This window comes from Lonchura striata, chromosome 6, assembly GCF_046129695.1.
Source record: "Lonchura striata isolate bLonStr1 chromosome 6, bLonStr1.mat, whole genome shotgun sequence".
Taxonomy (NCBI): Eukaryota; Metazoa; Chordata; class Aves; order Passeriformes; family Estrildidae; genus Lonchura; species Lonchura striata.
Window position 1 is genome coordinate 10,038,925 of NC_134608.1, and position 144,179 is coordinate 10,183,103.

A 144,179-nucleotide genomic window follows, 5' to 3' on the forward strand; every position below is an offset into this window, starting at 1 on the left:
ATGGCCTCATGCTGAAATCAGGGCTTTTAACCAAGAACTAGGTTAGAAATTCGGGAAGCTGGAGAAAGTCCATACAAAGCTGGCAGGAGACACACAAAGCACCCCAATTTTCCCCCTGCAACAGATTATAAGTCTTGAGGTTTATAAGCCAGGCTGCAGAAAACAACTTGCAATCCCATTTTGCCAGGCTGCCTGTCCCACTGGTGACGTGGAATCTCCAGCCCATGCCCTGCTCCTTCACATGCTGCTGGTCCCCCTCCTAGTCCCATGTGTGTCCCACAAGGCTGCATCCCTCAGCTGCTGCTGGGGCTTAGTAAAGATGGAAAACTGCCAGAAAAACAGGGGGTCAACTCTGTGGATATGCGAAAAATTGAACTACTGCACGTGTCTAACCATTTGCACATTGGAGAGGAGGCAATGGCCTTTCCTTGGGTAACCTTTCCACAGGGTGTGGTGTTCCATAGTTTGGAGCAAGCATGCCAGAGGGAGGAGGGAATCTCCTCAAACCTCTCCTGAACTGATGTTTGCCCCACATCCTTCTGGAAAAGGTGCTGAGCTCTGCTGGGAATACTCCTGGCAACTTGCTGGCTCATGCCAAGTCTCCTCTGCCAGGCTCTCACCCTCTCACAGTAGCAGCAGAGGAGCCACAGGGCTTAGGGCAAAGTCCCTCATGGCCATTGAGCATCTCCTTTGTGTATGTCCAGCCATCCCATCTGGAGCTCCAAGAACTAGTGCAAAGATGTCACTCAGCTGCTGGGCTGGCACTACAACCTGCAGGGTGATAGGCCCCCATAAACACTGTTGGTCTAAGCTGTGAGAGCCCATCTGTGTTTCTTTTTATTGTGGAATAAAACTGAACAAGCTGAGAGCCTGAGTCACATGGGTGTGTAACTCTACCAACAGTTTTTATGAGACTGAGCCTTTTGGCAAAAAACTCACTTCAACTGCTTGCTTGACCAAACTGAACCTAGAGGTTGTCAGAAAATCCTGTTTCTCCATGATAAAGTCAATGCTTTAGATATAGTTACCCACCTTTCATCTCCCTGATTTATGACACACATAAACCATGAGATTATTAATATTGTCTAATTTACTTACATATTTAAAAGTTGCTATGTATTTGAAATCTGATTGTCATGTGGGCCCTGGCTTTACTTATAGCTGAGGGTCTCACCTCTCTGCCTCACCTGGGAATTTTCTATTACTGCCAAGTCTGTCCTTATTTTATTTTTCCCTTTAAAGCTGGCAAAGCCTAACTCCACTGTTTGTTTGGGTTTTGGTTTTCTCTCTTTTTTTTTTTTTTTTTTGGTCATAAATACTGGAAAACAGGCAGGAGGTCTGTTTACGACTTCTTGTTGGCCTTTAATGAAATACTTCACATTTTATGCCCCATTTTTTTCTGCTAACACTGACTAGTGAAGATTGCTTTAGTACTCCTGGCTGTACTGCATGGTTAATCTGTGAATGATTCTAGAAGAGCAATGGAAGATGTGAGATAAATATATATATATTCCCTTATGGGGACCTGCAGGATTTTGCCTGATTCCTCTGGTAAGACATCTCCTTTGTATACAGCTCTCACGTCTTGCCTGCATCCAGGACAGTACCTATCCAAGCATACCCTATAATTTGTGTCCTGTTGGAGCGTGTTCCCAGAAAAAGCCCTACATGAGTCATGTCACTCTCCCAAAATCCCTGCCTGCTGCCAAGACGTCCAGTGCACGAGGAGGAAGCACAACCTGCCACATGGGGATCTCCCTGGCGGTGGTTCTGCAGCCTTGTGCTTTCAGAGCCTCCTCGGGCAGCACCCGCCAGGCTCTGCTGCCTGATTTGCAACAAGGCTGGCTTTGCCCTAGGAGATGTGTGGCAAGGAATTCCCTCTGGGTCACCTTCATCTGCAGCAGAAAACCAGGCAGATGGGGCCTGAGGGAAGCGTTTCCATAATGAAACAGAGAGGCAGAGTGCCTCCAAGGGTGGCAGGAGTCCCCTTGTATTAATAACTTTCTTCAATAACAAGTGCTTTCAATAATCTTTTCTCACCAGCTACTCTCCTCAGAAGTCCCTTCATTCAGTTGTAGTGCATCCCCTTTGATGCACTTGAGTTTACTCACAGCCTCCTTGAGGAATTTTTATTGGATTTCAGTTTCTCTGTGGACTCATTGATTGTTTGCTGCGGCTCCAGCGTGGCTGTGAGTGGTGCAGGTGCGTTGCCATCCCGTACATCAGAGGCTCCTGCTGCGGATGTTGAGCTTAGCCTCAGTCACACTCAGGCTGCTGTTTTCCCCATGAGATGAAATTAAATAAACCAGACTCATTTGAGGTGCAGGGTAAGAAGGCAAGAGTGGGGGGAAACAAGCAAGTGGTTTAATATCTTTCAAATGGCTCATTTTCTGTCATTTAAAGTACAAGGACTAATGCACAGTAGGAAATGTCTTTATTCCAGCAATTTTTCTTGACCACCCACTGTCAGAAATCTTCAATGTGTCATGTCCTCCCATGTATGTGCATATTTTACATGAAATGGTAATGTCCTATTACTTAGTTTTCCAACGATAAACCACACCCCTAGGGGTAAAACACTTGGCTTCTGGTCCTTTTAACAGTGAGGAGGATAATGCCCACCTGTGTAAATCACTTAGTCGCCTACACTGGAGTTGGCCGATGTTTATCTCCACTCCAAAGTAACCTAGACCACTGGAGGAGGCTGATGCTATCTCATTAATTTGCCCTGTTTTGTGTTTTTGTGTATTCTTCTGCCACAGACTCTTTGGAGAGTCATGAAACTTTTACAGAACACAAGAACGACTTTAAAGACTCTGGTTTGTTCATTGTGCTACTGGCTGCAGAGGGCTAGAAGTGATGCGACTGACTTGAAAATCAAAAATTCTGAAATAATATGTATTTTTTCACGTTTTTCTCCTCTACTTGGAGCCTCCAACTACAGTCAGTGCCACATATTCAAATTTTTTTAGCAAAAAGGGTGAATTGAAAAGGAAAAAAGAGGGATGGGATAATTTTCAAGAGGCGAAACCTGTAGGAAAACAGCAACTACCGTGAGCATTGAAAACCCAAAAAGAAAGTGGCAATTCTACTTTAAAAACAGTTTTGGAATTTAATTTAATTTTAAACTCTGCTTCACTCCTTGTCTTCTGCCTTTACCTAATTTTTAATCCAAGCTAACTCTGCTGTTGCTAAGACTTCCAGGAGAGAAAATCGTGTTTCTAAGGGCCATTAAAGTTGACACAGCAGGACTTCAGCTGAAAACTAATCTGAAGCGATGGAGGACACCCTGGTGCTTATTGCCATGCCCCTGGCTACTGGGTCACACAGTATTCGCCGGAGCTCGGAGTATAAGGGCTGCGATTGTGCTGCTGTGGTGGGTGGCGAGAGACAGCCTGTTCCTATGGGCAGGGGGAGGGATGGGGGGCGGAGGGGGCTGGGGGAGGAGAACTTCATTTGCCGCTGCTCCCACGGCTCTTAATTGCAGCGGCTACATGGTGATAAGCCGCTGAATCGCCTCTAAACGCGGCGTGCGAAAGAATCCGGTCTGTCATTGTGCGCTCGCCGCTGAGCCGCCGGCCGCAGTACGGGAAATAAAGGCGAATATTGCTGCTGCTCACAGAGCCGAGGGATGTGGAGGGATCAGGGTGGTGGAAATCCGCTCACGATGGCCACGTAGCCTGCTGGATTTGTGCTCCTGTAGGGCCGCAAGCTCCGCGGCAAAGCTGTTGGGGCAGCCAGGGCAGGCACACGCGTGAGTGGGGACGGCTTCCCTCGGCTCTTACACTTCCCAGCTCCCGAACACCATTCGCAGGGAACCTGTAGTTGGCTTGTTTGTCTCTCTAGCTCATCCTGTGACTTCCAAGGAACGGTTTCCTTGTCCTTATGCTAATTCAAGCCCTGCTGAATAAAGAGGCTTTTTTCCCCTCGTCCCGTCCTGCGAGAGGTCATCTTTATTCACGAGCCGTGAATGATGTGCGCGGGGTACACAAAGCGCCCCGTCCCGAGCCAGCCAAGCGTACAGCTGTCCTTTTGTTCCCAGGGATGGAGAGGGGACCTAAAAAGTGCTCCTGCCCCAGGGACAATAGCAGCGGCTCGAGAGACGCCTGAGATTTGGCAGGGCCCCTCTTTCCTGGCGCTAAAAGGGCCTTTATTAAACATAAATCATGTCAGCTGCTACCGCAGCCCTTTCTCAGCTTATAAAAGATCCCCCTTTAGTGCTTAAATGACACGATGGAAAGGAATTGCTCCAAAATACCCCAAAGACCAAAGCAGTGGAGCAGGCTGGGGACAAATGACACTTCTGACTGTTTAATAGTAATGCTCGTCTGTCGCTGTTATAATAATGGCTTGTAGCTGGGTTAGTTTTTTAAGCTGGCTGATGATTCAATGTGCTCTATTGATTTTGTGTTGTCTTGAAATGTCGCGAGGTCACAAGGACAAATTTTATACCTGTGAGTTATGAAAAATAACATGGAGCCCTACAAGTCCTGGGATAAATATGCTGCCATATGTTATCCCTGGGAAAGTGTGATGCCTCGGGCACAATAACTAAGTGTAGAGCATCTCTGCAAAGAGTGTTGTACCTCTGTCAGGGGAATCATTATTTGACTTTCTTATGCAGTGATGTATGACCTGACTGCAGCATTTCCCTGAGCTGGAGAACAAACGCTTTTTCTTCGTCTCCTTGTAAATAAAAGGGCATTCTGAATATAAGGAACAAAATCACTCATGGAAAAACGGGTAGTTTCAGGTATGCTGTTGGCAATTCCTGTCCCTCACTTGGCAGCAGTGCTTCTGGACAAGGAGATGTCACTGGGAGTGCAAGACATGGCAACCACTGAAGCTTTGGGCAAGATGAGGATGTGTCAGGAGGGGTTTGATGTCCCTCTGGAATTTCAGGCAACTGGATGCTGGTTGTGACTGGAATTGAGTAGTGCATAACTTAAAGTCTTAGCTGGCAGGCTCCCTTCAAGGTATAATTGTCTGGGCTCCTCTTCTGCTTCTCATACAGAGATGTACCAGCCAAACCCAGGCAGTTCCCAGCTATGCACTCTGTCTATAAACATGTATATCAAATCTGCTGTTTAAATTTGCACTTAAATAGCAGTGCTAGATCATTCAGACCATGCCTCAACATCCCTCCTCCCCTCCTGCTGGTGTTCACCTTTGTTTCCCTCGAGTTGACACACCTGGCTGGGCAGCTCTCTTGCTTGCCACAGACAGCTGTCACAGGGATGGCATTTCTGTCCCCAGGGTCCCCTGCCCCTGTTGTGCTCGCTGTCATTCAGTGTCTCACTAACTCGTGCAGGCCAGGCATGGCAGGGCTGCACAGCCATGGAATCAGTGCATGCATCTACACTGCACACTGGAACAGGTAAGTCCATAGGTGGCATTAGTCCCCTAGCTCTGTGTCAGTGCCATGCTCCATGATCATCACCTCGTGGAGTCAGGGAAAGCATTCAGAGGATTTCACAGGTGACGTCCTGCTGGCAGTGGGTAACAAGCAGAGCTCCTTGTCTGTATAATGAGCTCCTTTCTCATGCTTTCAATGCATTCTTGGGTTTTGACAAGGATCCCCAACAATCTCCCAAGGATTCATAAATAACTGAGCCTACAGTTCTATGCATCACGTCATAGCTCCTCTCTGCAGAACAAGCCATTGCTCCAACCACCCCAATCACCAGGTTTGCAAAAAAATGTGTTGACTGTTCCATATTTTCCAGGCTGGATTTAGGTCTGATTTGTTCCTGCCATATTTTATTGCAAGTTATTGAAGTCAGTGAAGAGCTGCTTAGTTTGCATTAGCAATAACTTTGCTCCTGAATCTGCAACAATTTATTCCCATTTAAAAAAGCAAAAGTATTGTCTGCAAACCACTGGGACACTCACAGAGAATAGAGTTTCTTATCCAGTGGCTGTTGCTCCTTGAATTTGATATTTACCTTGTGAAGTTCTGGGTGATATGGCACTCAAATGAAGATTATTCAGAAAGACACATTTTTCCTGACATGAGTAATAGGTTGGAAGAAGAGCTAATTGAGTGTTAGTAACCCAGAGACCAGTCATCACATTGCTATCTTCATAAAACTCATCTGTATGAAATGCTCATCTTTTTTAAAAAATCAGTTTTCTCCTAAATAATAGACCTCAGAATTTACATATGTTAATTGTATATTTATTACTGTTGTTTATATAATTATTTATACATTATTTATCTCTGAATTTTTATGTATGTATCAAGATATTTAGATTATATATATTTGTATGTCTATGCATATCTCTTATGCATAATATGTAAAGCTGAAGTATCAAAGCTTAATTTATCCAAGTAAAGTTTAATGGAGTTGATGGCAAGGAAAGGCAGAGAGAAAGCAGAGTATTAATTGCTTTGGATCTTCAGATTTATTCTTTCTGACTTGCTGCAGACCAGAATAAAATTCATAATAACACAGGTAAATAATTCTATTTCCTCTGTTTACACTGAGAAGCTTTAAACAGTTTTTAAATGCCTTTATTTTCTTTAGACTATTTTTTCAATTGCTAGGACGCCCTGACATGAGTTTCAAATATCTTTCACTCACTCGTTAAACAGAAGAAGAAGGACAACAAATGTCAAAGTGAAAATGTGCAGAGGATGGGGAGATGATTCAGCCTCACTGATCGCAATTTGCCATGGCAATTCGCTTTATAAGTTGCAGATGTAAGTTTTAGCAAAGCAGGATCATCTCAGACTGTTTTTCCTTTGTGCCTTAGTGTCTCCATCAGTTAAAAAACTTTTCAAGGGCTGAATACTTAACTTGTGGTTAGCCACACAGACACAAAGGCAGATTCTCAGAGTTGGTGTGCACCAAGTTCAGCCTAAGTGTGGCCACTCACTCCCCCCACCCCAGGGTCTTCTGCATTCAGCATTCTGGAAACATCTGAGTTGTTGGAAGCATGGGGGACTTGGCAGATCCTCCTTGTTTGGGTCCCCTCTGAGACTGCAGATGTCTGCATGTGCTGAGTTGTGTTCCTTTGCACCCACACAGGACCACTGAGCTCCCTTCACATGAGTCACAGCCTCAGGAGCTGGCCTGAGGCACTGACACTGGTGGCTTGGCATTGTGACTCCAAGCAAGTCCTTGGGAATTTAGTACTGTGTCTCACTTCCAATGGTATCCACAGCTTTTTGCATGTGAAAGTATGAGATGTGTTCTCAGGGATTGCTTGAGTCAGTAGAGCACAGGTGCTCCCAGAAAGCCTGTGGGGTGGGGATGGACAGGGCTCAGTGCTTTTTGGAAAAGGGTTGCCCTTGGCTGTATGTGTAGTGCTGAAATAGCAGAGCATCAGTATTTCTGAGAAACATTCATCCAGTTATTGGTCAATGAAAGCTTAATACTGCCAAAAGGTGATCACAGATCAATAAATGGTATGTCCCTTGTGAGGTCCTGATGGACAGGTGTGTGTCTGAGAGGTTGCATGACTTCTGACAGTGGCCTAAAAAGTGATAGGAAATAGTAAAGGATTCACCTGTTGGGTTTTTTTTTTGTTTTTTTTTTTTTTTTTTCTCTTATTGTACCAAAGGATGTAGGTTCAGATCCCTGAAATTTATGTCTCCAGTACCTCATCCTAGTGAAAAGAACTGATTATTCCTGCTACCAGAGCACATCCCTTTCTCTAGATGAAAGATATAAACTCACTACCCAAAGGTGTACTTTGATCTGCACTCAGGTGCACTGTATTATTCTGCTGTCTCCTGAAGTGCTCCTGATAACTGGGGTCTTTCTATATCTTCAGCCCTAGGAAAACTGAATTATGGACACAAAATTGCCTCACCTTGCAGGGGAATGTGCTCCTATTGATTTTCTTTCCACTTAATTGATATGAAGCTCCATTAATCCTGACAAACTTCTTAAACCATTTTCCCAGTCCAAGTAGCACATGCTTGATTGGCACTTCTGCAAAAAAAAAAACAAAAAAAAAAAAAAACAAACCAGGATCTGAATGTGAAATCCTCATTTTTTTAGCAGCATCATTCACACATGGGAGCTGCCAGATGGCTGTGCTCTCCTAGGCCAGCCCATTGAGGGAGCAGGAAAGCGGCACACGACATTCTGGCGACGGTGGGCTCTCGGGTGTGTGGGCCAAAGGAGGCAAATCCCACCTCCTCCCTGCTTCAGGACACACCATCAGCAGATGACTCCTGCCTCTGCAAGTCAACCCCGCCTCTGGGCTACAGGCAGTGAGTTTGTCAGCGAGTTCTGGAGAGAGAGCTGCCTCAGAGCATTGGTGATACCAATGGGCATGGTGGAAGAAGGAATGTCAGAGCCTGGATTAGGAGCAGAGCAGCTGGAAGGGGGTTGGCAGGGACTGAGGGTTCATCAGAGCATCACAGGAGGGTGCCCCACTTATTTAACAGCTGCAGAAATTCCAAGGAGCTGCATTCTCCCATGTCAGAGCCCAGGAGCTCACTGTGCCCCCTGAAAGGCTGGGGTGTGCACGCCTGGGGCAGCGCTGGCACTCAAAAGGGAAGCAGGGTTGTCTGATGGAGCCAGCTGTAGAAACAGGAAGGGGTTTTGAGCTGGTGACTGGGAGTTTTCAGGGTACTGCAGGGTAATCTTCAGCATCCAGTGTCTTGCTCCCTATGTAACAGATCAAAGTCATCAGCATGAATTCAGACAACACTATTTATATTTCAAACTATTCCAGAAACTAGATCCTTTACTACCAATCCCTGCTGTCTGCAGGTGAAGGCACCAACTTCAGTCACAGAAGTGCTGTCTCCATTTGCCTCAGCCCTCCCCACTGCCCTTGCCTGCAATGGCTGCTATTTTTATCCTCTGTAAAAACAGTACAATCAACTCCCTCTGCTATCAAAGAAGCTCTGATGGATAATTTAATACCAAACACTGAGATGATTAGGGGTGCAGGGCGGCTTTATTACAGTCAGAGAGAAGCTGAACAAGCGAAGGTTGTGCTGCAAGTCTGAAATCTCCCAAAAATAGCAATGTGGAAAGCCCACGGGGGGAAAGCTCTACGGAAGTGTCAAATGCTGAAAGAACCTGGTGGCTCAGAGGAGAAGAGAGGCTCCTTAGAATGGGGGCTGCTCACCCATTAAACCCCAGCCTGCAAAACAGGCTGGCTTCTGGTGTGGTCAAACAAAACATGAGGTGGCTGTTCAGGCTGTCAATGAGTCAAACAAATCAGGCCATGCCTTTAATTACACCCGCTGCTGCTGGACCAAAAGAGACGTAAACAATTCTACTTTCCCCACAGGAGGAAGGACACAATTTCTTTGAAGATCTCTTGATGTCAGAGGTCATCTGTTTTCCTTTTTTTTTCAACATTTGCTTTACTTGTTTTTCACCTCCCTGTATTGTTGGAGGAAAGGGACTCACTGGGTCTTGCAGAGGAGCACGTGTTACAGAACACAGAACTGTATTTTCTGTGCCAGCTCCTGCTGACTGGAAGGTGCCCTCATGCTGAGCTGTGCACACAGCTAACATGGCAAAGCTCCTTTTGAGTGGGGTAGATCTGCTCTCTTGCAGATGTGCTGGTATAAATACATCTGTATTGGGATAGCTACTCATGTAGATAAATTAAATTACTCTTCTAGTCTAAAATAGATATAGTCGTTATACCAGAACCATTTATGCAGTAAGGGAATTAGTCATATAACTATATACAGTAGTTGAAATGGGATTTACCAGCTAGTGGGATGAATATTTATTCTTATCCATATAGAAGTAAGTACAGGTTTATTATTAATCTGTCCTATGTAGCAGACACAGTATGGACCCATATGGCTAGCAGCATGAATCTTATAACAGAGAACTTCCTATATAGTTCATTTCCAGGATGTATCAATTAAAAAAACCCCAAATAACACCTTGCAAAAATAATTATGGCAGGACAAAAAGTACTCATGCCCTGTATGAACAGCTATCTTGAAATAATTATGGCCAGAGGTGGGTTACAATCCTTCCTTCTGTTCAAACCCCTTTTGGTTTTGAGATTTCAGTCATACCAGTATGATAAAGGAAAAACCTTTCTCTTGTTTGGTGGTGTTTCAATAACATTCTCAGCTCATGTAAAGTCTACCTACACCAGCTAACAGAGTGGTTCTTAGTAGGAAACCCTATTTAAACCTGAGACAGATCATCCTGGCACTATGGGGAGAACACCCATGCTCAGTCTCCATGTCCATGTTCCTGATGCACTGGGCACAGTTCCTTGCCCCATGTCCTTTGCAGGGGGCTGGCACAAGGGAGACACCAGGGTTTGCCCTCAGCATTGATGGGTCCCAGTCCTGGGGCCAGGGTAAACTAATTTCTTTTCTCTTGGGTGTGCTGAGGAGCAGAGACCAGTGAGCATTAATACTGAGTTGGACATTCACATTCCACCCACTCCTACCACTTTAATCAGACACTGAGGTACCCCAGCCTTGGGGCTTACCAGATCTGGCCTTTGCTAACATTTTGCTAAAGCCCAGCAACAAGACTTCTATTTTGTCTGGCAGGGCTCATTTCAAAGAGGCCTGGTCCCCGGAGAGGCAGCTGACATTCTCTTTCTTCATTTCATCCTGCCAGCTGTCTTCTCAGTTCTGTCTTTTAGACCTGTTTTTGTTCCTGGGCAGAAATACTTGTGCAGGTCAGCACTGAGCTTTCATTCAGTATCAAGCTAAGGAATTTTTCAATGGCATAATATTAGCCTATTTTAATCCCTGCATGAATTCATTCTCCGAAAGCTTGGATACATTTAATTTAATGACAACATTGAGCCACATCGAGAAAACAAATGGAAGTGGGAGGGGTAAAAAAAAAGTTTTGTTTTGGCTATTTCAGACTGCAAAGTGGATGAAGAATACAGAAATACACCTTACACTGCACCACCTTGGTGACTTTTCCAGGCCAGCAGAGCGGTTACTCAGTACCTGCTGTTTCAGTTCCTAGCTCAGCCACAGATGTCACTACAAAGATAAATTTTCTGCCGTTTGCTGGGAGTTGCTGATGTAAGATGCCTGGTTGCAGAATCCAACCTTGTGTCTCCCAAACCAACATGGAATGATGCAATGGTTCTCTGAGTGTTTGGCAGTTCACCAACACCATCAGGTTTTCCAAGTATGAATGTCAACCAAAAAAGCCTTCTTCCTGGCTAAAAAAAAATCTCTCTCAGAGCCATCTCCATCTCTGTTTCCCCAGAGTCCCAATTACAGCCATGTAAGAAACTCTCATCTCCCTTTCCTTTGCTTGCAGCCATGTCTTTGTGGTGTGGGTGGAACTGCTCTTTGTAGGTAGTAGTGCCCCGGGGCTTCATTCTGTGAATCTCACTACAGCAGCCACCTCTTCTTATCTGCCAATCAAGGTATTCTCCCACTAGTCATTTTATAATCTACCACGTAATACTTTACAATCTACTGTAGGGTAGACTTTTGACAAGCTATTTCATGGTTTATTCAGAGTAAATGCACACTAAGCTCATTTAATCTAAAATCCATGCAATTTCCAAAATTTCCTGTGCTCCCTGTATCCTCTTTATAAAAATACCAGCTTTTCCTCCTGCAGCTTGGATTCTAACAGGACTTTATTTCATTCCTCTAACATTTCCTTCTTTAACTGAAAGTTGCTACCAGCTTCTCCTGAAGACAAGGGCAAAGCTGTGATGGACTTCAGCAGGTGAAAGGCTGGATCTTTAGCTACCACGCTCACCTACCAGAAATGAGACCAGCATCACCTCCATAGGATGTGAGGCCACCTTCAAAACCCATTATCCACCGTAAAAAGCATGCCCTCCAGCAGCACAGCTGCAGGCAGACTACTCACTCAACAGCAGATCAAGTTACCAGAAATCACACTTGTGAGCTACCACACTCACCCTGAGCTTTACACATTAATCCTGGCAAATGCTGAGAAAAGAATCATAGAGTGAAAATCATGTTATTATTCCAAATGGACATGCTCCATGCCAGCAAGTGAGAGGTTTGGTGGCTACAAATGTAATGCCATTGGGGGCATTCTTATGTCCTGACTGGTTTGAGAGAGTTTTGGTGACAGCAGCATTTTGTTGGACACAGCTCTTACAGCGTGGCTCCCTCTGAGCAGCCTGAACATTCTCGGGTGCCTCTCCCACCGCTGAGCAGAGCTGTAACTCCCTGAGCACCACAACTGAGGGTTCCACTTGATGCCAGCACCTCACTGCCACTAGGGCAAGTGATGCTTTAGAGGTGTGTATTTTCTCCATCCCTGCTGAGCAGTAAAATCAAGCATGTGGACTTGCCCCAGGGTTTCTGCAACTGGGCTCAACTGGTCCCATCTGTCACCACCGGCTGCGTTCGACACGCCGTGTGCCTTGCTGCAGGGTAAATCCTGGTGTCAAGGGCCTGGGCTGCAGCTGCTGCACACCCAGATGCCCCCAGATCTCAGGTATCAGTGGGGGATTTTGTGGAGGTAAAGGGATACATTGACCGAATTCCTTGCTCCTCTCTCCTCCTTTTGTTTTCACAGAATATGCTGAACTGGAAGGCACCATTCAGGATCATCAAGTCCAGCTCCTGACCCTGAGCAGGACATCCCAAGAATCTCACTATGTGCCTGAGAGCATTATTCAGATGCTTCTTGAACTCTGTCAGGGACGGTGCTGTGACCACTTTCCTACAGAGTTTATTCCAGTGCCCAGACACCCTTTGCATGAGCAACCTTTTCCTGATACCCAGCAAAACCCACCCAACTCAGCTTCAAGCTGTTTCTTCAGGTCCTGTCACTGGAGAGATTGATACCTGAGCCTTTGCTGTCCTTATGAGGATGTTGAAGGCCACAATGAGCTCTTTCCTCCAAAGCTGAACAGGCCAAGTGACTTCAGCTATTCCTCATAAAGATTCCCCTCCAGACCCTTCACCATCCTCATGGCCTCCTTTGGAAGCTCTGTAACAACTTTATGTATTTCTTATATTATGGCACCCAAAACTGCCCCCAGCACTCGCGGTGAGGCTGCCCCAGCTCAGAGCAGAGCAGGACAATCCCCTCCTTGCCCATCTGGCCATGCTGTGCCTGCTGCCCCCAGGACAGGATTGTCCCTCCTGGCTGCCAGGGCACGGCTGGCTCAACTTGCCATCGGCCAGGAACCCCAGACCCCATTTCCACAGCACTGCTCTGCACTCTCTCGTGCCCCAGTCCATACACACAGCCAGGGTTGCTCTGTCTCAGGTGCAGAACCCAGCACTTGCCCTTGTTAAACTTCATGCAGTTGCTGATTGCCCATCTCTAACTTGTCGAGGTCTCTCTGCAGGGCTTCTCTGCCTTTGAGGGATTCGATGGCTCCTCCCAATTTAGTGTTGGCAAACTCAGTATTCCTTCCAGTCCTGAAACCAAGTTGTTAAGGAACATTTTGAGTAATTTTTTTGGAAGTAGTTCTTCCTCACGTTCTGAGGATGGCTCTGCTCTGTGGTAGATGCTCAGGACATCGAGCTGACACATAGGCAGCGAATGACGCAGAATTTTGTGAGGCCACCAGGATTTTGCAGATTTTTTTCCTACCAGGAGGTTTTGTGAGGAGTGAAACGTGTGGGAATGGTGAGCCCACAGCAGGGGGCAGTGCTCTATGGAGAATCCATCCGCTGTCCTTCAGCCATTTTGAGCATGGAAACCCTGACATTACAGGGCCTGACCCAGCAGCCTGGAGCTTCTTTAACATCCCTCTCACTCCCTGCCCAGGAAGAATGATTTCAATCCAGAGAGGCTTGTACACAGCTCTCTCTGCACAACTCAGGCTTTGTTTCTGTCTCAGACACACACTTGGTTTTGAGGTTGAAGAACATTATCAGATGTTTCAGTGTTTAAATCCATCTGCTGTCTCTTTGGGCCATTCCTAGAAAGAAAAGTCAAAAGGCCAAGGCACCTCCAGAGCACCCAGAAAAATGAGTCCTTGGCAGCTGGCCTGTCTTTATCAGCCATCATTCAGGACTCACATGCTACCCCAAGAGGGGCCATTTTAATTAAACTTGAGACTACTGCCAGCCTTTCCACAGGACTCCAGCGTCAGCCCTTTTCCTGTGTTTACTGCAGACACATCCTGCCTGGAACTCTATCCAAACACAACAGCATGTTGCAAATAAACACTCAGCAGTGAACTCCAAGCCTTTTCTCCTCCCTGTTTGCAGTGCTTCTCCCGGGAAGCAGTGGCTGTGCTGTGGGATGACAGACCACAGTCTGGGAGGGAGCAGGGACAGGTGGCCCTGGCAAATGAGCTGTAGCTCGCTCCTGCAATTTAAACCAAGTCAAGGCTTTGCTGAAGGTCTGCTGCTGCAATTTAGGGTAGAAAGTGGTTGTTTTCTCATTGTTTTGGACCACGTTGCCACGGGGAGCTCCGCTGAAGGTAGTAAGGTGCTCTCTGTTCCCCTTTCCATCTCCTCTTACCATTCTCTGGCTTGCAAAGGTCTCAAGGGGATACCAGGTGTGAACCTTCACAGTGCTTCCTGCAAGTGTCAGAGCAGTGAAAAGATTTTCCTATCTGATCTGTATCTGTGTACTTGTTTAGACTTGCAATATATGGAAGAGAGTGAGACTGCTCTTGCTGGTCCTGCCCATCCCACCCAGGATGCAGGGACCTCTGCTTGCTCTCCTGCTGCTGACATTTCCATGGAAACCACTGAACTGGCATTCAGGGTAGAAGGGGTTTAGAAAGGATTGCAGGTCCTTGAAGAATCCTTTCACACCATAGGCTTTGTCTCCTTCATCCCCAGAGGTCTCACAGGTCCCTGAAGCCACCAGAAGAGGCATGGTGGAGCTGCCCAAGCCTTCAAGGGCCTCACAATGCTGGCCTTGTGCTTTGCTTTTTGTTTTTGTGATCTTTGCTCCCTGGCTTATCCCTTGATCCCTTTCTCCTCCCCTCTCTGATGTGCCTTTCTGGCTTTCCCAAGCACCATGCCAAGACACTAATTACATTCCTCATGCTCCTGTGTTTCCATTAATGGCTGAGGACTTGGACCCATTCCTCTTTCCTTCTCTCCTCCCAGCATACCTGTCCCTGGCCCAGAGATGGTCTTGTCCCAGGCAAAGAGCCTGAGGGTGCCACATGGGATGGGGCAGGACTCTGAAATCCAAGTAAGCAGAGAGGAGACAGCATGCACATTGCCCAAACACAAATGTGAATGGTGGGACTTGTCACCCCAAGGTTAGACAAGCTCAAGAAGCAATTAGACAAACTCACTGAAGGCAAATATGCCCAGGGCTACTAAACACACAGACATGACCCCTAAATGAGAACGTCCCTGAGCTGTGGGTTGCAGGGCCAGGAGAGTGTTCTGGGAAAGGAGCCCATATTTCTGCTCTGTTGGTAGCTCTTCTCAGTGCTGCACCAGCAAGTTCTCTGCAAAGTCAGAAAAATCATATGAGACCATAAATTCTCTTCCACAGGAATTTCTCTCAAAATATCCCCTGCCATATTCCCACTTACTTGCTTCCAGGTTTTCAAAATATGGGAGCTAATCATCCACGACAGGGAGCAGGGAACTGGCTTCACCTTGTGAATGGTGTACCAAGGTGGCAATGGTTTATCTGGCAAAAGAGAGCTCATATGGATGGCTTCCTCTCAGTCCCTCTGTCCAGAGATGCAGGGTGCACCATTTGAGCACCAGGAATCCTCCTGGTTCATTTGCTGTATCCAAAAATAAGTTTTTGATATCCAAAAAGAAGGCTTTTCAGTGACCTGCTGGAAGCCACACAGGACTTGATGAGAAGCTCCCCCAGTCAATCTCAGACCTCAGCATTGCTGCTCAGCCTGCTGCTCTTCATCCAGGAGCTGCTGCTGCCCATCTTGCCTGCACCCACCCTGTCCTCTGTGCGGGCTGGGCTCCTGCCCCATATTCACCCCCAATATCAGACTGCAGCCTTGGGGTGCGGTGGGGTTCCTGTGCCTCCCCTTGACTGTGCCCCCTCAGAGGGGCAGTTCTGGGTCTCCAATTGTGTCTATATAGAGGAGGGGACAGCCCTGGGAGAGCTGCCACTGCATCACACCAGTCCCCCAAGACAAGCTGCACCAGATCTGCTTAAAGTGACAGTCGCCCGAAGGCTGTGCAGCGTCACTCCAGAAAAGGCTCAGGAAGCTGTTGTGCAAAGCTGACCTAATTTACAGCTTTCGGTGCTATTCTAGTAGTTTGGGATGTAGTGAAAAGAAACCTGGCATCTATCCTCATTTAATACATATAGTCTGACTTTGGAATGTCCTACTGAAAGTGCAGCCAAGGGAACCTTTTTTTTTTTAACAGACCAACAGCCAAGGGGGGAGTTAAAAACAGGGAAGAGGGAGTGAGAAAGAAAGCAACAAACAGCAACTAAGGATTTGGGGACTGCAAATAGCTTCATGAATAATACTATCCCCTGGAAATCAAGTGGCTGGAAATACTTGCCTGACCCAATATGCAAATCTGTCCTGGGAGGGGATGGGTCAGACAGGATTTCTCATACCCAGCACTGGGCTGCTGCAGGGGGGACTCAATCCTCCTGGGCTGGGCACAGCCAGAGGTCTTCTCCATGTGTGCCACCTTTGGGGATACCCCTAGGAATGAGGTCAGGTTTGGTGAAAACTGGGGGGGATGCTTTGAGGAGGAAGGGCATGCATGTGGTGGGTGAAGGTCAGCACTTGCCCAGGGGAGCTCAGAGCACCTTGTGGTGGGAGCCTCTGTGTGCCCACAGACAATGTGGATGGGGCTTCAGAGACAGACAGGGATCCCTGGCAACCCCCCTGGGGAATGTGGACATTTTCTGAGAGCAGCAGAAAGCCTCCAGCACCGTGGCATGGCTGTGCTGGCGCCGTGCCTCCAGCACCTGCCTTGCAGCACATGAAGGGCGGATGCTTCACCCTCTGCCCTGCCAAGGCAGCTCCAACCGGCCCCGTCGGGAACCAGCTGCAGCCAACACACCTCTGTTTACAGAGTTTTTGTGGATAAAGGCCCTGGGAGGGCACCAAGGGAGGCAACAGAGGAAGGCAAAGGGCATTTGCTCGCCTTGTCCTTGTGGCATGGAGGGGCCTTTGCTGCCGTGTCCCTGGTGCAGAGGAAGGGCTGTCCCTGCTGCTGGCTCCATGGTGCTTACTGAGGGATGTGGCTGCTAGATCCAGGCCCCTCTGTTCCCAGGGGCTGAGACAAGGAATGTGCTTTTTACCTGGCAGTTTCTCCAGACATAGTGTGCTAGACTTGGCTCTCCCGGGCAGAGTGGTCCAAAATCAGAATGATTTTTGTGAGTAGAGGTTATTAGGTTCCAATGACACATAATGCATCCCTAGACATTTCCTCATCCCCAGTGCACACGTGTACAGCATTCCCAGGACACAGTGTTTCACAGTGGCTGTCTGCTCTCAGTTACACACAAGGACTGGCATGCTGGCCTGGCACAGTAGGTAGAAACTACAATAAATGTGTTCTGGCAGAGGTGTTTGCACAAAACTTGCATATTTACCCTCAGAATCCAGACACATGTGGTCACACATGTGGTCATGTAGTCTATCAGTGCTCTCGTTGTGCCATTTCAGATCCTTCCAGGCGTTGGTCTGCTCCCAATGGCTCATCTCGCTCTGAAGTTTTCCTTCATTTCTAACAGGAAGATTCTTCTCTGTTTCTCATGACCCTGTTTTGACTTCCTACCCTTTCCTCTCCTTGGATAACCCTGTAACTTTTTAAATATGGAATTATTGCCTCTCTTCATGGCATGGAGCTCGGGGATCACAGCAGCACCTGCTTTTTGTTTTCATGTGACACATCATTACATGTTCTGCACTTTTTATGTTTATTTGGGGAGTTGTCCCCATAGATGTTGCAGTGGCTCAATCCAGTTGCCTCTGGTGCAAATAACTCAGAGCATCCCTTTACTTACCAACACCCCTTTAAAGTATTTGGCACTGGAAAGTTAAGAGAGCTCCCAGAACTGTGATACATCTTGTCAGTCTCACATGAGAGCCCAGGACATTGAACTTGAGCACAAGGTGCTGGGACTTAAATCAGAATTAATTTGTGTAGCACATGGGTGCCTGCACTACACCTGATAAGGCTGGAGCCAGCAGACACCATCAGCAATTTGCTGGGGTGCAGCTCGTTGACCTCTCTCCAGATGGAACCACTGCGAGCTCATTCTCCTTTGGTACAAGGAGCAATTGCAAAACTTGTAAAGGCTGAGGCCTGATCTCAGCACACTGGTTCACCCTTTTGTATGCCCAGGCAATTTGCACAGATTCTGAAGGAAGAATCCTGCAGTGGCTCCCTTGGGTATTGAGGTACTGATGAGACTATCAGTTGTGTTCCTGGCACACAGCTGCAGAGAGTAGGTTCTGTGCTCTTACCACAGCCTCTGTGCTTTGGTCTGCAAATTCACAAGTGGCAGAAACCAGCCCTTAAGCTACAGAGTGCTGTACCTGAGCTCCTTTCTCAGCCATTTCTGTAGTGTTGTTCTTCATTTGTCTAGGATGGACTTTTAAATTTTAATCACTGGTCACACAGCAGAGCCTGAAGGGACTGTTGTGTAGGGTTAAATGGAAAAGCTTCTCCGTAATTACAGTGAAATTGCTAATATGAGGGTCAGTTTTAACAGAAGCTTTTATTTTAACCACAATTGGTTTGAAGACTGACAGACACAAAGGGGATCCAAGCCTGTTTGAATTCAGATGTGAATTCTACCTTGTGGTAGGACAAACAAATGACAGAGCTCAATATCTCCAGGTGAAATGCAGTTTGATTTTCTTGATACCATAGCTGAAAATCCAACTCCGGTCTTTGCAGCACAGGTGTTGCTGACCCTGGGAATGTTTATCTGGGTGTAGCTGTGTGGAATGGGTCTGGGTGAGGCTTTCAGCATAGTCTGAGTGTGGTTTGCAGCATTGCATAAGATTTGCAACACTGGCTACAAGGCCAGGAGCAACTGACCTCATGTATGGCTCCCCTCTCAGCCAGTTCTATAGTTTTGTTCTCTATTTGTCTAGATTGGACTTTAATTTAATCACTAGTGTATGGTTCCATGTGTCTCCTCTAAGTATGGGAGAGTTCAAAATAAATACCCCAGGGTAAAAATCTGCAAACACAAGGATACTTCTAGGGATGTAGGGATAGCTGGTTTTTTGCCACCATCTTCTCCCCTTGCTGCTTCCACTTTTCCTCTCATGCCAGTAGAGTGAGGAGGTTTAAGGAGATGCACAATCTGAAAAACTAATCCCACAAGGAAAAGGAGGATATCTGTTTGGCTCCTCCACATACCTGGAGAAACCCCAGTGCTTCATTGTAGATGAGAGGAGATGGGACCACCATTTTCAGCTCTACAGTCACCTTTGTTGTATTGTCCTGGAGCTTTCCTTTAATTTTCATTGCTTTGCCCCCTCCCAGGGACATTCCTGTCATTTTGTATGTGCCAATAAAATATAGAGAGGCAGTTTCCAGAAGGCAAAAGACAGGTAGCATCAAATGACTTGAGAAAACAGACTAGGATTTTTAGAGTATGTGCTGTGATAGGAATCTTCTTCACCTGCTATTGGGAAGAAGATACTTCAGCAGCTGTGGATATAAATAGAACTTATCAGGCAGTGAAAGGAAAACAAAGGCTTGCTTAATTACAAGAAGAAATGTCTAGGGGAAGATGGTTTTTTAAAGAGCAATTAAATCAGCTCCCATGCAGCTGGTGAAGGTAGGAGATGTTTGGCAGCATGGTACAGACCAGCCAGGTCGAAGAAAGGTCTTCCAGTAAATGTCAGATAAGAGCAGGGGCCAGGAGCTTGTGCATATATTGGACAAAAAAATCAGAAGTAAAGAAAGATGATTGTAACTTTAATAACTAAGCTGGGTTTTCTCTGACTGAGGAATAAGAGCCTGAACCTCTTTCAGCTAAGGGCTATTTTTTTCACAAAAAGCATTTTTCTTGTACCTTCACCTTCCAAAGATGGGCAGCATAATTTCTCTGATGATTGTACTTCCTCTTGATTTCTTAATTTAAAAGAAAGATCTTGGGAGTGACTTGAATGCCAACAGGCCCCTGGAGTGTGCAAAGATCCTTGGCATCAGCAGACTTGTGCTCAGGATGGGGAGCAGGGCAGGGGCAGGTGCAGTGGTGATAGAGAGATGTGCATCCTTTCAACAAAGGGGTTTTGAGGGGGTCAAAAAGAAAGTTCACGTCAACAGGCAGAGGGCAGTGGAACCAGTGGAGTTACAACCATGAAATCAGTCAGGCCCAGGTTATTATTTCAGCATAAACCAAATGGCCAATCATTTGTTTGTGTTCAGATTGACTGCGCTCACCGCGGTTCTGCCCAACTTACCAGTTTTGCCCCTGTTGAAAAGGGGACAGGAAATATTTTCCTAGAAAAAAGACAACCTGCAAACACACAGCTCTCACTCAGGCAGCTGCAGCTCAGTTTATCATATGTGGGATTACATTTGGCTCACACAGTGCTCAGATAAATGGTCTGTGTTGCTTGAAATGTCAGCAAGGTCGCCCAAGGTGCTGGATGTGACTGGAAGGAGAGCTGATAGTGCAGAGCCAGGCTGTTACCTCTGCTGCTCCTGCTGCCTGGAGCAATGCTTTCTATTTTGGCTGTGCCAGTGATTTGTTGCAGTGCACATGCTGCTCTTCAGAGAACAACATGGTACCGTGGCTGCATAGATTACTTATCTGCTAATAAACCTCTTGTGATGAAAATTCAGGGAGTGGAACACTGCTAATCATGTGAGAGTGAGCAAGCAAATGCAAATATCTCAGCCTGTATCAATCTCTGGAAAAAAAATACACTCAGGGCCAACATAGTAGCAGAATTGTTGGTCACTTAGCTCTGCCCTAGAACAGTTTATTCCCAGCTTTTTTTTGGTTTTAGTGACAATGAAGGACAAATTGCAGCTGCATCATGTGAGAAAGAATTACTTAACAGTGCTACAGTATGTTTTGCATTAACTGTTGGAAGGCTGATGCTTAGTGGCCAAGATTCTGGTGCATTTTGAAGTCCCATAGTATGAGCAATGTGAAGGAAATAAAGTTTCCATGAGATCCAGTGTGAAGACTTAAGTCCTTAACAAAACTTTGCCCCTCCTCTCTGACCCTGCCACACTTGATGTAACAGGACTAAGACAAAAGCAGCAAATAACAATAAAACTTTTCTAAATTCTTAAAAAGTGGATTTTTCATAAGTGCTGGTAACTGGCTCTGGTCCTTACTTGCCTCTTTGGAAAGCCAATCCAAATAATCCTGTTCCCCCTAGACAAAGAGCCCTGCCTATTTTCTGTTGCCCATAGAGATGGACTTTTCTTGAGCTGGGGACAATTCCATCTGCAATGCCAAGTCCTCAGCCTCAGCTCCCTGTGACTGGTCTGATGTGCACTGTGGAAAATGATGGGGATCTCAGGGTTAAAACAAGTTAGGATTACTTTTTTTTTAGTAAGGCAAACAATTCCAGAGCTGCAGTGCCTAGAAGAAACTCTGCCTCTTTCCATTCTGAGTGCTCAGGCAGCACTCAGGCCTGCCAGGCATTTTTTTCCCTTTCTGAGCTACACACTACTCTGCAGAAGTAAACTTAAAGAGCAAAGGAAACTCTGCATTTCTTGGTATGAAATTCCATGGTAAAAGTTCTTACTGGTCTTACTGCATCTTGGGGTCTGCTATGAATTGGACTTTTGAAGCCTCAATTCTCCTTGCAGGAGGATGGACCCTCAGTGGGGTAAAGGCTTCAAGCAGAGTGCTTGGTCACTCACTCTTGCCCTCTGCTAACGCCAGAGGCAGCTGATATTGGAGACATCCTGGTTTCCTCCTTTGGTTCCTGACTTCCAGGCCTGTGGGGAGGAGTCAAGTGTTGTTATATTTAGTGATATTTTTATGTGTGTTTGATTTTGATCAGTATTGGTCCATTTGGAGTACCTAACAGCTTCCTCAAGCCCAGTCTGTAGCCATGGTGGTTGTTGGTACCAGGCTGGTCCCTGTAGATACAAATCAGCTGACAAAGTTAACAATCCACCTCCATCCCAGCTAATTTTTTCTGCAGTGTATCTGTGAGATACAAGTCTCCTCTCCTCTTCTCTTCCTTCTTTTTTACCTTTTCTTTTTTTTTCTCTTTGTGTGTTTGCACATCTGAGATTCCAAGGGAAGGCTGGTCCAACCCCTTTCTAAGCACATAGCAATGGGCAATGTGTCTCTGTTCCTGGGGAGAGCATTGGGATCCAATGGGATGTGCTGTTTCCTTGAGCACCCTGAAAGCTGCTCTGTTCAGACCTCATGCAAGGAGGGTGCTTGGGGTGCTTAGTAGAATTTCCTGCTCACAAAATAACACTATGGATCATGCCTTGGATTCTTTAAAGCCTTTAATTGCTCTTCTCACTGCTCATCAATGACGTCAGGAAAGATTTTCTAAAGCTTCCAGCCTCCCCCATGTACACATGCCCACACAGCTTCCTTGAAGATGTGGGGCCAGCCAACACCCACCATTACTGAGAGTAAGGACCCTCAGACAGATCAGCACATTGCATCCTGTGGTCCAGCCTAACACCTGTTCTGAACACAAGTGGAAACTGGAAGGCAAAAAAGGAAAGTATAAGGAGAATCAGAAATACCAGGAAAGCCTCAGGGGCTTTATCGAGGAGTTCAGTTCCAATTCAGTATAAAATTCACAGGGCTGGATCACAGTGACACCATAGTGACGGACTGTGATTTTCCTGGGTCTGCTCGTCTGCCACCTCCTCTGGGCACAACCCAGTGAGAGGAGCTAATGAGGTCCAGACGGATCCAAGTTGGAAGGAACACACAGTCTGCTTCTCAGAAGGATTAAGAATTAAAGAGCCACTGTCAGGTCCCATAAGTGTAAGCACGAGGTACAAAACCCAGCAGCCCTGAGCTGCTGAAGCCGAAAAAGCTCATTGCATTCTTCACGGCAGGACGCAAAGGGCATCAGTCCAACAGCGTCTGCAGAACAAGAGCTGGCACTGTGTCAGGAGGAGGGGCTCTGCCAGGCAGATTCTTGCAACAGGTTGGAAATGCAGTGATTGCCAGAGGTGGATCAGCATCTATTTACCCAGGGGACAACTTCAGCCTGAATGTCCTGGTGCCACACTCTGAATGTACAGCTTTGTTGTACTGACCTGGTGCAAAGTGCATCTTGGAACAGCTCATCCCAAGAGCCCAGGTGGTAGCGTGTCCCCCAGTAGGTAGCAGAGGAGCAGAGGTGTTTTTGGAGAAGTTTTCCCAGCTGTGGCCCATGTGTGTCCTGAGTCACCTGGCTCTGAACCTGGAAATCTGAGTCACGGTCCCACTTCCCTGCTGGGCCAGGAGGGTTTGAATCAGATCCCAGCAGTGTGAATCAGGACTGGAATGAGCCCTTCTCCTGAGGGTCAGGAGGCTCTGAATCAGGTCGTGAATGAGTCCTTTCCTTTCAGGCAGGGAGAACCTGAGTCAGGGTCTAGGCTGATGCTCCTGCTCCGGAGCAGAGGGTGTTCACAGAGCATGATGGTGAGAGTCCCTGTCTGGCAGACAAGAAGGAAAACCACTGCATGGTTTCATTAAAAACTGTCTGAATGCTCTCACTCTCTGCAATATGCTGCAATATCACAATATCTGAAGTGGAGACAAGTGACATGAATACAAAGACCAGTAATGAATACTGGACCAGTAATGATAATTGTGTTGGAGAAAGGGTACTAAATAGGACACTTGCAGTCTCCTCACAGGGATGTCCTCATTCCAGAGAGGACAGTCTTCAGCCCACTACAGAGCCTCTCGCCTCACTCTCTCTGTGTGTAATGCAGCCAAGCACAGTTTGTGAGGAATTTTACTCAGGTTTTGAGGACTCTTGCCTAAATGTGGGAGTTCCTGTGTGCTGGACAGAGAATGGTCACCTACCAGGGGAACTTGGAAAAAGACCAAATCCAGATGAGTACCAGTGCAGGAAAGGAGGCACCATCCATATTTTGTAGATGACCATTGACATTATCCAAAGTCACCCAAGGGCACAGCATTGCCAGCACAGCTTCAACTTTTCATACTGCTTTTGCAGCTTTGTTTTGCTGACACAGATTTTCTCCCTCCCTGCGAGGGAATAAGGGATGCTTTCTTCAGCTTTACACATTTTTGCACACGTTCACTTTCATGCTTTGATTCATTGACTTGTTAGTGATGGCAGTAATGTGCTGCATGTGCTCTTCTGCACTCCTTATCTTCTTTATTATTGCCCTTGACACTAATAGTGCTCTTGGGCTGGGATGGGGATGATTCATGTGACACCTTTTATCATCCAAGAATGGAGTTTACAAAGTGTTTTTTCTTCTAAGCAGTCCTGTGGTAGCATCTCTCAAACTTTTGTGGTACCCAAGAGCTGCTGCAGTGGAGTATTGCTGTCTTGTGATTCCACATGGAGATGGTTTGTTACAAGAGAAGATGGAGGAAGAAGGAAAAAAAAAATGTTAAGGGTGTGGGCCAGGTCCATTTGCACATGCAGCTCTCTGGTTTCAGAGAATGCATGGGACAGGACAACATGGACAGCCAGTCACTGCTGACAGCTGATCACTGGCAGGCATGGGGGATCAGCCAGGATTGACTGGATTTTTTGTCTCCACCTTGGCAGCTGCAAATGTGACAGCTGGGTGCCTGCTCCCCACTTCCAGTGTCAAGGCAGAAGATATTGGATCACATTTGGAGAAGGAAGATAGAGAATGGTGTTTCTTTAGGAGAAGACATTTTATGGTTGGAGACAAGACTGACTAATACCTGGAAGGAATGAAAGGATATTTTGAGATATCTGTGTAACCTTCTGTTTCCTTTACTCTTTTCCTACAATATTTTCCCCTTCTATGACTTGAAGCTGCTTTATGTTATATCTACTTCTGATCTGCTTTAGCACCCCTGGTAATCCTTCTGCTGACTTGGAAGGAACTTCTCATCTGTCTCTGGGGTTTGCAGGAGCATTGTCATGTTTGGGTCAACAGCGATGATCAGAGCATAAATATTGAATTAAAAATAAAATAATAACTAAGTGGCATCTGCCCCTAGAGGGGTTTCCCAGCTCCCATCACTGAGCACAGAAGCAAGCTTGGTCTTGCAGTTAAGTCTGCACACCCAGGGACAAAGTGGCCGTGATACAACCCTTTTATGCCACATTTGGCCTGTCCCAGAGCATGCAGTTCCTCCAGCCCTGAGGATCTGGTCTGGCACTTCAACAGCCCCAGAAGGGGTAGTTTAGGTCCCTGTTTGTCACCTAATGCCAGGTTTATGCCTTATGATGTTCATCACAGTGGCAGTAAATGGCATGGGAACATCTGCTCAGGAGCTGAGGCCAGACCAGAGCATACTGACCCAGACACTGTCTGATGGAGCTTTGGCAGGGACTGAGCCATCTAAAAGGTTCCATCATGGCAGAATAGAATGAAACTGATTTCTACCACTTTTTTCACCCATGAACCCTTTTCCAAGCAGTTACTGGTTGTGCCAGCAGTGGAATTAACAGCTCTAATTTAGATTGCCCTTTAAAAACCCATTTGGTACATCTACTTAATTGCCAAGTTTCAACAGGAGGCAACTTTGCAGTCTGGACCATGACTTTGAATTTAATTGCAGTAGCCAACACTCAGGATTGCTTTTGCTTTTTTGTAATCTTGTGGTAATGTCCAAGTGTAAAATGCTGGTAAGAAGAGTAATAATCCCTCTAGCTTCCAAAGGGATGGCTGGGAGGAGTAAAACAACATTTGCATCCAAAGAATCCTGACACAGGAGGCTGGGAGGGCAGGAGAAAGGGGATGTTGCTTGCATCTGAGCAATGTTTGCAGCTCTGACAATAGCTGTGGGTTTGGAGGCTTTGGGGTGCTGCTCAAGGCCAGAAAGAAATTCCTGGCTCCTGCTGATGAGCTGCACAGCCAGCAACATGTGGGAAGAATGGACCAACTTGGCACCAGCTGTCATGATGGAGAGGAGACCAGCTCCTCCCCTGTTCTGAAGGGGCAGCAGCTCCAACCTGCAGGTCCAAGGGCTACCAGCTGTGGCTGTGGTCACCTTGGATTTGGTTCACTTTGAAGTCTTGGCTTGCAGAGCACCACTCTGATGTGCTGCTGCCATGCTATGGGCTTTTCCTAGAGCGTGGCCTGCCTGTGGGATGCTGTGGGGCTGGGACATGCCAGCCAGTGCCAGAGCCTCCCAGGGGCTGGGCATGGGGACAGGCTGCAGGCAGCCACCCTCCCCAGGGAGAGGTGTCCTGGAGGTGTGAGTCCAGCTGGGAGAGGAGACAGCTCAGCCACGGGAACAGTGGCTGTTCCTGGGTGGGGTTTGCTCTCTCTCCTCTCACAACCCCTTTGCTTCGGGAGGCAGAGCGTGTGTGCTGATGGCAAGCTGACAAGTGAATCAGTGCATATGTGCAATCAGCAGTGCTGGGGAAGGAAACAGGGATTTATCCTCCCCCTATTGCTTTAGACAATGCTTCCGCTTGCAGCCTGAGCTCTGGTTAAGGACATTTATTGATTGCTCCTCTGGTTTACTACTGGCTGCCCAGGGAGCAAATAACAACATTTTAAATGAACAGGCTGAAATATGGCAAGGCAGGAGCTGACAGGCGGTGATTAAGCAGCTCTCTGATCTGGAGGAGGGTGAGAAACAAATGACAGTATATTTAGCTGTATGACGGCTAATATAGCAGGGGAGAGAATTAACTCATTGTAGGAAGGTGGAAGATCTTTCTGCTACTCTTATTCCTGTCTGATGATTAAGCTGCTGCCAGAGGGAGAAATTATCCCAAATATACACTTTTTAAAGGCTTCTGCCAGAGCACTGTGTATCCGTGTTCCCACAGCACTCACAGAAATGAGGGGCTGATTCAAAGGCTGCTGAAGTCAATGGGAGGGTTGCCAGTGATGTCTGTGGGTGTAGGTCTGACCTCCAAATTCTGAGAATGGTTTCATTGAGAAAAACACTAAATACATGGCACCCTTAAAAACTGTTCCACAAATTATTGTCATGAGAAGAAAGGAAGCATTGCTGTGACCTTCTGGGTGCCACAGCAGCAAGCACCCTGGATCACAGACATGTGATTTGTATCACATACATTTACATTATTTTGCTAATCTCAAGAGTTTAAGGGAGTAAAGCCACATTTTCCACTCACCCCACTCCTGAACTGGCACATATAAGCTATGTTGGAGGGTCCACTAAGTGGTGGTCTGTAAAGCATATTGCTCGATGGGTCATTTGTGCTTAATGGTTCATTCCTTATAGTTAGAACAACTAACTTTATAGGTGGAAGGAGTCCAGCTGCTGTTCTGCACGGTACCATGTGCTACCACTGTGTCACCTCAAGCCCAGGGTCCCTAATCATATATGTCTGGTGCTGCAAGAGCGTTATCTGCTGATAAGAAATATTTGCATAAGGCAGATTGAATTTTTAAAAAATATATCTATAACTTATATAAGAGGAAGTAAGTTCCTGGAAAATATTGGCAGAGAACTGGAGAGATAGCACAGTTCCTCTGAGACCCGCCATCAGCCTTTAATCTCCCTCTATCACCATTTTTGTATTGCCATTTGCAATGGGGCTGAAAGGCATTTCAAAGGGCTCAGGTGGTAAAAGAGCTGACTACAAGCTCCAAATGCATGGCTAAAGGTTACAGGCAGAGGTGGAGCCAGCAGTGGCAGGTCTGAAAAATGGGTTGAAAGTCAGGTGCTCACTGTGCCATTGCTTTGCTAGACATGAACTCAAAAGCCCTTGAAGGTCACTGGGTGAATTTCATAGTAGGCTGATGGGAAAAGACTGTCTGCAAATCAGGTTTTCACCAAATGCAATGTTACTGTAGAATCAAAGTCCTCTTTGTTTAACAAGGACAACAGGTTTATAAAGATCTTATCATTGCCAGATATTATCGTTGCTCTGCAAAAGCACACAGCAGGGTGCTGGAGAACACAGGAGGGACATTATATCATCTTAAAATCTGTAATTAAAAATGGTTCTTGTTTGGAAAAAGAATTAACAAGAGAATGTCAGTTCTTCCGTTTTTTTGCAGGCAGACAGAATTGAGAGATATCATGCAAGATGTCCATGTTATGTTGTGTCAGGCTGGACTTTAAGAGAAAAAGTTTGAGAGAAGCTCAAGAAAGGTGCATGTATGACTCAACTTCTCTGAGTGTGTTTTTTGGGTGTCCCACAGAACCAAGTGGTTTCCACTGGCAGCACAAGCTGGCTTTGACTTTTGTCTCTGGGCATTTTCCTTCTCATTAAAATTAACTTTTCCTGCTGACACTTTCTCCTTGTTGCCATTTTGTGAATTGCTGGACTTTCCTCAGGGAGAAGCAGCTGCAAGATCATATCAAGTATACTGCATAACATGGACTTTGGAGGAAAGTGGGAGGAAGAAGAGTTGCAGACTTGGAGAGATGCAAAAGACACATTTAAAGCTGTTAAGGAAATGGCAAGCTTTTAAAAACAAGGCATTTTTATGAATAAGAAAAGCTCATTGAGGCTTTTTAAACATTGTGATCTCCAAGAAAGGGTCATTTTCATTTACCTTTGAGTGTGAGGGAGAACTTTTTGAGATTCTTGATATTTACATTGAGAACAGGCTATATCTTGTGAAGATCTGGAGAAAAATGAGAGAGCACTTTCATTACTAAAGGGAAGCACTGCCCCTGTGTAACCCAGGCCTGTGGGATGCAGGTGAGAGGAGACGCCCCAGGGCTGCATCACATAAATCCCTTCATGATATGTGCTACAACAAGCTCATCTGGCTCCCTGATGGTGTGTGTTAAAGCTGAATTTGGCTACTGCAACTCTACTCCAGAGACCTCCAAACACTTTGCTGTCTTATTAGATGAAGAGTACTGAGTCCTTATTTTGTGCAGAGATGGGGCTGAATTATATTGGAACTTTCCCTGGCTTTCAGAAATATAAATTGTAGACCTGAATGATGTAATTATGAGACATCTTTATTTCTATGTACATAGCATTCTAAAAGACACAAATTTACTGAATAAAACCCTAAAAAGCTGACTTTATAAAGCATCCTTCACTTTGCTTTTAGCACATAATTGATCATCATGTCCATACGTCCTTCTTAGAGTATAAAGTAATATTATAAAGAAGCATGTTAGAAGGCTTTATATGAGTAATACAAGAACAGTAGAACACTAAGGGCAGAGGCAGCAGCAGTGCCTGGCCCTTGCTGGCTGACTGCAGTGACTTGCCTGCGACAGTGCTGTGCTGGACCCAAGTGACCCATCCAAGGTCAGACACAGTCTACTCTGGCAGCGGCAAGCAGGGACACTGGCCCTGCTCCATCAGCTGAAGCTTTCCTGTAGGTAATCACTTTTTTCTTCATTTCTTTGTTTTGAATTTGCAAGAAACTGCCCTGCTAATAGAGGAATTCATTCCCCAGAGAAGGGCAGGAGCAGTCTCCCTGCCTGTGCACCAAATCCGCGCTGGTGCTCCTGGAGTTAGCATTTCCTCAGTGACAGGCCTGACTGGGAGGAGGAGGACTGGCAGAGAAGTGGAAAGACTAATTTCAGCAAGGAACATGGAAAAAGCCTTCCCAGTTCTGGGGTGTGAGTTTCTGAAATTGCCTCCTCCCTCCTCGTGAGCTCCTGGTGAGAGATGTGGAGGCAGCATGGTTCCTCCAGAGGGATAACATCCGTTCCCTGCAGTGTCCCACGAGGTGACAGGGACATATGGGCACAGTGCACATGTGATCCTCCTGCTCTTGCAGCTCACAGCAGCATTGTCCCTGGGGAACATCCACCTCAGGGGGGAACTTTCCCTTGCTTTGCAAGTGTGGACTGATGGCTGAGTGGGATAATTTGTGGTGGAGGTACAACTGATTTGTTTTCCCCAAATAAAACTTCTAATGCAAGAAAACCCCACCCAGAACTGATGTCTGAATTCGCAGCACATGAGCTAGGCAGGCAAAGCTATACAGGTGATTCTGGAGATAAAGCAAAGGCTGCATGGCCTTGGCACATGCTGAAGTGCCAGTGTGCTTTTTGGGCATAAACCAGCCTTTCCTGTGCCTACCAAGATGTGCAATGCCATGAAATGAGAAAGCGTGGCTGCTGTGAGAGCACTTTGCACAGCTCCTGCTCTCAGGCATCAGCCCCAACGCCACCGCACAGCCCAAGAGCTGCCTGAGGAAGGGGAAGAGATTTAAACTGACACATTAAAGAGACCAAAATGAAAAGTTGTGGGTGCAATTGGGAATAAATGCTTCAGAGCTGCTAGAGCTTGTGCTCGAAAATAGCGCAGAGGAGGGGGTTTAAGCCCTGCACAGTATTTCCAAGTAGCCCTTTGGATAAATTGACACAAATTCCAGAGGGATTTTAACTACTAGGACAAAGATCCAGAGCCTCTGCTCTGCCAGTGCACAGGCTTTAACCATGTAATGGAAAAAGCCTGATTTCTGTTCCATGGGGCAGGGACAGGAATTTGGGAAGGGAGCATGCTTACACTGTGCATGCTTGCACAAGCTTTATTAGGATTACTTTTAGGAGTATTTATTGTACCTGGCCAAAAGAGTATGAGCAACATAAGCTCCCTTCAAATACAAGACTACATAATTTTGTGAGAAAGGACAAAATAATTATGTACCTAGTGAAAGGCTCAGGAACAGGGTTAAGTTTTATTTTGTCTTTGGCTTGTTTTTGCTGTTAAATAAATAACACTGCTGTTAAAGCTTTATTTGCAGAGAAATGTGGTTTTATTTTGAAACCAACTCTAAGCTGCATCATGGGGAAAGCATCTCTTGGACTTCCCAAATGCTTCTCTTTTTGTGAGGTGGTGGTGGGGGACGGCTAGGAAAGTAAAGCAGATGTTATTAGGATTCAGTTTATTCCTGCTGATTTTCCCCAGCTCCTGTGCTGCAGCACAAAGCTGCTCTGCTCTGAACTGTGGAAAGGCACAAAGCCTCACTGAGCAGGTTTACTCCAAGGTCCTCAAGAGGTGAAAGAGGAATTTGTCCTTTTGCTGGCAAAACCCACTGCTTACTCTGTTGCCCCAACAGTTCCCTCCCTATCTGTAGTTAAATTCCTTACAAAGCTGTTCCATCACCCACAGCCTGTGCCCCTCAGCCCAGCACTCCCCAGGTGCTGCTGCAGTCCTGGAATTCAGACTCCAGGACTGTCACATTTGTCATATGGTTTTGAGGCTGTCTTGCTTCTTTTATCTGTGTCTCAAAGATAATGAGCCAAACACATTTCTGATGTTATTGGTTTAAACTTCCTCATTAATTCTAATTGCACTGTGTAGGGCAACAGTCTCTAATTGCATAGGGCATGGGAATGGGGGCTCTGGGCAGAGACATGGCAGCTTCCTGCTCTTGGAAGCTGAGGAAGGAAGGTTTTAGGTGGTGATGACAAGGGAAAATCATTAGAGCCAACTTATGTACAGGTATCTCCCAAGTAAGCTCAGAAGGTGACACAGACTGGGGTGTTTATCAGATCAGAGCAAAGAGCAGAGTCTGCCCAGACCATTTAACCCCCATGGGCAGTTTAATAAGCTCAGTGCCAAGAAATGCATCCTAGAGACCTCCCATAAAACTGGTACCAGTGAGATCAGGAGGACATCCTGATTGTGTGTGACTAACCAAGCAGGAAAGTAAAAACACCTCCTTTAAGGCACGTAGGAATTAACGATGACAATTTATGCACGACAGGTTTAATCCCAGACAGACCTTTCTGAGTTTGTGTTATCCCATCAAGCCTGGGAAGGGAGCATCCTTCTTCCAGACCAGCACTGAACCCACTTTTCCAGGGCCTGTTTTAAGGCTCTTGCCTGTCAGTGGCAGTTTTTGGACAGGGCTTGAATTATGGGGCCATTCCTGTCCCCTCATTGCGTGAACGCTGCTGTCGCAGGCAGACAGCTGGTTTTACCTCTTCTGTGAAATTCTGTGAATTTTGGACCCCGTTCAAGACTGAACAAATCAACGGGGACTTTCCATTGTTTGCAGTGAGCTTTGGAGCAGCTGTTATTGTTCTTCATCATCTGCTGGAACATTTCTAATCAAGTTATTGTTGTCTCCTGAGGAAACTTTTAGAAAACTTTCAGAAACCTTTACATATTGGCAAAGCAAGTTTTTGGTTTCATTCCCAGGGCAATAGTCAGGCTTTTTCCTTTTTACTGACGTCATGGCTTTTGGATGTGCTCAGACTAACTCGTGGGTGAATTCAATATTCATCTTTGCAGCTTCTGCTACTTTTTCCTTTTTATCCCACGGTGGTTTATGGCCTCTAGTTCTTACAGAACCATGTTTCATTTCCACAAAAGAGTGAACTACAGACAGAAAAAGCAGAGAAGTGAATTTATTATTGAAATATTTAGGAAAAAAAACCAAAATGCTGTTGCTTATTATCCTAATATCTTCTTGTGTTTTTTTTTTTTTTTTAAATAATTTTCCTTTGCAAAGATTTGTGACATATATGTCCATCTGTAGCCATTTTTCTTGCATGTCTGGGTTTTGCCTCTCTCTTGTTGTGTGAAGACTGATGGGCATTAACAACTTTTTCCAAAGCTGTGGATTTAGAAATCCAGAAATCTACTAATTAGTTCATGCTTAATCTGCATGATCTACAAGTGCAGTTCTAGAGTCTTGTAGATTTGTTCCAGCACAGCCAAATGATGCTGATTATATTGGTAAAAAGCCAAAAAAACAGAGGCATAAATAGCAATTATTTTAAAGAAATTCCAAGCACATAAAGACTTATTTTAGCCTGAGCTGTTGAAAACTTTTGTGCAAATCGTAGTGTGTGTTTATTGCATTTTTTTTTTTTCACAAAAGAAGTGGAAGAGTTGGACGTATAGTTGTCTTAAATACACTGAAATATGATGGGGAGCTGTGATCAGGAGCAGTGAAACAGATAAACCCCACAGCTGTGTGGTGCCTTGCAGGGGAGAGCACCATCACCAGTGTCTGCTGCGTCGCCTTCCCAAGGCAGAGCTGCCTCTTAAAAGTCCTTGTAAAATCCCAGTGCCTGCAAACAGGCTGGGCTGCTGAACTGTGCCACCTCCCAAGGACACAGCCCCTGGAGCAGGCAATGGGCTGCAGGGGCAGTGGCAGGCAGGGAGGGGAGCCCAGCTCTCCACCAGCCACTGCAACCCAAGCTGCCACCTGGCAGTGCCCTTCCTGGTGCTCCAGTGGCTGCTGCCCTCGTTTTTTGGGGTGTAATAGTGTTCAAATAAGTAATTTAAAAGTCTTACTCTCTGGTCCATCCCAGATTCAAGCATGGAGCCAGGAGGTTTAGCTCCCCAGACTGCAGTGCAGGTAGGAGGGTGTTTTTGTCATCAGTCTCTGAGGAACTGCTGCACTTGCTAAACAGCAACATGCAGGCACAGAGGAAAAATACAGGGTAGAAAATAAGTCAAGTATAATTTGAATGTTATGGACACAGCTGAGCAAGCCCTCTGCTTTTCAAAGACTTTCAAATGTTTAGGAAACAAAGTCATAACGATCTTACAAGTGGGCAAAAGTACTGTTAAGAACCACTAAAGTTTTGCAAGATAAATCTTATTATGTGGTTGAAAACACAACTGGAACTTGACTCTGACTTGCAGCAAGCAGCCATTACATGTTTGGGAAGTGTCACAGAGCTTTAGACCATCACTGGCAGGAAAGTACAGTGGGACATTGGAGTAAATGGGAATTATCTCCTAGATTAGCTCCACTTAGTCACACTCCGCAAGGAGGTTTCTAACAGCTCCTGTGAAAAGGAACAAGCCTGTATTTCCCTCAGAGCATGACAGTGCTCCTCTCACGGTGCTCCTCAGCCTGGAGCAGCCAGCTGAGCACAGAGCTCCTCTGCCCTGGTGCTGCAGACCCAGCAACCATCCACTCACAATTCCCAACAGGGCTGTCCCTGGTGACCCTTTGCATTTATCTGCATGAGTTCCACCTGCACTTTATTGCCCAGTCCGTCATGAGGACTCACCCATAAAGTCTTCTCATAGTTCCTTATAACTTGTCCCCATCCTCAGTGCCATAAATAACTGTGCACCATCAGCAGACTCCCCTGAGGAAGTGCTCAGCCCTTTTTCCAGGTCATTTATAACAACACTGAGCTGCACAAGTACCAGCACAGACACCAGGACGCCACTGGTGACCTCCAGACTCCTGTGAGACCCAGCTAGGACCTCAGCCCTCTGTCCCTTATCCCTGAACTCATTACTCAGCCTTATTTATCCTACAACTAATGGCTTCAGAAAGTGCCTTAATTCTATTAGGTTCCCTAGCTTTTTGCATGGCTGCTCTGCAGCCTTACTCATGATCTTTTAATATTATTTTGGGGTATATAATTGAATTCAACCACTCTTAGGTTTGCTACAACAAAGTGGGGCAGGCATGGAGGAAAACCGACTGTGTTTGAGCAATTAGCAGCCTTTGTCATGTTTCTGCTTTGTTGATTTTTACTTGAGAAAGTATTCTGTAAAACGTACAACAAAATGTGACTGTTTTCTTCTAGTGTGACTGCTTTGGATCCAGACTATACAAAACCAGTGCCATGTTTTAGCTGGTGGGGGAAGAGCATAGGATCTATCTATAGTCACTGATCCTTCTAATTCACAGGGAATTTGGGAGGTTTTTTTCAGCTCTGATAAAACTAATGCAGCACATAAGCCTCTTTGAGTCACCTTCTCTGCTATAAGAACTACCATAAACAGCTGATTTCTATGAGGCAGATGTATTTATAGGCTTGGGATAGAATGTAGATTTTAAAATGCCACTTTTCTACTTCAAAGAGATTGACTTACATTTTTAATCTGTATAAAATTAATACAGCTAATTATGAAAATGGCTACAGAGTAAAATGAATTAAAGTTTCAGAAGATCATTAAGCATTGATATGGCTGCATGCTCTGATTTGGTAATGAGTGGTGACATGAGTCAAGACATTATCTAACTGTATTTGCATCCAGGTACTGTAAGAAGTTGTGGGCACCGGGGTGCTGCCATGTGAGAGTTTTGCTCTGGAGAAGATTCTGGCTGAGCATTAGGAGAGCACAGTTATTTAAGAAGGAGCTGTGAGAAGATCTGGGGCGTCAGCTCCTCTTTTTCATTCTGCCACTGCCTTGCACAATGCCCTCATGCATCAGCCTTTGAAAGGAGCACGGTGCTGTGCGATTCCCAAAGAAGCCTACGCAACCAGGGCCCAGGTGATCAAGGGAGCTGTGCTGAAATCTCACTGAAATAAATAAGAAAAGTCAGTAGGAGCTGGGGCATGAAATCCCTTTACCTTCTTTGAGAAACTGCTCTTTCTTCATGCAGCCAGCAGCTCCCTAACGTGGAGGTACCACCATGCTCTCACAACAGCTGCAGGTTATTTCCAATCTCCTGCCACAGCCATTTTGCAAATCCCTTCCCCTCTCAGTAAATGTTTGCAGGATCAAAGTCAAGCTGCATGATAAAAGAGGAACTGTTTCTTTATGAAGCAGAAATCCTGTCTCACAGAGATGTACCGTGAGGAAGAACTGCATTTTCTTTTCCTAGGCAAGCACGCTGCACCTAGACTCTTAGACTACAGCTCTGTCAGAAGTGGCACAGAAGTGGCAGGTGCAAAGGCACTCAGTCTGAGGGGAACCGAGCCCTTGTGCTCCCTTGGGGCCAGAAGATGCTCCAAGGGATGATGCTCAAGGCCCAGCACTGTCCCTGAAGTGGAGGAAGCCCCAGGCCTGCTGCTGTGCCACATGGTCGTGCACAGGTCACACTTTGCTGGTGGCTTTCACCAGGTCACACTTTGCTGGTGGCACTTTCTTGGTTGTGATAGGTTCATGTGTTCAGCCCACCTGGGCCTCTTGGTGCTGCTCTAATGCCAGCAGTGCACAGGGCTGGCTGTAATGCCTTCAGAGGGAATTCAGTCCTATTTATAGTCCGTGTAAAAACCTAAAGGAGCCCAGTGCTGCCATCCTTGCTCTGACACGTGTCTGCAGGCTGGTGATCAGCTGTAACCATGAGAATATCTGCACACCCTGCTGCAAAAGGGCACTTCCCTCTCTTTTTAAAGAGCTGTTAAAATCAGTGAGGAAATGTTAGCAATGAAGGATCCTCCTGCAAACACTGGGTGGTAAAAATTGGAAGTCAATCTCCTGTCTGGGAAGATTGATGTGCCTGTGGGTTCTGTATTCCACTTAATGATTATCCATTTTCTTACATGTTTCCACCTTATCTGACAGAGGACACAAAAACACATCAAGAGAACATACAGAAACTGTAGTTAGTTTTTTCTTAGTTAAACCTGATTTTTCAACATAGGCAATCAAATTTCTCATTGAATGTTCTTGCCCAGTAATGCAGATACATAATTTGAACCATATTGAACTCCTCTAAGTGTGACTTGATGCACCTGTAATCCAAAAGGCTGAGCTGACTGCAGACTTTTCCCTTTCCCTCCCTCCTTTCCACTCGATCAGCTGTAGATCCCACCCTGCATCCTTTGTTATAACAGCCTGATTGAACTGACATCCTCACTAATGAGCATTTTGATCCACAGCTTTCAAGAGGAGAATCTGGAATTTCCTGGGGAATTGCCTCTTTATTGCAAAAGGCCAGGAAAGGAAGAGCTTTCTCTTAGATATCATTCTCCACCTTACTACTCCTTCCCCTGCTTCCTCCAAGCAGATTTGGTTCTCAAATCCAGCTGATTCCTACAAATAGGTGGCCCTTGATTCTTTTAATTGTTTTGAAATGATACTTTATGGACAATTCCTAAGGGAATGGGGGACCAGTGTAAAAAGTATCAGAGCCTACAACTTCAGTATCTTCCTCACCCCTCAAGTGGAATAAACTTCTGTCTCAGAATATTTTGACATCACAAACTTTCATTCCCCATGCCAAGGGACCAGCCACGTTGAATTGCAGACACAGGGTAGGCAAAACTACTGCAAATGTATTTTTGACTCAGGTTAGGAGGGGGAACTACAGCTCTCCCAAAGCAACATGAGGGAGAGGAAAATCCCACTGCAGACTTCCCCTTCCTGCATGGTGCCTAATACAAAGAGAGGTTGCTAAAGCAACAGTTTCTCTGAGCTGACTAGACCTAGTCATGCACATGGGCTTCTTGGTAAATCAGGATCAGCTTTCAGAAAGAGATGGAAAAGGCTCCTTCTTCTCCTGACGTAGCTTTGACTACTCAGCTTGCACCTCTGGGAGTAGAAGCTCTGAATTCACTCGGTCCTGATCTCTGACATATCCTGCAGCTATCTGGACCCCTGGGGAGAGCTCCACAGCTCCACTGGAACCACTCATGCAGATTGCCCTCTTAACAACTATAAAGGAATACGATATTTAGCATCAACCCACGGCAGTAAATTCAGGCTGAAGTCTTCAGCAGCTCAAATGTGCTACTCTCTGCAGGGTGCCTGGTCAGGAGCACTCAGCTGCACCTGCAGGTCTTGATGGGCTGGTAAGATACAGCCTCTGTCCTGCACTCCAGTAAAGAGAAGAGGAAAATGCTCTGATGGGCTGGTAAGATACAGCCTCTGTCCTGCACTCCAGTAAAGAGGAGAGGAAAATGCTCTGCCCAAAGCCTGGCTGTGCAATCTCAGTGGGCTTGGAGCCGCAGGAAGAGCTGGTTGCTGTTGGAATGGCTGTTGGCTTTGGGTCTGAGGTCAGGAGCAGGGATGATGGGAAGGGACCACTCACAGCAAGGGGAAGCCCAGTAGTGACCACTCGACCTTAGCAGCCAGGGGGAAACACAATGTACAGTGAGATGCCCACGGGACTGTTCCCAGCTGGCCTTTGTGGTTGTTCTTATCAGCATATCAACCAGTTTACCTCAGAGTTCAAAGCTGCTGCCCTGCAGCAGAGGACAACAGCCTGCAAAAGGACACAGATCTCCTGGGTGAGACATGCAGGTAAAGGGTTGGATACCAGTGAGGAGAATTATTTGTATTTCACTATTTAGTTCAAGGTTTCTCTTATTCCCTGTGTTGATGCTGATGCAGATTCATTCCAGTTCAGAAGCTGTCATGTAGGGGGAAAGGAAATAACAGTCTGGCTCCACTCTTTTGGCATCTAAACAACATCATTCCTGAGGAGCACTCTAGAGGCAAAGAAGCATGTAAATGCTTTCCCTCATGGCGACACAGCCAGAACTTTCTGGTACTCCAGCAACCCCTTTCCTCCCTTTGACTGGTCACAGCTGCACGTACCTTTGGTGTAACATCATGGTTATGCAATGCTGACTCTCCCACTCTGCTCTTATCGTGCCTCTCTCCTACTTGTGCAAGCAGAAGCCAAGATGGAGTCCAACAATGGCCTCCAGGAGCTCAGGCATTTCTCAACCTTCCTTTTCCAAGCCTGCACTGCTCCCACTGGCTCAGAGGTGAGCTGGGACCACCAAACACCCCTGAAATGCAGCCCAGGAGGGCACAGTTCTCTGGTCTCAGACCAGAACAAACCTGGGAAGGCATGAACACCCAGGCTGCCCAGCACACTCCTAAATCCAAGTGATGCAAACCCTGCAGGGATGAGGACTCGTTCCCAAATACATCACTGCATGTCTGGGCCCCTCTCGTTTCTAGGTCACCATGACTTCCTCAATCATCCTGTTCACCAGCACTAAAGGAGCACAGATGTACTCTCAAGGGAGTGAGTGTGAACCAGAACCCTCATCTCTGGAATGCTTCCCAGGAAGAACCATCTCCTCACCATCACGTATCCCAAAGTACCTAAGGAGAAGGGAGAGCAGGAAATGAAGCAGAAGAGTGAGTTCCTAGAATTTTTGCCACTTTGTCCCTTTAAAGTTCTCAAGCAGGATTTACAATCATCTTCAGAGAATAGTGTTGTGCCAACAGGCAGGCAGGAAAAAACCACAGTGAGATACAGATCTGTGATGCTTTAATTAAAACACAGGTAAACTGTGAACAGCAGCAGAGCTCTGCATGTTTCTTATGTCACTCAGTCACTGCTGTGTGCCCTGGAGGCTGCCAGGTGTCACAGCCTGCTCTCCATGCCAGCCTGCAGGGCATAGGGCACAATGGGACCTGGCTGTTGTGCAGAGCTGTGTCCTAGTGCTCGTCCACAACTGAGGCATCCTGGTGCATAGCAGCAGTGAAAAGGTGCACCTGAACATGTGACTGAACTGCACCAGGAAAGGAAGTGTTTCGTTCCATACTGCAGACTAAAATGTATTCAGAAGAGAAATGAGTCTCTAAAAGTATGGCCCAGGCAGATTTCCCCAGTGGGGAGGTAAAGACCCATCATTCTGATCTACCAGTTTTGGCAGGGAGTGCAGCCAGAATGTAGGACACAGGCGACCATAAGCAGCATTAAACAGTGGGGGGTCTGGCAGCACAGTACTGTCCACACTGGACAGGGTGGGATCCTCCCTGTGACCCTGATAACAAAGCAACAGCAGGAAGTGGTGCAGTGCTGCTGGCCATGGCTGCCATCAGCAACAAAAACACAGAAAGCCCTTTAAAGACTGCAAAGACAGAAATGAAATCCTTCCCTTCTTATGCAATGCTTGCCCTTCCTCAGCAGAGATTAAATCAATACGGGACCAAGCAAAGTCAATGGTTTATTTCAAGGGGTTTGAATTGGGCTTTGTAGGCAAAAAGGCATCAGCCTTGTTTCAAACTCCAGGAAGACACATTGATATTTCCATTCCACATCTATTTGTAGTACTGAAACATGACTTTGTTCCTTTTTAGTCCTGTTTAGATGTTACATTACTTTAAAATAAGTTCTGTCTGGAAAGACCAATCAAGTTTGGGGCTGGAATTATCCCTGGAGAAGCTTAGGGATCCCCCTTGTCAGTGAATGAGGGCCACCTTGAAGGAAGTTAGGGAGAACCTTGTGGTTGTAAGTCCCCATCCTTTCTTCTGGGGTCTGTCAGTAGCTGTGCTTTGCTGTGCTGCTGGGTGGTGAACCCAGCACACACAAACACGTGCACACACAAACACAGGCACACACGTTCTAACAGAGCCACCAAACCCCAAAGACAAGCACACATGTGCTAACAGAGCCACCAAACCCCACGCACCACGTCAGCAGCTTTACTGCACAGCCTGGAGAACATGAACAGCAGCAGAAAGGGAACTTTCCCATAATTTCTGAGGATATGCTGCAGTTGTAGGCCAACTTACATAACTGATTTAGCTGAACAGAATTGCTTTCTGCCTTTAATCTGCTCAACAGTTTATCTTTGCAGTCGTGATCGGTTGAGCTCTCTTTAAACCATTATGGATTAGGGTTCTGCTGAAACACGTTAAAAGCTTAGCTTTGTTTATTTTTGTCAAGAATGGGGGAGGGATATCAGGTTAAATGTTCAAGCAGTAGTTTATGAATGGCTGTTTCTCTTGCACAGCAATCGATATGCTCAGGTACCAAATGCAAGGCACAGCTAAATGCTAAATGCACCTGTTGCTGGAATAGGAATATTTGTGAATTTACTGTTAAAAATAAAATAAGAAAAAAAAAAAGAGGGAACTTAATAAATTTGCATTATTATTTTAATCTATAAATACAAAATGTAATCCAGCATTCAAACAGTTCATCACACCCACCAGCTCTGTATGGAAGACCAAAGAGTAAATGATCTGAAAACTTAATTAATAAGGCTGGTTGAGAATTTTACTAAGTGTGCATTATTGATGTAATTTGGAGACAGAAATCCAGCCAAAAGCAATCTTTCTGTCATTCAGCTGCATAAAGACAATACACCATAATGGAAATAAATCACCAAACAACTGGAACCTCATCCACACCACTTACAAAGAGGTGCTCAGATAATATTAGCCAGCTGTTCAGTTAATTTTCACAGTGGATTCATTAACTATTCAAGTGGTTGTTCTATTTGAACATGACTGTATGGATCCAGGTTCAAATTTCTACTACAAATTGATGAGCACAATATACGAATTTAAATTAAATCCAACAATTACCACACTTCTTTGACCTCTGTGTAGTCAAAATAATTTGCAGATGCCAGCCTGGAATGGAGTAAGAGGTTGTGTTCCTGAGTGTTGCCAATAATCCTCCGGAACACTATTCCACAGAAACACTGATTCTGTGAACAGTTATGCTGGCAACTCTATAATCTTGGAACTTTCTTATCTAAAATGGAGGAAGTAGGCACTTGCACATTCTTCAGAGCAACACAGACACTAGAGAAGTTAAAAAAATAGTGTCCAGTGGTGCTAAGAAAAAAATAAAAACATAAACCTGGGAAAGCAATTCAGGAAAAAAGGAGGAAAAAATCCAACTTATTTGTAATTTGTCTGTTGTTTGTTTTTGCTTTCTTGTGAGAGATCTTAATTCTGCACATTCCAGTGAATGGCCATTTGCTATTAATTTATCTTCTTTCTGACAGCAAGTGGAGCACCATTCCAGAGTTTCAACATTCCCTTGATGCTGCTCTGCTTAATGCTGGTGTGCTATTTAAACAAAGCATATTCCAACCAAATCTGACTATATATGGAATTCCCTGACAAGTAAAACTTTGGATGCCATACAAAAAAGAGCCATGAAAACAGAATACACACCAACTCCACTCCAGACTGCACAAACTGGGCAAGTACTACACCAGGCTCTTGGTGGCAAAGGTCAGGTACCCCGTGTGCCCAACCACCTCCCTCAGTGGCACGCCACTCTTGAACTGCACAGTCCCTTGCTGCAGATTAGCACACGGGCTGTCTTGATGTGATGGGTTGCTGCTGTCAAAGCCAGTGCTAGAATTATCCTCAGCTGCTTTTCCAAGGTCAGGGATTTGCAAGCTAACTGTCCTTACATTGTACACTCGGAGCAGAATTTCCAAGGTGTTAATCTCTGTAAAACCATATTCTTCCATTGCTAGGCAGGTTCTTTGAACTTGTTCAATGCAGGGGGAGAAAGAGCAGATGCGGCCACCTGCAAAATAAGACAGGTAGTGGAAAAGAGGGCAAAAGCCAAAATGAAGCACTTTTAATCTTTTTTCAAATTCTCCCAGATGCCCATAGAATTACAGTTATACAAAGTGAAAACAATCTTCACATGGCAAGTTTGTTGGTTTAAAGTGTCAGCACAAAATCAAACACGGACAACTCCACAAGATGCTTCAGACCCTTTAAAAATGACAACAGCAACTTCATTCATCTCCCACATCCAATGTTACCCTCGACATTTGTTCACAGCAGAACTGTTAAAGTTGATCCCTTCAGAGCAGCGACTCTTTTGGGATCACTCTCCACTGCTCTGGACTGAGGCAGCAAACTGCAGCTGGCACGTACACAAAGGCAGAAGTCATTCTCCACACACTGCACAGCGCTGGAGCCCCAGCGCGCGTGCACACGCCCCTGACAAAAGCGGCTGTGTTCAGCTGAGGACGATGGTATGCGTGGACAGAATAAAGGGAGCTCTCCAGGCCATAGATGGAGTGCTGTTAAGGCTTTACCCTTTTAGTCAAGCTCACTAACATGTCTCCTGAGCATTGGAGTTTACTGGATATCACATTGTGCAGGCTTACAGTGAATGTTGTAAAATGCTAGGACAGAACTTTTAAGTTATAAACTAACACTTGTCTCCTTGTCTATGCACAGTTCTGATTTTTGATTCTTAATACGGACTATTAATAGGCCCCCTACACCTTTCTAAGTGCTACAATGTCACCTTAACAGCTGAGAATAGAATGATTCAGATTTACTCTGAAAAGCCACAGCAAATCAGATCAAAGAATTATAAGGACACTGTCTGCCATAAGGCCAGGGCATGTGCTTTCACCCGGGACACAGTGTCCCCCAAGGCAACTGCCCTTCCTGAAAAGCTTTTGTGCAGGAGAAAGGAACACTGGGCAATGCAGCTTCAGCTATTGTTTCATTTGTAACAATTAGATGAAAATGCCTGCTGACCTGATTTGCATTGCTTCCCAGCCCTCTCCTGGGCTCCAGTGTCAAACCTTCCAATACCAGTCATCTAAGTAGTTAAAGAACCCGTGCAAGCCAGAGCAAAGCATCCTACTAAAAATAGAGGCAATGCTGGGACTACATGAAGCCTGCTTTATCTCAAACTCCCTTTTTTTTTTTTCCTTTTTCATTTCTAAAGTCAGATCTCTAAAAAAAGAAAGCATCAGGTCTGAAAGCATCACTGTAGCACTCTAGTTGCTGTGCAGCAATGATGTGCTGGGTACTGCCTGGGGAAGAACACTTTCCACAACGATTAATCCACCATACGCTAAGTAGGATTTAATTTTAGTCTTCAAATAAAGTCTCCACACCAAGGGGTTCTTATCATGAATCTTCAGAACAAAGTATCCTGGACAAGTAATTCCCTAGAATGACAATTAAAACCCAAATCTAATAATCACTTGCAAAACTAATGCTGGTATGTGTCTTTATGAACCAAGTCTGTTGATGCTGATTTAATTGTACGCCCAGTCCATTAACTCCCATGAAATTAGATTTGTATGTTCATTAGGATGGCCAGCACTACCAAAATGTTCCTGATTCTGACAGCTAATCTTTTCTGCCCAAAGAACTTACACACTCTACCATGGTTGCAGATGTAAAACAGAAAAGCTCAGGAAAAAAATTCTGTTACATAGTAAGAAAGTTACTATGATGCATACATGTTACAATGAAAGAATTTATATTCTTACTGTGTAGGGAACTGAACAAATGTCTGACTTAACTAAATGTCAGTTCACAATAACTCTTTGTCTGCAAAACAAGAATCTGAGAGACCACACTACTACTTCATTCAGGCTTTTTGGTTTTGAAGTTTTCTATTGCAATCAAAAAAGCAAAATATATTTACATTTACAGTAAGTCTGTTCTTATTTATTCTGACTCGAAGGGTTTGAAGGTACGTTTAGGCTTTTGAATTCACATGCTGTGGATTTACAGTCAAAAACGCAAAGCCTGCACACAGCTGTTGCCACACAAGCTGCAAAGCCACCTACGGTTCTTGTCAAGCCTTCAATTAAAGGCAGAGCACCCTTCCTCTTGCCTGGGGCTGGTCAGCTGAGCACAGCCCGTCAACACCAAACTTGGTGAAGATTTATCAGGCTGCCTCCTCACAACTGCTGGGGGAAGTAGGGTTACAGAAAACAGACTTTCAAGCCGTTTGGTAAGGAAGAAAGCTCTTGCTTGCAGTAGCAAATATGCAGAAGGCAAACACAAAAAATAATGTTACTTCCTGCACTGCTGGAAGTTTCTCAGGTGTGAAAGATGAGAAAACAGTGAACTGCTAGTATTCCATCTACCTGAGACCATCCAATGGGTTTTAATAGTTCTGTCAATTTTGTTTTCCCCTTTCATGCCTATAGTTATCGTTATTTTTTATACATCCCTCCCAAATAAATATACCTACAAAGGGCTTAGAAGCAAACTCATCAAGCATCTGTCCTTACAGATCCCAACAAGTGGGAGAGGAGTCCCCTCTGCTTTTTCCTGTACTGTCAGGCAGGCCAGATCTGACTTGCAGTTACAGGCTGGAATTACATGATTAAGCAGATATTAGGAGTGAAGATTGGAAAGCTACAATTAGCAGACGGCTGGAAGGCAAAAACAAAATTGCAGTTCCAGACTGAGAGAGGCTGTCTAAAATAGAAATATTTGGGAAGTTTCAATTCCTATGCTGTGTTTAGACCTGCAAAAAAGAAATAGAAAACCAGCACTCAGAAGGACATGCTCATCTGTCCCAGGAGCAGAGACACTGACATCTTTAACAGAGCAGATGCTTCTGAATTCTGCACACTGTGGGCTGCCCTCTGTACCCGGCTGGACTACTGGCTAAGCAACACCCCTTACCACAATCACCAAACAAATATAAATCTAGATTTCAGCATTCACAGTTTTCAGACTCTTTGAGAGCCCTCTTGTCCTTTAGACACCAAGAGGCTTCAAGGGCTTAAAGGACTTGAATATTCATTGCTTTGTCTTGCCATGCCAAGTGAATGAAGAAAAGACATGAACTCCCTCCCTGGGGCACATTGCTCTGTCTGGATCACAAAGGGATGGACTAGACTAGAGAGCAGTGAAAACATCTGAATGGAAACATTTTTGTACACAAATTGGGTTTGTGTCCTTTCAGAGCTCTCCTTTTAGGAAAGCTACCGTTCCTAAATTTGGTTAATGAGATCTGTGTGTCACCATAAATTGATATAGTAATTAAGAGAGATTAATCCTGTTCACATTGGGAAGCTGTGTGAGCTTTTTGATCTCAGGAGCTGTCTAAAAATGTGTTTATTCATGTATAATGCATCTGACAAGTGCTACAGTTGAGGAGAAGAGAATAATGAGACTGTATGAAAGACTCAAGTTTTTTTCTACCTTCAGTTTTACAGGGAGTGAGTTAGTTTGAAGCATTAATGGAGAGGTTAAATGTCCTGAATCCATAGCCTGGAACAAGCCCACACAGTCCTGGCAGTGATTGTAACAAACAACAGGGTTGAGAGGACATGAAAATAGAAGTACAGTTCAGACTGGAATGATAAGAAAAGGGAGCTTCAGGGAAGAGGGAAGTAGATTTTCATCCACACAGTACTGTACATTTCAACAGACTGTTTCTAATTGTTATTTGAGGGACCCACCATTGCATCTCTACAAGAAGCCAGTGCCTCAAAATTTGCCAGAACGTTCCTGTGCAACTCTAACAAACAATTTTGTTTGTGGTTTGTCTGAGCAAGGACTAACATCTCTACCAGTTCTGTTTAGCTATTAAGTGCTATCAGGTTTCAATTGTGGAAAATCTTAGTGCTATCAATTGACAAGAACTCCAGTGTGTGCTCATGATACAGAAAACATGTGCAAGAAACGTGCTCTTATTTTTGTAGGTTATTGTATGAGCACTGTGACAGATTCTTTCATCATTCCAGGATTATTCAGATGATGCACATGTAGCGCAGCACCATTAAGTTTTAGGGAAAAGGGCCAATAATTTTAGAATGATTCTGTGACATAACGAATACAGCACAACATTTTTACCTCTGGCAAAAGAACACAGCTTGGGTTTTGGGACTTCAATGCATTGTCATAACTGGAAGATTACATTACAAAGATCTCAAGGAAGAAGAAAAAAACCACACAGGCATTATCATTGTGTAGGGGTGAGGCAGGAGAGTCACTGAACAGCATTACTGTGGCATTTACTCTGTGCTAGTAGGACACTAAAAATATTGTCTCTGCAAAAGGGGACAGAATGTCCTTTAAGTGCGTGTGCTCGTGGGCGATTTGATGTAGCTTCCCTGACAAGTGAAATTAGAGGATTTGGCTGTTGGAAGAAATTAAAGGATGTTTCTTGATTCAGAAAAGAGAGTTTTCTCCAAATCACTTGCCAGCTCATTAATAGGAGCTTGATGTGATTTTCTGCAAATGTGACCTTAACCTCTGCACTTGTAGGTGCATCATTCAAAAGGAATTTATTCCTGCTCATAATTATGGGCTGGTAAAAGCAAATAACAAGGAAATTAAAGATTCAGTTGGCTCCATACTGGGGAAGAAAACCTAACAACTTTCTTTAGGGATCCTTTAATCCCAAACTACTTTCTTCAAACTGTGTAAAAGCCAGTAGCTTTGGCTGGGCTTCCACAGTGAGGATTTTGATGCAGGAATCCTTCTGCTTGACTCTGTACACATGAAAGAATCACCTGTACTTCAGGAAGGCCCACCGTGTGCACCTGACCTACCAAGCCCTGACAGACCCAAGCTAGGGATGAATTAGTAGTCCAAGTACTTCATATGGTGAGGAACAGAAGCTGAACCTCAAAGCCACACCTGGGTGGTTTAAAACTGGGATCATTAATAAACTCTGGAGCTCACGAAAAATAGCCAGTGAGGTTTCCTACAAGGACATGGAAGTGTAGAGGGCAAAGAGGGAGATGTTCAAAGTGAACTTTACCTGCAGAGTTTTGGGGGAAGAATTGACAGCACTATGTTACCTGATTCAGTTGTTTCCAAGGATCACAATTTGATAAACTCATAATTTAGTGGTTTTACAATGCTCCAGAGGGAATGGAAAATCTGAATTTAAGAGCAAAATCTTTAAAGAAAGAAAGGAAATAAAAGAGAGGTGGTTTTAATAATTTTGTGACTCAGACTGTTACAAGGAGCAACCTCAAATACAAGAGGCTAATCCACCCTAATACATGGCTGTAATTTTCCATCCCCCTACCTGAAAATTTAAAATCTGTATGAAAATTATTGTACCAGTGGGTTTCTCCCTCATCTTCCACAGCTTTGGAAGAAATAGACCGTATTTATGAGAGTAGAGTAGGTGGGTGCAGAATTATATTCAAAGCACTACAGTATTCAGCTGTGAAATGACTGTGAGTCAAAAGTTTCAGGGCATTTAAGAACTGTAGAATATTGAGGATATTTTTGTTACCTCACAATTTTCTCATTTTCCTAATTTTTAAAAGTTTAGGCTGAAGGGGTTAATGTCAACTTTGCAAAAACCAACAAGGTCAGATATTGGGAACAGCAGCTATGACAACAGAAAAGCATTAACTAGCAGATGCTGCAGAAGAAAAACAGTGCAGATCTGGAAATGAAAGGAAGTTCTGCAGTGCAGCAGTGCCTCAGAGATGCTACAAGCAGCTTTTCTGCTGGAAGTGTGACTGGTGACATCAGCACAAAAGGATGCAGCTGAGATGCAAACCTGAACATCGGCAGAGAGCATCACCACAGAACAAGAACCTTCTAGTCACAAACGTACTGTGCCATTTTGTTCGTTCAGCTCTTCAGAGGCTGGCAGTGCTTTAAATGGGAGGTCAAGCTGCTCTAAGTAGTGTATTTACAGCATCCTGTAAGGCATACCGTGAGTGATAATTGCACTCTGTAAAGAGGATCATTAACACTCAGCCTGGTAGGAGAGGCAACTATTCAGGACCTTGAGCTGAAGTGGAAGTGAAAACACTGATCTGATGTTTTGATCTGAGGTTTTGTTAAAGTTAAGAACTCTCCCATATTGTCTCAGCTGAACTCTCTATTGTGAGTATTGAGGTTTTAAGGAAGAGAGTAGCTAATGCTATATATTGAATTTGCTTACTTCTCATTTAATTCAAAATACATTAAGACTTTAGGGACTAAATTACCACTATCTGGCAGTATAGCTGTGATATTTGCATGGCACATCACAAAAAAACCCACAGTGTGAATGATTCAAATGTGACCCTGTCCAGATTTGAGAGAGAGGGTGTGGACAGAAAAGAGTGGAACTCATTTCCTGCAGTGATGCTTTATCACTACACAAACCCTGAACGGGGTTCAATAACATCAGAATGTGCACAGGCTGTACTGCAGAAGAGGTTTAGCTCTTTGAAAACAAAACAAAGAAGCACTGCTAAATTATCTGTCTGTGGTAGGGAAAAGGAAGCAGTCACAGATAACCTTCTGCCATATTTTAGATTTAACAGCAGTAAAAAAACCACAACAAAACTACCCGCATGACTCAGGATAAAACAGGAAAAGTGTGTAAGTTTTTACATATTACTACTACAATCAATTATATTTTATATGAAAACCGGTTTTTGTTTATATGCAAAATAGCAAAATTTTAAAAATGCACCCAGTTGGTCAGGTACAAAGTTGCCCAAAAGAGGAGTCTTAGACCAGTACCAGATCTCAGACATGGGAGACTGGTTGCAGCAAAAACTGCAGCAAGGATCAGCAACTTCCTCTTTTGAGTGGTTCATAAAGTGAATGACGCCACTTCACAAACATAAAAATGTGGGATTGTGAAGTATTATTTATATTGCCTAAGCAGATGTAACCTTGCAGCATAGCACAGAAAAGCATAGCCAGATGGTATGGCCGGTTTGGGACTGTATTACATTTTCTACGATTTCAAATGCTGGAGTGAGACAAGGATTCAAAACTTGGAACTGTTCAAGCAGCCCTGCTTAGTATTCTAAGCATGCACCACTTAAATAATTCAAATTGGACTGCGCAATGCAGCGCCTTCTAAGCTGGGAAGTCAGCTGAGTGTTGTGCTCACTAGATTAGATAATTTGAGCATGGGAAGGGCATTGTACAGTGCAGTGATTTTCTTCCCCCCCAGGACACACTGGAAAGCTGCTACAAATTGAGCTGTAACCATTGCAGGTACAGAGTGCTAACAAGGCTCACTCTATTTTTTAGATACATTTTTTAAAGAAAGCGTATTACATGGGTATCACAAAGCTTTCTAGAAAATTTTCAGTAGCAGCTGAGTTAGCCTAACAGCAGGGCTGGTCCTGACTCAGCAAGGCAGTGCACATTCAGTGACCTTTAAGAACAAACTTCAATCTTGTGATTTCAAAAAGACTTAGTAATTCACTTGAAGTCCAGCCTGTGATTACATATTTTAACAAAGAACTGGGCCTTGGCATATAATCAAGTTTTTTTTAAACACATGTCCCAGCATGAACACTGTTCAGCACTCCTTGCTCTCTTTATTAGAGAAGTTACTTTTGTAGATGGAAGCAATTTGGCAAAAGGTAATTCAGATCCACACAATTATGAAATTAATTAAAACTTATTCCAGAATAAAAGAATTATTTATTCACTGAAGCTTATTTTTCAATAGGGAATAGAGGTATAATAAAGTGATGAAATCTGCGCAAAATCTCAACATCAGTTCTCACTTGCCCAGAGTAAGTGGCATAAGCTAGAACATCCTTTATGTTCCATTCCCACTGCATCCAGTGGCAAACTTCTCACTAGCTCCAACCACAAAGATTTAGCACATAAACTGGCAAGCATATTTCAGTGTAACCACATCTTTTTTAACATTACCGTTGGGGTGTTCTGTTAAATGGGTACAAATCTGCAATGATTGATGTGAACTGAGGCTGAACACCTTTTATACAAACACCTTTCCACTGAATTGCCGAAGAAATTAGCTTTCAGCATTTATTGTTACTTCTGCTTCCCACACACCTCAGATCTTGCAAAATGCACTTGAGAATGGTTCAAAGGAGTTTTTATAAACTGCCCATGCTAATTGTAGCAGCTCTCATGGGCCTGCAGGAAAAATTTGTTCTTCTCCTTTCAAATCTTCCACTGTAAATTGAAGACGCCTTTTGAAGTTTTATAGCCTTAGAAATGCCTGGAGACTGACATTTGAGAAAAGTGATCACACAAGGGAACAGAGCACATCTAGAGTATGGCTCAAAGGCAGAGATATGTGCACAGTGCTTTCTGAACAGAGAGAGAAAAATGCAGTTACCTTCAGCTTTTAATGCTGACTTGGCATGTCCTATGGCTTCCCATGGAGATGGAATATCTAGGAACACAGCATCTGCAATGTTTGAAACCCCAAAGCCGTTTTTGCAGACATCCTGGTTGGTCACAGTGACCAGGTGCTCCACCCCGTGCTCCCGAAACTCCTCCCGCGCCTTCTCAGCCCTTTGCTGGTGGAACTCCACTGTGTACAGGTGCCCGGTGGGAGCCACCGTCCGGATGAGAGCATGGGAGAGGGACCCACTGCCTGTACCTAGGAAAGACAAACAAGCCATGAAATTGAGTTTGTCAGAGCCAAATATCAGAACCAAAGCCTTTTGCATTCATCTTCCTGCTTGGAACACTTGTTCGAAACTCAAAAGAACACAAACCACTGGCTCAGCTCCTGAAAGAGAACAGTCCTTCCTTCACAAGGAGGGAGGGACTAGGTGTCCTAGGAAACAGTCTTCCGGGTCCCCAAAGCATTCATTAAAAAATCTGGCAAACCCAGAATCTGTCCTATGTCCCTGGAGTAGGAAACTAATGCCAAGGGTCAGCTATAGCTCTAACAACTGCAACTAGACAATCCAAGGAAATAAATGTAACAGGAAAAATTCAGGGAAATGAACTGGAGAGTTTTTTTTTCAAAGTGTCAGACTCTTCTAGGGTGAAAAGAGATTAAGGCAATTTTTAAACAGATTTTCAAAACCTCATACTCACTAAACAAAGAAAAGATGTTGGCATGGGTCCATGCTTGAAAATCCTATTAATATCCATGCAAACAAATGGCCTTCAGGATACAGTTTGCTATGCACAGATCTCTTAAGAGATATCCTCAACTCCCACTGGAATTACCCAAAACTAAGGCCCCTTGGCTCCTTGCAGCCACACTGATCAAACATCTGTTTTCACAGGTCACTTATACACATACATGCCTACACAAGCTTAACTTAGTGTAACAAAATCTATCACAAAATTGTAGGTAACTACAATTACCACATACAAACAGGGACTGACAAGACAAAGATTTTTTCTTCCTTGTTTTAGTTTGATAATTTAGGAAACTTACTTTAAATGATCCATTGGCATATTAAATAGATGGATGACTAATAACAAAGATTTTCACTTAAGAAAACACCCATATACCAATTTCCATTGCAAATTAGTAATTCAAGTGGCATTTAATGGAGTAATCCCCCAAATTCAAAACACCACAGCAACCCCAAATTCTCTGTGTTTATTGATTCATAGTTCTGTGCTTATAACACATTTCTCCTGTAGAAATAAATCTATTTCTAGTTATTTTTAATGACTGTTCAGCCTGAGGCAAGTTCTTTCAGCTAACATAAATCTTAAAAAACATAAAAAGGACAGAATCTGAAGTACAGCAGCTCAGAAACAAGTAGAAAGGAAATTAATTAGGGGGCACAGGGGCTGGTACAGCTGCTTAATTGGTGCAGTGCTTTCCATAATCATCCAGGAAGTTTGAGTTCACTGGCAGATGCCAGGTTCTTGCCCTCTAGTCATGTAAGGGGAGGAACACTGCTGTGGCACTGTATTTAATCCGACAGCTCTGAAAGGGGAGACATTCAGACTGTAAACAGAGCTCAGGGCCCCTGTTTGCACCGGGGAATCGGCACTGCTCCTCTGCATCCCTCTGAGAGGGCTCTGACTCCAGCAGGGCAGGTTAGAGACGAGACCTACAGATCTTAGCACTGGCTTCAGAGAGGTCCAAGAGAAGAGAGAAACATTTACACACATGCATTTAATAAAGTGAACATACAGGCATTCAAAGTACTGTTAAATAAAACAAAGGAAAAGCAAAACACACCTACATGTGCATACATCAAAAACCACCCTGTCACAGCAGTTGAAGGATCTCAATGTCAAAGTGAGCTTTTCCCTGGTCAAAGGAGTAATGGTAGCACAGCAGCCATGTGTATGAAAACTCGATATATGTGCATAACAAAGAAATAGTATTGATATGTTTTTAATGACAAAAGCAGGGAACTATTGCTCCCAGGATGCTAAAGACTGAAATTCTGCCTTTACATTTCATGCCAAAAGGGAGGATTACGCAACTGAGAACTATTGTAAAATGAGGAAATTTAATTACTCTACCTCTCAAATGTGTAGTGCTGCATGCTTTCTGCATCTCTCTCTGCTAATCTAAAGGATTAGCCTGCGCTGTAAGCAGAAGAGCGAGGCAGCTTGTGCATGTATCCAGTTTCTTTGTTCATATTCTTTTACATTTTTAATCACTTTCCCTTTAAATCTGTTCTTAAAAACACCACAGAAGATACCATTTGTCTCCTCCATAGGAAAACCCATTAAGATTTTTTGGCTTCTTTTCTAAAACTCTTCTTTTATTCAGAAACACTCCAAGCTACACCCGGAACTAAAACCAAGATGTTGGAAGTCACCACTTGCAGGTGTATTACAGACAGAGCTTTTGTTAAACAAGGTTGCCAGGAATTATTTATTGTTGACTGGCTACCACAAACACGAGAACAATACATATGTACCACATTTTAACACGTCAAATTCTGTCACATTAATATTATTAATGAGAGTATTTCTGAAGATGCTGCCTGCCTTCTCCGTGACAACACTCTCAAAACTGCAGGAAACAAGGAACAAGATGGTTATGAATCAACCACTGTTGTAAAATCTCTCCTAGAATATATATTCTGAACCCAGACATGTGACATGAGGATGACCCTTAACTCTCATGTGCCCAATAGATCAGCACATTTGATGTGATCCATTAATATGAGTCTGGCATGAGTCCATACCTGCCACAAGCCCTAAAGCCCAATCAGCACTGTCTGCACAAGACAGGGGTTCAACCCTCTGTTTTTGTGACGTTGTAGAAGGGGAAATTAATGTTTATATTCACCTTCTTTCCTGAAAATCTGCAACATTCAACACTTTTGTCCTCCTGCAACCATCTCAATTTCTCTTTGCCCTTATTTCAAAATCACTACTGATAAAAAGCAAAATATGACTCTAAGAGTCTTAGGCATCAGTTTGGAGTAAGTTCTAGTCAGGTACAGGTTTCCTTGGGAAATGAAAGGTATCCTTAGCTTGATACAGAATCAGTCAGGACAGCAGCAAAACCCAAGAAGTACTACTGGAGACATACTAGAATGCTACCAAACCAGAAATAGCATACCTGAATTACCTGTATAGAAATGAACCAAAACCTGCATACTCAAAAATTAATATTTTATATCAGAAGAGGCAAGATCCGAACTGGAAGAACTTCAATGGGTGTTCTTTTTCATAGAGGTGCAGTGAAATGTCTGTGTTCCTGATATGACCTAGAAAGCAGAAGGTAAGACAACTAGAACAACTAATTTATAATTTTTACAGCAGGATGCTCTCTTTCTGACAGCCTGCACAATAAATAGCCTTAGAAACTGTTTGCTCTCTACCACAGGACAATGCCCACTTGACTACCATGTTTTAATAATGAATGGGACTCTATAGAAGAGAAGTAAAACAACAACAATTCAAACTGTACCAAAGACAACCTTAACAGCACAGCTGCTGTTTCAGAGCTCACTTAGGTGAGCACTTATGTCATTGCTAATTTTCATTTGGAAAATGTGATGCTCTTTTACATTGACTGTTCTGTGATCTCAAACATCTTAGTCAAAAAGCAGACATCTGCAGTGCAGGCATTTAATGAGATACCGCAGGGGCCTCAATATGCCACACTCAAAGCTCAACATCTGAGGAGGCAGCACTGTGCAGGGGATCAGCACAGTGTAACCCAGGAATGGGCTCCACTTCAGTCCAAAGGCAGGAATTAAACTCCTGTGTTACACCCATGATTTAAGGGGCTAATGGCCCTGCACACTGATTCAGTATCCTTTCCTTCTTCTTGGGCTCAAGCACATGACATTCTCCTTCTCTGATACATATAAACTCTAGGGGAGTGTTTCTTCCCTCTCTCCCAAAACAAGCAGAACATTGCAGTTTTAGGATTTCCATCCTAACAAGTGGACATCTATATAAAACACTCTAGCTCAGCACCTATTGATAATTCCTTCTAATTTGCAAACAAAAAAGTATCTATCAGACGAACTTCTCAACTGCCCTGACCTCCAACAGATCTGTTCTTCTCACTCTCTGCTTATTCAAGTGACAGATTTTCCACAGAGAAGCCGCCACACACCTCAGCCATCTTGAAACAATGGCCATGTTAAAATAAATTCTCACCTTCTCAAAAGTTGCAGTGGACAGTATCTGAGCTGTTCCAAAATAAAGCATATTATTTCAGCACGGAATACTGCCAAGACTGAGTGTCATCAGGGCATTGTGCACAGTGCTTAACTGATATAGTATACAAAGTACATTTTACACTGCTTTCTGTTGTTAGTCTGGCTTCCTTATTGCAAATGATATTTGTCTAATCTCCTGGAATCCTACCCATACCATAAATATAAGTGACCTGATTCTGTGTTCCACTGCATTTTCTCTTTGCAGGCTATTGCTTGGCTTGTCTTCCCTAGAAGTTTTTCATCGTGGTGCTTCTTTTTTAAAAAAGAGCTACAATTTGTCATTTAGGATTTATAGATGTGTACAGCTGTGTGTAAGCAAAAGCATTTTGGAATAAAGCTGAATAAACTCCTAAGCGCATAAAAAGGTTCATATTGCTTGGAAACAGGAATAAAAGAACAGTATGCAAAGTGTTATTTAATACTGGGTCTCTAAAATATCTAGTAACATTTTAGGAGAACTTAAGCTTCTGATGCAAAATTTGGCTACCTAAGATACTCTGAAATGCATAAATACAACAAAACAATGACAGTGTTGCTCTATTTGTCTCCTAGCTACACCACTTAGTCCTAACAAATAGTAAGATAGGTCATGAATCAGCCATGAGAACGGAAGGAGCCTTAAAACCAAGGGAAAATTAATCTTGAGGCAGAGCTAACAACTCCACAGCTAAATTCTATCAAGAAACATTGACCAGACAGACTGCTAACTCTACATGACATGTTTGTGTAATGACTTGTATAATGAATACATGAAAAGATATTAAGCATTTGATGGAAATTAACCCAAATATCTTCCTGGGAAGATAGTCAAGGGTCCAAATCATGGTAACAGAGGTAAGACACAGGAGGAGCAGGGACAGAGAGAAGGAAGAGAGGGAGGGAGAGAATTTCAAGGAGTTGAACTGGTGGATGAAAAAGAAAACACCTAATCAAAAAAGTTCACTTTGCAGTCAAGCAGTTTCCATGACAGAAAATTAGCTTATCTGCCTATCTGTCATGGACACCATGCTGAAGCATGCATTTTAATTTTAGGCAACAGGCTGGAGGTCAGAGAGGGCCACTGCTCACTGACCAGACTGAGAAACTAAGTGAAGGATAATAGGGAGGTTTTCAAGGCTGGCACTGCCTACAAAAGAATACGAAGAATTAATTTTTCTTTAGAGATTCAAGTAAAGAAATACATTTTCCTTATAGATTCAAAAGTCTGAATTTTTTAGGAAGGAATCTTCTACATAATGGGCATAATATGGTTAACAACAGGGTTAGGTTCAGAGCTGCACGAAAAGTACTTGGTGTACTTGGTGGTCAGGTGAAATTACAAGATCAAAGCGAGTCCAGAAAGTCTGGAAACAAGTGCTTTAGGGTATGAACAGCATTCCTCATCAGCTCCATGACAGCCACAAGTCTGAATACATTACAGTGATGCCTCACATGGTCAGAGGTCTGGTTCATAGAATCATCACAGACTCACAGAATGGTTTGGGCTTTAAGATGTTTAAAGATTCTTTAGTTCCAGCACACCTGTCTGGGGCAGGGACACCTTTCCACCAGACCAGGATGCCCAAAAGCCATCCAGTCTGGGCTCCGACACCTCCAGCTATGGGGCATCCACAGCTCTTCTGGGCAATCTGTTTCAGGGTTTCAGCACCTTCATAGTAATAGGCTTCCTCCTAACCATTTTTCAGTTTAAACCTATTACCCCTTGTCCTATCACCAAATGCCCTTGTAAAATTCCCTCTCTCCAGCTCTCTTGCAGCTCCTTTAGCTACTGGAAGGTGCTATAAGATCTCCCTGGAGCCTTCTCTTCTCCAGGCTGAACAAGTCCAGTTCCCTCAGCCTGTCTCCATAGGGAAAGTGCCCAGTCCTCCGCTCATCTTCATGGCCTCTTCTGGACCGGCTCCAATAGATCCACATCTTTTCTACTGCCCTTTGTTTGGAGCCCCAGCACCAGTTCAGTGCTTTGGTGTGGCACAAGAGACTGTTGTGGTTTATGACATTTGCACTGATGAGGCCTTCCTAATACTTCAAGACGTGCTACACAAGGATCAGGTTTTCCAATTCTTCTCTCACTATAACCTGAACAGCTGCTAAGAGGTAGATAAGGGAGACATTATAAAACACAGACATAATTAGTTTGGGCACATTCCAGAATCAAAATAACTTTGATCTGTACTTTACACTAAAAATAGAGGTACAAACAATTTAGATGTACTTATTACACAAAAATAATGACAACATGAGCAGTATTTGTCAAAAAGTCTACAAGCACTTCAGAAGAGTCATAAGCATACAGGTGACTTGCTGGGACTCCACAATAAACTCTTAATCATTTATTAAGTATCCATTAATCATTAAGTCCTCATTAATTTTTAATGAGTGTACTCTTTAACAAAATGTATGCCTAGGCTGTGAGTTTGAAAATTTCATAATTGTTTTTGAGAAGCTCTAGCATAAGGCTGGGTGGCAGCTCCTATTACTCCTTCTCTGAGAAACCATGAGAGCCCAGAACACTGCTCTCAGCCTTCAGAAATCCAGTTCCTCAGCTCAGAAACACGTTGCTGTGTAGCAATGAACAGGGTTTAGCGATTTTTAATTTGGGATTTAGCTGAAGGGAAACAAAAAATCCAATTAATGTTTTTCTCATGTGAGTCTGATTTTGTGAATGCTGAAGGATCACTGGGATGGTGGTTAAAGTACTTTTGACTGAATTACATTTTGTCTAAATGCTACGCTCCATCGAAGCCAAAATATTTCTGCGATTTATCAGATTAAATGAGATTTCACATGCTGTACTATTAAGACAGTCACTCATTTACATCTCACCATGAAGAGAGGACAGTAAAAAAAGCCTTGATGTGTGGAGACTGGAAAGAAGGGGATTTTGCTTGGAAAAAATATTTGAAAGGTTTCATATTGGTTCCAGTATAGTATTAAAAATAAATGTGAAGCCCTCAAAACCTGTTGTCAAATGGAATTATCCTACAGAGAACCTAGCCTGGGAAGTTGATGATTTGGAGAGTGGAGTGAGACAAAAGAGAAAGATTTAGCCTTTTCCTTTATCTAGGCACTGCTGCACATGCAATAAACACAAATGGGATTATTAGAGTTACCTGACAAGAATGAAACTTTCATACTACTGGGCCACTCACAGCAGATATTTAAGCAGCTATTTTGAGTATCAAAATTTTGGAAAGCTAGGGCTGTTAAAAACTGTATCCAAGTGCAGAATTTCTTAGAGCAGGGACCAATATTTTAATTTCTTAGAGCAGGGACCAATATTTTAAAAATATATTAGCTCTAGTAACAGTGCTAACAGTTTTAAAACTCAACATACCTTTATAAATTAGAAATTAGCAGAAGACAGAAGAAGGATCATATTCCTACACCTCTGTCATGGAACATCAGGTAGATGCAGAGTCTCCTTATGGCCTCCTCAACAGAGTATGCCTGGGTCATTTTAATTATGTATGTGCTGCTGACAAGCTTACTCTTTATGTATTTATTAAAGATGATTAAACATATTAAAACTGTATTAATATGTTTGTATATTTTAGGACAAATCACGACTGATCAATTTAAATTATATAATTAAAGTTACATAAAATAAATCCCTCTGGTTATCCTACTCCATTTTTATAATAACATGCAGAAAATCATTTATATTCACAGCATTTCACAGAGGGTATTTCCTCTTACTTTTTCAATCATTTCTTCTCACAGTTGGGGAGCCCAATTCAAAATTCTGCTAGCTTACAAATACAGGAGACACTTCTACAGTTGAGTTAGTAAGACATGAGGAAAAGAGCCCACTTTTTTTTACAGAGCCTGCTTTCCCAGTCCATACAGCAACTGTATATCTAAATTCAAATAATAAAAAAGACAGACCTTTGCGCTAATTAATGCTTAAAATACACCTAAACTCAGCACCAGCAGGAAGCAGACTCAACTTTTACTATACCAGATTTCCTGTCTTGTTTCTACTATCACCATTGGGCTGGTTCTGTCTAGCCCACACAAGGCTAATCTAGAGCTAATGATTTTGGATCACCAAACACCACTGAATTAGGATGATATCAAAGCAGGCTACATCACCACACTGGAGGCTCCAGTTGTCAATACCTGTCAAGTTTTTAACTCAAAGTAAACCTGCAGTAAGGTGTCTTGCTTCAAGGTTAGCCAGATGGATTTATTATAGTATTCTTTCTTCTTTCCTTTCTTTGTGAACAATGAACCTTGCAAGCAATACAAGCATAACTACAGTAGTAAAACTGTTCACTTTGCCTGGAAAGCTGAAGTTGCAATATATTGTCAGTACAAACATTAAAATGAACCTGGGGACAATTTCCCCTTAGCAAAAAGGATTGATTTGTGGCTATGACTTTTGACTCACAATGTTTTTGGAAATCATCAAGTGTTTCCATTTCTTAGCTGTTTAGATAAGCAACAGATTAAACATTTTCATCCTCTCTAGGCACCTTTGACATTATTGAAAATATTTTATATACAGCTCTGTACATTTGCTCCAGGACATGGAGTAATTCCAATCTCTTCCCCTTGCCCCCCAAATAATTTGTTGTTTATTTTTCCCATCCTGTCTAAACATAGCAGGGAGGGGAAGAGCTATTGAATACAGAAACTTCCCATGACAAAACTAAAAATGTCTGCTCATCCAACGAACCAAATTACAAACTCACAGGACCCAGCTATTTTCACAGTATCAGGGGCTTTTGCACAGGGCTTTGCATGCTTCAAGTGCTGCTCTACAGCAACGAGCTAAACATGCTGCCTGGTTCTTAACGGGTGGAAATGGGTGCAGAGATAAGTGCTGCCTCAGTTGTGTTGGAAAGTGGTCATTATGCCTGAAAAGCTGCCCAAAATTATGCATGAGTGGGAACAGGAAATGGTAAATGTAAGAAAGCACAGTGCATCACAGTCCTATCATGCTGATCCTTTGCCATATCTATGCTTGAGAGGGAGGTGTATGAAACTGCTTAAAAAAATGCTCAAACAGCCAGAAAAAAACAAGGGCAAACTACTTCAGTTGCTATTTCTCCAAGCTTCAGAGATTCACTCAAATCAAGCAAGCCTCATACTGCCTGTAGTAATAAAGTTATGAAGACATTATTATAAACTCAATGTAACCAAGAAAACATTTATGTCAATTTTTACTCCTTACTTCCAAATTAAGCAAAATCATGAAAGCTGTAATGAGTTAAACCAAGTTTAGAAATAAAACACAGCCCTGTGATGAACACATCATCCATTGTATTTAATCAGTGATTTTGCATGAGGTTGTGGTGCTACAAGTAGATCACACTTTGGAAAAGAAGAATTAAATTTATGTACTTACACAGTATAATCTATAAATACTGCCAATTTATTTCTCTTATTAGCTCAACACCCTATCACCAGAGTCTCTTTCACCTGGTTATCTCAACTACATCCTCTGAAACTGCGAAATCAAAGCCTGAATCTTGATTTAAATAATGCATTTACAAATACTTTTAACTACTTAACAACAGTTTTAGAAAAGGGAAATGAAGATGTTTACCTATTTGTTCTAAGAAGATGAATTAACCAAACACATGCTCAGAGGTATACCCACATAAATGACTCTGCACACCAAGGTAGCACCAATTTTTGAAGAACCAGCAGTTGATAACATGTGCACATGATACAGAATTCTTCAACATGTGGGCAGGGAAAATTATATCATAGTGGAAAGAGCAACTTCTTGCAAAATTTAAAGAAAACCCTGTTTTTTCATCAAAGTGTCGGTGTTAGTTGCTAATAAAGGATTTCAACATAGTAATTATTACCTGATTCACATACTATGGAGCCTGGCTTCAGTTCCAACATCATGGTGATTATGGAGATGTCAGTGGAATACAGAATTTGTGTCCTGTGTGGGAGATTCATGGTCCACAGTTCTGGAGTTGGATGAAGAATGAACACCCATCCTCCTTTACTGCAGGTCACTTTGGAGCCATACTTCTTGCCTATGAGGTCTGTGGAATGCCTGATGACCCCGTACTTAGTCTGTGTTACGGAGCCGTGCTGCACTTTCACAGGAAACATGGACTCGTGGCCCAGGAACACAATAGCCGTGTCACCATCCTTTATCGTATCTCCATATTCAACAAAACTCATGGTGACAATCTTCTACTTGGCTGGTGATTGTCACCTGGAGAAAGATAAATATGTCAGGAAAGTTTCACAGGACCACGGTGGAGCTGAACCTACAGATATAAAACCAAGTAATTTTATTTTCTCCAATACAGAACAAAACCACACTGTGCAAATAAGATGCTAGCAAGAGAGCTTCAGGAAGTTCAGGGAGCTGCTCTCCACTGTACTCTTGATCCAACTGCAATCAATGGAAGGATCCCACAGATTTGAAAATAACAAGAATTTTTCTTTATGGTACATTTTAAAGAAAACTTGGGAAACACATTATGATTTACTCAGCCTGCTCCAAAATGCTACTGCAGGTTAGCACCCATTTCTGCACACTGTTCAATTACAGTTCCTGAGCACTCAGAGCATGTTATTAACTTTTATTCTCATCTTCTTGCTTATTTTTTGATGATTTACAACATAAAGACATTCTACTACTTGCCTGGACCTCAATCACCAGCTATTAGGACCACTAACAAAACTATACTTGAAAGTTTTCCAAATGAACGTTTAGAGATAGGCTAAGGGCATAAACCTGACTAACTACAAAAGAAAATAATATTGTGGCCTTTAATTTGCCATTGGAGGTGCCAAGTAATTGTCTGGGAAGTGATCTCTACTCCAGCTAAATGTAAACAACCACTTGCAAGTTAATGCCAACAGTTGAATCACTTCAGCCCCATGGTCTCAGAGCTGTTTTAGAGAATTACAATTAAATTTTGATGGCTTTGAGAAGACAATCTAGAAATCAGAAGGCGGCTTACAATGAAACCTGACATTGCCTTTCAAATAAAGCAGCTAACTGTCTAAGCTGCAGGTTGATCAGTTAATGCAAGAATTGTTTAATGAAGTAACAGGGATCCCAAAGTTAGAAATTAAAGCCTATGACAGAAGGCTTTGAAAGTCAGATTTCTGGTACACCATCCCTGGCAGAATCAAAAGCAGTGTTACTTTTAGTTTCAGAATAATTGCTGAATTCCAGCACTTTTGTGTTGAATGTTTAAGAGCTTGGTCCTGCTTCATCATTTCAATTAAAAACCTTCAGTTCTCAAAGTGTAGTCTGGTGCCTGTAGTCTGGTTCCTGTCTGGAACTCCATGTAGCTCAATTTGATGTTTAAGCAGTTAGATTTATATTTTTTCCACGGCAGTCACTGAGGTTGATAAACAGATGTGGTTGTGGTTGAAACTTCCAAAGTTTATGACATGCTTTATTGCATAAGGTGTTCAGATGCCAAGGCAGAAAAGGCTAGTCTGAACATCTTGTGAAATAGTAAGGACACCCCATGAATTCAGAAATGCATACATAAAGGACTATGTGAGATAGAACTAATGCTGTCTCTTATAGCTTGCACCCTATGATTATGTCCATGTCTTAATCTTTCATAAATGACATTTAGGAGTTCTCATTCCAGATACCTTTAATGCAGCGCAGTTTTCAGATCTCACAAGTGTCATCTGAAAGGACCTCGAATGGAATCAGTTTCTTTCAGAGTAGTTACACCCATGTGCAAAAGAATCCTGTAGCAGGCCTTCAGGAACACTGAGTGAATTCCTCTCCCTTTGATTCCACCAACTGGCTCCTAGCTTCCTTGCCTTCCTTTGAGCCATTACACTTATCACAGCTAATAGTCACAGCAGAGAATCAGAATCAAGGCTGGAAGGGATCTTTAAGATCATGTACAGCAAGTCCATCCATATCATTGCATGCTGACATCCCAAGTGACACATCTCTGAGGCTCAGACTTCACCTGCCACATTATATTCTACGTTTGGGGTAAAATTGGCATCTGTAAGGAATTTTGGAAGTTTCTTTGCCTTGCCCCCGTGTCAAGGAGCACAGCGAGCTACCTCCACGTCCAGAATTGCCCATGGCCTGGCCGTGCAGAGGCTCCCGCAGTGACATTTTCCCCGGGCAGCAGGCAGGGCATTGCCGCAGCACCGCTGTCACTGCACGGTGTGGGGGCAATGGCGGTGGGGGGATACTGAGCCGGGGCCCCCTGACACGGGGTCAGGACTTTTCTCTGGGTTTGCCATGGCTGCAGCGACCTAAACCCAGCGTCCCAGGCGATGCCTCGCAGCCTCACGAATAAAACCACTAACACGATTCTGTGCTCCTTCAGTCATAACCCAGGCGCACATCTCCGTTCCCTGACCAGCTCCCACAGGACGTGGCAGGCTGCCGCTTCCCCCTCCCGAAGCCTGGCTGCTTGGCGCGGCGGCAGAGGAACGTCCCGCAGGCGAGGCAGGCACAGCCCCGTCCCCGCCCCGGCACACGCAGGCTGCGGGTCGCTCCGTGCCCCGCTCGGAGGTGACCCCGCTGCCAGGGCTCCCCTCAGCCCCTTCCGTATCCCGAGGCGGCAATGCGGCTCCTGCACCCCAGCAGCGCATCGGCCCGTGCCAGCGCACCCGGGAACCTCAACTGCGGCAGGTGAGAAGCACGGACTGGACCGGGAAGGGGTGAGAGGCGGCATTCGCCTGCGGGAGAGCGGCGTTAGCCCGTAACAGCCCCGGGCGGCCGCTCCGCGGGAGAAGAACGCCCTCGCCCCAGCGCCCCGCGTCCCCGCGGGGACGCTTCTCCCCGTGCCCCGAGCCCTTTACCTCCCCAAGCCCGGCCCGGCTCTCCTCACACGCGGAGCCGCCCAGCGCCTCCTTCCGCCTCGGTCGCAGGCTGCTGACGCTCCCGCCGCCTCCGCCCCCGCCGGCCCTGCCTGGGGCCGGGGAGCCGCCGCGGCTTGTGCCCGGCGCGATCAGACCTGGCTGCTGCAGCCCTCCTGAGGTGCCGCCATGCCCACAGCTCCATCAAGGCGCCCGTTCCTCTGAGCCCGTCATGCCCCCAGTCCCATCGAAGCATCCATCCCGCTGAGCACACCCGTCCCCTCAGCCCTTCGAGGCGCCTGTCCCCGCAGAGCTCTGCTGACCGCCCCCGCCCCGTCCTCTCAGCGCTCCTTGCTGGGTCCTGGGCAGCGGGGGCGGTCACTGACCACCCTCAGCAGCCCCCCGGCACCCCGGCGGGTGCTCCTGCCTCGGGCAGCAGCCCTGTCAGTGAAACTTGAAGGGAAAAGCTGCAATGGGTGCTGACAGCCCCGGTGGGAACTTGGCGTTCATCACCCTTTGAACGTGTAGGGTGTCTCGAGGGCCACCGCCAGCAGGGCTGAAACCCCTTCCCCAGGGAATGACTTTGCCATTGGCAGAGCTGGGCCTTGCCTCCGTGGCCCCCAGGCACACAGCTTCCAGAAAGTTCTGCATGCCCTTCCCCCGGGGCAGCCTCAGGGAAAGGCCAAGCAAGCTCTTCACAGGGATTTCATAAGGCTGCAGGAGAAACCACACTGTGGGCTCAGAAGCAGCAGAATTGTTATCTAACCCCCTAACAGCATGGTACTAACTCCTACTTCTGTCTCATGTTTAGGATTGAAGTGATGTGGAGAGCCCTGCCTGCCCTGGTGGTACGGGGGCTGTAGTCAGGAGGCAAGGTGGAGCAAAGGAGGAGAATATTGCCTCATCTTCTGCTCACAACAAGCCCAGGCCACCTGGCATGGGAGCGGTATGGGCATAGCAGGCAGCATGTGAATCACCTTGGACGTGCAGGTTGTGTTCCCAGCTAAATCAGATAATCCTCTGTACTGTGCTGCATTCACCAGTAACCTGTAATACACAATAATGGAGAAAAAGTCATCGTTTCACAATCACAAACCCAGTAACGGAGAGCTGTTTAGATGATGATCTGTGATTTTTTAAATTAATCTGGTTCCACCAAGAATAAGGGATATTTTCCCACTACCTTCAGTGAGAACATATTTTTTGTTATGGTGTTGACCTGCCCATAACATAATTGCAGTAGTCTTTGTTAGTTATGAAACTCTTCTCCATCTAATCTAAACATAATGTATGCAGTTTCAGAGGTTTCTTAAGCTGCAAACTCCTACTCAGCTGTTTTTCTGACTGGCAATCATGGCTCTACTGTGCCTTTATATTTGCACCCACTTTGTTTAATTTTCTGTCATTTTTAGTGTCATTGGTTATATTTGTCATTGTTTATGTTCTCATGTCCTTTCTTTCCCATGATGGGCTGCTGTTCAGATCACTGTGGGCCTGACTGTGTGCAAGATTGAGACACTCAGCAACTCCTCATTTCCATAGGTACTCAGCTCACTGGAAACAATCAGTAATTTACAACAGCCTGCCTAAACAGTGAGAAAAAATGCACCAAGGATAATAAATAAGCAAATACATTTTAAGTGATAAATGGGAAGAGAAGTTTCATTTGACAAGTTAAGCAGATGGAGCTATGGCCAATTTCTTTAATCTACTGGTACATGAGTGTTATGTTTAATTTTCAAGTGGTGTTTAGTTGTAGATTAGGAATTGGAAACAATTCAGTTGTTCACAGCAAACCACTTTCTCTTGCTGTTTCCTAATTTGGAATATTATTCTGTGTTTCCAAGATGGTATTTATCCCCTAATTCTTCAGGTCTCTATTATGTTCACGCAAGTAATTTCAGAAGACACATTCACTAGCTAACACCCATCTCCTCTTGCACTTGCACACCACACAACATTTATAATTAAGCCTCTTAGGAAGTTAGCTGCATGGCCCTTGATTAACTTCCTTTAATTCTTCATTGTTAAAGTTCAGTGCAAAGACCTCTGGAGTAATCAGGCCACCTTTCCAACTGGAAATGTAGCATATAAATCAGTATTCACTAAGATACCATCCCAGCATAGACAGTGAGTATTGGTGCCTTTATCACAGTCTAACAGGCCATACAGGCTTATCCAAAGCCAGTGTTTCCCAGCAGATGAGGCAGATAAAGCGGGTGATCAGAGGCTGTTGACACAGGGCACAGCATCTGCAATTAAGTCACTAGGGAAGCTGGCATGGAATGCTGTGACAAAGATAGGATCCAATTTACACACAGCTTTCAGCAAATCTTAAAATGCTGTCTGAGTAAAACCCAGCCACTCCTGACTTACTGCACGCTAGAAATTTGTCAAATAGTGTTGAGAAGAGGGGGGTAGAGGGTGCATTGTTTGTCAGACATCTAAATTGGATATATTTTAGTGATTTTATGTTCCTGACTCTCTTTCCATGTCACCCAAATTCTGTGAAGAAGAGGTGTGTGTTTGTGTTGGAAGTGCTGTAATGTTTGGCACATTGAGACTTCTACCTGCTCACCATGACTGGTATTCCCTGTTCTGCAAGACAAAAAGAAGAAGAGCATATGCGATGAAACAGATCCTTGGATTTTGAATCTTGAGGTGACCTTGACTCCACAACTCTCCTGAACAATTACACTACAGAACAGTTGATTGCTTCTTTGTTTGTGTGGCAATAGATTATGGACTAAGATAAAAGGAGCCTTCAGAATCTACACTGATTGCCTTTTTTTTTTTTTTTTTTTTGTGGAGAACACCACCACAAAAATATGCCATAATGTAAGAAGGTTGTTTTAGTATATTTCTATTTCAAATTAAGAATAAAAATGTTAGTGCTTTACATTAAAAAAATCTGCAATCAGAATTATATTTGCAGCTGAGGCAATCCAGTAATATTTCATTTCTATTGTAATTTATTGAGGACTCTAGGTACAATTTTACACTTGTAATCATTTAATACTTGTATAGCCATGCATTATTTGCAATTCACATTATTCTGAAGCATGAGCACTGTGTGAAACTATTAGTGTGTAGGGGAGGACTTTGTGAGGTTAAAAGTGCAGAGGAGACCAAGAGAGAGGATTTGTTCTTTGATCCGGAAGCCAAGAGACCGGACTTGCACAGATGCTGAGCCCTTGGCTTCTCCTGGAGATCTGTATACTCAGCATCTCAGTCTACCAGACCTGGAATAACTCGGAAATCTGGATGGCAGCCAAACACAGCACATTTTTATTTGAAGCAGTCTAGGCTTTTTATTTTGCAATGATTTCCTCTATATGTATATTATGATTTTTAAGTCCTAAGCAGTTCTGTAAAGTGCACATGCTGTTTGTTGTTAAGGTGAGGGTACTGGTCATGGTGCTGAAAGGATTGTGATGGGGAGAGCGGTTCAGGTGATGTCTCCTGACATTCACAGCTCATGCCAATGAAAGCAACTCTGGAACTCAGATCCGCACTCTCATGTATAACTACACTCTGTTTGGACAGGAGGATAAACATGGATTCTGCTGTGAGAAACACGTCAGAGAAAGATAAAGATACTATTATGTAAAGGTGAAAGTCAAATCAAGATACTCATTCACATTGTTAATATACTGTAATTTCTGCAAACAGCAGGATTCTGAGCTGCGTCTTAGCTCTGGGACAAACCTGCTCATTCCTACAAAAAGACCAGTGCAAGTCTCTATTTTCATGAATTTCAGGTGAGCTTTAGATGGGTCAGATCCCAGAGTTCCTGTGCCTGTCTTTAGTAGGAAATCACCCCCTCTCCAATAAAAGCTGAAGAATTTTTTTTTTTGCACACAAGAGCAGAGGATTCACTGCGATTTTCGCAATCACCCTACTTCCCTTTCAAATTGAACTGTAAAACGAGCCCACGGTTTCGCAGGTGCTGGAGGCGAGGTGCAGGTCCTCCCTCTGCAGAACCGGGCTGCCGGGGGCTGGGCGCCACATTCGCAGCCGCCTCAGGGCTTCTGCCAGCTCGGGGCACTTGCCACTGGCCAGGCTCGCAGCACGGCCAGCCCGCACACTACACAGCGCTTCTTTTGGGATGGTGTATTAAGAGACCTGCGTTTGAACCCTCGGCCAAGGTGTTGGCAAAGGTGTGAAGCCTGTAACCAGCCACGCTGGTGTGCGGTGGCGCGCCCTGGCCGGTGGCACACCGGACGGATCCCTGCCCTCACGCTCGCGGTAACGAACGGCGCCGGCGCCGCCCCAGCGCCGCGGCAGCGGCCGAGGACCCCGCCACCCCCGACCGAGCTCCCCGACGCCGAGCAAAATGGCGGCGAGCGCGGGCCCGGCCGGCGGCGCAACGCCCGCCCCGCCCGCCGCTGCGCGGCCCAATGGAATGAATGGGCTATAAATAACGGCCAATGGGGCGCGAGCTTGGGCTCTATATAAAAGATGCGCGGCGGGGCCGTTGCAGCTTCACTCGGACTCGGGCAGTGCGTTACGCGGAGCAGCGCGGAGGTTCTTGCTGTAGCTGCGAAGCCCGCGGTAAGTCCCGGGGCAGCCGAGACGTTCTGCAGCCTTGAAACAAAGGCTTTAATTTTTTTTTTTTTTCCTTTGCTTTTTTTCCCTCTCCCGCTGTGTGGGGTGGAGCCGGTCCGGCTGAGGAGGGGCGGCGCGGGGCAGGGGCGCAGCCGGGGCGGGGGGCGTGGGGAGCGGCGCAGGTGCTCGCCGGGCTGGCTGGGCTCTAAAACCAGATTAACCCGGTATTTAGCAGGGTAGTTACATACGCTCGCCCCGTCCAAGTCCCCTGAGGGACCTGCCTGTTGTGTAAGGGCTTGTCGGATGCTGCCCTCCCTCCCCGGTCGGGGAGCAGCCGGGTGTCGCGGACGCGGAGGGCGCCGTCGCTCCTCCGGCTGCCCTCGCCCTGCAGCGGCGAGGGGAGGCGCGGCCGCGCACCGAGGGTGCGGCGGTGCCGCCCAGCTCGCCGGCCGGCCGGCCCGGGGTCCCGGCGGGGCCGAGCACCCCCGGCTCGCGGCCGCTCCCCGGCACCGGAGCCGCGCGGGTCCGCCCGGCGCTGCTGCGGCTGCTCCGCTGACCTTGGGCGCGTCCCCTCACCCGGGCGGCGCCCCGGGAGGCGGCGGGACCTCTGCCCCTGCGGCCGGGGTGGTGGGCACGGGGCACGGCTAGTGGAGGCGAAGAACTTATTTTCTTTTCCTCTTCCTTGGCGCTTGTGGAAGGCGATGTAGCAGCAAAGGTGTGAAAGGCGCGGGTGGAACGTGAGCCAAGGTGACCTTTTGGGTGCCTGGCGTTCCCCCGGGCGGTCCGGAGGCTGCCAAACGCCCAGTGATAGGCTTCCCGTCTTTCTCCCCTAGTGACTGCGGTAGGGTCAGCCATGCCCTTCTCAAACAGCCACAACCTCCTGAAGATGAAGTACAAGCCAGAGGAGGAGTACCCTGACCTGAAAGCTCACAACAATCACATGGCTAAGGTGCTGACCCCGGACCTGTACAAGAAATTGAGGGATAAACAGACTCCCAGTGGATTTACCCTGGATGATTGCATCCAGACTGGGGTTGACAACCCAGGTAATGGGATCGTTAGGTCTGCATAATGATCTGTTCTCCCTCCTGACTGGAAGTGCTTCTTGACAATGCTACCCAAAGTTCTCAAGCTACCGAGGGACAAATCTAAAGCACTGAGAGACTGCTCTAAAGGCATGGCTCTGTTGGGAGGCCATGTTTCCATCAAGCTGTGTTTCATGCTGTGATCTGACATACCAAGTCCCAGACACTTCAATTATGTAACTGCTCTGCTAAATACTTTCAATCTGAAGAGGGGAAAAAAAAGTCAAACCAAATGCATTCTAATTATAACTCATCTGGCGAGGGGGGGGAAAAAAAAAGTCAGTTTACCTGGCTGTCTTGATCTCTTCCTATTCCAGACTGGTTATATGATGTTTTGTAGCACTTCTATGAAAAAGGGGGAGCAGATGTGTTTACATGTTAACATTACAGTATTTATTTTTACTCTAGCAATATCAAAATGGCCCAACTAAATAATCAGAGACTGCCTCCTGATGAGGAGTATCCGGACCTGAGCACCCACAACAACCACATGGCCAAAGTTCTAACCCTGGATTTATACAAGAAACTGAGAGACAGAGTCACGCCCAGTGGCTTCACCCTGGATGATGTCATTCAGACTGGGGTTGATAATCCTGGTAAAATGCATTGAGAATATTCCGTGTGAACCAGCTGAAGTAACTGGTGCTTTTAATATGCTGACTTAAAGCTAATCTTGTGGAGGTGGTATTTATAAACAGACTACAGAAATGTAGCAGAAGGAGCGAAAAGCAAAGCATGCTTGCTTGCAGCAAAGCATGATTGTTTAGACATAAAATTCTATGCAGTGATCTAAATTAGCTAGTCAAATTAGATGTGCTGTGCAAATTTGTCCTAAACCAAGCTTGACAAATGAGCATGGTTTAATGACAATAGCTATGGGTTGCCATAGCATTGCATTTGACTAACTGGATGAAGTGTAAAATGTAGGGTCTCTCCAAATGTTTCTATGTGAGAATGGAGTTCTAAGTGACTAGACTTGCCACTAAACAACTTGCCTGGTTAGTGCTGCACTGGAGTACAGCCAAATGTCACCCAAACTTAGCTCTTCTGACTTTATTACCACTCCAGGCCATCCTTTCATAATGACAGTAGGATGCGTGGCTGGTGATGAAGAATCCTATGAAGTGTTCAAGGAGCTCTTTGATCCAGTTATTGAAGACAGGCATGGTGGCTACAAACCAAGTGATCAGCACAAGACTGACCTGAATGCTGATAACCTGCAGGTATAAAGTTTTGATCAATTACAGATTATTAGTCTGAGGACTGTAAAGTTGTTGGCAGCTGCCTAAACTGATTGCTCAGGCTCTGTCCCCTTGCTTCCACCGAGCATGGACACTTGGGCTGTGAGTCTGGTGCAATCAGCCTGAAGAGCTTGTTGCTGTGGGATGTCAGTGGCTGGGCAGCTTGCATGCAGCAGGAGCTTTTTACAGGTGCTGCTGAAGCGTGGGTTGTGCCAAACACCTTCAGTGTGTATTTCCTGAGTTGTGGGTTCTAGCAGTCAACCTTAACAACACTGTCGTGGAATTCACGGACTGTCATAAAACTTAAGCTTTCTTTTGTCTGATCTTGGATCTTAATTAGCAGCTGATGGTGTTGTGCTGTCAACGAAATATTATTACAGCTGGAAGTAAGGATTCTTAATCATTTTATGGATTTTAAATGTTACTGTAAACTAAACTCTGGGAATTCCTAACTCCATGATTCGCTAGCCATAAATCATACTGAAAATAAGAGACTTGGGAGAACAGTAATGAATAATTCTCATTTGCAAGAGTAAACATGTACTTAAAGAAGGTTTTGCCTCATGTTGATATTGCTAGGTTGCGAATCTGTAAGGGGTTACAGAAGCCCAGACCACAGTCTGAAGTGGACTTGGAACTGATGCTCTGGTGATATCCCTGCCTTCTAGGACTACTTAGTAGCTATAGCCTTGACCTCAGAGCAAGAGTTGTGTTACACAGATGCATGATGTGATGCTGAAGAAAGTAGCCCTGAAGTGAGGCACTGCTTACAGGCCATGGAGTCAATGCCTCATGTGTAAAGTGCACTCTTAAGTGCATGGGGGCTACACGTGTTTAGGGGAGCTATCTTGGTAACAGGGTTGTGCTTGCTGGTTTCCTAATCTTGTAGGGAGGTGATGATCTGGATCCCAATTATGTGCTAAGTTCCCGTGTCAGAACTGGCAGAAGCATCCGTGGATTCTGTCTTCCCCCGCACTGCAGTCGAGGAGAGAGGCGGGCTATCGAGAAGCTCTCTGTTGAAGGTAAAGTGAGAACTGGGTGCCTCAGGGACATCATTCTGTCCTTTGCACAAGAGGTGTTCTTTGCAGTTTGAAAATGGAAGCACTTGGCAAAAGCCACCTCCCTGGAGACAGTCTGAACATGGAGCCTTTTCCCTGGAAAAGGCTCATTGCATTAGAGCTGCCTCAGCATTGCAGCTTGTAGCTGAGAGCAAGTGCACATGGCAGAGGGAAGTTGGATTGCATTAAGGTTGACCTCTGCTGATCTCAAAAGCTTCTGTCTGTGTGTGTGGGGAGACAAGTTGGTTCATCAGGGCTCAAACCTGAAATGTAACAGGTATGTAGCAACTACAGGGCTTGAGTCATGGGGTGCAGTGTTTTGTGGCTGCATTTAATTGACTTTCATTAACTTTCAGCTTGCTTAAGAGATTGTAGTCTTGTTCCAAATCTGCAGCTGACTAGAGTAAGCCCTGGTTTTCAGTGAAGCTCTTCAGCTGTTTTTTTTCCCTGTTGCCTCCTGGTGCTCAAAACCTCTCAAGGGCAGGGTAACAGTCCTTGACAAGAATAATACTGCTTGTTACATTCATAACCTTGGTTCTCCTTGGAAGAAAAGCAGTCTCCATTTGTACAGTTCAGCAACAGTAATGATTCTATACTGCATGTAAGGGAACAAAGGCTAGTTGTACGAGCCTGGAAGGTGCAGACAAATCATCTGATACTGCCTCAGGTTCTGCCACAAGGGCATTGCTATTGCAGATGAAAGCAAGGGAGGAACCAGACCCAGCAGATCAAACATTGCCATACTTGATGTGTGGTCTCCAAAGTGCTGGGAAAGTGTAGAACCTTTAGCTCCATTCTAAAAGAATCTCTCTCTTTCAGCTTTGGGTAGTCTGGACGGTGATCTCAAGGGGAAGTACTATGCTCTGAGGAACATGACTGATGCAGAGCAGCAGCAGCTGATTGATGACCACTTCTTGTTTGACAAGCCAGTTTCTCCTCTTCTGTTGGCATCTGGGATGGCACGAGACTGGCCTGATGCCAGGGGTATCTGGTGAGTATGTCTGTGAGGAGGCAGTCATAGAAGTTAAAATCTTGCTGTTTCAGTGGTGACTTGTACTGTTGGGCAAAACAGTAGCTTCTCACCTTGTGTTACTGTATTTGATGAGAAACTTCCATGGAGAACTTGCAGTTAACCAGCAAAATTTTGACAAGTGCTCTTATGCTGGTAAAAACAAGCCAGCTTGGTGTTAGCCCAGAACCGGAGCCTGCATGGGTTAGTGAACCACCATGCAAAAACTGGATCAGCTTATGGAAGTAGATCACTTGTAAAGGAGCAGATGTGCCACTACAGTCAGCTCTTCCACCAAGAGTTGAGAGTAACTTGAGGTACAAACCATAGCATTGTCTTAGCTCAGGGTTGATCTTGGGTGCACAGTTATTCCCTTGTCTCTTCACTTCTGCTTACAGAAACTCAAAGGGGCTGAACTAGTATGGCTTTATCTGTGCTAGTGATGAGATCTTCCCTGTCCTCAGAGACTTGGTGACAGGAATTGACTGATGCAGAGGTGTGGAATAGAAGGATCCTGCTGGTTTTAAATGTAGGTCACCTACATAAAACTGCATCTCAGGAGCTTCTGCAGCATAATTAACTTGCTCCCTTGTAAGCGAAGGGCTAGGTTTTTATCAACAGGAATGCTCCAATCTTATTACTGCAGCTGTTTCAGTACAACCCAGTGGAAGCACACTTTGTTTCTGTAGGTCACCTTTAAGATTGCATCATCTACCTGCAGATTGCCAGCACCAGATAGCGCTGTCATCTGAGCATGACTAATCTACAGACTTGAAGTGTGTAATGTCTTAGTGTTGTCTGCATAAATAACTTTCCTCGGGTACTAGCTAATTTTTGATCCTAATCGAGTTCAGAAATTACTAGCAAGATAAACATGGATGATAGTACCTGCTGTCAGCTGCAAGCTGGGGCAGGAGGATCCCATTGTTCAGAAGATTTTTATATAGCATCTTTGAAGAGCCCTGATCCAAGTGAAATTCATACTGAAAGTAAGGTACGAAGTGCAGTTTGACATAATCTGACACAATACTGCTAAACAGGCTTGTTACACATGGTGTCATGTACATTATTGTACAGGACATTCTCAAAGTCTACTGATCACCTTTCTGCAAATTGCTGAGCAGAAATACCTTAGTTTTTAAAGTGGAGACACAAGTGAGCTAGGAGGATGAGAGGATGTGGGGGTTTTAGGTTTTGATACTGTAAGATTAGGCAATGCCTTGTTATTACTCGTTCTGTAAAAGCCAATTGAAATTACCTCTTGAAAAGAGCAGGGTAACAACTACCAGGTTAACCCACATCCTGTGTGGGCAAAAGAAATAAGATCAATCTTGTTGAAGCAGCTAAGTGAGCATCTTGAACTAAAAACTGCAGTGATGAGCAATTTGGGGCCATCTTCAAAGTGTGAGGTGGGCAAGACAGCAAACTGATTGCTTTGTCTCCTAGGCACAATGATAACAAGACTTTCCTTGTGTGGATCAATGAGGAGGATCACCTTAGAGTTATTTCCATGCAGAAAGGTGGCAACATGAAGGAAGTATTTAACCGCTTCTGTACTGGACTAACAAAGGTAAATTGCTGTTGTCTGGGCTGTAGGTTCAAATGGCACATGGTTCTCTGGTTAGATCTGAGAATGCAGTTTTCCTCCATTGTTGTGTTTCATAGTCTGGATCTCTGGGAACACCCTGGTGAGATGCAGGGCTGTGAGGGCTTCAGAACAGGTGTTTTGGCAAAAAGCCTTGTGGCTGTGTAATCTAGAATATTTGCTTGATGTGGTGGCACCCTTATCCAAATGTCTCAACTGTATTTTAAAGAAATTCTTCAGACACCTTAGGGAGGAGGAGAAATTGCTTGAATGTGCATGGGCAAAGCTGGACTCAAGTTCTGTACTTCTAGTCTTGATATGAGCTTGAGCTTTACCAGCCCCTTTCCTGATCATAAGAGATGTGCTAGCTTGACATGTATTCAATCCAGCTTCCCAACAAATAGTGACATAAGAAGCATAGCTTTTAGTCTTAGCCTCTCTCACTGCTAGGAGCAAGATGAAGGCCTTAAAAGCCCCTTGTTGGTGGCCGTTTTTTCTATAGGGAGGGGGTTATGTGGCTGAAATAGGTGTTCTGAGTGTTGTGGCTGTTGCTGAGTGACTGAAGCTGCAAGTGAGCACTAATGGATGTCCTACAATCTTGAGGTAGAGAACATCTCTATTCATTCTCTCTTCATTCTTTCTATTTATAGATAGAAAGTCTCTTCAAGGGCAAAAACTATGAGTTCATGTGGAATCCACACCTGGGCTACATCCTGACCTGCCCATCCAACCTCGGAACAGGGCTTCGTGCTGGTGTGCACATCAAGCTCCCACACCTTGGGAAACATGAGAAATTTGGAGAAGTCCTCAAGAGACTTCGTCTGCAGAAACGAGGCACAGGTGAGAGTTGGTAACACTGATGGGCTGCCCTAAGACACCAGCAAAAGCCTGGTTATGGCCAGAGCCATCTCTTGGTTCACACTGTCAGTGCTTGTCACACCATCCAAAAGGAACCCTTGTAAAGCACATGGAGAGAAAAAAGTTTTCAAATTATATATTGGAGGAGTTGAGGATGGCAGTGGTCCACTTTGTGCATACTTTGGCTGTCTAATGTCCTGGGTGCCATTTTGAGCAGCAGATAAAGGGGACCTGGTGGCAGCTGTTCATGTTCATAAGCAAGGGTGGGAATCCTGGTTTAACCTATGGCTAGGAGATGGCTCCAGTGGGTACTTGTGACCTAAGGTTGGATTGCTTACGGGTCAGAAGAATAAAGAGCTGGCCTAATTGCATGTTCTGTGGTTCATGTTGGCAGTCACACATGTATGTAGGATGAGGCACTGGTGGCAGCTTGTCCTGCTGTGTCCCTGCCTCAGGCTAGTGAGGGAAGAAGGGCAGACTCACGTTCTCTGGCTGAGGTCAGTGTTGTAACTGAATCTCTTGCTGCAGGTGGTGTGGACACAGCTGCTGTTGGAGGAGTGTTTGATGTCTCCAATGCTGATCGTCTTGGCTTCTCTGAGGTGGAGCTGGTGCAGATGGTGGTGGATGGAGTGAAGCTTCTCATTGAAATGGAGAAACGCCTTGAAAAAGGCCAGTCCATTGATGACCTCATGCCAGCTCAGAAATAAAGCACTTTATTCTCATGCTTCCTAACTTATTGGATGAATAATAAAATGTCACTCCAATTCAAACCCTTGGGGTCAGAGCCCACTTAGTTACACTGTAGAGAAGTCTTCCATCCATCTGTGTTAGAGTTTATTTTTTTGATGGTTGAGATGTTGCTGAAAATTAAATGAAATAAACTATTGTTTGGCCTGATAAGTCTTAGATATGTTAACTGAATGTCTTTGAGATTTAAGTGACTTGGTTTCATAGTTACTCGAGGTGGTCTGGTTTTGTGTGCAGGCACATTTTGCTATGCTGGGTGTGCTGCTGCAGACCAGCTGAGTTGAAATGTTAAAACAGTTTCAGAAGTTGAACCTCTTAACTTGATTGTAGTTGCTGTAAATTTGAGAACTAATGTTAAACATGAGTCACTGCAAACATGCCCTACCTCCAAGGCTTTGACTTGTGCATCTGCTCATGCCAACTGTAAACTGTCATTATCCTGAGTACTGCAAGCCAGGCTGGCTCCTGTAAGGGAGGGGAGACAGGGCTGGGTACAGAGGGCTGTGCTGCTCTCAGATGGGCCCTCAGGGGCTGCAGGGCAAGGCTCTGTGGTCAGATGGCAGCCCATGGTATTAGTGACCCTGAGCTGTTTTGTGGGGAGAAGCTTGTCTTCAACCTAGGTAGTGTAAGCAACCAGTTGCTCTTTTGAGGGTAAGCTGAAACCCAGATTAATTCAGCCCCTGCTTCTCTCAAGTAATTTCAGCTCAGCCAGGGGCAGAGATGGGGGCTTGGAAGCTGGCACTTACAGGAAAATACCAGCTTATGAGCTTTAGTCAGCTGATTCTTCTTGGCCCCTGCACCAGTTGCCCCCATGAACCTAAAACTCTGCAGTATAGTCAAATTAAAACATGCTAAATAGTTTTTTTCAAACGGCTTGGCTTGCAAGCTCAGGTAGTTCTCTGGATATGAGCTCAGGATTGCATCAGGTAGGTCTGTTCTCCAGAATGGCTGTACATGTGTGCTTGCTGTGTGGAAGCATTACATTATTAATATACAGGAGCAGCATTTTCCACAAATATTGCTAACTGGGAGCATCAGACCCTTGGGAAGAGCAGCCTTTGCAGCTCATGCAGATGCACCTGCTCAACAGCTCTACCCACTGCTATAACACAGCTTTGATGGAGGGAGCGTGACGAGAGGTTGATGCAGAGCTCCTTGGCGTGCAGCTTTATATAGGTTTGTGTAGATAACTGAAGCTTTCCTTTGTAAAGGCTGTGCTATTTCTAAGGCTGTGATTGCAGGCTGTCACTTAGCTGAAGAGATGATTCCAGCTGGGGTAAGCTAATTTAATTTTGGTGAGAAAAGGCTGAGTGAACATTTCAGATCAGATTTTTTTTTTTTCTTTTAATACAGCTTTGTATGTGTTTCAGAGTTAATTGGGTGGGGGAGAGGAGATCACATGTAAGAGTTTTGTTCTGTACTGGGTGTTCCTGTATTTGAGTTAATCAGCACGGGAGTTTTCTGTACGAAGCTTGTAAGAGCAGGGAAGAGAAAGTGGTGCAAGAGACAACCGGTTGGTTCTGTATATTCTTTAGATTCCCCCATGCTGTGCTTCATGTCACTGTTCACAGACGCTTGGCAAATAGCTGGTTTTGCTTCTTGTAATCAGAGAGTGTTCATTTAGTGGTGCCTCTCCTCAACACAGCGTTGTTACTGCGCTCACAGCAATTACCTAATGGAAGGAGTTGCCTGAAAACTTGTCTATTTTTTCTAGCTATATCAGCTGGACTAATAAAAACATTTCTCTCTCTATGCATCTTGTTTCTCCTATGTTCTTAACCCATCAGAGCTGTTATATTTGTCTGCTTTCAGCCCCTGAGTCCCTGCAGTCTTGAGACAGCACCTGTAGCTGGTTAAACAATTGTGCTCAAAGCAGCAAGCCAGTCTTTAATGCCTGCATCCAACTAGAAAATACTTCTTAATTGGTTTTCTTTCCCACCCACTACCTTTGCTGTGTTCCCTTGTGTTGCTGCCATGCGACCGTGCTTTTGTTTCAGCTTGTACAAAGCAATTGCAAATATTTCAGAGAAAGAATGTCCTGGCAAAAGGTGGATAGTGTGACCAACCCCAGGTGGGATTTTCTAAAAACCTCTGATGGAGAGAGAGATTAAAGCTCCTGCCCCCTTGCCTTAAAAGTTTTGGTTTGGTCTTTGGCATTACTGGCCCTTGTGCCCTGGGTGCCCATCATGGATTGTAAGGAGCAGCCACTTGCATGTGCTCTGGCGCTCAGAATGGTGCCAGGTGCTGGCGGGCTGCCCTGGGACAGGAGAGGAGAGGAAGGTTATTGGTCAGTGCTGTGCATTAACCACCTGTGTCCCATAGCTTTTGGAAAGGAGCCGTGTGGCTCCTGCTCTCATCACACCCCATGGTGATGGCAGTGTCCTCGCCAGGCCTGGAGCAGGGACGGCTCTGTTGGTCCCAGCAGGCTGGCACGTTGTCCCATGGGTGCTGTGAGACATGCACCACTTATTATAATGTTCTAAAGAGAAATTTCTGTTTGTCATTACATTTTCCTCCTAACTGTTTCTGCTTCCCTCAGGGAGCAGCTGCCCAGCCCTGGCTGATGTGGTGCCAAGCTTTGCCTCTGGACACGTGTGGCACAGGCAGCGCGCTGCCTGCTGGCACCCCAAGGTCCTTGCTCAAGAAATGAATCTGTTTGGGAAACCATTTGCCTCTCGTGTTACACTCACTGGCAGCATAATTGCTCCTTCTCCCACTTCCGTGCTATCTACTGGAAAATGATTCATGGTGTCTCACCCTGTTGTGGACTCGGCACCATGGCACCAGCCCTGGCGTGGGAGGCTCCCAGCCCTCAGCGAAGTGGTCAAGCTCCCCACACGCTCCCTCGTGCCTCTGGCCAGGCCAGGGAACAGCATGGCTGCTTCCCGAGCAGCTCCAGCTGCTCCAGTGAGGCTCCTGCTTCCTGGGACAAGGTGGCCAAACCGTGAGCCTCCTCTCTCACAAAAATGAGGGATGGAGCAAGGTGGTTTTACCTGCTGGACGCCTGGTGAGTGCTCTGCCTGGGGCGCAGGAGGCTCCTGCTGCAGTCCGGCTCTCCGCAGAGGATTCTTGCTCAGCTCCAACCACAGCCTAGGGCAGGGCAATGCTTTCTTCCAGCTTTCCATTTTGCTCAGCATCCATTGCTAGGACAAGAAGGAAAAGGAAGGTGCTATTGCCTAATGTCTCCAGCACTCACCTGGGAAGGTTTAGGCTCCAGCCTGTCCTCAGATGAACATTACCATATTTTTGCGCAACATGGAATAACTTGAGCAGAAGACTTTGAGTGATCTTTGTTCTTTTCTCCACCCACCCACCCACACACAAAAAATGTGGTAGTGTGGTAGGCAAGGCACTCTTCTGAGGATGGAGATGGCATCACAGGCTTTTCATCTCCTGTTTGCTTTGCTTTTCCCCTGGGGAAGCAGCAGGCCAGCAGGCTCCTTTGGCTGCTCCACATTCCTCTGGCTAGTCTGCTTTCCCTCCTCCTAAAAAAAACATATTTGCAAAGCTGGAAATAGCCTGGGTGACATTTTCTACAGCTCTCCCCGAGTGGGGCAGGGCACTTCCCCACCATCATGGGGCTTTGTTGGGCTTTATTTGTCTGCAATGGATGGGAGCCCAGCCCAGCAATGGAGAACACCCCACAGCGCAAGATGAGAAGCTAATCACAACTGGGCATCTTGCATTGCTTGACCTGGTTATAACATGCTAAAATTATTTTCTTACACAGAAATCACACAAGCCCCAGACCAGCTGCTGTTCACTTGCCCAGGACTCCCAGTCCCTGAGCACCTCACCAGCCATGAGCCACTGGCCAGAGGCTAGGGCTGCCTGAGGTGTCAGTACTGAACCACTGGGCTTCCTCCACCTTTTGAAACACCATCTGGGTGTGGTTTTTTTGGTCCAAATGCTGCACAGATCCAGGCTTAGTGTGCCAGGTGAGGAGTAGTACCTGCTACACCCACAGTGTGAGTCTAGCAATCAAATTGGCAGTGTGAGCTCAGCCTGGGATTGACAATTAACATGGAAATTCTGCAGTATCAGACTGGGTAAAAATAAACTCAGATGCATCCAAACCTACCAAAGATTTTTGTTTTTCTCCTTCAGCCAGTGAGTAAGACTCTAAGCAAGCATTTATATATATGCACATACACACACACACATATATATATATATATATATATGTATGAATTAAACTTTTAAAAGGGCAAAATGCCTCATGCTCAACACCCAGGAAAATGGGTAGAAAAATGTTAACGTTGAAGTTTTTAATGAATGTGAAAGGTTCAGCTAAAAATATACAAGAATGGGCAGCCCTGAACTTTCTTCAATGCAATTTCAGAATAAAACCAAAATTAAAGTTTCATTTACCAAATACATGCAAGCTCCAGATCTTTGCAAAGAGCTCAGCTTTTCCCTGTGTTTCATGCAGGTGGGTGTGAGGTTTGGCTGACAGCTGCAGTCTGGTTGCTTTTTCCACCTCCATTATTGATGACCAGGGAATGAAACTGAGAATAACCTGGAAGACCTTGAAGTGTCAGCTTATGTATTTGCAGTGCCTTATTGTGATGGTGTTTGATGGTAGCACTCAAGCACAGCAAAGCTTTCCTGGATTACATGGGAAAGTGAGACTGGAAAATGACTGAATTAACTCACCTGAAACCCCATGCCTGGTCCAGCAGAGCAGTGAGCATGAACACCAAGGACAGGTTTGCTGGGGTGCGAATAGAGTCTGCTTGCAGTTCAAATGTGCTGCACATCCAAACTGCAGCAAAGCCAGAGGGCTCCACTCTAGTGCCAGCCCTGCCCATGGGAGCTGATGGAGGTTGGGCACTGTCTTTGGCACAGAGGTGACTTCTCCTGCTGTGCTGTCAGACGTGGTGGCTTTGGGGCACGTCTGGTGAAGCCATTTCGGGCAGGGAGCCTGGTGTTTCACTGAGGCCTTGCAGCTTGCCCACAGAAACTGGCCTCTCTCCCTGCAGGCTGTGGTGAAATCCCCTGAATCATCACTAATCCCTGCCGGGGCTGCCAGCGCTCCTGGGCTGCCGGGCACAGGGGGCCTGCGGCTGCCAGGAGCCGGCACAGCCCACCCAGGCTGGCACTGCCCCTCCCGAGGCCGAGCTGGAGCCTCAACACGTCCAGGTGGGCAGGAGAGGAGAGGTTCCAGGGGGAATGGATGCAGGAGGGCCCTGGAAGCACTGGGCTCCGTGAGGGTGGGCTGTGCTCAGCGGAGGACACTGAGCTTTGTCTCAGACTGTTGCTGTAACAGCTCCAAGCTGGAACTTGTCTGGGGAGACATGGCTCCAGAAATACTTGTGGGAATATGCATGACAAGGGAATTGCGATGGATGACCCCAGAGTTTCAACTTCTCTCCATGGGACAGTCATGGCTGGCTTTTTATGTTTCTTCTTTTTTTTTTTTTTTTTTTTTTTTTTTTTTTTTTTTTAAATAAGCCATTATTTTAAGGGAAAATGGCATTGAGTGTCTTGAGAATGCTCTTTGCCTCGTGGCTGGAATGGGTACCTACCTCCTTCCCTCTGACTCTGGCATGTCGCCCCTTTGGCCATGTCAGTGCCCCTTCCCCTCCTCCATCTGGTGGGTGGCACAGGGTGCTCTCTGTTCCCACCAAGGGATAGTTAGTGGGGCCCTCAAACCTTGCACTTGCCTAAAGGGTGGGAAGGGCCATGAGAAATCAAACTGCTTGGTTGTTTCAAGCTGCTGAGAGCTTCGGGAGAGGCCTGAGGGTTTCTTACAGCTGTCCTGGAGGCTGAGGAAAGCTGAGGAGGGAACGCAAGGTCAGGTGTGCAGGGGCTGCAGTGTGCTCAGCTGCTCCAGTGCTCTGCCTCTGTGCCCACCAGGTGCTTGGGCACCTCCCAAATCTGCCTCTCTCCAGAGGCTGATCTCCAGCTCACAGTAGTGCTCACAGCATCCCACAGTGTCCATGCTTCCCACCTCCCATCTCTCTTTGAACTCCTATCCCAGCAGCAGGAGCTAAGTGCTGGGGATGGATGCACCTCCCCACAGCTCTAAAAGTCCTGGCCAGAGTCCCCAGCCAGTGGTGACAGTACAGAGTGTTTCTCACTGCAAGCCACCTCCTGACTGCATTAAGTGGAAGAGAGCCAGGTGGCTGATCATCAGCAGGGTTGCTCCAGCCAGCCCTGGGCAGGGCTGTGTGAGAGGCACCCAATGCAGCAGCTGCTGGGAACCACACCTTGCTCACACGGAGCAGCATCCACCTTGTGCAGCAGCTGAGCTGCCCAGTGCCCATTTACTGCTGCACTTGCTCCAACTCCTTCCCTGGGGTGCTGTGAAGTGGGGCAGGGATCATTTGGGCACAAGGCTGAGCCAACAAGCAGGGACTGGCCAGCCCAGAGCCCTGGGCTATGTGTTTTCTGTTACTTGGTGGTTTGGCCTTTTTCTGTGTTTTTGGTTGTTGTTGTTGTTGTTGTTGTTGTTGTTGTTGTTGTTTTGTTTTGTTTTGTTTTGTTTTGTTTTGTTTTGTTTTGCAATGAACCCTGTGCTTTGCAGAGACTTGTCTGCAGGACAGAGACCTTGCAACTCAGCATGGGGGGAGCTTCCAGCCTCAGATTGCAGGCAGCAGCCTGGCTCACTGCTGAGCTGAAACAGGGTGCTGAGGAGATGCTCAGCATGGCATGGAGGCAATCCATCTCCTCCAGACCTGTCCCTTGCTGCAGCAGGGCAGCACCCCAGGCACAGGGGGCTGGATGCTGAGTGTGTCTGCCCTGGCTCATGTGCATCATTTCCTGGCAATAACCTAAATTTTGGACAGAACCAGGCCCCAGTCCTATTGGGAATCATCAGTCTGGCTGCATCCATGCAGCATCCGGCCTCTCTCCCTGCTGGCAGTCCCAGATGCTTGGCAGCATTTCGTGCTAGTGGTCACTTGTGTCCTCACACAAGCAGCAGGACTGCATGTTTTGGGATGCAGCCCTCAGCTGCTACCCACTGTCAGAATCAGATCATGTCACTCTCCTCTCCTGGGGGTACCAGGATGTTTGCAGGGGCAGAGCACCCCTCCCTGCAGCCCCCTCCTGCTCCCTGGAAATGCCTTGGGCTCAGGTGGTCCTGCTGCTTGGGCATGACACTCCAGAACCTGTTTCTGGGGAGACCTTTGCGTGTGGTATAAGATGCAGCTTTAAAAGCAGACTGGAACTGTATTTTGTTTTTCCTCACAAGGAACAGAGCATTGTCCCTGTACCAGTATTTATGAGAAATTACACCAAGCAGTGGGTCAGCAGAAGAGGCAGATGGCCGGTGTATCTTTTCCAAATACTTTTATATAAATCAGTGTCAAAACCAGCAATGACATGTTTTTGTGGTTGGTGTATGATCTCCATCAGCCTGGATTTTCCTGGGGTATCTGTACAACATTTTTCTCTTTTAAGATAATTTCTACAGCCATTGACATGGCCACATGGAGATTATTTTCATACTACTTAGTTCAAGAGTGAAGCCTCCACCAAGAGCAACTTCCCTGGAGAGACATAATCTTCTACAGGAGTTAAGTGCTCACCTGACTTGCCTTTCAGCTCAGTTTATTCACTTCCAGTTAAAGCCAGCCCTGAGCAGGGACCATCAAAACCAAGATAAGATTACCTAAAAGGGGTTTGGAATAAATGCATCAAAAAGATACAGAGAAACAATGAAATACATTTATAAACCCAAGAGCTATTTGAGGCTGAATTGGTATGGGGGCATGTATTAAAAAGACTCAGAAAACTAGCAAGTGAGGGAAAACAATTTTAAAGGTACTAAGAAACATCTACCAGCAAGGCAGGAAACACTTTGTTGTTTGCCAGCACTTTTAGTCCCATGACACTTTCAAACACAAACCTCCACCATTAAAATTTATTAATCCTCCCTTCTGACTTCTGTGTGGGTCATTTAGAATTGCTTAATACTGAGCTTAGAGGAAAAACCTAATAAGCCAAGCACTAATCTTTGAACTTGGCATAATTCTCTCCTTGCTCTTTCTCAGCGTGTTCTGTCTTGTCCTGCCACCCCGCTGAGAAAGCCCCAGAGTGCTGGCACAGGTGGCCAGTCCAGACTCACACTGGCACCCAGGGCACGGTGGCCATGGCCAAGGGGCTGCAGTTTCCAAACAAACTGCAGTGAGAGAGACTTTGGGACTTGGAAATGAACCTCTCAAAAAGAACTTGTGATGAGAGACTATTGATGAGACACAGGAAGACTGGGATCTTTGGAAAGTAACACATGGAAATTACATATGTATATATTTGTTTAAAATAATTACACTATACTCTGCATGAAGCATGAGGCTAAAACATGTTTTAGATTCAGATGAAAGCTTGACAGCATTTTCTCTCCTTTCCAAAGTAGAAAAGCCTCCTGACACAGCCCCAGGTGCTGACCCAAGTGAAGGAAATCCCAAAGTCTGTCTTGGAAAACAAAACAAGATTGCTCCTTCAGCTAATGCCAGGCTTAGTGCTAACATTAATTTTGTACAGTGCTTCTGTAATATTGCATTTAGCAAAGCATCATTCAGGCTTTTAACCAGCCCTTGGAGAGTGTCTTAGCCCCATCTCACAGCAGGAAGGAAGCTGCTTTGCTGAGGCTGGGGACAGGGTGACAAAGGTGGCTTTTGGACATGATCCTCTGCTGTGCTGCTCACCCTCTTCAGAGGTGAATGTTAACCTGGTCACTCTCCTTCTTCTCCAGAAAGAACATAAAGAAAAGATAAAAAATCCTGGTTTGAGATACAGAATCTTCCTTTAGCTGAGTGTCTCTCTCATGTACAAACTCACCCACAGTGCTAGGCAAGGATTTCAACCAAGTATTTTTGTCCCAACTAGCTGGATTTTATTTATGCCCCTTTTGGTCTGTTCCTTCCTCAAGATTAAAATAAAAACAACAACAAAAGTAAAAATAAAGTACAAAGGTCTCGAGAGAGATCAACCTTTCCTCTCCCTGCTGCCTTTCCCGCAGAAATAGAAAATTCCTGCAGAATTTCTCTTGGGAATGGAAAAGACTGTAAAAAGCACTCTATGAAAGGTGAAAAGCCTTGTGGTCCACTCACAGCTGGACACCTTGGTCCCTCCCACAGCTCACCTCGCACCAGCAATGAGGAGAGCATCAAAGGGGGCCCCATCCTGCTCAGGACAGATCCCCGTGCCAGCCCAGGTGCTGGGAGCGAGATTGCCCCGCTAGAGATGTGGCTGAGCCCGTGTCTGCAGCCCCCACCTCGTTGTTTCAGGCACTGAGCTTTATCCTCCAGGCTGTGCCCATTTTGGGGGTGGGACCCCTTTTGTGCCCCGTGCCTCGGGGTGCTGGCGGGGGCAGGATGGGGCTTTGCTGCCCCAGGAGGGCTCAGAGGGCTTGGGGGGCAGCGGGAGAGGCTGCAGAGAGCAAGGGAGGAGCCCCACGAAGGGAAGGGGGTAAAAGCAGGGAAAAGCTGGGGAGAAACCTGTCGGGGTGAGAGCGGGGTCAGAAAGCCAAGGGCAGGCGGTGCTCCCATGGCAGCAGGAGCGATGCCCGCCCGCTCGGCTGCATCCTCCGCTCATTTTTAAAGGCAGCTCCCGTGTTGGCAGAGGAGCGTTCGGCAGCCCCTTCCCGGGAGGAGCAGGGCGGTGCCGGGCACGGGAGAGGAGCATTATCTGATCGGGGCGGCGAGGCAGCCCCATACATGGCAGCGCCGGCACGGCCCGGCCGGGCGGCTCCCGGGTCTGCGCTCGGTCAAAGTCACAGCGGGGTCCAGGAGCAGAGCTGGTGTCTTGCGACTTCCCCTCTACACTGAGCAGGCCAAGCATCCTCTAAATAAAAAGCCTGCCTTGGCCTCTGCGTAGGAAACAGCCGCATTTGAGCAGCTGGGTCGAGCAAGAGACTTCCAAATGAGGGCATCCCGGCCCCGCCAGCCTCGCTGCGGAGCGCTCCCCGCGCTGGCAGCGGGCGCTGCCTGCTCCTATTAAAGGAGATTGTTTAATCTCCAGCTGGGCTCACGCAGGCTGGAAGCTGCAGCCCAGGAGAAATCCTTGGCAAGTGTCATTAGGACGTCAGGTCTGTTTTGGGATGCCGAGTGGGCCGGGTGCTGCTGCTACAGCCAAGGGTGCTGAGCCCCCTTCCCACTGCAGCATCCCCCGGCCTGCCCTGGGACAGACCCACACTGGTGTGGGATCGTGAGACCTGCAGCTCTGAGGGATGCTCTGTGAGACTGGAGATCACTCTGAAGGCGACAAGACCTCCTGTCAAGAGAGGGGGACATGACCTCCTGAGGTCTGTCAGGACAAGCTCCACCATGGGGGTGGCAGGTCGGGTGAGCACCCACCAGACACAGCACTCAGTGCACCAGGAGCCCCAGCACCAGGCTGGATTTGGGCTGGGCTCAGGGACACTGGGCTGGGCAGGTGAAGGCTGCCTGCACCATGGGCCATGAACAAACAGTGCCAGCAGGAAGGGCACACTCCTCCACTGACCAGGGTTTCCTGACCTCCAGTTTCACTGCTTTCAGCCCAGGCTGATCCCACAGCAGCAGGCTGTGGACAGGATTCCACTTGCCTTTGAAGCTCTATTTCGAGACATTCACCTGCAGGCCACACACCTGAGGCCACCATGAGTTACTGCAATTTGTGACTAACCTGTTTTAAACCACAAATGGTCCCTACTGTCACCTCAGAGTCCACCAAGCTGAGTGGGGCCAAACCTGACACCATGTGTCCTGCAAAGCATTAGGGTTTCTGCTGATGTTTTCACCTCACTGAGGTGTAGCTTGGCTCAGAGGCTCACAAAAGCCATAGCTGATGCTGTCCCGGAGCACTGAAAGGGGCAAAGAGCTCCCTTGCTTTTTCCTGCTCACACACCAAGGCATCAAACCTTGCCTTTGGTTCAGGCACAGCCAGATCTGGCCACCAGCTCACTGAGCCACTTCCATCCCTCCTGCCTCTTCCTCCTGCCAGCTCCCCAAAGGCAGGGAGGGGTGCAGGCTCATCACAGGAGCAGATGACTTTTTCCACAGAAACAGATGCCTGCTTCAGCCAACACATTGTCTTTGTGTTGAGCTCGATCCCACCTATTCTGATTGTCACTGTTGTTATTATTTCCATAATATTTTTCCTCCAGACTTCTGGCTCCAGGAACATATTACTTCAGCCCTGCCCACTCCCAGGGCTGTGAGGCTTCAAAAGATGTCTGAAAGACCTGTCCTTCCTGGTGACAAGTGATCCTTCCTTTGTATTCTCCCGGGACAATGTCTGCAGCATGTCACAGGTAGGGAGGAGCTGCCCAGGAGAGCAGGACCATGGCTGTGGCCATGGCAGGAGGGTCAGAGTTCTGGCAGCCAGCTCAGGAACAGCTCAGGATGGGGCAGGAGGGGAAGGGGTGATGCTCCTGGCTAGCACCAAACCAGAGGTGGCTTCTTTTCTTCTTTGCCAAAGGAGAAAGGTGCCTGTGCTCGAGATTTTTATGGATCACTGCAGGCTGAAATTCACAAAACAGCTTGCTGCTTCCTTCAGCAGTGGAAGTGAGGCAGTCACAGTCATCCATCCAGGGAGACTTCAGCATGGACCCCCAGCTCCCTCCCTGGGATGTGCACAGGATGCTCCAGGTCCAGCTGACACAGGCAGCCACGCTTCAGCCACAGCCAGGGCTGTCCATGACATGCACAGTCCTTTTCAGCAGCTTCAAACAGACACCAGCTCTGTACAGTGAAGATCTGAGGCACTTTCTGGCTCCCCAGAGACATCACTGGCTGACCCTTGGAGCTGACTGAATATTTATGATCTCCAGGAAGGAGAGCAGCAGCTTGAACACAGACAAGTAACCACAGGGCTGTGGTATTGTGCTTCCTCCTAGTTCTTTGCTGAGTCTTATGACTATAAAACAAACATGAAGATCCTTCTTGCATACTGTGAATCCCTTCTCCAGGAGAGAAAATTTCAGGAAGGTTCTCACAGCCCTGTGAAAATGTAGCACCTCACTTTGCCGAGAAGAAAATCTGGGACCTTCTCAAACTACTCCACTTACATTTACCAACAGAGTGCTTTTGTTGTCTTACACGTCAGCAGGGCGGCTAGAGATCTAACTTGAGCCTTGGGAAATTCTGACTCCTACTCTTCCTGCCTTGTAAGTGACACTTGTACAAGCTGCACCACTCCCTCTGTGTGTGAGAGCAGGACCTTCCCTTCCTCTTTCACACTAGCACCAGCCTTGGCCATGGGGAAGGGCAGCAGAAAAGCATCCAGCCAGCCAAAGGAGAAGTTGGTTTAGCAGCTAGACAAGAAACCAGGGCTCAGAAGTGTCCTGGCCCCAACCCAGTGTATATTCAGACCAGAAGAGAGAAATGAAAGCAGCTGAGACAGGAAGAGACTTTTTGCTGTCATCAGGCAGAGTTTTGTCCTTCACCCACCAGCTCGCCCCTGTCTGGGGCAGCTACCACCCCTTCCAGCCAGAGCTCTGTCACAGACAGCAGCAGAGCAGGGTGCTCTTCTGTGGAAAGCCACACCTAGAGAGGGATGTGCCTGTGGGGCTGTTGCTTCTTGTGGTGCTCCCCAGGACTGCCAGGCTGGACCCTTGCTGCAGGAAGGGGTGTCCACTGTGATCACACACTGGTAGTGGGTCCCTGTCACAAGCACTGGGAGGAGGAGCAAGTGGCTGTCCTAAAAACTGACCCAATCCTCCAGCAATGCCTGGGAGAAGTGTGCCAAGGGAAGGAGCTGCTGCTACTCACTTTTCAAATCCATAGATCTATTCCACCTGCTTGAAAATAGAAGCCAAGATTAGATCACCTCAACCTTTCCTTCTCTAGATTTGCCTCCATTTCTGCTGTCTCCTCCATCAGGACATGGCCTATTTAGGGACCCCCATCACCTGCAAAGACAGATTTTAGTACCTTTCCCTGAATCTCAGCACACTCTAGGATTTTCCACATGGCAGCTGGTGAGTGGGATTGCTGGCAGCCCTTTTTGTCTCAGTGGCATCAAGGCTGAGCAGGGCTGTGTTCTAGCTCCTACTGGGTTTAACACCTCCTTTCCTTTGCTGTCTGCCCCAGAAACACGAGGGAAGGAGGCTCTGTGCCCTTCAGGCTCAACAGCAAGTTGTACAGCACCCCACAAGCACCAGCAGCTATGGGCTGAAGAACTGGTCTGGGAGCCCAGGTTTGCTAGAGACTGCAGACTCCTTGCACATACACTGACTTCTAAATGAGCACAAGCAGCTCATTGGATCCTCCCAAGCTGCACAAATTTGGTCTATGAGCTGAGGAATCTGCTCACAGAGTCACAGAATTATTTGGGTTGGAAGGGACCTTAAAGACCATCTGGTTCCACCTCCCCTGCCACGGGCAGGGACACCTCCCATTAGACCAGGTTGCTCAAAGTCTCATCCAACCTGGCCTTTAACTGTTCCAGAGACACAGCATCCACACTGGAGATGGCAACCTTCTCCATGGGCAGCCTGTTTTTATGCCTCTTGCACCAGAAGCCAGGCTAGGGGGTGCTCTGCAGCCAGGTGGGTGTTCAGTCCCCTTTGAGAAGAGACTGAGGCTTAGTTCTCAGCTTGAATGTCATGACAGCCTTGGTTAGTCACCATCAGGATTGGGGGTGCCTCCTCTTCTGCATTGCACTTCCACACCTACAGCCTGGCTGTGAGGCATCCAGAAAATCCTCCAGCACAGCCAGTGTAACAGGTGCAATCAGCATAACCACAAATTTCAATGCAGCACCAGGCTGATCCAGAGCTTTACTTCCAGGCTTTTGGTTTTTCCTTTAGCAGCATGTCTATCTTTGGTTCAGTCCCAATTTAGGATTTGTTTTCATCCCCTGCCTTCCCTGAACTCTGCTGCTAGATCAATGAAACTCAGCTTTGCAATGAAATGTGGAATGCTACTGCTCCCAAGAAAAAAAATCTGGGAAAAGGCATCATCTGAGTGACAAAAAAAGGCAAGGATGAAGCATTCTTTATTCTTATATGTTGTTGGAGGACAGAAGGGGAGGGTAAGGTAGAGGTAATAGTAAGTTAATGAGAAAGGCTGGATGCTTGTTAAACAAACAGCATGTGTTTGTCCCTATAAACCTTGGCTCTCATCCCTCTGCTTTATTTTTATCCTTGATGAATGCTTTTGTCACTGCCTTTACTTCTACTGCTTTGCAAAGGTGGTTCCACAATTCCCCACTTCTTAGCCAGACGTAAGACCAATTTTTCCTGACTGTTTTGCATCATGCAATACCCACCCTGGCAGACCCAGCTCATAATGTCAGCAGTAGATAGAAAATTGGAGAAGCATCATTGATATTTTTAACTACCCAAGTTATTTGGTGCACAAACCAGAGCTCAGCTCTCCTTTGCACCCAGCAGAATTCTCCCCTGTTCCATCAGGATTCACCCCAAGTGCAGCTCTGACCTAAAAACTGACCTTTAAAATGAGATGCCTCTTGGCCAGCAGTTCTGGTTCCTGCTGTGAGCTGTCACAGTTTTTGGGCTGATTTCCCAGAGAGACAAGCCTCATCTAACAACACACTGTGTGTGAGAGCTTGGGCTTGTGTATGCTCAGTCTGTGCCCCCTGGAGCTGTGGCACCTGCAAGTGGGCAAGGCTGGGGGGGCTGGAGAGAAACCTCCCTGCCTGTGCCCTGAGCAGAGCTCAGAGCAGCCATGAGCCCCTCCATGCAGCTCCTGTGGGCTGCAGCTTCACTCCAAGAGCTGGAGTTGTTCCACCAGACTGTGAGACAATGTGGGAAACAGTGCACTGAGCCCCAGACTCAAATCCACACCAGCGAGGGGCCCTTTGAAGTGGTGCTCACTGAGCTCCTCTTCTGTCACTGGTAAGCTCCCATCACGTCTCCCTTTTCACCTTGCAGTATTCATTTCCATGACTAAGTGGAGCTAAAGGGCAACCAGGAAGAAAAATGGATGTGGTTTCCCACAGCAACGTGGCCAGGACAAGATTTTCCTCCTGCTTGTGGCAGCCTTGCAGTGAGAGCAGGCTGCTCCCTGACAGCCCCAACAGCAGGAGAGCCCTGCCCTGTCTGTGAGCACCCAGAGGCCTCCCAGCCCCTCACTGGGGTGTTCTGGGGATGAGCTCCTTGCCCATCTCTGCCCCCATGCATTAGAGAATCCACCCTATAAAGAGCGTTCAGTGAGGTGGTCGATTCCCTGGTGAGAGGCCTGGAAAACACCCAGGAACTGAAGGCATCCAGAACTGATGACTCTCTTTCCCCCTATCCTAGGGGCTGCTCTAAATTCTAGATTCATTGCAGCCTTGCCTTTATTTGAGCTAAGCCATCCTGCAGGTCTGGATTCACTTCAGCAGCTGAACACTGAGGAGATCCCGTTGCTCTTGCCATGCACCATGGACCAGCACGGAGATGCTGCAGGGACCCCAGAGCAGTTGTACTCTTTGTCCAGCTGGAAAAGCAGCCACAGATCTGGTCTGTAGAGACTCGTGGAGCTCTGACACCACAGGAGACCTTAAAAAGGGACTGTCCCTTGAAGCAAGGGCTGAGCCAAGGCTTGTCTCTAGAGATAAGAAGTAAGCAACAAGTTTTGAAAGCCAAGGATAAAGAGGTTCATCAAGGGGTCAGTTAGATAAAATATACTAAAATATATTTGACCTAACAAAGTTACTCTGGTGGCTGCCCCCAGATCAGTGATGAGGAACAGAACTTCCCAACAGCAGAACTCTGCTTTTGCTGCTCCTGCTGCAGGCACACACAGCAGGGTGAACCCTGTGCACGCCTCTCACCACAACCAACACTCCAGAAATTGCCTTGGGAGGCTCAGAAAAGGGCTCAGCAGCAGCCCATGGCTCTGGGACTGCAGGAAGGAGGGGATGAGACACAGGATTCCTTCACAGAACAAGCACCACGTAGCCTGGAATAAACAGCTCCCACCAGCCAAGTCCAAACACCCCAGTGATAAATATTAGTACCAGTCACTATTAATCCCACAACAGCAAAATTTGGATTGCAAGTGAAAGATGGAGCAAAATATGCAATTTGAACAAAGCTCCTGAGCAAATAAGGAAGTTTCACTTCTTGCCTACTTGAAGCACATGTGACATGATTTGTTTGAAGAATAAAATAGACTGCAGGCATGGAAAATGCCAGGCATAAAGCTTTAGAGAGTTACAAATACTGTGGAATATAAATGGCAAGCAATCCCAGATTATTTTAGAAAAGGCTGGCTGCAATTTACAGCCTTGATTAGACTGATTACTGAAGGATGAACAGCAAAATAACTTCAGTAATTAAATTTCCAAAGAGGAAACCAAAGGTTCTTACTCGTAAAATGAGCAGCAAATGAATTTAAATATTCAATATGACTTTTGCCCTTCTCAACAGAAGAACATGCTACCTGACATAGTCATTTTCTAGGAAAGGAGACTGAACAAAGCTTAATGAATAAATGAAAAGGGCTTTGTGGCCATATAGGTTTTCCATGAGAAAGGTAAAGCCCATTGGAATTACACTTCAGCTCAGAAAGCAATACAACTTAATGGAAAAGTAAACGTATCATTAGGGTGTATTTCAAGTTGAAAAAATAGTTTCCAACAATATCTTGTGGTCAGTTTCCCTCCATAATTAAGTGGAAGTTGTACGAGTAGATGGTAACACCGATAACCGATGTGAAATCGCAGTGAGGGAGTGATCCATGGAGTTCTGTTCTAAAAAAAACTCCAAGAGAATCCCGACCAGAGCCGTTTCTGCGTTTGGGAGACATCCTGTGGCTGCTGCAGACACTGCACCGGCCCTCTACAGCTCGCCTTGCCGAGCAGAAGGGATCGAGCATCCATCCATCCATCCATCCATCCATCCATCCATCCATCCATCCATCCATCCATCCATCCATCCATCCATCCCTCCCTCCCTTGCCAAGCACCCCAGATATTTCAGCTGGCACCCCCTGCCACCAGCCCCTGCCCCTCTGGGTGCCACAGACACAGGACCATGGTAACAATGCCTCCAAGCTCCTAACAGTGTTTCTCCCATCCATGTGGAAACACGTGTGAAAAGCATTTCATGCCTTTTTACTGCGTGAGCCAGGGGAGGAAATTATTCCACGCTCAGAAACTTTGCTGTTTGTTGCTGTTTGCGGTGCTTGTGCCAAGGTCTTGGCAAGAAGCACCTCCAAGCAAACAGGATTTTACCTCGAGACAGGCAAATGATTGAAAACCATGTGATTGAAATGCCAGTAGAATTTTACTTTCTGATTTTGCATCCACATATGTTTTAACAGAATTATTTTCGTGGTGAGGTGCTTTGTTATCTGATTTTATTCACCTAATACATTCAATGTGATCAGCAACTACAAGGAAACACAAACTGTACAAATATTGTGGTTTTATGCTCTGAATTTTTTAAGGATGTTAAACGGTAACATAAGTGTATAAATGGAATGAGAACTGCAACATATCTGTGCCTTGAAACTCCATGCTGTGGTTCCCACAGCAACCATAACCATGGCCACTTCTCATGGATTTTACATCGAGTCTGACGCTGTTCCAAGTGCTCAACACACATAAGCAAAAACCAAGCAAAAGCATTTGTTTTCCCTGCAATAAACATCTTACCTGCAAAGTCACAACCACTGAAGGTGTTAATGGCACTCCTAGGTGAAGGTGAACTCCCAACAGCTGACGATTTAATGCCCTGAGTGTGGCTTCTGTGCAGAGATATTTGCAGGATTCATAGTGTTGGCATTGACACCCTCCTGTTTTCTGTTATTGCTGGAACAAGAGCCTTGTACCAAAGGTTAAAGCATTCTTAGAAGGCTAAAAGAGAGCAGTTAAGGGTCTTTCAAATTCTTTTATTTCAAATACCAAACTGTTTCAACTTCTGAAGCACTGAGTGGTCAAGAGACCGTTCCTCCATGGTTTTAGTCATTTTATCCAGCCCCTTTGCTGGTAGCAGTACCTGGCAGTGCACTAAAAAGAGACTGGCAGAAACAAGAACATGAAAATCATAAAGTTATCTGAATTTACTGGTTTGCCTTTTTCTGCTCTTAAGTTTGCCAAAAGTAAGGAGCACACACAGAGACAGCAATTCCTGCATCCCCTTGTTCTTGGTTTTCTTCAAGCATTTACTGCTGTTGCAATGCAGGACTCTGATTGGTCTTGGGTATGAAAAAGTTCAACTCCTAACAGATTATTCATTTCTCTAGTTTGAGTGTTATTCAAAACTCATGTCCCTTCCTGCTGGATAACAGTTTATTCTCTGAAGTGATGGAATAATTGTCAGTGGTGAAATCAATGAAATAATTCATGGCTACTGGAAGGGAAAATCTCCAGTTAAAGGTGGAATTTTCAAAACTCCACTTCATCAGAATGTCAAATCTGGGGTTTACTTGGCAGCACGAGTGCCCTGTAGTAACATGAGCCTGTCTTTACTGGAAAGCTCCAGGGCTTTTCTATGAAAACTTACAGAAATGAGATAGTATGGACAGTTACAAGCCTACATATTTAAAATTAAATGCTAATCCACAGTGGTACCAGCTTTCCAAAACAGTATTTATTCCTAAACATCTGCAGTGTAAATCAGAAACCAAAATGCTACATTAAGTATGACCCCCCACACCCCCACCCCAGATGGCAGAAATACCATCAACTACTGAAATTCTCTAAATATTTAACACTTTAGGTTACTAAGAAAAGATGTAGTCCTGGATAGCACAGCGAGAAACACCCAACCAGCCCCCCCTGAAATACAGAGAGTGACACTGGCTCAAGGGGCCTCTGCCCACACCCGGGGGGTGCCTGAGCCCTTGGGGACAGTGACCACTGTGACCCAGCAGGCTCCAGCCCAGGGCCCGGGCACTCACTGCTGCTCCAGGCCTGCACAGGCAGAACAGCTCCCCGGGCTGGCTGCAGGCCTAATTAAATTGCAATCCACAACATGGTCTGTGACACAGCAGCTGTGGGAAATACTGATTAAAAGCATCTACACATTATCCCAACGGGCCCATGTATAGCTGAGGTTTTAACTGAATTGAAGAGAGCTCTTATTTAAATTCCAGATATGCCGCAGTCTTTCCATATGACTGGGAGGACTACTGAACCCTGCACTTCACTTCTGCAACATAAACGTGTGGATATTAATTCTGTATTTTTATAAATAATCTGATTTATCTTGACTTCTGTAATAAAAAATAGGATACAGTATCTTCCTATATTTGATCTTGAAGCCTCAGTGTAATGCAAGAGAAAAAGCGAAACCTTGCCCAAATCTGTACCAGAAATCTTTTAAACCCACAAAGATTGTACCAGATGCTGTAACTTGAACAGAAGCAGTATGCAAAACACTTAGCCCAGCAGGACTAGCTGTTCTTCCAGCCTACCTCTCTGTACTTCTTCTCAATATGGTCAAGGACCTCAGGTCTTGTAAAGGTCAAATAAACTGAAGTTTTCAGAAATCCTAAGTACAGGGAAGGTTTAAATAAGAAAAAGTGTATCTGAATTTTTTCCTGCTCAGTGTTCATTATTTTATGCATGCATCTTTAAATCCTTTTATTTACTAAAGTGAAACCTGGCAAACTCTTAATACATTTTTCCCTGCCAGATCCAGCAATCAAAAGACGTTGTCAGTGCTGGCTGACACAGGTTTCAGTGATGCAAACCTTCAGTCAGGAGCCCATTGCCATCAACCCCTGACACAGCACTTGGACCACACGTTCCAGGACAGTCATGCTGTGAAATAAAAATGCTTCTTGTTTGCTGTTCACGTGTCTCAAAACACTGAGATCTGCTGCTGCCTCCTCACCACACACTGACCTCTGATTATTTTTAAAACTTGCCCCTTAATGTGAGAAAAAAATAGGTGTGGTTCTGCAGAGTCCCATCAGCAGTGGTGCCTGCAAGCCTACAGAGATTCCTAAGAAATAAGAACAGGTAAAAAGCCTTTGTTGTGGCAGCAGTTCATCTTTGGTTTCGAGAGCTGAAAAAAACAATTTTCCTTCCCAGGCAGCTCCCAGAGGCTTCAACACCAATCGTGCAGGGTGCTAAATATTCTCACAACACTGTAATTTTACAAGGCATTTGGGAAGGAAGCTGTTAAAAATAATTTTCTGATTATAAGAAGTGATTTTTTTTAATACCTCAAATAAAGAGTTATTGAAAGAACCTTTTGAGAACACTTTAAGAAAAATACCAAAGTACAAACTTTAAATATCCAAAGTATGATACTGGTGCACTTTTTAGAAACACTTACATACTTAACAGGTGAAGTAGGAAGAGAGTATTTCAGAAAACATTTAATATGAAACCTTTTGGAACTTCCATCGAATACAGATTTACATAATTTATCAGAACACTTTTTCAGTTCAGACAACAAAGTGCACTGCCAGGTGAAAAAAATACATTTGGAGGAGTGCTGAAAATGTAGGGAGTGAAAGGATAGGTGACCATTCACCTGAGAAAGTACAATGACTGCCCTGAAATGTCTTATTGCTATTACAAAATGGAGTTTTCATGGAAAAAAACCCATACTGAGCAGTACAGGCATGGGCAGAGCACTGAAAGCCAACTGAACTCTGGTAGCACCTGGAGTTCTCAAGCCATGGCATGATACAGAATATACAGAGAATAAAATGCAAATTCAGGAATATTTACTACATTTAACAACTATGATTACCCTTTAAACTAGCATAATCAATATCAATGCTTAGGGGGAAAGAGAGGGGAAGTCTGCTGCCTTCACAGACTACAGATCACAAGAGCTAACTTGCAAAATATTAAGGACTTTGCATTTTCACCTCGGGTCAAATCTGAACTGTATACTATGAGTAACTATTAGCTCACTGCAAATTTAAAATGCAAATTTAGGCTCCAGTTTAAAGCACATGTTAAGTACATGCGTAAGTGCTTCACTGAAATAGAACCACAAAACATTAATACAAAAAGTCAAGTAGATAACGCAGGGTATTATCTACACAAGTCCTCGATGAAATAAACTGAGTATCGGTAGGAAACAACACGTGAGGAAATCTCCTCATTCTAATTTGCAAAATCAAATCCGTTTCACCGCTGTGATGGTTAAAAAGTGGGGGCTGTCCCAGAGCAGCTGCACGTCCTACCGAAAGTTAGTTGGCCATCAGAGTTCATCGGGGCAGGTTCCACACTGCACAGGGACGGGGGACAGGGCTAATAGGGGACAGGGGACAGGGGATGGGGGACAGGGGATGGGGGACAGGGGACTCCCTCGGCAGCACGGCCAGACACGCGCTGGCACAGAGCCACCCAAAGCAGCACAGCCGGAGCCCAAGGGGAAGCGCGTTGAAGAGAGCTGCAAGGAAAAGCTCCAGCTGCTCCTGCCTATGGCTGCAGTTTAGCAAGCTGGACGTTTGGGCAGAGGGCATCAGCAGCCAGTCCAACTCCCACCTTTGGGTTCCAAAGCTGGGGGTGCCCGAAGGCGAGGGACAGCGCTGCCCCATGCCCAGCGAGGCCCCGAACCAGGACTGGCAGAGGATGGCCATGGTTTGAGAGTCCCTTTGTGCTTTGCATCAGCCTGACCTAGTCTAACGTGGCAAACCCGCTCCCAAAGAAAACCACTACTCAGCGATTAGCACCTCCTTTTACACTGCCTCGCTCCCTAGAGGAACAACAGAGAAATGTTCTTAGCTGCGATCAATACTCATAAGCCAAAAGGACAAGGATACAGTTTTAGTAGTTTAGCAGAAGCAGAAGAATGGAAGCATTTACCCAAATATTAATGCACAAATTAACTACATTATTAAACTCTGATTCAGACTTAAATAATAAATAGGTGGGCAAAATATAATGCAAGACTTACTCAGTAGAAGTGAATTTTTAATCATCTCATGAGATCTACTTAGAAAACAGGACTAATAATGTTCACAACCATAAATCCAAACCCTTCACACATTTTTTTCTTAACACAGCAGTGAACTGTAAACCTGCGTTTACTGGTTATCGCTTCAGTCATTTTAAATATTAACTCAAGTGTTTCCTCCTTGGCCATTTCAATTTTTAGCACCAAAATTAGCCCAAAAAGAGGTACTGGTACAGCTCGATGTTGTAAATGAATTGTTTACATATAATACTTTATATATTATACACACATACTGTACATTCACACATCCACACAAACAGGAGGCATATTTAAATGAATATATTCTGTGTTTCAATTTGTTGTCAAAGACTTAGGAGCAATGGAAATAAAGCAGAAGGGGTAATATTTTACATAGTAGGCAACTTTAATGCTGTAGTGCACTTATAAAAAAGTCCAACTCTCCCTCCCAGCTCAGCAGCTTTTTTTTTAATATCACTATTCAGAAGGATGCAGAAGTTATTGCCTAAATGTTATTCTATACATTTCCATCGGAATTCTCAAAAACACTTTAAATTGCTAACTAATTTACAACTTAACTATTTTTTCTTGTTACAGCTTTAACTCATTGGCAATTTTGGAAGCAATGTTTTTGAAAGCTATGGATGTTCCCGATATCCGCTTAAAGCGAACTCCATTCAGGGACAGTCTTGGCAGTTTACACACCTCCATCTCCCACTGTACAAGGTTTTCCGCGTGCCCATCTCCATGGACACAGAAAAGCAAGAAACGCTCTCTTTGTTCATAGTCACAGTTATTGGCATCCAGGACCTTTCGTATTTCCCTCATCATGTCATTGGGATCCATGGAGCTGGTGGTTTTCATGCTCCAGGTAAAACGCAGCGACCGAGGCTTGGCTTCCTTGTTCTCATCCTTCTGATCCCCAGCGACATTGCGGCTGAAAGACAGGAATTGCAGAGTGAGCAGGGCCAGCCGCCCTCCCCAGGGGCCACCTGGGCGAAGCCACCGCTCAGCACTCCCCAGCTGCTGCACACACACACAGTCAGGGGAAAGCTGTAGCTGCTGGGGCTGGAACAAAGGAATGGCACGAGGTGGGACACAACTGGCACTCACTGGATTCAGGAGCATGGGGGCAATGACCTTCTGGAGGCAGAACTACATGCAGCACCTACAACTTGATTTTAAGGCAGGTTCTGCTCAAAACTCTACTCTCGGGCCACGTGGGCAGTTGAAACACCAGCTCTGTGCTAGAAGTTTCTGGAACATTGAAGTAACAGCTCCCTGTGGCAGAAACAGTTCCATTTTCTGGAACATTGAAATAATGGCTCCCTCCAGGCCCTGGGAGGTGCCCACTTACACAGAATGGGGTGAGCCCATGCACAAAGGTGCTGAGTGTTCCTCTGCATCTCCTGGGCTGGAGTCTGAGCCCTGGGAGGGCCCCTGGAGCCCCAGAGCAGCTGCTGCAAGCAGAAGGAAGGACAGCAGGACCAGGGTCACCCACCTGCTGCCCAGGGCCAACCTGAGCCCCCAGACCTGGGCTGGCTCAGTTACACTCTGGCCTTCCTGCACTGGGGCGTGTTTGAGATGATCCCCAGGGACACACCAAGCTGCAAGCTCTGGGGCTGCCTCAGAGAGGAGATGTTTCCTCCTGAGTTGGTCAGGAATTCATTAAATGCCAACCACTGACTGAGGTAAAGTGATGAAATCTTCTGCAGCTCCAAGCTCTGCAGTTAAGTGCCTCGGAGGGGGATGTACATAAAGAGAGCTGGAAGTCACTACCAGACAACTCTTAAACATAGCTTGTATAAAGATAGTGAGAGGGTTCCATTATTGTCACATTTTTAAGAGATAAAGCACAAAGTATTGAACACAAAATTTGTGTTTCCCAAATCTGCAAGTATTTTTTTTTTAATAAAAAAGGTTTTCTTTTGGTATGGATATGTGAAGTTAAACAGGACAAAGGAAAAGAAATGTTCCAGAAATTTCTAGTTTGCAATCATTCCTCTACTTAAATTAAAATCAGTAGTCATGCAGCTGAAGAGTAAGGAACTACACTTGGACCTCCAGGGACAAAACACAGATTTGCTTAGTGAATATTTGAACACTGTCGGTCACCTCTTCAAATTTGATTAAATATATTGAATGTCATACTTAACTATTAGCTAACCTAACTGCTCCCCAACCATCCAGTTTAGGTCTCATGTTGAGCCTCCATATTAAGCCAAGCTGCTCTTTGAAATAGATGGCAATGGTTACAATACATTTTATTTCTACTACCATTAAGCAGGCAATTATGAAAAAGTTAAATAAAAAGTGATAGCAAGGCCACAACTAAATAAATATATTTCTCAAATATAACCTATTTCATAATTCTCCTATTAAAAGATTTCTTGTGACTGTGAGAGTCATAAGACTATGCAATGTGATTTGCCAGATGCTATAGAATTCATCACACAAATTAAAGAGTATTTTTTTTTAAGGTTTTAATTTAATAAGGCTGTAAAGGGCCAGGAAAAACCCCAAGTTTTATTCAGTGCTTATTTTATTTTTGGAAGCTTTTTCTACTTGAAAACAGTTTGATGATTTCTATTATTTTTTTGATATGCTGATTTTGTGAGAAGAGTATAACATGAAAAATATTTTACTGCCTGTGATTTTGGAGATGAGAAATATCTTATCATCTTTCAGTGGTTATTCCACACATTTGCAGCCTCACTAGAGACCACTTATCTACACATCTACACAACAACAGCAAATTACAATGACTAAAATGCAAAAAAAAAAAAAAGAAAAAACCACACAAGGGAAAAGGCAACAGGAAAGATGAAAATTTAAAACCAAGTCAGTCAGTGCTTTAATAGCTGTTTTGCAGACAGAAATGCTTCTTTGTTTAGTTCCAATGACTTACATGAAAAAAAAGCTGCTGCCTGAAGCCACTATGCCACATAATCAAGGGAAGAAAGGTTCAAACTCACCTAAGTAACGTTTTAAACAAAAATTTTACCCTCACCTTGAGCCCTCAAATCTCCCGTTCCTCTCATATTCAGTCGGGAGCCTCAATGAAAAGAATGCAGAAGCAAAAGGAAGTGGGAGAGAGAAGACAAATCTTACACTACAATATAAAATATCTGAGTAGCTGCTAAAAATTACTGCAGTCATACCACATGTGTGTTAAAATACAAAACAACAAAGATGTAAAGAACTTGGTAGGTTAGGACAAACTCATAGAAAGCAACATATTGTCAAACCAAATGGAAGTCTATAAACTACAGTTTTTAAACTGACCATAACTAATTTTAACAGTATATGTTTCTAGATTAAATCTGTAGAACTCATGGAATAAATCTGAAGTTCTAAAAGCAGAAAATGTGAAACTAAAGTTACAAAGCATATTGAAGAGACTGTATTATTTACTAAGTACCTCCTAAAAAGAAATAACTCCCAAATATTTTTAGCTAATGTTATTTATAAGTTTTATCTGGAATAAAGTACATATTTGAAAAAATCCCCATAGCTTTTTACAGACAGGTCTGATCACCTTGTGTATTTGCATGCTCATCAGATCTGCATGTTCAAACACCAAAATACCTTAATGCAAAAGAAGAAGATGCATATACATTTTAACAGAACTTTAAGAGGTAAATCCAAGATTTCTCAATCTGTGGTAACTCCATCCTTATAATCCCACACTGATGCATCTTCCCCACCCAAGAGCAAGTTTAAGCTTTCTGTCTTCTTGCAGTGCTTAAGGCTACATTGCTGGTCACTACCATCTACTGAAAGCCCAGGGTCAAGAAGAATTACGGGGAAAATTCTCTACCTTCCCATTGTTGAAGGAGGCTGGTTCAACATATGAGCATTAACTCTGCTCAGGGGGATGCTGCCTGTACACTGCTTTCATCCAGACTAAGGCAGTACATGGCTTCCCTGAGTAAAACAAACACAGCAGTTTGGGTGGCAGGTGTCTAGGGACAGGAATGTAAGACAGTAACCTTATTTTCAGATGCAGAGTGATATTTATATCAGGGTGTGTGGGGTGTTACAAGGTGTGATTTCCTCCTTTCCTTCCTTTTGAGAACTCTGGTGGGATCAGCCTTGCAAGGTGACTCTGGCAGTCTGTGTCACAGGGGACCAGGAGCTTTCCTGGAACTGTGAGGGGCAGGGTGGCAGCACTGGCTGCCTGGGCCACAGAACCAGCCCAAATTCAACTCAGGGGCTACTGCAAAGCAACACTGCACTTAACAGGGGGCAAAGTTGCTCAGCTGAGAGCTGCTGGTCATGGGCAGCATCCGAGGAGAACCTGCTCTCTGAGGTACCACACAGCTCACGGTACAACAGGGACAGTGTCACTGGCAAATGAAGAGCTGTAAGCAAAAGAGGATACAGAAAAAATGAGAAGACGACATTTAAAAGTCCCAGTGTAAAGTGGGCAGTTACTGAATCTATTTTCATGAGATCTTCTGCTACTAATCTATAGTGGATATAAGAGAAGGTGGAAAAAGATTTTTCATGCCTGTATATACCAAGAGCATGAAGTCACCCCCTATGAGAGCTCTACAGGACCAAAAAAGGGGTAGGCAGGAACCACCACATGTACCAACTGAACTAAACTGATCCTCCCCTTTCAGATGATTGCTTTACTGGGCAAAGCAACCAGCAAGTTAGAAAACACTCCTCAACTGAAATATTATGAGTACTTAAACTTCAAAGAGCCTTCTGTACTCCTAGGAAGCGGAGGATGGCAGCTTTAAGAGCTGCAAACATTTATGGATTTTTGTTGAGTTTTTGTGTTTTGTTTTGAAACTTGCCAAAGGCTGTAGAAAACGGGAGCACAACCAGTCTCCTCAACAATGAACAGCCTTACTGTTGCTGGAATCTGTCCAGAAAAGTCTGTAAGGAAAAATCTCTAGTGATTCGCTGACACACTTTTCAGTTTGAAATTAAACCAAAGTGTTCAGTTTGTAAACTACTGTACTCTAAATCTAAGAAAGGTCATTATTTAGAATAGACCTGCCACTTTGAAATAATAAACATTCTCATGGAAGCCTCTCAGAAACCACTCACTTTGCTCAGTTTTTCCATGCATCAATGTTCCATTCACTGAGCAGGAGGAGCTGCATGAAGTGACACAGAACCTCAGATGTGAGCCATCATGCCAAGCTTAGGAGAGCTGTGCCAGTCTCTCAAGGTGTTCCTTCCTTCATGACAGGCATGGGTATGGTCCAGCTCTACAGCCCAGCACTGCTGCTCTGGGAACAGGCACTTACTGAACTGCCAGGATTGTTTTGGTTGGGGTTTGTGAGTCAGATGCAGCCCTGAGGCCTCCTCACTTGCTAATAAAATACTCACTTCTGTGCTAGTTTATGCTGCTCTAAATTTTCTGCTTTTGCTTGTGTTTTACATTAACTGATTTTATGGACCAAGATGCTTCTTGGTCTTGGGAATGGAACAAATATATAGACAAGTTCTGTTCTCATTTGTCATGCCATGCCTATACATTATCTACCTTATGGTTTATGAACGGCTTTCACAAATCTGATTGTTTCCACACATCTGTCCCAGATTATGCTGTTTCCTGTTCTTTACATCTTTGTATGCTATTTTAAATATCCAAGTAATCACAAAGAAAACTCTCTAAAAAGATACTGAAAATCAACAAAAAGTGCAAGATGATAAAATAAGATCAATTTATGGAAATGGATAAATGATGCTGCAATAAAATCCAGAACATTGATTCATTTTTGCTGTCAGGAAAAAAAAAGAAGTTAAGACTTCCACAATATGCAGATTGGCAAACACAGTGCATAGTACAAGATATATATATATATATATATATATACACACATATATATACTCACACACACATATATATATCTGATACCTCTGTGTACTGGGCACAATATTAGAACTCAGCAGTTTAACAAGGAGTGACTGATCATCTACTTTCATTCAGCTCCCTAGAACTGATGTTGTGGCACTATGTATACATGCTACTGGGTTACTGTAGTTCTTTCAGAACTACAAAGATGGTGAGCTCAGGTAGGATTCACAGCAAATATAGCCAGGAGAAACTGCCAGTATTTTCAGTTTTTGTATCTACAGACAAATCAGGTATGGAGGGACACCACACATTCTTAAAACAGAATTTAAAAAGCACACTGCTTCTGTGCAGGTTGTGTAAGACTTTACAAATTTCTTATTTAAAAAGACACATTAATGGAAGCTGTAACAGATATTTCCACCATGGTCTAAGGCTCCTGGCCTCAAGTCAAAGGTAATTTTTTAAAAAATAAGCTAAAAATTACCTGAAATCTCAAATTTAAACAGTAACTTTCTAGTTTAAAACTGTACTCATATTAGCATTTTCCATCTTTCTTCTGAACAAATGTAGATGCATCCAGCTGTGGAGGGTTGCACAGATGACAGTCCTTTGTTTTAGAAGTGATCTACACCCCACAGCTCATGACGCATGCTAGGTTAAAGCCACTGCCCCTTGCTCAGTTCCAGCTGTATGTTGAGTTGCATGGTTTCTTTCCTTAACTAAGTTGTTGCATTTTTCTCAAGTCAGTTTTGACAATGCCAGCCAAGGCAACACCAGTTCCAAACATGGACACATTTAGAAGAGCACTGATTATCATCACCATGGCAGGGAATTTACTCAGTTAATCACGTAGGGCACCTTTAGCCTTTCACTGTACATAATAAATCCACATTTAGGCAGCAATTTACATATGTCAGAACTCCCTAATCCTTGAAATTGTCTAACTCCAAATTACAGTCACAAGCATAGCCTTGTATTCTGAAGGTTAAAACAGATGCCTGGTTTTTGGCCCCATCTCCCTGGTTTTGATCAGCAGTAGGAAACTGGAAGTACCACCCTTTCAGAAGTTCCCAGATGTGGTACAATTAAACAGGCTATTACAAAACTCTACTGGGAAATTCACCTGCACATTGCATAAGCAATTTCACGAATCATAGTGGATTAATGAGAAATACAGCAGCTTGATTCATTCCCAAATTGCAAAACTAAATTCAATCCTTTGGCTTGAAGTGTGAATCAGACTTCTGAGCTTTTCCCTTTTGTTGATAAATTTGCATAAATGTTGTACTTTTTGTTTATAACTGAAGAGCTCTATTTGCACTTCAGTTGCAATTCACTTCAACAAATGCACCCCATGTTAAAATAAATACACAGCTATTGAATCTTCATTCAATCTTTCACACAGAACTGTTCAACTCACAGCTGTGCTCAGCTGCAGGCAATGCTTCAAACCTTTTTTTCTCTTCAACATCATAAAACAGAGAGATAAATTCAACAACACTTACCTTTATTTGCTTGCAACCTTATGTTTTGTTTATACTTTCATCATTGTTATCAAACACCTCATTCTTCAAACATAAGCATGCTAAGTGTATTAGTACAGAGAACAGAATTACTTTGGCACTACCAACTCTATCAAAGAAAGAAGAATTCACAAGGCATGCTTAGCATCTTGTTATACAACACAGATGGTGCCACAGATTCTTAGGTATCATCATGAGTTAATGGATTTATTCTATGCTTTCCTCTGAAGAAAGAAAGTATTTAGTTCTCAGCAGGAAGTTTAGTTTTCAGAAAACCAAGGCTAGAAAAGCCAAATCTTTTGTTAATTGCAGGAGCCACTTTTTTTTTAAATATAAATAAATCCTACCTTTTGATAAACCTGAATGACATGTTTCTAAAAGAAATTAAGCCAAAATAATAATTAACAAAAAAATTTGTACAAAATAAATTGAAAAAGGCATTTAGAGTGAAACATGCAATAAAGATCTCATTTTAAATGCACAATTAAATTACACTTCAATATATTCTCAGATTAGGCAGACGATTTAGGGGCTGAAGAGTCAAACTCCTGGCATCCTGGGACTGTTACATTCAATTTTTTCTGGGAAATATGTAACCAGTATTTATCATGAATTAAAATATGTACTGGTGTCAAAACACTTTAAAACTCAAAATCTGCAAGGTCAGGTAAAAATATGTTTGTGTTTTCTTCATATATGTACCATAGAAAGCAAAAATCAATAACACTACCATAATTATATCTTGAGTATCTTCAGAGTTAGATTTCTTCCTTTCCTCATAACATTAAGTAAGCCATGTTGTGTCAAAACCTCCCTTAAATATTTAGCTATTTTAGTGGCAGAAGCTATAACAATTGCCTACACCAGAACATAAGTAGTTCATAACCAAAAGAATTCTTCCCCATGGAGAATGCTACAATAAATTAATGAGCAATAAGGTTTAAAACAATTATTTAACAGGAAGAAACATAAGCGTGTCCCTCAGTGGCACTATCCACCTCCTCAGTAGTTTGTACAGCACTGAATATAACAGAGCCCCAACTGCAAGAAATCCTCCAAGAGCAAACTAATCATCTGTAACTGTGCTATTGTGTTACAACTGCATGTTACTTAATCAAGTCCAGATGGAATTTAAACTACTGTCAAAAGTCGTGGGGAAAGACTTCTTCAAGAAAACCACACTGCACTGCAAAAGTTGAAACTTTGAGGTAATGATAGAAGTTTGAATGCTGCCTAAACAACTGAGTGAAATGCTTGCATGTTCACAGTTTGAGCGTCCACATTTGGAACGTCAAATGGAAAATTAAGTAAGGACATTACAAACAAAAGTACAGAAAGAAAGATGTGCCAAAAGGATGTGGCTGATTAAGACTTCACTTGACATAAAGCAGATGGCTTAACACTTAAAGAGTATTCAAATTAAATTTCTCTCTCTCAACATAAAAAGGAAGGGAAAAAACCCAAACCAAATTTCCTACAGCACAGTTTCCCAGAGAAGTGTTACCTGGCAGAGAAGTGAGCAAATGAAAACATTTATCAAAGGCTAGACTGTCATGTTCTTGTATTGCCAAGAAACAACTTCTACATGTTTAAAGAAATTCACTCTCTCAACTGAAATCACCCATTTGTGAAAAACTGGAGTGTGGCTTAGCATGATTTTGTAGGAACGGGAGACTGCAAAGGGGATACTGAGAGGGAGGCATCCATGGTCATAAAGTAGACAGGAAGAAAATGGCTTGCTGCTGACGTGGTATAAGCTTAAAACAAAAGCCAGCAGGGCAAGATCAGAATGATCTTGTCCAAAAAACTTCATCTGATAAGGAGTGAACAAAAGCTTGATGATTATCTTAAAGCGAAGACAAACACGGCCTCAATTCTGCAAATGCAAGTTGTGGAGATCAATGGTCTGAAGTATGTGGTTTGGAAACTGACAGGTTTTAAATACAGAATAAAAAAGCACAATTTTCAATTTTAGGGTTCAATTTTCAATTTTAGGGTTTTAGTAAGTAATCTAAATCATACATGGATTTGAAACTAGAAGTTCAGTTAGAATAAAAACTGTTAGTGCAGGAGCAAGACCTGCTGAAGCTTGGCTTTGGCTGGACCACACACCTTCACACCTAACACAAAATCTGCACATGAACTAAAGGCCAAAGTAGGAATAAATTTTTCCAGGTTTGACCAGACTCCTACCTAGACTGAAGCACTAATACTGCCATTATTTTAAGATAGCCTGTGACAGCGTTACTGCCAACAGAAGCTTTTGTCTCCTGCCCCTACCCTTTCACCTGTAGTATTTCTATTTCTGTGTTGCCAGCAAGGTTATGCTGGAACCACTAATGGACTAAGTGCCTGGGAAACACAACCTGAGCTTCTAATGCTACATCAAATATCTAGACTGGGCTCCTAGTTTTTGCCATCTACTGATGGACTATGCAGCCACTGGGCAGCTTTTCAGCTGAGCTGAAATGTTTCATCTCTGCAGCATTCATACCTCAGACATGAGGTTGAAGAGCCCAGAAGGAACAGCACAGACCAAACTGTCTCCCAATTAATCCCATTTGACTCAACTCCCAAAAACAAATGGCTTCAGAAACCAAAACAGACCTATGAAAAAATCATAAGCAACTGCATTTTAAGTTAAGAGAACTTCAGTTATTTATGAGTGAACGTGGACAAAATCACTTAAGCAACAAAGTATTTCCACTACAAAAAGGAAGAAAAGCCAGACGCAGCGCAGGAGCAGCTGAAGAGCCTTACCTTCTGGTGAGTTTCGACGTGAGTTTGCTGAAGAGGTTGGTGGAGCCGCGGGCGCGGGTCTGCGAGAGCGGCGTGGCCTCGTGGGACAGGCTGGGCGAGGCGGGCGGGCCGTTGTAGGTGGCGGTGCGGCGCTCGCGCAGCTGCCCGTGGAACGTGCTCCGGCTGGCCGTTCCTCTGGGGAAACGAATACGGTCAGGGGTGGTCGCACTGCTAATGCTGTGGGTTGAAGCAACGGGAGTTCTCTGATCGGGAATAGTGCTAGGGCAGAAAACAAACAAACAAACAAAAAAAAAAAAACGATGCTAGAACGCCTTCGCACGGGCACTGCGCTCAGCAGGAAACACAAAACACTATGTTCTACAGTAAAGCATAAGCAGACACTTTTATATAGGCCAAGGTTGGGATTACCAACATTATTACAGCACTGTATGGAATCAAAACTTGCAAGAAGTTAGGATTAAGAGGCTGCCGAAACAGAAACCTACATAGGCAGAAAAGTGCAACAGGAGTATCCTGGAAAAGACCAGATAAACCAGGCCTACGGAGTTTCGCTGAGAAGACTGATAAAAGAATAGACCAGTAAAGTTTCCTCCAAGGAGAGAGAATAGGTAACTTTAATGTCTCTTCCTCCACATTCTGTACATACATCTTTGAAAGTCTTGCTAATTTGAAAGTATCCTACACAAAATTCTCTACAAGCGAACCGCTCCAAGCAGTGAAGTCCTTCGGGATACACATTTAAAGTCTCCCACAAACTTTGACAATAGGGAATGTCCAATACTCCTAACAATAGGAAAAAAATTAAGGTTCACTATTGCAGGATTATGTCACAGACAGCCTGACACACCACAAGACAAATGTAAACGAGACTAAAAAAATGAGGAAACACACATCTTGTGGGCAAAATATACTAGAACAATCTAGGACTAAAATTCCACAGCACAAAGTTAAGAAGCAGTGGGTATAAGTTAGTGTCACAACGATTTCTGGTTCTTACATAGGCCTGAAGTTATCTGCGCCATTGTCTATTGGAGGCAACATCATCTTCGTGTGCACAGAGGCTGACATGGACATCGACTTCTGATGTCGCAGCCGAACACTGGAGAAGGATGTGGTACAAACTGAAGCAGGGCTAGCTGCGTAAGCGAACATTTCTGTCAGGCTGCGAGGGGGTTTGGGTTCAGGCAGAGGCAGAAAGAAGAGCATGATGGACCAACAACAAACTACTGCATAGAAAAAAAAAGCAAACTTTTCCTTCTATTAACTGGTTTATCAAAGAACATGAACTCTAACAGCCCTCCTCTTCTATGTAACAGCAGTAACTGCCCTACACTCCCCTTAAAGAGCATCCTTACTTACATGGCACTGGACATCTGTAAGTGACCATGCTCTTACCATTAGCATTAGTTTGCAGTGATACCTTCCTTGATGTACAGAACCTGAATAACTCAGAATTCTATGCCAAAGCTCTACGATAAAGCACTGATGTAAATTGTATTGCTCTTAAGAGTAAACAATGCATTAAAACCCCCACCAAATGCACTTTCCAAAAGACTCGTAACAGCTCCATTACTACAGCAAAATCCTTTGTTCTCAGAACGTATCCATGTTAAAAGAAATTAGTCAAAGTTGGGGAAGCTGTCAAATCTACATGAGATAACTGAGAGACTTCATAGGTACAACCAGAATCAAAAATACCATGATCTTTAACAACTCCAGGGAGGCCAAAAGAAAAAGGCTGCTAATAATGAACCTGTGTGTGTAGTAGACACTGAATATGCTAGCTGTTCTCTAAAGAAAGAATGACTGTTGAAGAGCATCTTGTATTGCTTTGACCATGAACATTAAATTCTCCCAATTACCATTCAGGCTTTGAAGGAAAATATAGAGCACTGTCTTAGCAGAATGGCCAGTAAGCTGCCAGCTGAATGGTATGTTCAAATAGAAGCATAGGAGCATTAAATTTAGTTATTTATTTAGGCCAAAATACTCTTTGCAGCCTTCACGTTATCTAGTAATGATACAGATAGGACAAAAATGAGAAACCACAAGATGTTTTGGGCCTTTCAGACTACATCCCATGTCATTCATCTGAAGTTTGCTTTAAAATTTAGACAGCTATAATTCAGAAATTTTGCTCAAGTTGAGAAAACAGTAATTCTCAGTGACAGTTTCATGACACTGCACGTCCACTTCCAAGTTACTTCTTGGTTACACACAACATCTCAAGTCCCGTTACCGAATTCTGGTACATCAGACTCTGGAGAGAGGAATGCTAGTGCAGCTACAAGTGTCAGCTCCTCCACTTCTCAGGCTTGGCTGCCAAAGCACCAGTGCAAAACACCACACAGCTCAGACATCTGATCTGCTAGCTAAAATGCTTAGCAAAACATACTTGGTTTTGGTTTGTTTTTAACTTTTCAGGATCTGAAAAAATTCATCTGAGTCATGCATGCATCTCAACAATGCTGAATCCATCAGGATGACAACTACAAGCACTACTTACAATGAGGCCTTCAACACAGGCCAGGCATTTACATTACCCCAGGGTTTTAAGGAATTTTCAAAAATTGAACATTCATCTCAAAACTAATACCCTGAAGTCAAAATATTGGTCACTAGTCTCTCAAGCTCTTCCAGCTCATTTCCTCTATATTTACTGCAAAAGATAAAGAATCTAGTTTTACAACACAAGACTCAAGTTTTTAGTCACCTGCCTCCAAAGATGTGACATCTAAAGGTGTCAATAAAGGACCTTCTCCTCCTCTGATGCTTTGCTAGAAATCAGCTTCTTTGGATTCCCAGCCTGGGAACACAGGAACAGTGAACTAACAATCACCAATTACTGCCAAGGCTTATTAAAAATCTGAAGCTGTTGTAAATCATTTGTGTTACAAATGATTTAAAGCAATTGCCTATCATTATGAAGAGTGTTTCATGAGTCCCCAAGTGCGTTAATTAATGCTCAGGCTTTGGAGGAAAGCCAACAGTTGTCTCCAGCAGAATGCGTGTGTCAGCCACACAATGTGTTAAAGCAGAGATGGGAGACTCAGAACTCTTTGCTTCTACCAGTCTGGCATGGGTCTTCAAGATTACTTTCTTCAACATCAGACTTACTGACTATTGATTCTTTAAAGTGTCCACACTTCCAGAAATAGTGCCTTCTCAGAATTCAGTGTGGAATATAAAAGCAGAACAAGCAATTTTTTAATGCTTTTGCTACAGAAGAAAAATAGAGATTTTAAATGTGTGCACTTTGCCTTTTATGGTAAGTCTCCCAAATTTTCACTGAGTCACAGTCAGTATTTGAGTAGCTATGGAAAATCTAAAATCTAATCTGTAATAAACCAATTAGAGCAATTACTCTATCCTGTAACATTTGCCACCAACAGACATTTCAAAAGCATAGAAGTAATTTTTAACTAATCCTTGGATATGTACAAAGCCCAGGTTCAACTTCAGATCTTGCTTTACAGAAGAAAAAAGACTAAGTTTCTAGAGTTACTTTCTGCCAAGCTGAGAGTACAGTAACATTAAAGATTAATTCTGAAGAGCCAGTCTCATCAATTGCCATGTTGATTTTCCTGCAATAAAGGTTTCTGCATTTTAGGTAACCAGTCAATGCTTTATCCAGTTACAGCAATAAAATACATTCAGATGTAAATTCTGAATTGTGCCAAATCACAGTAATTCTAAAATTATTCCAAAATGAACACGCAGTTTAGTACTGAAGTATTTCAGACAATGAAAGGTCTCCAACTGTAATACAATAAGCAATACATTCTCATTACCTTTTCTCTTTTTAACCCTCTATCAAAAGTAATCAATGTAGTAATTAAAAAATACACAGTAAAAGCTATAAATACACTTTTTACCTGTGCAAATATAAATTCTCAGACATTTCAAATGACCCAAATAAGGCTAGTTTGTAGAAAAAGTAAATTATGTTTAAAGATCATATTGACAATAAAAGGTAAATTACACACGGATAACCAATTATGAATATACACCACAACTAATACAGTTGTCAAGTGCTACTCAGTCTTAACTTTGAGTTTAAGGTGTATGTGTAACAAACCAGAAAAACATCAGTTTCCTGAGAAACTCAAAGCTGGGGAAATAAAATTGCTTCAAAAGATAGTTCTTCATGAGTATGAACTTACTCCCAAATTAAGGGAACATCTAAATATCAAGCATTCACAGTAAACAATATCTAGTAGCTTTTAAAAATGTAATAAAGAATTTGTAGGCAAGATATTAGTTTAAGGATGAACAAAAATTGTATTAAACCAAGTCATCCAGTAACAAAAAATTATCAAAACTATTATGGGTAGAAAGATTCATTTTTTCAAATATTTTCAAATAGTGTTTGGAAAGAAAAAAAGCTATTAACATATCAAATCAGAAAAAGGATGGTGAGCTTTAACCTAAACAACCTGGTAACATTAACAAGGAGTAACCAGTGAAGGCTGAGACAGACACATTAAGGGACAGCAGCAAAGAGCTCTGCTGTACTTCATAAGACAGTGACTGCAGGCCCAGCTGGCCAACTACACTTTTGGCAGTCTTCAAACTTATATTTGACTCTTTCCTTAATCACTTTCCAATTGCAGAAAGCTAGGAGGAAGAGACAGGGTCAAAATCATGTTCTTTATCCCTAGGTTCCAGGAATCAAACAGGGACTAGACAGGCTTTCCATTCAACATCACAATTCCTCATCAGCTGCCAAAAGGAGGGAAAAAATTTTGTGCATAAACACAAGTTAGAAAATAGGTATTTTCTTCCTACCCTTTACAAAATAGCATAATATCAGGAAGAGCTGGAGAAAATTGGGAAGCACAGTAGAGGGGTACACATTCTTTTAAGTAGCAGCTATGTGAGTGCTCTCCTGGCAAGGGTTAACTACTTAATTGTTACCATCTTTTGACAGCAGTAAAATTCTGACAAGAAGGGCTGGAAATTAAAATACCTCAGCCAGCCAGGAAATTTGGTGGTTTTCCTCCCAACTGCTACTCTATACCTGATACCTATGTTCACTATAATATTATTTCTGACAGCTCTTCTCAGTCTACACAGGATGGCAGTAATGTGACCACAGTGCCAATACATACAGTTGTTAGCTCCAGTTCCACTGCTTGCTCTACTCAGGCTTTCATTCAGAAAATTAAAAAGAAATTTATTATTTCTCTGTTTTCACTCAGAATATGGAGATACCCTGAGGAGGGAAGCAGCTGAGTTCTGTAAATCCTGGGAAATAATTAGACTGTCACAGTATTAGCAAGGATCACTGTTAGTCCAAGACAATGGTGGGTCACCATTTCATCTTTGCTCAGAAAAAATTACCTTCTCCCTAAGACTTTACATCAAAAATAGTATTTCAAATTATCCCAGTGAAGCAGAGTTAGAGTGAAATATAGAAAGAGAATGGCTCAAGAGAGATAGACCTTGTAGTCTGATACTGAACAAGGCTCTTCTGCAAGCATATGCTGATTGGCCACAGGAGTTTACAACAGATTTAAGATGAAGGCTGCTACAAATAGTTCATGTATTTAACCAGAAATTAGAAACTTCCTTTTACATTCTAAGTTTAAAGATTATAAAATTAAATATAGGAAAAAAACCCAAGGCCCAACATACTTACAGGTGCTGCATAACCAAAGATCTGTACTCACCTTTCATTATGAATTACATTAGAATATCACTTATTTTTAAATTAGGCATTAGAATTTTTTTGGAAAGGTGAAGACAAGGGACATACACCATAGGAAGACATTTCATATACCTGTTCTCCTTGCCATTTTGTATCACTGAATGCCTATCAGCAGTGGTTCTTTCACTACAAACATATGTGTTGCGCCGTGTCATTGCTCCAGGGGTAGTATTATTCTACAATTAAAAAACATAGGTTTGTTATTCCCCACAGAAGGCTTTTCTGAGGTTAGTCTGCATATAATTTAAGGCTTTTTACTTTGTGCTTGTTCTACACAGCTCTAAAATTTACAATAATTAAATAACTTAATATACAAACTCCATCTAGTATTTGTAAAGATTAATGCAATCAGAAAAAATAATTCTAACAAGTTGTTCTTGTATTTCATATTGATGTCTCAAAATTAATATTCCTTAATGTTTTTAATTAAAAATGTTCTGAATTACAAATTCTGAGTATATACAGTATTCTTGTACATTGGCATAGCCTGTGTCTTTATAGCCTATTTTTGAAATACTTTACCACTTGTAGCTTGAAGAATTTCCCTTTAAGTTAAAATCATACCCTTAAACAAGATAGGAAAAGCAAAGACTTAACAAACAAATGTGGTAAAATTCAGTGGGAAGGTAAACATAGACTTTTAAATATTAAGATATTATGAAACACTAGACAGGTTTTAAAAACAGGGAAGAATAAGAGACAAATTGCAGAGAATTTTAGTAAGACATTTTTTAAAATACACATTTCAATACAAGCATAATACATAGAGGACAAGAGAACCAGGGGGACTTAAACTACAGACCTTACTTTAGAGGGGAGAAAAGAAATAGAATTACTTTGCCTCTGTCTTTACAGAGAAAGAGGGTGGAGATATGCCCAAGTTGGCGGTCAATTTTCCAGGAACGACTGAGAAGCTATAGGCAATTCACAGATAACAGAATTATACAAAGTTAGATGCAATTACTGTAGGAAAAGCAGGGTGGTCCAGACAAACATGCACCCCCAGGTCGTAGAGGAAGTAAAAGCTGGCAAGCCTTTGTATTTTTCTCTCCCCACCCCAAGAACAAAACACAGGAAACTGCAAATGATTGAAAAAGTAGAAAAAAACTTTTAAAAGTTTTCTTTAAAGAAAAGGATCACGGGGCAAAGCAGGAAGCAAAAAAGGCTATAAACTTCAAACATCACTGCTGGGGAAAGTCTTGGAGGAGGTCAGCTTAAGGGAATGACTGGTCAGCACCTGGATAAGCACGTGTTGAGTAAGGAGGGCCACTAAGAATCAGGCAGGGGACTTCATGCTCAACTAACCTTTTGGAGTTCTTTGAAGAATTATGCTATGACGGACAAGGGAAACTCAGCGGATTTTAAAAATAGCATTAAGAAAAGGTTTCGCATAAACAGTCACAGGAGAGAATCATGGCAAGATGGATTAAAAAAAAAGAAAGGAAAAACTAGTTCAAGCAGAAAAGCAGAGTAGCCAAACCTTTTTTGTTTCCAAACCTGAAATAAAACTGTTAAAGTGGAGTATTCTCAATAAATACCAAGTGCCTTAAGGCAAAATATCTGCTATCTAGGGAGTCTCAAGCAACACATTCCCTGAGCTACTTAACCTTGAAGCCATCTTGTCTAAGAGACTGCTGACCTGTTTGTTACACATCTTTTTATACAAATGTACAAATTAAAATTCAACAGTGAAGTGCACAACCTCCTGGTGTTAAAAAGTACAAAGACAGAGGATATTTTAAGTGGGCAGAACAATTAATTAAATTGTAAGATGCATGCAGCTGTCTGAAGGGTTCTCAAGTATTCTTCACTAGATATTCCTTAGGGATAAGCACATGTCAAACATCAGCAGAAGCTTTCCTGGCCCTTTCCTTGTACTTTATTCCTTATACATGCCTTGACTTCATATACATTTATTTAAAAAAAACCCACCACCAATTATTCCACTTTGACATTTATCACTGTATAAACTCCTCTCTCTTTACTAAGTCTGCCAGCAATGAAAGCTGTGCACCTACGGTGAGTTTTTGTTTATCTGCTCTTGGGCAGGACACTTTACGGAGACTTCACAAACCAGTGAAATATTGCTTATTAGTGCTTGCAGATCATTTTGTTCTGTGTTTTGAACATACTAGAGGATGAAGCACCTAAAATACCCAACACTGTTCTTCTGGTGGGAAGTAAGCACAATAATCAGTGGCTTCCTTCTTTCAACCTGCTCCCTTTGAACATGCAGTGTTAGTTTCCCTTGAGAGAACAACACATAACATTACAGTGTACTGTCATGTGGCACATCTGGAAAGACAAGACTGCAATCTCTGTGCTGGACCAGACTTTTAAAACTATGCATTTTCAGGTTTGGGAGCAGACAAGTTTTGGTATTCATATCTGAAATGAGAGGACAGCAAGGACATGCTCTCCCAACTCATTCTGAAATGCAAAGATGGAAGCATCAATATACATTTTTTCCTGTTTGACTCAGATTTCAGAGGTCAGAGGAAGAGATTAAGTACTTCAAGGTTTCAAATTTCAGTTTTGGCAAGAATAGTCTTGGTACTGGGGCCTTTACACTTTCTAGTGTATGACCTTTCACAATTCATCAAGGAAGCTCTTCAGCTGTGACTTTTTGTTCAGCCAGTCTACAGACTGTTAATCTCTGGACATGACTAAATAGCACAGGTGCACAGCACTGGAAACTGGTGTGAGCAGCACCCCATTCCCTGATGGAATGACAACTCCCAGGGTCAGGGTTAGCTGCCTAAGTTCATCTTCATGGCATCGTCTGCCTTCTCTGCAGGAGGAGCTGACACAGCACTGCACACGTTGAGACTTGTGAGCACATGCACAAGGTCCAATCTCAGCACAAAGGATGAATCTGTGGTACAGAGTCCTCCTCTCTTCCTAGAGACAGTCTTGTGTGCACTGCTCAGGCAGGCTATTTCCCATTAAGAGACACCAAGCCAAGGACTGATGAAAAACTTTCATAAAAGCTTCTGACTTAAAACATTGAACCAATCTATTTAGTTAAGAGCACTGCTATGGTATTTGGTCCTGGATGGCTTTTCAAATGTACTACCTATTCGAGTTTTCTCAAAGCTATTCTAAAGGTTCTGGGACAGCTTTATTACACCATTGAGGAAAAAATCCAAAGCTCTAAGAAACAAACAAGGAATTATTAAAACACAGATATACCGGTTCCTGCTAACTATCCAAAATCTGTAGCAGATTTCCATTATTAATTTGGTATTTGCCCAAGTAGCTTGATGATTCTTGATGCCTTCTCGTTCAGCTTGCAGAACAATTTTGTTTACCAGAGTTTAAACACTCTGTCAACTTTAGAAGTACAGCTTGGAGCCCCTCATTCCAGTCCCAGACTCAGCTATCTGCTCGCCAAGCACAACTCTTATCCTTAAGTGTAGCCTTTTACGCTTTGTTACTCAATAACAGTAGCACACATCTGACTAAGGGTCTCCAGCAAGGACTGGCTCTACTGCTTTTGCTGTTCTGTCAAAATATTAATTGTTTTTGTAAGGTATTTTTCCATCTCTTCAGTGTTTTTTCATCATACTATAGATTTCAGGACTTCAGTGCTCAGTAAAACAGAAACTCTCTTCACCTCAAACCTTTTTCAACCTCAGGACAATATGGCAACTCCTGTATTTTTTTTCCTTCTAGATGCATGCCAACATTGTAAGAAACCGAATTCCCTACTTAGCTGCAAGAAATGAGTAAAAACTCAATGCTTCCCTTCATTCCTAACAACTAGAAAGCCAAAGTTTCATCTTTGCAGTCTTTTGCAGGGGGGAGAAAAAGGAAAGGAAAAAAAAAAAAGAGTTTGAACTGTCTGGTGTGAAGAGCTATAAAGAGAGACAATTTTGAACACTAATTATTGAGTGACAACAAAAATCTGATTTCCTGTTCACCACCTGGTATCACTGCTAGTAAAAGACCTGCTGGACCAGTTGCACACTGAGTCAGGGAAGCATCACATCGTTATTAGCTGAAATTTTATTTCAGGTACACTAGTAAGAAATTTGAAATAAGCCTACTGAAATAAATCCCCAATATTTGGGAGTGGTACAGAATAGCAGGTGAAAAGATGCTGAATGTAAAGTATGTTGTAACTGTGACACAAATCTTTGGAATAAGGCACCATACAATACCAAGCGAAGTCCAATGTAGGACAAAATTTATTTGATTATCTTACCATTTTGAGATTCAATAGCTAAGAACTGTCTTTTAAGAGAAAACCAAATCTGAATGGTTTCTGAACTGATCAAGAACAAAGGGAAAACTGTGGAGGACCACAAAAATAAAAAAAGAGTCCCCCAAAATCTTGAGTTCTTGTTCACATTTGTGAGTAACAGCTGCTATAGTAGAAGACATGTTTTTCCAAGGAAACTCTTGGGCTGAAATCCTTGAGCCAAGTCACCAGTGCCACTGAGCCAACTGACAGTACAGGGCCAATAAAGTAAAACTAGTTTCATTTCACTTCTTCTGCTTCAGACTGTCCCGCAGCTCAAGAAGTTATGTTCTCATTTCTTGTAAGTAATGGTGCTAACTATTTATATGACCAAAGAACTATGACAGCTTTGTGGGATGAGTTAAAAAAAAAAAAAAAGTTCTGTTGCAAGTTGAACAACTTGAACAAAAGGACTGAGAATTTTTTTCTTCTGAAAAGAAGGAAGTTTTTCAACACAAAATACCAAAGTTTTAGAAATGTTACATGACTGAAGCATTATGGGAAAACAGATTTCCAACTTTGCCTTTGAGGGAGGAACCACAAAGAACACAGGTTAAAGCCAAAATGAACAAAGGCTTTCTTTCTTTTGGCACACTGCCTACTGCTAAACCATGAACATCCACTACTTTTGCTCCTTTAAATGTTTTTTTTTTGTTGTTGTGGTTTAGAGGCAGGTGGAGGAAGCCCACAAGGACAAAAGCCAGGCACACTCCTTTTGAATACAGGCTGAAATAGATATTTGAAGAGTTTTTTGAACTACATTTCTTTGATAATCTTAACAACATAATCATGACTTAAAATTGTAATGTTTGAGGACAAAGATTGGGTGGCTGCTTATACACATTAAACTATAAAACAGGATAACAAAAATAGAGATTTCATTCTTCTGTGCAGAGGTCACAGAGGAGTGGTTGGTGATATCAGGAGTAATATAACTACCTTTTTACCTTTTACTTTTTTTTAATACCCAAATCATGTCTGTTTACCAAGAGCTACTAATGCTAATTATGAATACTGACTACTTCAAGACTATTAAGAGGTAATGTGAATAGCTGACACTGCAAGGGAAAAATACCTACATTTTCTCTTGATAAATGAAAAGTAAAATCAGCACCACCAAGAAATCACAGGTTTAACATTTTTTAATGTCTCAAAAAATTAATGGTTTTGATAAATAAACATTTCTACTTACACTAGGGGCAGCTGAACTTTTCTTACGTTCAGGAATATCAGCCTTATTGGGATTGCTGGCATTTCCAAGCATTGGGCTGGCTGGTGCAATTCCTCTTCCTGCAACAGCACTACTGCTGGATTTTCTTGACTGAATTCCTTCCTCTTTGAGGTCACTGTCTGTAGTACTAGTCTGGCTTCTTTTAGGATATGCCACTACTGAGGGGATGGATGGTCCAGCTTAAAAAACAAACAAAAGAAACAGGAAAAGGATTTTTCTTCTCAGAAGTTCAGTAACTATTTTTTATCACAATGGAAATGTATTCACACATGAGAACCAACACAGTTATCACTGGGAACCAGAACTGCAAAAAAGATAATTAAATTATTGAAATAGATGTATTTCAGGCGACAGTAGAATATTGTGGAAAAACAAAAACAAAGGTGAAGGTACAACTTGATTTCCATGAAAGTTCCAAGAATTTCATTAAGGTTTCTCATTTGGCTTGCTAGGAAAATGCTTTAGAGACATCTTAAAGATACTTAACAAGTAACTGACTCATTCAAACCAGACCATCTCTCATTAGCACAGTGCTGCCAAGAGCTGTTCAAGCCAATTTCCTGAGCAGGCAGCTGGTGACACAACCCTGGGGCAGCACTGATGGCTGCTGGTCTGTGCTCCTGCAGAAGTGGCAGTGGTTCACCACCAGCCTCCCCACGTGTGCCAGGACAGACAACTGCTCTGACACTGGAGAATCAGGAAGCCCCTTCAACAGTGCCAAGCTCCCTCTGGCTGCAACAGCCTCCTGGACACCAGGTAAAGCCTGTGGGGTGTCTCAGGATGGTGTTTTCTGACCTCTCACACCTCTGAAGGGGATATGGCAAGTTACATCAACTTCTTAGTTAAATGTTTTAATAAGAATTAATCAAAAAGTGTATGTATGCATATACACACATATAAAGGACACATAAACATATAAAGATAGAAATGAAATACATAAACATATAAATACATAATATGTAGCTAAAAATGTTTTACAAGTATCAAAACCCCCATAACTGGCATCCCCAGGACTCCCAAGGAAAGCAACCTCTGAATGCAGAGAATGTAGGCCTAAACAGGGATTCCTTTCATGAGTTAAGTGTCTGAGCAGGAGGAAGTTTAAGACATTTAGAAAATCCTAATCTACTATATTGCACTTTCATTAAGCAGAAGAGTTTTTAAGTTTGTCAGACTCATTGTTCTTTAGAAACTGAATTCCTGGGGGACAACCAAATGACACTACCCTCAGGAAACAGGAAACCAGAAATATTGGCAAACTGACATTTCTTCAAGTTTTAGACAGAAGCTGACCTACTAGTGTCAAAAGAAAACAAAAGCTGAACAGACATACAAGAGCATGGGGGAGGAGTGCTGTGCTTTTCATGAAAAAGGGGGTTGCAACATTCTCTTCAATTTGTGCAACAAGATTTTGCCAGCACAGTCAGGAATATAAGGGACAAGAGAAGGCAGAACGAGAATTAAGTTGGTGTATTCAGTGTTCCTCTAAAAGCTCTTTTGAAGGCTTTTAAACAAAACTAATTTAAAAAATCAGTTATTCACCAAAATATTTAATCACAATGCTGTGAACTATGCTGTTGTCATGCTCCTTACACTTGGGGGATGGAGACAAATCCAGAACCGAGCAGAACTGGAAGTCACTGTACTCTGCAAGGCTGAAAATGAGAAATGCTCACCGTGATCACTGTACCGCCGCTGCTTCTGGCTAGAAGATATGCTTCTCTGAACTTTGTGATGAGGAGATTGTCCAGTGCTATTGTTCAGATCACTACTTGGCCTAACTTTGGCAAGTGAAAGATTGCTGCTGGAGCTTGAATCACTTGCATCCAACTACAATACAAACGAGAGTATTAAAACAAAAAGTTCAGACAAAACAAATTAAAACATGCACCATGTTCTGGGAGCAAGAACAGGGAGGTGGAAGATGACCAAGAGCAGCTTACTGATGCTGAGCCCTTTCAGCATTGTATGGAAAGGTAATCTACAATGCAAGAACTTTTTCAAGTTGGTCAGTCCTGCTCCTTGTCTCTCTTAAAATAGTTACAGCTGGCACATTCACACCTGAGCTCCTAGACTAGCCAGGACAGAAACTGCTGAGCAAACAGGGCAGTTCTGGAGAGCCTAAAGGCAAGAGTTTACTGGCTCAAAATCAGTTGAGAACAAATCTGCTTAATTTGGATTGCTTATGAGTAGAACATGACTTTAAGCACAATGGATTTTTGTGCAGGAATGCAACGCCTACAGTAACTGACTTAATTTCTTCTTCTAACTCTGCTAAGGACACTTTCTGATTTGCTTCTTTGCAGTTTGAAGAATGGTACTTACCTCTGATGACTTCCTTCCTAGGAGTAAGTATGTAGCTGTGATTTCATCATACTTCATTTTACTAAGGGATTCTTGAATTTCTTCTTGAGAATATCCCATTCCTACCATAATATCTAAAACCAAGCAGACATTCTGTAAGTAACTGAAACTCTGATGTTAAGGCTGGCTGAGTGTTCAAGAGAAAGGATGGAACATCTAAAGCATTAAACAAGAATTCTTAATTTTGAGAACATAAACCTGATCAAGTATCAGTTTTAAAGGATTAGTTACTTTTTCCTAATGTCAAACAAATACAGAGTGGTGGTGGAGAAAAAAAAAAACAACCAACCCTCCCACACCATGCAAACAGTATTGTGGTCCTGGAAAGTACTCAATTACCTATTCTTTTCTGGTCCGAGATGTCTAGTTCTGGTTCAACAAAAGGTTTAAGCTCATCCTCCTCATGCCCTGCATTGATCCACCTGTCCTTCATAATTTGCTATGAAAAAAAAAAAAAAAAGGTTTGTTAGTACAGTACACTTAGAAGCAAAGAAAACAACCTGTGGGAAGAACAACTTCTTTATCCAATGAACACTAAGGTCTTTCCTAGTTTTTATTCTCCAGAACATTTCCAGCACCTATTGCTTTGCTCCAGTGAGAAGAATCAGCTGTGCACATCAAGCCAAGCTTCTCCCCAGTCAGCTGTATTCCAACTCACAGGTGAGAGCCAAAAGCCTGCAATACACACCAGGAGCAGTGTGACAACTTTGACGTGTCTTGGAATTCCAAGCTCCACCAACAGAAGTCCATGGAAGCCCTGTTTTGGTCTTTTCCTCCATGAGGGTACAAAAGGCAGGTAAAAGGCAACTACAACAGCCAATACCTCCAGTTTACAACTGAAAATGTGGAAAACAATGTGGTGGATCATCCATTAATGCAGGAATCCACAAGCTCACCACCAAGAGAAGTTATATGACATAGAAAGTGTAGGGACACATTGATTTTGAAAGTAACTGGAGTCAGGTGTATTACAACCCCAGTAAACAGTATCTTTGAAGACTCATGTGCTTTCATCAACAACCCCAAAACCCAAATATGCATAGGAATAGTATGGAAATAATGAGTTACAGCTCAAAAATGCAGTATGCAAAGCATGTTGAGCCTTCTGATGCACCTCATTTGTGCAATTACCTCAAGAGTGCCTCTTTTTGTTGGGTTTAGCACCAGGAAACGTTTGAGGAGGTTTTCACAGTCTGTGGACATGTAGAAAGGAATCCTGTATTTTCCCCTTAGCACTCTTTCTCTAAGTTCCTTGGAAACAGAACAAGAACAGACAGAAAGTTGTAAGCAACAAGCCACTTATAATATTAGATAAAATATTAACTAAACATGTCCAGCATAGTCTACCTTTAAATTCTGTCCATCGAAGGGAAGAGATCCACTCACAAGAGTATAAAGAATAACACCTAAACTCCAAACATCTACTTCAGGTCCATCATATTTCTTCCCTTGAAAGAGCTCTGGAGCAGCATATGGTGGGCTGCCACAAAAGGTGTCCAGTTTATTTCCAACTGTAAACTCATTGCTAAAACCAAAGTCAGCTATTTTAATGTTCATATCTGCATCTAGCAATAGATTTTCAGCCTGGAAGAGAAAGAATGGTTTGTAGATGAATAAAACACTTGATTTAGAATGCTATTGGCTGCTTTTACTCATTCTTAAAAGGCAAGAAGCTGAAATACGCATTAACATTCCCTTCCTTGCAAGATCTTTAGGTGTGCTTTAGTCAGTCATTAGCATAACCCGTTTTAAAAATGTCTGTACAATTGCTTCAGACTATGGGAGCTGTTTCACTGCCTGAAAACATGTTACCATCTGTTTTTCTCTACAAAAACGTACCTTACATTTTGATCTATCCAGGTGAAAATAAGATATAGTCTCACTATCCATACTTGATAGCATGTGGTATTTTTGCAATAGTTTGGCAATAAACATAACCTGTAAAGGTTTTTCACGTGCACCTTTTTTTTAGTGGTGGTATTGTTTTTTGCTTTTTATAAGTTACAAAGCTATGACAAGTTGAACAAACTACGTAGCAGTACTATTAATATAAAAGGCACAGTTTAAAGAAGAGATATGCTGTTTCATGCCAAGCTACAAAGAAGCCATACTTCAGTTTCATTATCACTACTGGTAATTCATTCTGTTCAACATCAATTCTTGTCATATTGCTACCAAACTACCACTTAAAAAAAAAAATAAAAAGCTTTCTCAGCTAACACTGACCTGCATCAGATCTGAATGTGACCGCTGGGGGAGAGGTTATCTTTCAGCAGCCATTAAATGTTTGCATTTAAAAGCCTTATAAATCCTCTTCCTTTTATTTAAAATGGTTCTAAGCTGCAAATATTTCTCAAGACTCGCTATAACATATGTAAATAAATAAATAAATAAATCAGAAAGCTCAGTATAAACTGTATTTTATAAACAATGAAGGTCACACCCACAGGTACAGAAGCTGACACCCATAACACTGCACACACACATTTTCCTACTCACCTTGAGATCTCTATGAACAATATGCTTTTGATGGCAATACTGCACTGCAGATACTATCTGGATAGAAAACAAGCCAAATTATGTAAGTGACATCTCAAAAAAGCAGGAGCTTTAATCAAGGATTTCAACATTTATTACTGAAGTTGATATGAAGTTATCCAGTCAGAGCTACATAACCAACTCCTACAGTGCCCAGTATATTTGGGAAAAAGCTGCTGAATAACTTCAATGTTATTTGATCTATTTGCCTTCTCCTATACTTGAACAAGGATTTTGTTTTTCCTGTGGGGCTAATTATAGACCAGTAGAAGCAACGACTTTCAGAAAGGTTACTGAAGTATTTCCATTCCAATACTGTATACAGCTATAAAAGCTTTCCCCCTAGACTGAGGTTTTCCAGGCCCTCTCCAAAGGTGATTTTTCATGCCATGCCAGAGAGAAAAGGGTAAGAAATGGGCTTTGGTTACTTGAGAAACTACTGGGAAACAGCTTGTTTGTCAAAATTTATGCAATGAGAAGCAACTATGCATCTGACAGAGGTCTGCTGTCTAAGTGCATATGGTTTATTGTATTTTGTGTACCATAGCAAGTTCAATGGAAAAACTGTCTTATGTCTCTCAAGCATAATGGAATAATTTCTTCCATGATAATTTCCAAATATCATAAAGTTTTTCCTGCTTTATATAGCAAACCATATAAGCTGTTTACAGAGTGCAGTGTCATAGTACATTGCTTCTTAGAGTCATAAGCACTACTTCAGAACTTCACATGTATGGAAAAGCTGGATAAAGTAATATTCTTACATGACCACAAATGCAGTCAAACACATTTTGTCATGTATGCATGGTCAGAATTGAGGCAGATGTTATGACTTCTTAAAATAAGGGGAAGTGCACATAAAAATAGTAACTCCATTTCAATAAATATATTTTCAGTCTTCATTCCAGAGTAAGAAGGCTTCCACAGCAGAAAGATGAGGTAGCATTACTGTTACAAGAAAACTCCTGATCAGATCACCAGTTTCATGTAAGGATCCCCTGTACTGGTACAGGAGCAAGGGCTCTCTCCTTCAGCATTTAGAGCACATGAAAGGTGTTGGTAGGATCTTGGTAGGTCAAATAACTGATGCACCAGTAAGTTTTGTATTTGAAACTTAAGCACCAAAGTGATCTTTGTGCCCTGTGATATTGAATCACTCACATGCAAAATGTCACCTTAGAAAGCAGACAGTGGAAAGTTGAAGTGCTATTTCCATTCCCTACACCTTCCTTCTGGTTTTGCTTTTTCCTTTATGTACTGGTTCCCTCTTTCAGACTCCAAGTTCAGCCTTTTTCAGTTACTGAAACTGCCAAAGTGCTCCCATGCCAACACATGTCCCATCCTTTTGGTTTCCCTTCCTTTTCTCTCTGCTACCATTACCTCAGCACCAGTTACAAGCTCACCCTGCAGTGGCTTCCAGTGCTGACAGCATGACAAACACCTCAGGGTTTATTCAGGATTGCAGGGACAGCACCATCACCACTCACTCCTGAACTGCTTTACTGTGACTGCCTAAGAGCAGAAGGCTGAGCAGATGATCAATCAGTAGCTTCCTTTGGAGATGCTTTTGAACTCCTCTGCATTGCAACAGGATGGCACAGAGACTGCAGAAGTGATTCCAATCCACGTGAAGTGAAATAATGAAATGTGTAGGACATTAATAATTGAAGAACATAACTGAATGAAAAACAGCAGAAAGCATGGCTGCTCCAGACTGAAACCCTTGTCTTCCAACTCCCATCACTGTTTCCATTGACAGCTCCCTCACTTCCTCACCTTCTTGTGTGAGGAATTTTCTGACACTTGGCAGGTGAAGAGGGGAAAAAACATCTGAGCTTTTCGCTGGCAGTAACAATTGGAACATTGAAAAAATTTTATAAAGAGTGATTTTAAAAATCTGTATAAATACAGGTTTTGAAGGAGAAGGTCTCTCTAGGCAGAACCATTCTCTAAAAGGATTAAATGACAAAAGGATGAATGACCTCTCAAGGCCCCTTCCACAATGCCAAGAGCACTCTGTTGCTTTACTTGAACACCCCAATAAGATGTATTTTGTGGATTTTATAATTTTATAAGATCTATCCTAACATCTACCAACATTAAGAACTCTAAATTGCTTCAGCAGGGAAACAGTGAGAAGACTGAAGAAGGCCAGATCTTATTGCTTGCAGAAAAGAGAGGGGATTAATACACAGAAATGTAAGGAGATTTGCTGCTTGCATCAGATTTTTCTGTGGAAAAAGGATGAAACTGAACCAGAACTGCCTGGAAGTCTGTAATGGGGAAGAAGAATTAAGGTGACATTAAGAATGCAAAACATTCTCAATTTGAATTTCTCACACATGGCTACACAAAAGGATTTTGAAATGGAAAACTCTATAGCACAGTTGTATTCTTAGACTTTGTACCTTTTCTGTGTTCCTTGTCAAGTGCAACTGAAATAATATGATTACTGTCTTTTACATTCTATTTTCCTGCTAAAAACCTTACATACGTTTAACAAACTGGACTAAAAAATAGTTCCTTTTTATCTTTAACAAGCAAAGGGAGAATTACCAAATTCTGCTCTTTGCCTGCTAGAAAGGAAATGTCTCCTCAGACAAAACACAAGTGTTTGATCCAGAAATCACATTTACTGAAAGAAGAAACATGATCTGAAAACAAGATATAATACAACCTATTGTAAGAACTAATCTCAATACCATGGCACAACTGTTTCTTCAGTTTAGAAAGAGCCACTGTCTGCTAAAACAGTTAACAAATTTTAAAAAAATAAGACTATTATGTCATAAGTCTCTATCTAACAGAGAACAGCTGCACTGCATCAGATAAAAGGTCTGCAGAGTGCATTCTTCCTCCAACAATGACCAAAAGCAATACAAAGCTATTCCAGGACTACAGTAAGGTGAAATGAATAGTTTCATGATCTGTGAACTCAGCAAGATCTAGTTTCCTTATTTCCTTTGACACTTTCCCCCAGCCTGAGCTTTAGCACCTAATAAAATGCCAAGCTCTGATCAAAGTTACCTGACTTTCATCCAGCATGAATGCTTTTCTCTCTAGCTAAGCCCAATCAGCTCGTGCTGCAGTTTCTCTCCTCTGCTTATTTCTAGGCTTCTCTCTTTTTTCCCAGGAACTGAGGCTTTTGAAGCTTTCAAGAACCTCCTTTCTTTGAGATCAAGGTCCTTTAAAACTGGTTGAGCTCAGCAGCCAGGAAATCAGCTGTTGGGGGAGGACAGAGCACAGCTGTCTGCACCAGCAGACTTCCCTGAAAAAACTGAAAAGTGTATCCCAGTGTATACAAGTGAGGCCATCTATATGTCTTTATAAACAGCACTTATTCTACTGAAATATGAAAAAACCCCAACAAATCAACTCAAAAAATCATCAGGCTGAGAGTACATAAACCAAATTCTTGACGGGTCAAATACGCAGCTCAGCAGGGAACTCCCTTTCAAATTCTTTTCCTCCACACTTCTTTTTGAAAATGAAGCTACATATATCCTGTACTACCCACATTATCCTATAAAATTAAGCACTAAGTGTACCTGTAAAACATGTTTGACCTGTTTCTGTAAATTTTTACTTAAAAGGGAGTAAAATTGTTAGAAAAAATAGGTATTTATTGAAGAAACATGTACTTTAAATGTAATTACTGCAAGATCTTTTTCCATTAGCTCCTGATGAAAGAAATTGAGGACTGAGAGCAAATATCAGTAAAAGTTTCCAATATTCACATCTGAGAGAGAACAGTCAATCCTCTCAAGTTACTCTGAAGCTCTTCAAGTGACATTACAAAGGCAACAGCCAGGGATTTAGAAGAGATGGCTGAAGTGGGAGTGACTGTTTCACATCCCACCACTTCTACTCCAAACACAGCAAAGAAGCATAAACCAGAAACCTTCAATCACAAAGGAAAACTACCTACCAGAATATAAAAGTGAAGGCAGCAGCTTTAAAAAGTCATGTAAGACTTTGTTGAAGAATAAGAAAAGTTTTCCTTACTGTCAAGCTGTATAACTCCAGTAATCACAAATGACTTCTGGGGAGATGAAGTCTACAGCTGCTTTTGGGATGTTTTGTTTGTTTGGTGATGGTGGTTTTGGTGTGGGTTTTTTTCCCCAAAAAGATTAAAAAGAGTAAATACAAGATTTAATAAGATGAGAGAAAACAAAGCAAAATCATTAATCTGGAAGTCTCATATCTTACATCAAATTTCTTTTATGTATGACTATGCTTAAGAAGTGAAACCATCAGAGCCTCCCCTTCCAACACAGAAACTGACTGACACATCACTGCTATGATCCAGCAGTTCAAAACCCTACATATCATTCAGAAAAACACTCCTGTCTCTACTCATTATTTTCAAACACCATTAAGCTGGAGCAGAATTTTGACATTTATTACTTTTCACAACATTACCGAGGCTATCCAAGTGACCAAAAGGAATAGGCATTTACAAATTTCAGCACAAGAGCAGAAAACAAGTGTGTAAGACTGGTCAGATCTGAAACTCCAGATGCTACAAAAGCAGACATTTGGATTTAAATTAGTTATGGAAAAATATCTGGTTATGTTCAGTACTGCTTGACTGTAGAATGGAAATGCTTTTTGCAGATCAATGAAATTCCAACATCTTGGCAGCGCTAGCTTATTAATCATAAAGAAAGAAAAACTAACAAGTCTAGACATTATTCTTCTGTGACTTTTTAGAACAACTATTAAACAGTATCTTCTCATAAGCAGATGAATGTGAATGGATCCCTCCTACATGCACTGTCTGCATTTTGAAACTGGCCTGTTAGTAGCCTGCTACATTTGAACAACTTCCAAAATGTTACAGAGCTGCTGAGCTAAGGACATATGAAATCAGTCCAGAGGAAATGCATTTTGGAATGGAATACACTTCCAAACCAAGCAGTCTCTGTGCTCTGGCACCCTTGGACACCCTGGCACTCAGCACTAAGGAAACCAGCACCACTGAACAGACTACTGACTCCTTCAAAGTACTGCTGTGACACAAGCTTTTTCTTACTCAGAGCTACAAGCCCACAACATGCTGAACACTGCTCTAAGTCAAATGCAAAGGACAGCTGTTTTACTCATTTCAGCATTAAAAACAGGGGTGCGGGGAAAGCTGACATACAGGAATGTTATACATACCTGTCTAAATTTAGCTCTAGCCTCCTTTTCCTTCATTCTTCCATGTGCAACCAGATAGTCAAACACCTCCCCTACGATTCAAAAACAAGATACATAAATGCCAATTTCAGAATGCAGAGATTCTTCTCCAGCAGTTGCCCACAGCAGCTTCACTGGAATTACTGTACTTCAAGTTTATGATTACAGGACAGCTCAAAAGAACAAGGCACAACTGCTGTGCAATTTACTACACCATCATCTCTTTTACAAGAAAATAATGAGTGACTAGATATACACAAAGGAAACCATTTCCTTCCAATTACTTAGGATAGAAACTGAGCAGCATACTTCTGTTTTGTAAACAAAGATGACATCTACCCCTTCACAGACTTTCTCATAAGAGTTTCTTTTGCTTCAGAAAAAGGAAAAGTTTCATATATGAGAACAGTTGATGATATTTTTAAATGCCATCATACCAACACTAGAATTTTAATTTGTGCATGTGTATAAAATGGTTCTAAACAAAATAAAAAACCTTAGCTTTAACCTAGGCTTGGAAGAGGTACCCACAAGGAGGGCCACAAGACTGACAACAGCAGGACACACTGATCCTCACACAACCATCATACCTGTAAAATACACTGAACAAGGCCACTGTTGTACAGCTGTGGATGACTAAAGATTACTGAAGATCTACTGTGTTTCAGTTTTTCCCCTCTTTGATCAATACAGTCATTTTAGAGCACGTTAATACAGACTACAGTGTTTGAGCTTTAGGTGCAGGCCACTGGCCAATGAAACACTGACATGCTTGTGAAAGCATGGGAGATTTTCTTTACTAGAAACCAACAGTCATGTACATAAGAACTACTAACACAGAATAGTAACACAGTTTTAAAAAATCCTCACTCGTATACAAAAACCATAAAAACTTCAGAAGTGGTTCAAATATTTAAACATTCCCTACTGAGCATGGAAAGATGGTTTTGTAGACAGCCACCTCAAAAGGGAAGAGCTGAGTAATACCATAATTTTTTTTTTTTTTAACTCCACCAGATTGCAATAAAAAAAGGAGTCACATTGCAGGAAAAGCAACCACTGAGCTATCTCAGGGAATGTCAGGACTACCCATAAAATAGTCTTCCCGTTGCAGTGTATTCTTTAATACTCAACTCACAATACTCTCCCAGCTGTAGTTCACAGCATTTCTTAAAAACCCTTGAAGCAGCAAACCTGAACACTTCCTCATAATTCAGGGAAAAAGACACCAGGGAAAGAATTATCCCAAATGCATGTGAAGTGTTGCAGCTGCAGCAATCATGCCTTTCATCCTGCAGCCAGAGTTCATGTGCATCAGGATGACCTCTACCTTGATAAAGAGGAAACAGGGAAACTGATGCCTGCCAATGTGATTACCAGCCACTCCTGTCTTGCACAGCATGGCTCATCAAAAGGTACTGCTCTTGGCCTTTAGACCACTGCAGTACTTACCTCTTCCTTATCACCCTAGGAAAGGTTCTCACTCCTTCAGAGAACCACTGGCCTTTCTACCTCGTAGAAGCCAATCACTAGATGGCAATAAGACTTCACTTTTAAGTCTAGTGCTATCAAACTACACAGAGATGTCTCCCCAAACACCTGTACTAGTCAATTTTTTAATGTTATAATACCCATTCTGTTCCTGTTTAAGCAAACTTTGGCTCAGCATTTAGGAAGCTGCTGGAAGAAAATACAGGTGGGTAGAGAATCTTGCTTTATTTGTAGCAATTGATTAAACTTCACATAATCTAATGTAAGAGTCTGAATTCAATGCTGATTTTCTCTGAAAAAAGTCTACCTCCTTCCTAACCCTAAAGAAAAGCCTGAACTGGTTGAAATTCCCAGATGCTGGTGCTCAAGGGTCACACTGACAAACTGAATGATATTAAGTTCTAGCCAGCAAGGAGTAACTTAAGCCTGAATACCTTAATTCAGGCTATGGTGAAAATATCTGACACTGTACAATGTGCATTTTTCCATCTCCTCTAGAATCAGGAAAAGCATTTAAGCTTCTTCTAAAATGGCAGAAGGCTAAACCTAACAATTCGTGACAGTAGAAGGTCTGTGATTAAGATACGTAAGATGTCATCAACATCTAAAAACAGAAGTTGCAATGCTCATGCTTTTGAAAGCAACAATTAAAGAAACACAGAAATGTTTCATCTGAACATGATTTTACCAAATATCTTATACAAAATAGGACATCAGAGGTAGGGAACTGAATACAGTAAACTGAGAACATTAGTATTTGTTATGGGCAGGAACAATCATTGGCCAAGGTAAGACTAAATTATTTTGAGTTGTGAAAAAAAAGCAAATGTTACTAAGTTGTAGTCAATTTAGAAGCTGGTTTTACAAGTTACATTTATTATTTATGTTGACCAAACAAGTCCCTGTGAATATTAGATTTTGCTTAATATTTTACATTACCTTGACATAAATATTTGCTGAAAAAGAAAGCAAAACTTTCAAGAAAACAAGTGCTTTCTCTCACCTGGCAATTTGATTACATGTGTCACTGCAGCATAAAGGTACTTACCCCCACTTGCATATTCCATTATTAAATAGAGAGTTTTTTCAGTTTCAATGACTTCAAATAGCTTCACTAGAAAAGAAAGACATTTAGTCATCAGTTAACTAGCTTTAGAAACATTATGTTAACACCCCACAGAATTCTGTGAGGGAAATACCCAAACTGTTTGCCTGCCACTATCAGACTATTTATTCTAGAGAAGCTTTCTGTCCAATGTTCTTAAGTAGAAAATACTGTAACACATTTGGTCAACTCATACAGAACAACATGTTCTCAAGAAACAATACTTTGCTTCTTTTACAGGAACATATAACTAAACTAAGCAGAACATGCACAGATTTGAGCAACAGCCACTCATGTGCACTGAACTGACACGTGGTGACAAATCAGTTACCAGTCTGCTGACAGTCCCATAGGAGTACCACATCATTTAAATGTACAAACTTGAAAAAATTCTTGACCACTTCTTGGTTTTGGTGTATATGCTAATTTTTAATGAGAGCCTGAATTCAGTCAGAAATCAATACTATACTCAAAAGGAGCAAATTTATCAGTTAGCTATGCAAATAACAGTTCTGTGCAAAGGGATCACAATGTTTATTTTATTTTTTTAAATACACAGTTCTGAAATAGCATTTATTACTGCTATCTTAGAATAAATTCACACTCCAGTGCAAAATAATCTTTTAACCTCATGCCAAAACAATCTTAACTGAAAAAGCTGAAATTTCTCTAGAGTTGGAAATTATTTGAAAAAAACAAGATACCTATATTTGGATGATTTAAGATCTTCATTATTCTTACTTCTCTAAAGAGCTGAAATGAACATAAAACGTGAAATAAGTTAATGAAATCACTAATAAACAACCATTCTCCTTAAAGACTGATGACTTTGATATAGTCATTTAAACACATAGGGCAACATTATTAAACATTATCAATTAAGTTCATGAAATAAGCATTTATGGAAGGGAAGAGTTAAATGCCTACTTAACATCCCTCCCAAACAAATCAACCCTCAAAAACCTGAAAACACCCAGGAAGAACTCTAGACAGCTCAGGAAAGAAGTCACCTTAGCTCTAGGGTTTGCAGACTTTTGGGGTCAGAAGAGCATTGAGAGCCCACGAAGCTTCCTGCTGACCTGTACATCTCACACATCTCTCACTCCCTTCACAAGAAGTACAGCTCCAAATTTTTTTGAATCCCCACCAAAAGACCTTTAGAAGTCTACTGAAGTATATTGCTGGTATGAATTCAGCATTCTTCAGTACATTGTTAAAGCCCAAGAATTACTGTGCTACGACAGCAGCTCACAGGTGAAAAAATCAGCTGTTTATATTGTACAAAAAGCATGTTATCCAACTACACCAGCAAGGAGCAAGTTGTAAGGAGAGAAGGGAAGACAAGGCCACCTCTCAGCCCTTCAGAAGTATTGCTGCAAGGCAACTGAGGCACAGCAGTCCTGGGTCTGGCAGCACAGCTGCCCTGCCTGACTGCAGGCACGCCTGAGCTGCCCGGGCAGCGCAGCACGCTGAGCGCTCCAACCAAAGGCAACAGGGCAGAACACAAAGCGTGTTCTCCTGACCCCATCGTGCTGCCGCTGTTAACCCCGACTGACACACAAGGCGCAGGAATTATTTAACAGAAAAATCACAGAAAACACACAGCTTCCCCATATAAAAGCACTATATCTCTAGCCCACCCCAGCAGGATGGTGGTGACGGACAACTGCCCATTTCAAGCTGCAGGATGACATTATACCCCCTGCCCTAAATCCAGAGGTAGTGTACTGATTGTAAGGATACTGTCATGTTTCATGTCCTGTCTGTCCCTCCCCCACTGCCAAGACTCTGTGAAGAGGGCTTTGCTTGAGTATCTATTTCTGAAGATTTCAACTTTGCCTGTCACACAGAGCAAACTCTGTCCTTCTGCAACTTAATGAAAATATAGAGTGACATTCAACAAATAGAAATAAAAGCAAAGTCATGACTGAACAGTTGTAATTATTTTCACTTCCCAAAACACTTCTGCAAAAGACTATTGTAAGATATACATAAATTCATAACCATTATGCTAAAAATACTATAGGTGATGTTTCTGCACTATAAAACATTGCTTTGAACAAAGCTGGTAAATAGCATATTAATTAAAAGCAGTTCCAAGATAAAATATTATTACAAAAAACTTGAAGCACAAATATTCTTATATTCAGAAAACCAACGAATTCGCTTTTTATGTACTACCCTACATGGCAGTCAAGTGTGTAGCTGCTCTCCCTCTGCAGCTAACCCATGCCAGCCCAAGACTCCAGAGAGCTGATGTTCTTCAGTGCCAGTTATTTTCTAACAGCATGCTTCAAAAAGTGGGAGTAATCATGAGGTTTTATTAGAAAACTAACACAAATTTCTACACGAATATCAGTAACCTAACATCATATTGAACTTCAAGAGACTGAAGCAGAATAGAAGTCCACAGCTCCAAGTGAATGCAGACATAGGAAAAAACCCAAGAGTTTTGTAAATTCAGGATAGGGATAACAGCATTGTTAATTATAGCAAGGAAAAAACGTGCTGCTGGAAGATTTGGCTTAGGACAGATTTCAGATAAAGTGAAGAAATTTGGTATGTCGACACATATTAGTAACAATTCAAAAACTTGTAGGTGCATTTACTCAATAAAAGTAAAGAAAAGGTAAGAAAAAAGTAAAGAAAAGAAACTTTGTAATTAAAAAAAAAAAAAAGTGAAACATTAGAAACAAACAGAAAACAACCAAAGAGTCAACAAAACAAAATCCTTGTGCCTTTGTGATTTTTAATACAAGAAAATGCAAGGGGTGGGTTTTAAACTAATCAATAAGACAAATTCGCAAGTTGGAGACCAGCTGTTCTAACCATTCTCTGCTTTCTGATATTTCAGAATCACAGAATTTCTGCAAATGCCAACATCTGGGGAGCAATCCTCACTGCACTGCCCAGGAGAACTTCTCCCTGCTACAGCACCAGCTGGGACTGGCACAATACCTGAACAGAGAAAAAACATTTTTCCAAATGCTTTTAATTATCTTGTTATCCAGGTCTGTGCCTGACACTTTGCTAGATGACAAGCTGCTTAAATGAAATAACGATTGATCGATCAAGTAAATTATTGGCCATGCAAAATAGTTTCAAAATCTCTGTGCACACATTTTCTTTATCCTCTAGAGAGGTAAAACTGCCTTCCTTTTTTAAATTATGTTATTTCTGAAGCTTTTTCATATGTAATCAGACAAAGTAGACTACATCATCTGTCTCTTATCATCAGGAATTTAAAAGCAGTTGAATCTATAGCGATTTTTTCTTGCTTTTCATTAATTTCAGCTAAACTGGCATATAACATATTCTGAATACTCCATTAATATTTTTAATCACAGCTTATATAACTGATAGCCTCTTATCAATTTTTACAATTTTGAAGAAAGTTTGCTTAATTCACCCTCAATTGGTATCTGATATCTTCCACCCCCAATACCCAGATAAAGCCTACTGGGTCAGACTCTCACCAAAACACTCCACTTTTGTAGTCCATAAAATGACTACTCTGCTTTACTAACCTGAATGAATCATGTCAAAAAGCAGCTTCTACTTCATGAGCCATTTGTTCAAGTGGGTAACTAGGAACAAGCTCTTTTAAAAAACTACTATTTCTGCCTCAGAGGAAATTAAAAATAAAAATACTTGAGAATAGGGTACAACACCACCAAACTGTAATTGTAGTTAGATAAATGCACTTTAGATTGTACACCCTTAGTCAGTTTATCTGTTATATGCTGCATTTTGACACAGATGGGGATATCTGCAAATGCCTGACATTGTAATATGTATTACAGTCTGTTTCTGATAGAGGGATAAAATGTACATCATACAAATTTCCCAAAGTATCCTGGATAAAGGTTTTACAGATTTCATTCCCCCAAAATATTACGTGCATCAGCTTCTAGGAAATGATGTAGTAACTATCATCACACAATAAAATTCACTGCAAACAGCCAGGTATGATAAAACCTCACATCTCTGAGGTTTCCTGCCCACAGGAACACAGAACAAGTTGTAATATCAGGAAAAGTAATATGAAGGTTCTCAATACAGAAAATTATTTTCTTAGTATTAGGAAATTATTTGTCATAATGAAACTATGAGGGCAGACAAACAACTGAAAACAGTTCTCATCAGTTTAATTTCTAATACTGAGATCCAAAGCTACTCCCAGCTTGTTGAACAGCTCATTTTCCATCAACAGGAGCTCTACAAACGTTTCCAGGCAAAGACAAACATCCTTAGTCTGCCAAACAAATGGCTTTCAGCTTTGTTGTGGTCTGGTCCTTTGAGTGTAAGCCATGTCAGATACAGGAAAAGAATGCCATTTAATTAATACTGTGAGCCAAAGTACTGAATAAAAAAATCCCAAAGAACCAGCAATGGAAGCTGGTTCTTTTAGGCTAACTCTCTTTGAACACAGCAAAAGACAGACTAGAAGTGCTCCCACAGTAGCTATTACATGATGGTAACAAATATTTTTAAAAATACTGAAAAAGTTTGCTACCAACCTCTCCTGGTCACCTTCTCCCTTAAAGGAGGAGGCTTTTCTCAGGATGTTGTCCCAAGGCAGCTCAAGCCTGACCTGGTATTAGGATTCTCCTGGTAACTGCTCACTGAAATGTGTCTTACATCTAATAAAGAGCCTCAAGCAAAAAGCCTTTACACAATACAATTTTGCTTCAAACTAAGCACAACTTGAAAACAGAAAGGGATACTCACTACAAAAAGAAAAGTCTGAGCATTTGAAATTCTTTCCCTTTTCTTGCAGTTCTTAAAACACTGGTTGACCCATAGTCAGAAAGGACATGAGCCATGTTAAAATTGTTGTTCAAGAACACTTAAATGCTTTAACAATAAGTATTGACCAAGTAAGTGGCAAAACATCTGCACATAATGAACAAAAACATTTGGCTGAGGAGCCAAGTTCTAAAACAGGAAAATGAGAAGTGATTTAGTGCTATTACATGAGCTTGCTAAAAAACCCCTTACATATAATGGCATTGGTAACTCAAAAGAAAAAAAAATCAAACTATTTTATTTTTTTGTCTAGGAGGAAGTGAACTCTGTAGCATCAGCACTTGTTTGCAGTGAGCCAAACATCCACTGGAATTGCATACACAAGTCCATTTGTGGACAACAGTGATTATGACTAACACCACCAGCATGGGAAAAAAACACTAAGAATTCCTTTTTCTTTCAAAGCAGGGAAGTACCAGTTACAGCTTCCTCCTCACTAGGCAAGAGCAGCAGAGCAGTAATTAGGTCCTAAAACAACAGTGAGGAGTAGCTGCATGTGGCTGCCACAGAACTTCCTCAGCGGCAGACAAGAAACCCAACCCTTCTGCTGCTGAGGATCAGCATGGAGCTGTCAGGGCTGCAGCGAGGGCATACCAAGAATTACTGCTCTGGAAAGCAAAGCAAGTCCTTAACAAGGTTAACTTCTTCCTGGCAGCTGAACTATCGATGTGCAAGATGGAACATAAAGAAATCAGAACTGGCAGCCCTTAATCACCATTTGTTTCCCCACCTAAGGATGACTCGGGCATGCAGCTACACCGCAGCTGAGACGCTGTACACCACACCCTCTTCTGGGCACAGCCCTTCCCTCCCCACCATACCTCAAATATTTTATCTCCGTCCACAGAAGTGCAAGATCAGAAGCACTTCCATCTTAGCTTCCCCCACATCCACAGGTCGCGTGTGCAGCTGGCTCCAAAGGCACCGAGGCTGCGGCACTGCCGGCAGTGCTGGGGGGAAGGGGGCAAAGGCTTGCAAAATAAAAAGCCTTGGTCAGGCAAAGCTGGCAAGTTGTATGTTGTCCATTCACTCTGCTTCCTATGGCAAGCAGGCATTTAATTTTAATAAAACTGCTTTCAGTTTTTGAATTGAAAACTGATACTCCTTACTAAATTCTCTTTGTGCTCATATAATAAATGAGCATAGAGATGAGAGCACATTAGCAATTTCACTCCACAAATTTCATCTGATATCTGCCCTGCTATTTGGTACTATTCTTCCAGACTCCCAGTTAAGAAATCCAGCGGGTACACAAGATCACACTACAAATCACAATTCCTAATCTAATTTTATAAATTGTAAGTAAAAATTAAATTACAACAGAGACGGAGCTATGAGTGGACACTGACCCAGCTGAAACCCAGAAATCAAAGGCCCATCATGCACACTTGTGGCTTTTCCAGCTGAACACCTGTGACTTGTTAAAGGTTTGTATTGTACCCCATTATGAGCCCAATCTCAAGTAATACCATTTGTAGGACTATGATTTTACATTTTCAGACTGAAAACATGGCCTCTTTAGCTCTCTCTGACCATTCTTCCCACGCCCTGATATTTCCCCTTTTAATCACACAGCTTTTGTTTCACTTTCAAGTGCTTCAAGCATGCAACCATTTTTCCAACTTTTTTTCCAAGTTGTAATCTGCCACAGAAATCAACTTTATTTAATCCATCGTATTACCTAATTTGCACTTTATTTTCACCCTGATTATCCAGAAACCACCAATAACCTCAGGGACTAAACTGAGAAAAATGGAACCAGATTATCTACTTTTACGCCATCTACAGAGTCATACAAAGCTGCCACCTGCTCAGATGATGGAGCCTTTCAGGTTATTCTTTGCCTCTCAACTAAACAATAAAATGTAAGAACTTGTGTGTTTTTCCAATTTACTTTTGCACCATTAATCTTGATAAAAAGTCTAGTCACATGATCTTTTTAGTATTTGCATAAAATACAAATGTGTATATTCTCCAGTTTACTCTAGTTACTCTATTTCATTTTGTTTGCAGGTAAATTCTGTGTATTCTCTTGTTCAAACAGAAATATTTCAAGGGGGGGTTTATCAAAGTACTCAAAAGTAAACAAAAAGCCTGTGACTGCAGAACTTAAAAGGACAGAGTTAGAGAAGTCCCAACTAAAAGTAACATTTAAATGCACTTCCTGCATGGACTCCCAAACAGGCTGGGTTGCTTAATGAAAGAGCAGGGTTTATCACTCTGTACTAAAAAGATAAGGTGATACAACTGTAACAGCACATTAAACATTCAGAGCTAGAGGGAAGAAACCAGAATAGCCATGGCCCAATTTGTTTCATGCAACTGCATCACCTCTCCTGCTGCAAACTACATGAAAGGCACAGATACTACCTGGCCTTCAGTCCACAGGCAGCATTTCCAAGGCCAGTTTAAGAGAACAGAACATAAGTTTTACATTTCTAAGTTTAAGAAAGCAACTGGCACAAAGGAGATATGGGGGCATGACACCAAACCACAGACGTCCTCTCTACAGAGTCAGCTCTGCTTGGAAGACAAAGGAAGTGGCAAATACCACTGTTTTCTCAGTTTACAGCTCTGTATGAGTTCAGCTCGAACAACTGCAGGGTTGTCAGAAATATCTGTTACAAAACCAGTTTTTAATACAGTAGTCAGACGTGTACAAAGGTATGCAATGCTTCAGATTCTCCAGCACAGGCATTCAGTGTTAATGGAAGGAGGTGGGGAAGAGAAAAAGTCATAATACAGTTGAAAGATGAAATGTAAAAACATACCTTTTGTAGACTAGTTGGGTTCAGCTGTGTTTTGTCAATTATTTTTATGGCAACCTAAAGGAAGAGTTAATGATCAGTATTTTCCACAGGAACAATACCACGTTATTACAATATGGTCAAATCCAGTAACAGACATGGAAAACATGAAAATTACACAAAAAATGCTTAAGTTCCTTCTGCAAATTATATACTTGTATTTAAACTAGAAGCAGGAATGGAAAAAAACTGGTATTTCAACGATATTAAGATGAGAAGCTTGCTGAGTCTTTGACTTGACATTAAGACCATCACACTCATGACAGTGAAAGCTCCAACAGCAGACAGTGCCCCGATAGAGAGCAGTGTGCCTACAGATAATATTTACACAGTAAAATTACACAACAGATTACACAGTAGTGACTGCGCATTGGCAGTTGCTAAAAGCAGGGATTTCAGAGCATATTGAAAGCATTTCCACAGAAATTTGGCAAGAAGTAAGTTAATCTTTGGAAATGCACAAAATATTTGTGTCAATTTGCTCCCTGATGGGTATTAAAAAAAGTATCACTTGGAAATCAACAAAAACACATTGGCCATAGTACAACACTTTGGGTAAGTACGTTACTTTACTTGTTCTCTTTTCATTAAATGCTGCACAGAAATATTAAAGAACAAAATAAAAATTTCACATAATAATCAGAAGAGAAATTCCATACCATGCTAACTAGACAGAACCTGAAGATCTGAAGCAATGAATAGGCAACAGAAACTTCAGTGCAATGCATTTTGGATACAGGACAAGGTAGAACAAGAAATGAGAATCTTCCCAGAATTACACACCAACTGGTATTTTTCCTTTCTAAATTAGAGACTAAACATACCAGAAGAAGCTCTACAGAAGGAGATGGTGCCTCTCAAAGAGGCAAGATGCTGCAACTCAGCTGATTATAATACCTCACTGGTGCAAAGTACAGGCTTTCAACTGAATTCAATTTTTGGCTCAAACAGTAGATGCTGCTCCTTCCCATGCCACAGCTCCCATTTCCCTGCATCACTCTGAGCTGTCTTTGTCACCTCATTAACTTGGGGTTGGTGACATATGGAATAAAGAATATCTTACATCAAAGCCAATTTATATCCCTACATTCAAGTGCAAAACCACAGGGATGGATTGTCAGGATGGAGAGGGTAAGAAGGGAACAGTGCTCAACGCTCGGGTGCATCACAGAATTATATAATGGATATGGTGTTTTCTGAAACTGATATTCAAGATTTATTTTGAGCTCTTCTAGCTGCAAGATATGATGAGACATGACTGAGAAGCCATCTAAGAATGCTTTTACTCTGGGGAGTTTTTTCTTCTAAGGCAAGCTACTGAAATTATAGATCACTATTTCCTGAGGCAAAATTCCATTGCAAAACCTTGAGAAATCACTTCAAAAATACAAACAAGAGAGAAAGACATTAAGCAACAGGTATTTTTATATTAGCAGCTGTGTACAAAACTAAGGAAGATTTTTATCTCTACCTTTTTGCCTGTTGTTAACTTTGTGACAACAGTTCAAAGTTACTTGCTTCCTGCAATCTCTTATAATTCTGGATTATAGTGCTGGACTCTTATAATGTTGGATGTAGTGAGCACTGCCTTTGTCAACAGAAGATAATGTTATTTGAAAGTGACCTGGTGCCCCAAGACTACCTATAGCTGTTCACTTAGTAAGCACATTCCACTCAAAAAAGTTTGCATTTTTGTTCTAGATTGTACCATTCTGGTCAATCTTTAAAAGATTTTTTTCTACCCACTAGAACACTCTTTTCAACCCATCAAGCCTTAAGGTGCCATGTTACTGCAAAACCAGCTCACCTCAGTGTGCACTTGGTGCCAGATCACCAGAAAGGTCTCTGACACTGTCAAACAAATTCAGCCCTGGAGATACAGGGAAGGTACATATCTCAGTTTTCCAAAAGACAGACTCTCAGGCCTGTTCAGTGCACTAATTATAGCCCTAAAGGCAGGATGAATTTAGAGAATTCCTATCCACATTAACACTGAGAGTACAATGCGTTAACATGGGCTGTGAGAGCTTGAACCCATCATCAGAACAGGGAACAACTTCAGGTGCCTTGATAAGGTCTCCAAATCACAGCCAAAGGCAGTCTGCCCTCAAGAAGAGTTCTGACAAGCCTGAGAAAGTTAAATTGAGAATTTTCTAAGTACACTTAATAAAACATTAAATTGCCTTTCAACGCAGAACCTTTGCTCTCTTTACATAAAGTGCATTTGGAATGGTTTCATGTACTGTGAGCTAGGGCTAGTGCTGGAAAAATGCAAGTCCACCTACACTATTACACCACTGCCATGATATTCTGTGTGAAATTAATAGAATTAAAACTGAGTTTGCTTCCACCATTCACAATAATGTAACTTAAAACATTTCGCCTACATGATTTGAATAAGGCAGTTAAAGAAATCAGAGGTTGGGACACTGAGCAAATTGGCCAAGCTGCTACTATTCAGAATGCTTTCTCCCTCTTAAATTTCATTTTTTCCAAGAGAAGAACAGAAAGAAGATGACAATAGATTCCTTGGAGTGAGACATGGGTTCTGAAAGAATTCAGCCTCACTGGGAAAATTCAGCTCCCTTCCTATTAACTGAATACATCTTTAAAGAGCAGAAGGGTCCATAATAATTTTGGCTACCTCAGTAAAAGCAGAAGGTAGTTTTATCTTTTAGATTAATTTTGTCAAGTACAGAAAACTTGTCAGAGGAAACACCTTTTGATAAAACTACAACAGAAAATACATGGATTACAGTAAAGAATTAAGAAAAGCAGATTGACAATGAAGACTTGTGGTTTCAAAAGGGCAGACAGCCTACAAATAACACACTCCTAGGCAGAGGACCAAGAAGGATGGTGTGTCCAAGCACCAGCCCTAATGCAGTGAAGCTAATCTCTGGCCACAGACACTCCGTGCAAGACAATTCAACACCCTCAGATTAGGCTGATTTTCTGACCATCCCCTGAAGGGCTAAACATTTCTTCCTTTCAGTAATTTGAAGATGGGCACTCATCATGCATCCTGCAGACACACTAGAAATGGAAAGGAAAAAAGAGTCCTAGAACTTACTCCAGTTGGAAATATGAAATCTTCATCTCAAGCAACAGGAATATTCCCAGGGAAGGACTCCAGATGCAAGGAGATGAGCAACTACCCTAAAAGAATGCTTAAACAAACACATGCTCCTCCCAGGAAGTGACAGAAAAGTGCTGATCTGCTTCAGGATTTGGAAGCTACTCAGCACAGAGATATGAAGAAGGAATTGCCAAAAAGTGAACCTGACATGGTCACTTAAAAGGACATTCAGAACAGAGACACAGATAACAAGGAAAAGATAAGTGTGGTTCAAATATAACAAGAACACAGCAGAGATGAAAACCCATTTAAGTATAACTCCCAAACTAAGCATTTAGTTTAGGTTTTGGTACATAAAATGGAAAAAAGAACAGGAGCAAAGACAGAACAGGCTGCAGGAGAAAGTGTGTAAAGCAGGAAATCACAAATTCAGAAAGCTAAGTGCCATCTGGCTGAGGCCAGGCTGAGAATATGACCCTGGAACTCTTACAAGAAGCAGGTTTTCAAAGGAGAAAGGAAAAAAAGCATTCTTGCAGCACAGGTTCCTAGATCTACCAAGAACAGAACAGCAGAGCAGTGTTTAGAAATGAGCAGACAATTTCTTCTTCCAATTCATCATTAAATTCCTGAACTTGAAACTGGCAGGGATAAAACAAGGAAAAAGAAGGTTTAAATGCAACATATTTTCCTCAGTTAACTGTACCCTATGGAAACACGCAAGATATGACTACCTGGACTAATGAAAAGCCTCATCTAAGAGGATGCATGGAAATTTTTCAACTAGATAAGCTGAGAAGTGCACAGAGTTGTTTTTTGGTTGGTTGTTTGGGTTTTTTTTTCCCTAAAGAAAAGAGTCTAAAGAGATATTAGGTTGGAAATAAATGAGTTAGAGTTTTTGAAGGACAAAATTTTGGGACCAATCTTGTTTAATATCTGTATCAGTGGCCTTGGCACAGGATGTCAAAGCATAATGATTAAGTCTGTTGAAGGAGTTAAGAGGCACCATCAAATACAAATCGGAAAACCAATTTAAACAACCTTGGAGATGAGTTACCAATGAAACTGAGATTCAATATACAAGGTTGGTGCTGTTGCTGATCACAAGCAACACACATCAATTTAACAGCCACAAGAAAGGCTAGTACAATCTGAAGATTGATCAGATAAATACTTCTGTAAGGGCAAGGGTGAAGTAATGACATTGGTGAAATTGCTATCCAGAATATTGGAAACAATTCTGGTCACAGATTTAGACATCTAAAATTATCAACATTGTACAGTTTATCTAGCAAGAAGAGAAATTTTCCTCTTCTCCCTCTTAAAAAAAAAAAAAAAAAGTTTTAAATATCTTGAAGGTATTCCTATAAAATCAGCTTAATTGTTCCCTTCTAAGGAATGACACTCATTCCAATGGTCACAACCCAGAAAGTATTTATGCTCTGAATTGATCAAACTACATCAATTCCGTGAGAGTGGAAGAAACTTAGTACGGAAACAGTGTTCCCTTTATTTGTTGAAATTTCATACAAAAATAATGAACCAGGAGTCAATATAATTATTTGCAAGTAAAGAAAAATGTACTTACCTTTTGCAAAGTGTGACACATATCTATCTCCAACACTAGCAAAGAACTACTAACCAAGTACTGGCATATCCCATCTTAACTATCAGTAAAAAAAAGGAGGGAACTTAAGTGGAAAGGAATTAACCAAAAACTTTGTCTACAAATGAGAACTAACTTTAACATGAGAAAACAATGGGAGCTGTCAGTCAAAAAAAAAAAATCAATCTCAACAGCTCTTGCAGAACGATGTCTCCTCTCTTCTTTCCTCTGTTCCTGCTACTGAACTCTGTATTAGCTCAGAAGAGAAATTCCCTTAAAGCACTACAGTCAGCAACACAGCTTCTGTAAAAGTCCTTGCTGGTATCAGCAAACATTTACTTCATCAGACAGGTTTGGCAAGAAAAGGTTAGCAAGGTGCTTCTCCCTCTTGCAGTACTTCAAAGTTGCTTTTAATAAAACAGCACTAAGAAACACCTTCTTGTAACAAGCAGACAGGACTATAGCTCGCCAAATCAGAACCACCATTAATTACATTGCAATGGCATGCAGAAACTGAATACAGGGCTGAGTTCGACTCCAAGAAGAGATGCAAGAGAAAGCTGTACTGCACACATTGAGCAAACTGTCACAGACACACAGACTATCCCTGAACAAACTGAAGCATCCTCACAAAGCCACCCAGCACTGCAGACACCCTGGGATGATCCACCCTAGGACTCCTGGGAGATACATGGCTCTGGCAAGAAAATACTGCATTTGGGCTACTTGGAACATAATTAAGACAGCATTTAGTTCTCATGCCCGACTTCGCCTCCAATACAGCCCTGCAGTATAGAAACACTAAAGAGGCAGTCTTTCCAACCAGCCTATTTAATTGCTGTGTATTGATCTGGTTTTTGAAAATGGAGGATTTATCCAATAACATTAGTAGCAAATTTTAACATAA

The 144,179-nt window shown here is 43.3% G+C and overlaps 3 protein-coding genes and 1 long non-coding RNA gene across 25 annotated transcripts in view; 2 read left to right on the plus strand and 2 right to left on the minus strand.

Moving 5' to 3' along the window:
• Positions 1–7,548: 7,548 nt before the first annotated feature.
• TRMT61A (tRNA methyltransferase 61A) lies at positions 7,549–63,246 on the minus strand. Of its 2 annotated transcripts, none has more exons than XM_031504908.2 (4): positions 63,111–63,246; positions 60,155–60,519; positions 50,054–50,320; positions 7,549–7,940 (listed from the first exon to the last, which is right to left on the minus strand). In XM_031504908.2, exons 2-4 carry the CDS (start codon positions 60,483–60,485, stop codon positions 7,768–7,770), a joined length of 771 nt encoding a protein of 256 aa, XP_031360768.2. In that variant the 5' UTR covers positions 60,486–60,519; positions 63,111–63,246; the 3' UTR covers positions 7,549–7,767. The 2 variants fall into 2 exon arrangements, with proteins under 2 accessions (XP_031360768.2, XP_021384565.1); XM_021528890.3 differs by lacking the exon at positions 7,549–7,940 and adding an exon at positions 39,437–41,779 and having other exon boundaries at positions 63,111–63,236.
• On the plus strand, positions 62,740–65,881 carry LOC110469785 (uncharacterized). Of its 3 annotated transcripts, none has more exons than XR_013340137.1 (3): positions 62,740–62,940; positions 63,919–64,649; positions 65,621–65,881. It is a non-coding gene; the product is annotated as an uncharacterized LOC110469785 (long non-coding RNA). The 3 variants fall into 3 exon arrangements; XR_013340136.1 differs by having other exon boundaries at positions 65,624–65,881; XR_002465315.3 differs by having other exon boundaries at positions 63,919–64,097; positions 65,624–65,881.
• A 1,663-nt stretch (positions 65,882–67,544) lies between these two features.
• CKB (creatine kinase B) lies at positions 67,545–76,990 on the plus strand. Of its 2 annotated transcripts, none has more exons than XM_021528888.2 (8): positions 67,545–67,661; positions 68,489–68,701; positions 69,809–69,963; positions 70,871–71,003; positions 71,859–72,030; positions 73,495–73,618; positions 74,284–74,473; positions 75,020–76,990. In XM_021528888.2, the coding sequence occupies exons 2-8, from the start codon at positions 68,509–68,511 to the stop codon at positions 75,196–75,198; spliced, it is 1,146 nt and encodes a 381-aa protein (XP_021384563.1). In that variant the 5' UTR covers positions 67,545–67,661; positions 68,489–68,508; the 3' UTR covers positions 75,199–76,990. The 2 variants fall into 2 exon arrangements, with proteins under 2 accessions (XP_021384563.1, XP_021384564.1); XM_021528889.2 differs by lacking the exon at positions 68,489–68,701 and adding an exon at positions 69,149–69,336 and having other exon boundaries at positions 67,559–67,661.
• An 18,435-nt stretch (positions 76,991–95,425) lies between these two features.
• MARK3 (microtubule affinity regulating kinase 3) overlaps positions 95,426–144,179 on the minus strand; it is a 61,978-nt gene continuing 13,224 nt past the window's right edge. For 2 of the 18 annotated variants that reach the window (XM_021528873.3, XM_021528871.3), the window contains 17 exons: positions 138,555–138,608; positions 131,679–131,727; positions 130,918–130,983; positions 128,361–128,431; positions 123,159–123,215; positions 122,007–122,243; positions 121,791–121,910; positions 120,999–121,098; positions 120,621–120,733; positions 119,972–120,125; positions 118,257–118,474; positions 112,894–112,997; positions 108,109–108,273; positions 107,112–107,369; positions 104,699–104,725; positions 100,018–100,062; positions 95,426–97,944 (listed from right to left, as the gene is read on the minus strand). In XM_021528873.3, the coding sequence (XP_021384548.1) occupies positions 97,599–97,944; positions 100,018–100,062; positions 104,699–104,725; positions 107,112–107,369; positions 108,109–108,273; positions 112,894–112,997; positions 118,257–118,474; positions 119,972–120,125; positions 120,621–120,733; positions 120,999–121,098; positions 121,791–121,910; positions 122,007–122,243; positions 123,159–123,215; positions 128,361–128,431; positions 130,918–130,983; positions 131,679–131,727; positions 138,555–138,608 (2,184 nt within the window). In that variant the 3' untranslated portion in view covers positions 95,426–97,598. The other 16 variants (XM_021528881.3, XM_021528879.3, XM_077783945.1 and 13 more) reach the window with 11 other exon arrangements.

Excerpts from the sequence above, each read along its gene's own strand:
- TRMT61A (XM_021528890.3), bottom strand. The coding sequence starts at position 60,485 with ATGAGTTTTGTTGAATATGGAGATACGATAAAGGATGGTGACACGGCT. Across the intron at positions 50,321-60,154 it reads CTCCATAGTATGTGAATCAG|GTACAGGCAGTGGGTCCCTC; the intron begins GTAATAATTACT and ends TGTCTTTCCTAG. Across the intron at positions 41,780-50,053 it reads GTCAGCATTAAAAGCTGAAG|GTGGCCGCATCTGCTCTTTC; the intron begins GTAACTGCATTT and ends CTTATTTTGCAG.
- CKB (XM_021528888.2), top strand. The coding sequence starts at position 68,509 with ATGCCCTTCTCAAACAGCCACAACCTCCTGAAGATGAAGTACAAGCCA. Across the intron at positions 71,004-71,858 it reads CGAGAAGCTCTCTGTTGAAG|CTTTGGGTAGTCTGGACGGT; the intron begins GTAAAGTGAGAA and ends TCTCTCTTTCAG. Across the intron at positions 72,031-73,494 it reads CCTGATGCCAGGGGTATCTG|GCACAATGATAACAAGACTT; the intron begins GTGAGTATGTCT and ends TTTGTCTCCTAG.